Source organism: Eleutherodactylus coqui, chromosome 9 (assembly GCF_035609145.1).
Source record: "Eleutherodactylus coqui strain aEleCoq1 chromosome 9, aEleCoq1.hap1, whole genome shotgun sequence".
NCBI classification, from domain to species: Eukaryota; Metazoa; Chordata; class Amphibia; order Anura; family Eleutherodactylidae; genus Eleutherodactylus; species Eleutherodactylus coqui.
The window spans coordinates 122,247,898-122,392,076 of NC_089845.1; the positions used below are offsets into that span (position 1 = coordinate 122,247,898).

The 144,179-nt window shown below is 45.1% G+C and overlaps 3 protein-coding genes and 1 long non-coding RNA gene across 7 annotated transcripts; 2 read left to right on the plus strand and 2 right to left on the minus strand.

The window, feature by feature from the left end:
- The first annotated feature begins 17,741 nt into the window (after positions 1-17,741).
- LOC136578396 (cytochrome P450 2D15-like) lies at positions 17,742-43,358 on the plus strand. Of its 2 annotated transcripts, none has more exons than XM_066578439.1 (9): positions 17,742-18,316; positions 21,996-22,158; positions 32,385-32,537; positions 33,023-33,183; positions 34,666-34,839; positions 37,080-37,221; positions 37,926-38,113; positions 41,379-41,520; positions 42,919-43,358. In XM_066578439.1, exons 1-9 carry the CDS (start codon positions 18,113-18,115, stop codon positions 43,095-43,097), a joined length of 1,506 nt encoding a protein of 501 aa, XP_066434536.1. In that variant the 5' UTR covers positions 17,742-18,112; the 3' UTR covers positions 43,098-43,358. The 2 variants fall into 2 exon arrangements, with proteins under 2 accessions (XP_066434536.1, XP_066434537.1); XM_066578440.1 differs by lacking the exon at positions 17,742-18,316 and adding an exon at positions 19,288-19,341.
- Positions 43,359-54,768: 11,410 nt separating this feature from the next.
- On the minus strand, positions 54,769-80,957 carry LOC136578397 (Y+L amino acid transporter 2-like). The gene is made up of 10 exons (XM_066578441.1): positions 80,878-80,957; positions 74,306-74,843; positions 68,838-68,963; positions 67,336-67,480; positions 65,183-65,306; positions 64,982-65,085; positions 63,642-63,738; positions 59,509-59,658; positions 57,640-57,823; positions 54,769-54,974 (listed from the first exon to the last, which is right to left on the minus strand). The coding sequence occupies exons 2-10, from the start codon at positions 74,817-74,819 to the stop codon at positions 54,901-54,903; spliced, it is 1,518 nt and encodes a 505-aa protein (XP_066434538.1). The 5' UTR covers positions 74,820-74,843; positions 80,878-80,957; the 3' UTR covers positions 54,769-54,900.
- A 3,868-nt stretch (positions 80,958-84,825) lies between these two features.
- On the minus strand, positions 84,826-118,674 carry RIPK2 (receptor interacting serine/threonine kinase 2). The gene is made up of 11 exons (XM_066578442.1): positions 118,289-118,674; positions 105,282-105,435; positions 103,322-103,477; positions 101,516-101,667; positions 98,939-98,988; positions 96,836-96,997; positions 96,378-96,457; positions 95,132-95,221; positions 92,818-92,872; positions 89,451-89,531; positions 84,826-87,798 (listed from the first exon to the last, which is right to left on the minus strand). Exons 1-11 carry the CDS (start codon positions 118,534-118,536, stop codon positions 87,506-87,508), a joined length of 1,521 nt encoding a protein of 506 aa, XP_066434539.1. The 5' UTR covers positions 118,537-118,674; the 3' UTR covers positions 84,826-87,505.
- On the plus strand, positions 118,379-120,177 carry LOC136578399 (uncharacterized). Of its 3 annotated transcripts, none has more exons than XR_010786629.1 (3): positions 118,379-118,625; positions 118,741-118,879; positions 119,977-120,177. It is a non-coding gene; the product is annotated as an uncharacterized lncRNA (long non-coding RNA). The 3 variants fall into 3 exon arrangements; XR_010786628.1 differs by having other exon boundaries at positions 118,379-118,621; XR_010786627.1 differs by lacking the exon at positions 118,379-118,625 and having other exon boundaries at positions 118,675-118,879.
- Positions 120,178-144,179: the final 24,002 nt, after the last annotated feature.

Below are 144,179 nucleotides of genomic sequence, written 5' to 3' on the forward strand. Positions count from 1 at the left end.
AGGCAATGCTCTGTGAGCTAAACACATCAGCAACACAAATCATTTGCTTCAATGAATCAGTCTGGAGTCCGGGCTGTTTAGTTGACAAGACATTGTCTAGACTGGATACAATGAGATCCACTGCTCAGCTGTGAGCTGCACTAGATATGAATTAATATGCACCCAGTGAATGTACCCCCTCGCTGCAATGTGTCATCGTCGTTGTCCTTTTGTATAAGTGGTCCTGCTCTTTTTTCTTCTGCAAAGTAATATACCTAAAAAAAACAGCAAACATAAATGGTATTTGAAATGTACTGTTGGTCTCCACTATGTTATTCACCACATTCACCGACATGAATACATTCATCCATCATCAATCCACATTTCTATATTGACCTTCAGACCACTAACAAACGGATCATCCATAAGTCTATGTTCTCTCTAGCATTACACTTCCATTACGGAGTAAGCATAATGGATGTTGATAGATGACTTCCATTTCAGTCTTTCTCTCTATTGACAAAGGAAAGTACCTTTATGTACTGGATAGAATAGAACAGGCTGCACCAAACAGAAAAGTGTTTTCTGATGAATCAGAAGCTAACTGATGCTGCAGAGAGGAATATGCCATCATAAACATAGTAACAAAGTATGTAAAGCTGAAAAAAGACATGTCCTTCGCGTTAGGCCTATTATCCCACATTGTTGATCTAGTGCAGTCATTGCGAACCTTTTAGAGACTAAGTGCCCAAACTGCAACCCAAAACCCACTTATTTATCGCAAAGTGCCAACACGTCAGGGGATGGGCTTATCACGACGTATGATTTTATGTCCGTCATTATGAAAAAGGACAAGCCTGTTTCAAAATAGACAGGGCACAGATTTTTACTGCTTTTTGGAAGCAGAAATGCTGCCGAATTTGCCGTAGAGATTTCCGCTGAGGACATTCTGCAGCATTTCTGCCACATGTAAACATACCGCAGCAGTAATAGTAACCCCCACAGTTGCCTCAATAGTAATAGTTACCCTCACAGTGGCTTCAGCAGTCATAGTGACCCAAACAGTGGCCCTCAGCAGTAATAATGACTCCCACAGTGGTCTCCGCAGTAATAGTGACTCCCACTATGGTCTCAGCAGTAATAGTGACCCACACTGTGGTCTCAGCAGTAATAGTGATCCCCACAGTGGCCTCAGCAGTCATAGTGACCCCAACAGTGGCCTCATCAATAATAGTGACCCCCACAGTGACCTCAGCAGTAATAGTGACCCCCACAGTTGTCTCAGAAGTAATAATGACCCCCATAGTGGCCTCAGCAATAATAGTGATGCCCACAGTAGCCTCAGCAGTAAGAGTGACTCTCACAGTGATCTCAGCAGTAAGAGTGACTCCCACAGTGGTCTCAGCAGTAAGAGTGGCTCCCACAGTGGCCTTAGCAGTAAGAGTGGCTCCCACAGTGGTCTTAGCAGTAACAGTGACCACCACAGTGGCCTCAATAGTAATAGTGACTCCCACAGTGGCCTCAGCAGTTATGGTGACCCCCTCAGTAGTAATAGTGTAGCTCCAGTAGTAATAGTAACCCCTTCAGTAGTCTCAGCAGTAATAGTGACCCCCAACAGTGGCCTCGGCAGTAAGAGTGACCCCCATAGTGGCCTCACTAGTAAGAGTGACCCCCACAGTGGCCTTAGTAGTAACAGTGACCCCACAGTGGCCTCAGCAGTTATAGTGACCCCCTCAGTTGTAATAGTGATCTCCACTGTAGCTCCAGTAATAATAGTGACTCCTTAAGTAGTCTCAGCAGTAAGAGTGTCCCCCACAGTGGCCTTAGTAGTAATAGTGACCCCCACAGTGACCTCAGCAGTTATAGTGACCCCCTCAGTAGTAATATTGATTTCCACTGTAGCTCCAGTAGTGATAGTGACCTCTTCAGTAGTGTCAGCAGTGAGAGTGACCCCCACAGTGATCTCAACAACAATAGTGAGCTATAGTGACCCCCTCAGTAGTAATAGTGTAGCTCCAGTAGTAATAGTAACCCCTTCAGTAGTCTCAGCAGTAATAGCGACCCCCAACGGTGGTCTCGGCAGTAAGAGTGATCCCCATAGTGGCCTCAGCAGTAAGAGTGACCCCCACAGTGGCCTTAGTAGTAACAGTGACCCCCACAGTGGCCTCAGCAGTTATAGTGACCTCCTCAGTTGTAATAGTGATCTCCACTGTAGCTCCAGTAGTAATAGTGACCCCTTTAGTAGTCTCAGCAGTAAGAGTGTCCCCCACAGTGGCCTTAGTAGTAATAGTGACCCCCACAGTGACCTCAGCAGTTATAGTGACCCCCTCAGTAGTAATATTGATTTCCACTGTAGCTCCAGTAGTGATAGTGACCTCTTCAGTAGTGTCAGCAGTGAGAGTGACCCCCACAGTGATCTCAACAGCAATAGTGAGCTCCGCAGTGGTCTCAGCAGCAATAGTGACCCCAACAGTGGTCTCCATAGTAATAGTGACCCCTACAGTGGTTTCAGCAGTAATAGTGACCCCCCCATAGTGGTCTCAGTAGTAATAGTGAACCCCACAGTAGCCTCAGCAGGAACAATGACCCCCACAGTGGCCTTAGTAGCAATAGTGTCCCCTAAAGTGGCATCAGTATGAATAGTGTCCACTAAAGTGGCTTAAGCAGTAATAGTAACCCCCACAGTGGCCTCAGCCAACTCCAATCTGACAATCGGAATTATCCCAGGATCACCAACCTTCTGAAGTTATTAATGAATATAACATATAATATTATAATACCCAACAAAGGCGTCTAGACCCCTCTAATACTCTTTAATCAGGTTCGCCATCACCACATCCTCAGGCAGAGAATTCCATAATCTCACTGCTCTTACAGTAAAGAACTCCCTTCTATGTTGATGTAAAAACCTTCATTCCTCTAGATGTAGAGGGCGCCCCTTGTTATAGTAACAGTCCTAGCTACAAATACATGATGGGAGAGATCTCTGTATTGTCCTCTGATATATTTATACATCGTTATTAGATCGCCTCTCAGCTGTCTTTTTGTCTAAACTAAACTTAATTTTGAATAGGGGTTCTTTATTTTTGTAATGTAATGATCAATTTTAACCACCAGGTGTCAGGATTGGAACAATATTTTTCCATGACAGTATAGATTGGAATTTGAAGCTCCTTTACATAGGTCATCAATAGTTGATTGGCCGGGGTCCGTTGCCGGGGTCAATGGGAGTGCTTGCAGTTACAAGGGCCAGCCACTACATGGGAGGTTGGTGCTGATACTTCCACTCCTAATGCACATAGGTCAGAGTGTAAGCCTCCACGCCGACCTCCGTATAGTGGCCGGCGCTTGTAACTGCAGGCGCCACTCCCATTGATTTCCTGAGCTATGGACCCTGGCCGATCAACTATTGATGACCTATCTAAAGGAGCTTCAAATTCCAATCTATACTGTGTCACTGAAAAATATTGTTCCAATCCTGACACCTAGTGGTTAAAATAGATCATTACATTACAAAAATAAAGAACCCCTATTCAATATTGAGTATCCAAGAAAAGTTTCCATTAACAGGCTTTCTGATTTCAATGAGTAAAATGTTTCAAATGTTTCTAAGAGATTCCATTAAAGGGGTTTATGGAAATACTATTGATTACCAATCATCAGGATAGGTCATCAATAGTTGATCAGCTAGGGTCCGACGCTCGGGAAATCAATGAGAGCTGTGCCTGCAGTCACAAGCGCCGGCCACTACACAGAGGTTGGCTTGGAGGCTTTTGCTCTGACCTCTGTGTTATTGCGGCACTGACAGAATGCTCCCGCACATCTGATCAGTTGGGGTCCCGAGCGACAGACCCTAGCCGATCAACTATTGATTTCCCTGAAAAAACCCCTTTAACCACTTTGGATCCTAATGATTTTATACAAATTAAAGCATACCTGAGTTTTCCCTTCAGAAAATTCAAAGATAGACGAAATCTTCATTAGCTGCTGTTTTACTCCTGTGTGAGTTCTATCAATTCAGTTTTCCATGTAGATCTTCCTATTTTTTCTGCTGCTTTGCTGTTTGCAATTCACTTACAGATGGGGGGTGCATCCTAAGCCAATCATTTTGTCAGTATTGTAGGGCATGCCGGGAATTCCTCCACCACACTTCCCATGCTATCTTGCATAGCCCTGCTCCAGTCAGCAGCAATGCAGCATATGAATGCCCATCCCTTTGTTGCATGCAGTAACTAGCAGTGTTACTACAGAAGCCAAATAGCACGCAGTGGATTGCAGAGGTGCTAGAAGAGAAACCCATAGTAGCAGCCACTTCAAACTTAATTTTCAGTGCTACGAATCAATACAAGTATATTATAGCAAAAGAGAAATCGAAATCACATCAATATTTGGTGAGCCGTTCTTTACCTTCAGAACAGCAGGAGGAACTCAGCAGGGAGGTTGTTCCAAACATGTTGGAGAACTACGACAGATCTTCTATGGATGTCGGCTCGCTCAAATCCTTCTGTCTCCTCATGTAATCCCAGGCAGACTGGATGATGATGAGATCAGGACTCAGTGGGACCTTATCATCACTCCCAGGACTCCTTGTTCTTCTTTACACTGGAGATAGGTCTTAATGACATTCACCGTATATTTGGGGGTCACTGTCTTGCTGCAGAATAAATTTGGAGCCAATCACATGACTTTTAAAATATTTGCACAGTAATGTACATCACCCTTCTTGTTTCAACATGTTTCCCAATGTTACTGTTCACCACGGGACAAATAGAGCACTTATATAACCAGTATTTAGGATGAACCATATGAGGAAGAGACAATTATATGTTCTATGATACCCTGGAGCTGGTGATACATGATGACATCTGACATACTTAATAAGTGTCGTACTAATGCCGGCTCTGGGATAATTGAAGGGTCATATTTCTAGGCAACACCACTGGAATAATTCTTCTCATGGTTTATAGGAGCATTCATTTTGATTTACATATATTGGTGGGTAATAATTAGAGATGAGCGAGCACACTCGTCCGAGCTTGATGCTCGTTCGAGCATTAGGGTACTCGAGATGCTCGTTACTCGAGTCGAACACCACGTGGTACTCGAGTCAATTGCATTTCCTTCCCCACATGTTTAGTGCCATTTTCTAGCCAATAGACATGCGGGGAAGGCATTACCACTTCCTGCTGTGATGTGCCAGCCCTATTCCACCCCACAGTAATGAGTGGCTGGCGAGATCAGGTGACCACCGAGTACTTAAACTGGTCCCGCCCGTGGATCGCCTCAGACGCATGCTGGCAGAGGTTAGGGAAAGTGCTGCTGCTGATATAGGGACAGTGTTAGAGTAGGATCCAGTCTTCAAGAACCCCAACGGTCCTTCTTAGGGCTACTCACTCTTCATAGTGTGCATTACTGTTGTGGCTGGCTGGGCGCAGTAGTGCACCAATTTTTTTTTCTCATCTCGGGCTGTGCAGGCCATTTCAGCTATAGTGTTTTCAGTCTGCAGTGTATTATGCAAAGTTTAGGGAAAGAGCTTCTTATATAGGGAAAGTGTTAGTGTAGGATCCTGTCTTTAAGAACCCCAATGGTCCTTCTTAGGGCTACATCTGACCGTTATAGTTGTGGCTTGCTGGGAGTAGTAGTGCATCAATTTTTGTATTACGCATCAAGGCCAGTTCCCAGCCTGTCAGTAATAGCGTTCTCAGCCTGCAGTGCTGTACAACTAGCTCTCACCATGAAACTGCTCTCTAATATTTCCTAGCCTACTGCGAGCGACTTCAGTTATACCGTTCTGTGTCTGCAGTGCATTAGACACAGAGTGTTGGGGCACAGACACTTTTATAGGGAAAGTTATACACTATACAGTCCTGACCCTCCGTGCAAAAACCCCAAAGCTCCATCTTAGGGCTACATCTGACCGTGTGCATTATAGTTGTGGCTTGCTGGGAGTAGTAGTGCATCAATTTTTGTATTATGCATCTAGGGCCTAGGCCAATTCCCAGCCTGTCAGTAATAGCTTTCTCAGCCTGAAGTGCCGTACAACCAGCTCTCACCATGAAATTGCTCTCTAATATTTCCTAGCCTACTGTAAACGACTTCATTTATACTGTTCTGTGTCTGCAGTGCATTAGACTGCGGTCTAACTGCTAAACAGTAATGTAATATCTCCTGGGCCACTGCAAAGTATTTCAGCTCTGCCGCTGTGCAGAGCATCTCACAATACCCTTTCCTTGGTGGGGTTGAGATAGCCGCAGTTACCAGCACTATCCACTGGCTTTAGAGTCTTCTCCCACTCCATACAGCCTCTCTTATCCACAAGTCTCTGTGAGCGGTAAATTACCCATAGGTATCAGCGCAAGACAGCGGGTTAATTTTTTCAAGTCACAGCATAGAGCCTTCACTATCTACAAGTCTCTGTGTGCGGTGAATTAAGCCACAGTTATCAGTGCTGCACAGTGGGGTAATTTATTTGGGCCCTGCTCTATTCTTAATCCGCCATGATGAGGAGTACGGGTAAGGGTCGAGGACACGGACGTCCAAGTGAGGGTGTGGGCACAGGCCGAGTTCCTGGTCGTGGTGAATCACAGCCGGCTGCTGTGGGATTAGGAGAGAGGCAAGTTTCTGGGCTCCCCAACTTCATATCACAATTTACGGGTCTGTGTGGTAGACAGAGCAGTGTGAGCAGGTCCTGTCGTGGATGGCAGAAAATGCGTCCAGCAATGTATCGACCACGCAGTCTTCTACGCAGTCCACTACTCCCAGCCCAGGGACTGCAACGCTGAATCCTCTGACTGCTGCTCCTCCTTCCTCCCAGCCTCCTTACTCCATGAAAATGACATATTCTGAGCAGGCAGACTCCCAGGAACTGTTCTCGGGTCCCTGCCATGAGTGGGAAAAAATGGTTCCTCTCTCACCTGAGGAGTTTGTCATGACCGATGCCCAATCTTTGGAAAGTTCCCGGAGTCCGGGTGATGAGGCTGGGGACTCCCGGCAACTGTCTCAAGAGCTTTTTGTGGGTAAGAATGATGATGAGACACAGTTGTCTGTCAGTGAGGTAGTAGTAAGGGCAGTAAGTCCGAGGGAGGAGCGCACAGAGGATTCGGAGGAAGAGCAGCTGGACGATGAGGTGACTGACCCCACCTGGTTTGCTCAGCCTACTGAGGACAGGGCTTCAAAGGGGGAGGCAACTGCAGCAGCAGGACAGGTTGGAAGAGGCAGAGAAGTGGCCAGGGGTAGAGGCAGGGCCAGAGCGAAGATTCCCCTGTTTCCCAAAGCACCCTCTCGCGGCAAGCCTCCATGCAGAGGGCTAGGTGTTCAAAGGTGTGGATGTTTTTTAGTGACAGCATGGACGACTGACGAACAGTGTTGTGCAACCTGTGTTGCACCAGGATCAGCTGGGGAGCCACCACTACCAGCCTCACTACCACCAGCATGGGCAGGCATATGATGGCCAAGCACCACACAAGGTGGGACGAAGGCCATTCACCGCCTCCGGGTCACACCACTGCCTCTTCCCCTGTGCCCCAACCTGCCACACAGATCCAATCCCCCTCCCAGGACACAGGCACGAGCGCCTCCCGGCCTGCACCCACACCCTCACCTCCACTGTCCTCCACTCCATCCAGCAGTGTCTCTCAGCGCAGCGTTCAGCTGTCGCTAACACAAGCGTTGGAGCGAATGCGCAAATATGCCGCCACCCACCCACATGCACAAGCTTTAAACGTGCACATTGCCAAATTAATCAGCCTGGAGATGCTGCCGTACAGGCTTGTGGAAACAGAGGCTTTCAAAAACATGATGGCGGCACCGGTCCCGCACTATATGGTCCCCAGTCGCCGTCCCAGCCCTACACCAGCACGTCTCCCGCAACATAAATCGTGCTCTCACCAACGCGGTTACTGGGAAGGTCCACTTAACCACGGACACGTGGACAAGTACTGGCGGGCAGGGCCACTATATCTCCCTGACGGCATATTGGGTGAATTTGATGGAGGCTGGGACCGAGTCAGAGCCTGGGACTGCTCACGTCCTACCCATGCCCAGAATAGCGGGTCCTACCTCGGTGCTGGTATCTGCGGTGTTTTATGCCACCTCCTCCAAACCCTCCTCCGCCACCTCTACCTCTCAGTTAAGATGTGTGAGCATGTTGCCAGCAGTTGGTAGCGTGGCGCGGCAGCACAGCGGTGGGCAAACGTCAGCAAGCCGTGCTGAAACTAATCAGCTTAGGTGACAAGAGGCACATGGCCCCCGAGCTGTTGCAGGGTCTGACAGAGCAGACCGACCTCTGGCTTTCGCCGCTGAGCCTCCAACCAGGCATGGTCGTGTGTGACAACAGCTGTAACCTGGTGGCAGCTCTGCAGCTCGGCAGCCTCACACACGTGCCATGCCTGGCCCACATCTTCAATCTGGTGGTTCAGCGGTTTCTGAAAAACTACCCCCACTTATCTGACCTGCTTGGCAAGGTGCGCCGCATCTGTGCACATTTTCACAAGTCCGCCACGGACGCTGCCACCCTGAGGACCCTGCAACGTCGCTTTCAGCTGCCAGAGCACCGACTACTGTGTGACGTGCCCACATGCTGGAATTCTATGCTGCACATGTTGGCCAGGCTGTACGAGCAGCATAGAGCAATAGTGGAATACCAGCTGCAACATGGGCGGCGGAGTGGTAGTCAGCCTCCGCAATTCTTTACTGAGAAGTGGGCATGGATGGCAGATATCTGCCAGGTCCTCGGAAACTTTGACGTGTCTACCCAGATGGTGAGCGGCGATGCGGCCATCATTAGCGTTACCATCTCGCTGCTTTGCCTGCTGAGGCGTTCGCTGCAAAGCATAATGGCCGACGCTTTGCGGTTGGAACAGGAGACGGGGGATCACAGTATGTCGCTTGATAGCCAGACCACCCTCATGTCTATATCTCAGCGTGTTTTGGAGGATGGGGAGGGGGAGGAGCAGGAGGACGAGGGGGAAGAGACAGCTGGGCACACTGCAGAGGGTACCCATGCTGCTTGCCTCTCATCTGTTCAGCGTGTATGGGCTGTAGAGGAGGAGGAGGAGGATCCTGAAAGTCATCTTTCTAGTGAGGACAGTGATGTGTTGCGTACTGGTACCCTGGCACACATGGCTGAATTCATGTTAGGCTGCTTTTCCCGTGACCCTCGCGTTAGACGCATTCTGGCCAACACAGATTACTGGGAGTACACCCTTCTCGACCCACGGTATAAGGAGAACCTTTCCGCTCTCATTTCCGAAGAGGAAAGGGGTACGAGAGTGATGCAATACCACAGGGCCCTGGGGGAAAAATTGATGCTAAAGTTCTCATCTGACAGCGCTAGTGGCAGAAGACGCAGTTCCGAGGGCCAAGTAGCAGGGGAGGCTCAGGGATCAGATAGCATGTCCAGCGCAGGCAGGGGAACACTCTCCAAGGCCTTTGCCAGCTTTATGGCTCCCCAGCAAGAATGTGTCATCACTCCCCAGTCAAGGCTAAGTCGGAGGGAGCACTGTAAAAAGATGGTGAGGGAGTACGTAGCCGATCGTACCACTGTCCTCTGTGATGCCTCTATTCCATACAACTATTGGGTGTCAAAGCTGGACACGTGTCACGAACTTGCGCTGTACACCCAGGAGGTTCTGGCCTGCCCTGCCGCAAGCATCTTGTCAGAGAGGGTGTTTAGTGCATCTGGGGGAATCATCGCGGATAAGCGTACCCGCCTGTCAACTGCCAGTGTCGACATGCTTACACTCATAAAGATGAACAAAGGCTGGATTTCCCCAGACTTCTCTTCTCCACCGGCGGAAAGCAGCGGAACCTAATGATTCTTTTCGCTGCCACAGGAGAAAAAAGCATTCTCTCTCACCAGAAAAAAGGGGGAATTAGCTTTGTCAATCACTCTCGGATATTATTACTCCTCCTCCTCCTCCTAAAACAGCATGTCACGCTGAACTGCCAATTTTTCTGCGGCCCAAAATTTTTTTACAATTTTTCAAAGTTTCAAAAGTATTGATACTTTAACAGAAACCAATTTTTTTCACAGGGCTGCCTCCAGGCTCTGTTACAAATTAAGCAACAGCGAGCTGTATCTTAAAAAATGTTTATGGGTTTCACCTACCCTCGTGGTTGAGCAATTTTTCAGGGGTGCACTTGTACTCTTGGTACACCAATTTTTCTGACCCTCGCCTATACTGTTATCTAACTAATTTTTCCAGCTTTCGCCTACACTCATGGTACACCAATGTTTCAGGGGTTTGTCTATACTCTTACTATAGAAATGTTACAGGGGTCTGCCTATACCTTTGCTACAGAAATGTTACTGCGGTCTGCCTATACCTTTGCTACAGAAATGTTACTGGGGTCTGCCTATACCTTTGCTACAGAAATGTTACTGGGGTCTGCCTATACCTTTGCTACAGAAATGTTACTGGGGTCTGCCTATACCTTTGCTACAGAAATGTTACTGGGGTCTGCCTATACCTTTGCTACAGAAATGTTACTGGGGTCTGCCTATACCTTTGCTACAGAAATGTTACTGGGGTCCGCCTATACTTTTACTACAGAAATGTTACAGGGGTCTGCCTATACTTCTTCTACAGGAATGTTACAGGGGTCCGCCTATACTTCTGCTACAGGAATGTTACAGGGGTCTGCCTATACTTCCGCTACAAGAATGTTACTGGGGTCCGCCTATACTTCTTCTACAGGAATGTTACAGGGGTCCGCCTATACTTTTGCTACATAAATGTTACTGGGGTCCGCCTATACTCTTGGTACACTAATGTTTCAGGGGTCCGCCTATAGTTTTGTTACGGAAATGTTACTGGGGTCTGCCTATACTTTTAGTACAGAAATGTTACTGGGGTCCGCCTATACTCTTGCTACAGAAATGATACTGGGGTCTGCCTATACTGTGGGTGCACAAAGACTTCCCATCGTGGTGTTTTACCTATCTGGCACAAATACACTGACTGACTAGGGCAGAAATGTGGGCCGAGGCCGAGGTCCTTGGCGGGGTGAAACTCTGCCATGTTTGGCCACTCTGATTTCTTCCTGTGTAATACCATCTTTGTACACTGACAGCATAGGCGAGCCAAAGGAACTCAAAGACTTTCCCTTGTGGTGTTGAGCTATCTGACACCTACACAGAATGAATAGTGTGTGGACACATGGATTTCCCATTGCTATGTAACTCGCGGCACCTTGGGTCACACAAGGTGGAGAATGGGACCGAGCCTGACCCAGGGCCTGCTCACATACTTCCCGTACAGACTATTACAGGTCCTACCTCAGTCATGGTTTCTTGGCCTTGTTATGCCACCTCCTCCTCCTGCTTGGGGTCAGGGGATCAGCACTGGGCAACATGAATTTTCTCTCGTGTTACCACAGTTATCTGAGACACTGGTTTGGGCCAAACAAAAGGAGCATTACTGCATTAATGAAACGTTCATAGCTGCACTAGCATCCGAGTCCGCTTTATGCCCTCGATTACTGAGAGTGTGAGCCGAGGTTGAAGTCCTTGGCAGGGTGAAATTGCCTTGTTTGGGCAACCTGATTTCTTTATGTGTAATACTTTCCTTGGGTTCCAGGGGCTCGTCTATGCTGTGGGTGCACAAAGACTTCCCATTGCGTTGTTTTACCTGCCTGGCACAAACGCACTGACTGACTAGGGCAGAAATGTGGGCCGAGGCCGAGGCCCTTAGCAGGGTGAAACTCTGCTATGTTTGGGCACTCTAATTTCCTAATGTGTAATGCCATGCTTGACTTCCTTGGGCTCGCCTATGTTGTGAGTGCACAAAGACTTCCCATTGCGGTGTTTTACCTGTCTGACACAAATACACTGACTGCCTAGGGTAGAAATGTGGGCCGAGGTCCCTGGTGGAGTGAAACTCTGCCATGTTTGGGCGCTGTGATTTCTTTAGGCGTAATACCATCTTTAAGTTCCTTGGGCTTGCCTATGCTGTGGGTGCACAAAGACTTCCCATTGTGGTGTTTTACTGATCTGGCACAAATACACTGACTGACTAGGGTAGAAATGTGGGCCGAGGTCCTTGGCATGGTGAAACTCTGCCATGTTTGGGTGCTGTGATTTCTTTATGTGTAATACTTTCCTTGGGTTACAGGGCCGCGCCTATGCTGTGGGTGTACAAAGACTTCCCATTGCGGTGTTTTACTGGTCTGGCACAAATACACTGACTGACTAGGGTAGAAATGTGGGCTGAGGTCCTTGGTGGGGTGAAACTCTGCCATAGGCGAGCCCAAGGAAGTCAAAGACTTCCCATTGCGGTGTTGAGCTATCTGACACCTACACAGAATGAATTGTGTGGGGACACATGGATTTCCCATTGCTATGTAACTCGCGACACCTTGCATCACACAAAGTGGAGGCTGGGACCGAGCCTGACCCTGGGCCTGATCACGTGCTTCCCACACAGAGTATTGCTGCATTGTGGAGATGTGTAGAAGTGCTGGCACCTGAGTCCCCTTTATGCCCACGTTGGAGGCTCCTGACAATTTTGTGACGGAGGTGGCACGGGATTGAAATGATGATCGTACGTCAATCTATCATCAATTCTCAACAGCATTGTGGGCTATCACCCACACTTTCAAAGAGGGTCACTGCCTGGCCCTGCCAACCCTCTGCAGTATGTGCCTCCGGTTCCTCCTCATCCAGTACGCACTTATAAATACCGTATATACCGGCGTATAAGGCGACGGGGCGTATAAGACGACCCCCCAACTGTCACCTTATACGCCGGTATACAGTGGTGAAAAAAAAAAAAATTTATTACTCACCTCCCACGGCGTTCTGTCGCGCTCCGGCAGGATGTCGCTCGCTCCGGCAGGCTGTCGCTCGCTCCTCGTCGCCGCCGCAGCATAGCTTTCTGAATGCGGGGCTTGAAATCCCCGCTTCCAGAAAGCTAATACACACGCCGGCAGCCATGACATCATTGAATGGCTGTGATTGGCTAAAGCGCACGTGGCTTCAGCCAATCACACTATTCAATGACATCATTGAATGGGTGTGATTGCTAACACGTGCGCCTTCAGCCAATCACAGCCATTCAATGATGTCATTGAATAGTGTGATTGGCTGAAGCCACATGTGCTTTAGCCAATCACAGCCATTCAATGCTGTCATGGCTGCCGGCGTGTGTATTAGCTTTCTGGAAGCGGGGATTTCAAGCCCCGCATTCAGAAAGCTATGCTGCGGCGGCGACGAGGAGCGAGCGACAGCCTGCCGGAGCGAGCGACATCCTGCCGGAGCGCGACAGAACGCCGTGGGAGGTGAGTAATAAATTTTTTTTTTTTTACACTTTTTTTTTTTTTTGTATTACCGGCGCATAAGACGACCCCCGACTGCAGAGCAGATTTTTCGGGGTTCAAAAGTCGTCTTATACGCCGGTATATACGGTAGACATGAGGGTGGTGTGGCTATGAAGCGAGTGTGTGGCATGAGGGCAGATGAACGCTGTGCAGGGAAACTTTTGTGTGCGCTGTGGATGCAGGGTGGTGCAGGGGGGGGGGGTGTTGGACAGCAATGCCAGCATGTAACCCAGGAGAAGAGGCAGCGGTGTCACCCGCAGGCAGTGATTGTCCTTGGTTGCAGGTAGTGTGGTGCTTAGCTAAGATGTGCCAGTGCATGTGCCTTGCTAATGAGGGTTTGTCCGAAGTAAATTGCTAGGGGGGTGACCGCCAAACTCTTCCCCCCATTTTGGCCTAATAGTGGGACCTGGAAGCCTCAGATGCAGCCATGCATGCTGCCCCTGCCCTTCCCTATTCGTTTCTGTGGTGTTTCCATGATTTTCTGATGTTTTCTGGTGTCTGACAAGTCATCAGCTATGCGGAGCATCGGTCCCCTACAAAAATGCTCGAGTCGCCCATTGACTTCAATGTGGTTCGTTACTCGAAACGAGCTCTCGAGCATTACGAAAAGTTCGACTCGAGCAACGAGCACCTGAGCATTTTGGTGCTCACTCATCTCTAGTCAGGAGTAGAATTATAGGTATCATGAGAAAATCTAAGGCACTAGGCAACAGGCAGAGTCCAGGAGCAGAAGTAGGTCAGGATCCAGGTGTAGAACTGCAGCTTTTAGCAGACACGTCCAAGAGGCTAGTGCTTTGCAGTAATCAGGGCCAGCATCAGCACCTGGCAAACCTGGGACCCACTGCATGTAGAGGGTCTCACAAAGATCCAGAGTGATGTAGTTATAAGGATCACAGCAGTTGTAATTGCAACCGGGCCAATTAGTCAGGTGTATCCTAAGTCCCCCCTCATTACAGTAATAGTATTGCTACCACCTGAGACTCCTTCCAGAAGTGTAACACTTATCTCAACTCCTCCTCCCGTCTACTGCTGTGCTCTGAAGTACTGAAGGAGAAGTTATGGGATGCTGAACATATCCATGGATGCTATCAGTAATATAGAAAAAGCCCTTAAAATCTACTGTCATATAGTAGCACATTGATGGCTGTGCTTGTAAAATGCACAGGCATTAGAGGTATTACTGGACAAGGCTTCATTCACATGAGCGTATATCAGTTATGCTTTTACGGCTAGCTGATATACGCTGCCCATCTGATACATTGGTTTACAATGCATCAGTTCAAATGGGCGTATTTCCACAGTGTAAAAGAGCCTGGCTGACAAAGATAGCATATATGGTGCGCATTTTATGCCGGCGGCGGCTCCCATATACTCCTATCAGAGCGTATGGTAGCTGCAGGAGAAGGGAGGTGGGAGAGAGTTTAGCAGTGTGTCCACTAAACTCGCACCTCCTTCCCTCCTCTTCTCCGATCCTTGCTGGCGGTTTGCAATGGGAGGGGGTGGAACAGGGGCAGAAGCTAGTTGCTAAACTCCGGCCCACAATCTGCCTCTTGTCAGCTGCCAGCAATGGGAGGGGGCGGGAGCTGCATTCACACATAATGCTTTTATTGCATTTGTGAACTGCAGCAAAATTAGGGGGAAAAAACATTGAAAAAATGCAGGGATTTGCAAAAAAAAAGTATGCATTATTAAAAAATGCATACTTTACATGTTTTGTTTTATTTTTTTATTGGCATGGGTCAACACAGCCTGTATATCTTTGTTGATCCGGGTCTTGGAGTCAGGTAGGAACTTTCAAACATTGATCCAGGGATTATTCTGACCGCCATTATGGAGTTGGAAGGGAATTTTCCCCCCCAGAATGGGCTAAATTGGCTTCTCCCTGATTGGGTTTCTTTCTGCTTTCTTCTTGGTCAGTGATTGGGGGAATGGAAACAGGCTGAACTGGATATACAAGGTCTAGTTTCACCCTAGCATACTATGTTGGGGCTCCTTCACACAAGCATATACGTTTTTACGTTCGCTCGTACGCCCTGTTAATTCACTTAAATAGCATTTTCTTGTCCATTCACATGGCTTGGTGCAATGTATTAGCGAAAAAATATGCTGCAGGCCGGCAATCCCTCGCGCGGCATATCCTTAGAATTACTTCAAATGCCTAAATAGAGGCGCCTGTAAGCTTTTTCCTGCATTGGACGCTGCTAAACTGCCTCCCCCTCCCTATTTTTCCAGCCCCCATAGGAGCCGCCAGCATATATCAGTCAAAAGATAGAACCAGAACTATCTTTTCCGGCCGTGCGTAAAAATGTTCTATTTTTCCACGCCAGGTGATTGTTCGCGGCACAAATTTGCCCATGTAAACGAATGCATTGGAATCCAATGATGGTCAGATGGTCACGTTTTTCTGTGCAGCTCTTTTTACTGTACTATTTGCACATGCAAATCGTGTGCATTTGTGTGTGCAAAAAAACACGCAACCACTAGTTCCGTAAGTTCTATTGCAGGCCTGCGGCGTATTTTTTCACTAATACATTGCTCCCAGCTATGTTAATCGACGAGAAAACACTAATTAAGCAAATTATCAGTATGTGCAAGCGAACATAAAAATGCATACGCTCGTGTCCATTTAGTTCAGCCTGTTTCCACTTCCCCCTTGTTAATCCAGAGGAAGGCAAAAAAAATAATCAATGGATCAATGTTTGAAAGTTCCTACCTGACTCCAGGACCCAAATCAACAAAGATATACAGGCTGTGTTGACCCCTGCAGAGAGAGACGCTGTATAGCGGCCGGCGGCCGATATACGGTCGTCTGAATTCGCCCTTGTGGGGTGACTACCCACTACAGTTTTTTTTCACTGCGAAATTCGCAACGTTTTTTTCCCTGCAGGGGTCTATGGGACTGCGAAATCACAATTTTGCGCGATCGCTATTTTAACATTACAAGTCCCATAGACCCCTACAGAAAAAAAACGCTGCGAATTTCGCAGTTAAAAAATCTGTAGTGGGTAGTCACCCTTAGGGCTCCCACCCACTGGCGATATTTTCTTTCTTGCGCCGCGAGAGCATGAGAAAAATCTCGCATTGCAGCGCAAAAAAGAGGCCAGTATAGAATCGGCATATCGTAAGTGGTTTCAATGGGGCTAGCAACAGCAGCGCTAGCCCCATTGAAAGCATAGGGAGAATGCCGCGGACTTCTGCCACAGCTACTGCTTAGCTATTGGCTGAGCGCTCAGCCAATCACACATAGCTCTTAGCTATTCATTCATGAATAGCTATATGTTCTGAAAGAGCTTCATAGCAGTGCTGGGGAGCCAGCAGGAGGAAGCGGCTGAGCGCAGGAGAGGTGAGTATGATTTTTAAAAAAATTTTTCACACTTTTGGCAGATTATCGGGGAAGGGCTTATATTTCAAGCCCTTCCCCGATAATCATTCCACATGGCTTGGCAGAAAGCAGTGCTTTCAATGGGAGTGCCAATCCCATTGAAAGCAATGGAATAGAATGCCGGGGACTTCTGCCACAGCTGTGACAGCTGTTACAGCTGTGGCAGAAGTCCACGGCATTCTCCATCTCTTTTCAATGGGGCTAGTGCCGCTGGCCCCATTTAAAAGACTGGCGATATGTTGGCGTGATGCCGATATCCCGGCATCATGCCGATTTTTTTTCTCGCACTGCGATGCGAGACTTTAACTTTAGAATCGCATCGCAGTGGAGAAAATATCGCCAGTGGGTGGGAGCCCTTAAGGGTTATTCAGACGGGCATATAACGGTCGGGTTTTCACACCCGGCAGATATACGCTGCCCCTCTTTGCAAGGGGAGAAGGAGGGATGGGAGCTAGTGCACTGAGCTGCTGCTCCCTCTCCACCCTCTCTCCGCCCCTCGCCACTGTTTGCAATGGAAGGGGCAGGACAGGGGCAGAGCTACGCTCCACCCCCCCATTGCAAACAGTGGTGAGGGGCAGAGAGAGGGCGGGAGCTCATTGTACTAGCTCCCGTCCTATCCCGCCTCCTCCCCTTGCAGAGAGGGGCATCGTATATCGGCCGGGGGTAAAAAAAACCCACCGATATACCCCCATAAGCCCTCAGCGCGGGAATAGCACAGCAGATTGGGTTGGTATTGCATTGAATTCAATGGAAGCTGCACCTGCACTGCCAACAGGGGGCACTGCATTGACCATTGTGACAATGGCGCTGGGAATCAGCTGATCACTGGGGAGCTAAACTGGCGGACCGTTGCCGATCATCTATGGTTGACCTATCCTGCAGACAAGTGATCAGCAGAAAATAATAAGAAAACGACTTTAACACATGGGAACCAGGTGCAGAGCTACAGAGCCTGGATTTGGGGAAGAGGTTAATCATTGACTTGCTGGTGCAGCAGGGTGCGGTGGTGCAACGAGGACTGAACAAGACTGACAGATTCCACAAGATTCCAGCCTGACAAGCGGAGTCGATACATAAGAACACACCTTGTGGGTTTGATGCTTAAGTAACAATTGCGATTTCCTTTATCTTTGGATTACTAGTATCCGTCTGCTCACCAGCAGAGTAACCGCAACATCTGGCAGAGAAATGTCATCCAGTCTGTAAGGGCTGGGCTGGGAACGGATCCAGAAAGGAAGAGCGGCGCTGCTGTAGTCCTTATACGTCACTGTGTAGCTGATAGAATGCACTAGAGACAATAAGGGCAAACAAGACGTAGAGACTACAAGTAGTGAGATTTAACCCCGAAGTGCCTGCCGCCTTATTACATGAGGGTCACTGCTGAGTTCTAGAAGGAAGTCCAACACGCTATCAGAGCTGAGATCACACTTGGACATGGAGCTTTTGTCTGTCCCATCGTTCTTGCTGCCTTTTGGGAATGCTACTTGTATAGGCCTTGCTGTTGCTGTGCTTTTTCTACTCATTTACTGGATGAAGAATAAAAAGGGACATAATTACCCCCCAGGACCCTTCCCTCTGCCCTTGGTGGGAAATACCTTCCAACTGGACTTCAACAACTTACCTGAGAGCTTATCCCAGGTAAACTTGTAAGAATGATCGTGCTGAACTTGAGTGAGGGATGTGGGAATTCATCTGAGAGTAGGGGCTCCTGTCCACGGGTGATGATCTGCCGGCGGTAAATCACCAGGCGAATCACGCTGTCTGAAGCTTTCCATAACGTTGCTATGGAAAGCGCAGGGCTGGCGTCCACAAGTGTAGAATCATAGCGATTCTCTGTCAAATAGGCTCAGCACGGAGAGCTGTCAGCTTTCACCTGCTCCCGTGGCAGAGATCTGCCGCAGGGTAACGCTACGCTCGTGGACAGGTAACCTTAGGCCGCTTTCACACATGCTACAAAATTGTTTTTTTTTTGTTTTTGTTTTTTTTTCTTTGTTTTGTTTCCAGTGATTTAACAGCACTATTAAACACTGCTTTCCAATGATTAGCAATGTTTTCACTGATCCTATGTTGCTAGAAAAAAAATCGTGGCTTGCTGCATATTGCTGCTATGTGCTATTTTGTTTGTAGCCCATGTTTCCCTATGGAGCTTCCTTGTTCATCGCATTGCACAGCACGTCCTTGCGATTTTCATGCTGTGCAATACCTTTTGAACATTAGAAACTGCTATTAACTTTCTTGTGATAAATCACGTGAGAAAATCGCAGGTGGCAGCGTTGCAGTACGAGATTTTTCACAAAAAAAGGCATCACTGACGCTACAAAATCGTGTGTACAAAGCTGCGATTTTTGTAGCGGCGATATCGCTGTCGCCCGTGGGAAAGAGGCCTAAGGATATGTATTCATGGGTGGAATGTGCACTGAAAATACGCAGCATTAATTGCCATGCTGTGGATTTAAATGAAATTTGCCACATTTTATAAGCACCATGGTGCTTCAAGGACAGGGAATGTAGAGTCTACGGGTGTACTTCTTATACTTACCTGGCTTCCTGTTCTTCTTCTTCAGTCAGTGTGTGTACATTCTGATAGAGAACAGTATGTGAGCCTATGGACTGACTGAAGAAAATAGTTGCGCTCCTAGACCGAGCGGGGAATGGGGAGCTGGGTAAGTTTTAAGAAGCACACCCATGGACTCTACATTCCCTGTCCTTTTAAGCACCAAAACTTGGTTGATGGTGCTTATTAGATGTGAAATGTTTCCATTAAGATCTGCACCACATGTCCATTAGGGGGAGTCTCACACGAATGGATCTGAATTGAGGATTCTGCGATCGCCATGCGCACGCATGATACGTGGGCATTGAAATGCATTGACTTTTTCCGTTTCACTCACACTTGCGGGTAGGAATCGCCTATTTCCCGGCTTGCGATCTTTCTTTCGCGGGAAAGATACGCTAAACATACACACGGAAAGCCACACGCATACATGACCTATGCAATTTGTTTCCGCAATCAATTGCAGGTCTTCCACTGTGGATATCTGCGCTGCTCCTGTGAGCCTGTCCTTATGGCCTTACCTACCATGTAGACAACCTTTTTAGAAGGTGGAAATAAGATGAGATACGGGCAGGCATGGAGGCTCTAGTACCCTGTTGTACCACCTCTACCTTGGATACAAGGTGTGATACAGGCGGGCATAGAGGCTTTAGTACCCTGTTGTACCACCTCTAGCTTGGATACAAGATGTGATATGTGTGGGCATGGAGGCTCTAGTACCCTGTTGCACTGCCTCTACCTTAGATTCAAGGTGTGATATGGGTGGGCATGGAGGCTCTAGTACCCTATTGCAGGGGCGTAACTATAGAGGGTGCAGGGGATGCAGTTGTACCCGGGCCCAGGAGCCTTGGGGGGCCCATAAGGCCTGTCTTCTCCATATAGGAAGCCCAGTACTATGAATAAAGCATTATAGTTGGGGGCCCCGTTCCAGGTTTTGCATTGGGGCCCGGGAGCTTCAAATTACGCCTCTGCCCTATTGTACCACCTCTAGCTTGGAAACAAGATGTGATATGGTTGGCATGGAGGCTCTAGTACCCTGTTGTACTGCCTCTAGCTTGGATACAAGATGTGATACAGGCGGGCATCGAGGCTTTAGTACCCTGTTGTACTGCCTCCAGCTTGGATACAAGATGCGATATGGGAGGGCATGGATGCTCTAGTAACCTGTTGTACCGCCTTTAGCTTGGATACAAGATGCGATACAGGCAGGCATGGAGGCTCTAGTACCCTGTTGTACTGCCTCTAGGTTGGATACAAGATGTGATATGGGTGGGCATGGAGGCTCTAGTAGCATGTTATACCACCTCTAGCTTGGATAACAAATGCGATAAGGGGGGCATGGAGGCTCTAGTAGCCTGTTGCACTGCCTCTTGCTTGGATGCAAGATGTGATACGGGCAGGCATGGTGGCTCTAGTACCATGTTGTACCGCCTCTAGCTTGGATACAAGATATGATACGGGTGGGCATGTAGGCACTAGTACCCTGTTGTACTGCCTCTAGCTTGGATACAAGATGCGATATGGGAGGGCATGTAGGCTCAGAAGATGCTGTCAGCAGAATACCAATCTAGATTTGTGTAGAACATCTGATTTAGGCCAGATTCACATGGGCATATGCACGTTTGTGTTACATTTTTGTGAAATGGGCATTAGATATTGGCACGTGCAAATGTGTATTTTACTGTACTTTTTTGAAATGGCCACTTAGTTGCACAGGAAAATAGAACAAGATGTGTATTTTTGTGCGACTGAAATGTGAACGAACACATTGAAATCAACGGGTTCTATTTTCTGCATAGTGCGCACGCAAATACGTTCATATGACTCCGGCCTTAAGGATACAATGTCTACCAGTTACACCCAATTGAGTATATGTTCACATAAGGAATACACTGCATGTTACCTGGCATAGATTTGCATGCTGGAAAAAAATGCAGATTATTACAATATAGGTGAACAGAATTTCAAGAAATCTCATTCATATGCTGAGCACAGCTGAAAATGTAGTCAAAGAAGCTGTAAAAAAAACCAACAAACAACAAAAACAATACTCGCCTAGCAGCTGCCGTCCGGGTTCCTCCGGCTGCTCTCCGGCATTCTTGCAGACCTCTGTGTCGTTGTCAGCACCGACAGAGCATCTCTTGCTGGTAACGGGGATTGAAAACCCCACCTCCAGCATGAGATTGCTCTGATTGGTTCTCGAGCGCTGGCTCAGCCAATCACAGCTATTCGATGAAAAGCATGGCAATCGACCGTCTTTCTGTGCCTGTGTGAGCAGTCCCACTGAAAACAAAAGGAGCGTTAGGCCCCCTCACACAGGCAGTACAACTGTGGATTTCTGATACATAGTTGCAGGCAGATCAAAGTGATTTTTAATTCCACATGAAAATCAGTTGGTAGTCCTGAGCAAAGGCATAACTTGAAGATTCTGGACCCCAATGCAAAACCTGTAACAGGGCCCCAAGCTGTAATGCTTTAGGCTCCCTATATGGAGAAGAGAGGCCTTAAGGGCCCCCTAAGTCTCCTGGGCCTGGGTGCAACCGCATCCCCTGCATCCTCTATAGTTACGCCACTGGTCCTGAGGCTTTTGTTGCAAAATTCCCATGTGTTGCAGTGCATCTTGTGGGCCTTATGAAAGGTACTTGACTGACCTTGTCCCTACTCCATGTAGAGGTATACCTGGTCTCTGCCCATCTCTGCATCCAGGCCTCCATCAGGAATATGTTGTATAGACACGTAACTGCTGAATTTTTGTTGTTACAGTTGGAGAAACGGTATGGAAAAGTCTTCAGCCTGCAGATATTCTTTGAGAATTCCGTTGTGTTAAACGGGTATGAGGCTGTAAAAGAGGGGCTGGTCACAAAATCCGAGGACACCGCTGACAGACCCTCCATACCAATGTTTGAGCACCTTGGATTGCATACTGGTAAGTGTCTGTATCTATATATGAAAATTAATTAGCATTATCCACCCCCTTTTAAACTTTTGACAAAGTTAGCCACTCTTGTAGAGACCACGTTTCTTCAGGTCTAAGGCAATGGCTTTAAGAAGCCCACCACGCCCATTCAAAATGGTCAATGGGACACATATTGAATGGACTGTTGGCCTATAAATAATGGAAGCTTCCGTTTTAGTATGGAGCGGCTAAGGTCTAAAGTTCATTGCTGCCAGTGCAGACCCCTACTTTGCTGACTTCTTGTCCTGGCAGTATACATTCTTTCTCCCATACTTATTTTTTGAGCACAGGTCGGATTGGATCTCGGCACATACCAGAAGGGAAACATTGCTGTCACATTTGCTGAGATGGACACCAAAAATACATTGTCTGGATCAGACGTAAAAGTTGTCCAGACTGGATATACACATTGTTAGAAAGCTCAGAGAACAAAACTGATAATAATGAAACTAAACAATGGGGTAAGGGAAATCTTAGTCTATCGTACTAATACGGATAAACCATGCCTAAAAGCAGGGCAATTACCCTGACAAGGGCAGCCACGCATCCTGAACATTGGGGGCTACTTATGCTGTTCATAGATAGTAATGCGGTGACAATAGATGTAAATAATAGGTACAAAAGTACTAAGAAGCAGATGTACAATATCAAGAAGTTAGTAAGAAAACCAGGGCAGTATCTGACTGAGATGGCACTAAGAGGGTGTGCACCGGACCAAAACTCCACCATGCAGCGGAATCGGCATTCTCTGAAGGGAGGAGCCAGGAGATATATATTATATTACAAGATTGGCTGCAGAAACCACCTCCCTGCCAAACAATCCTACTCCACACCAGCAGATGTATGTTAACATGTCAGCTCCTGGCACCAAATGACAGGGTGCATGCACCAATCCCGTGATCACCTGCGTCGGACTGACATACTGCTTCTGTGTCTCTGCCGGTACACCACTACAATTGCCTTAAGAGAATATTATCGCTTTCCTTTGTACTGAGATCAGATCCTTCCTTCAAATGAAAATTGACATATGGACATATGGTAGAACAGCTCACAGGAATATCAAAGGGGTCTTATTTGATTGAATCTTTAAAAGGGGTCTGAATTCTGCAAGATGTAAGGACCTGCAAGGAGTTGTAGAACTCCAAATGCTGGGGAGCAAAAGTTTAGAGACTACTGATCCGAAACATTAAAATAATCATGTCGTATTTGTCTAGGTTTGGCGGGGCATACCTTGTTGGGGGCATATCAAGCAAGCCACTTTGCCTTGGTTTGGTAATTGGGTATAGTGCTAGGACAGAAAACACATTTTGGCCTCGGTAAAAGCCTTGCTGTTATGACTCTGCTTTTAGACAGTATATATTAAGATCCTGTAACTGTATTGAAAGCCAATGTAAATATACAAAAAGACAATATACCGTATGGTATATCCTACGTTTATTTAATGGCAGATGTATGCAACTATACCTCAAGGTGAACATAACCTTTACCCTCTTTACAAACTCGCTCATAAAATCCTCCAGTTATTCTCCACCCTGTCCTAGGCAATTGCAAACATGTCTACGAACTTCTGTCTATAAGCACTTAGACGAATGTGAACATATCTATAAATCACATAGACATCTACTGAGGCATTTTAAGGCAGTGAGCTACCACAATGCACAAAAGAAAGTATTCAATTACAAATTCAACTGTCTTACATCTGTAGTTTTTAGCTCCAGATCGCACTGTGGTTAAAGGGAACCTGTCAGCAGCTTTTTGTAACGCAATCCAAGAGCGGTGCTGCAATGTGTGCAATGCGCTGTTTTACACAGTACTCTTGTTTGTTCTGGTAACAGAAGCAAACCTGACTAATCGTCGTGCAAAGTTCTCCTGCACGGTATGTGATAGGTCATCAGTGTGTTCTAGGTGTGTGATTTAAGCCCCATTTACATGCAACGATTATCGCTCAAAATGCGTTCAAACGATGTCTTTTAAGCGGTAAATGTTGCCATTGTTTGCTTTTCAGGTGAACGATGATTTTAAGTCCAGAATGAAAACCATCATTCGTCGTCCAGCTGATAGCAGGGAGCGCTGATAACCTTGTTTTTAGCTGCTGTCCTGCGGGAGAACAATGGAGCTGTATGCAGATAACAGACCACCCGCTGTTATCTGATACAGCGAAGGGAGGCTCATTTACAAGCAAATGAAGCTAATAAGCTACTAATGGACATCAGTGCCCATTAGTAGTTTATGCAAAATGATCGCTCAAACTGTCATTCAAGCTATCTTTTGAACGAATTTTGAACTATCATCTTTGTGTGTAAATGGGGCTTTAGGATAAGGAAACTGCTTATCTATTTGAATTTTTTGCATATACTACCTTCATCTAATTTATCTGTTCAATGCCCATTTAGCATGTGCTCCATGACTGACAATGCCATCGAGTGTACATCTTATGGCATGTATGCAGTCCTTGAACAGCATACTGCTGTACGAATTGTGAGCACGTTGCATATTTGCATTGCGTGTGGAGCTGCGTATCACCCCGTTTGTGATTGCGTGTGCCTGTGCATGACAGTGTATCTCATGCACGTTGTCATGCACTGGCATCCCAGTTTTGTTTTTTCAACTTTTTAAAGTCATGTTTCCTAGCAACATTAAAAAAATAAATAAATAAATCGGTACATATGCAATTGTGTGTGTGTGTGTGTACAGCGTTTTTGTATGCACCCATAAAGAACAATAAGGCTCTATCGCATATAATACGCGGTAAAATAGAATGTGCTGCCTTCTTTTTTAGGTGCGTATTATACGCAAAGAATATATGCAAATGTGAATGAATCAATGTACTTTCATTGACTCTCTTCACCACATATTATGCGTATGTACATTTCACACGTAATACACAACTAAATTACACTTGTGTGAGCCTGGCCTTACAAGAATAAGGGAATTGGGAGTAGGAGAAAAGTAGTTTGGCTCAATAAAGATGTAAAGGATGTAAACTCCTAAAATGTGAAGGCAGCAAAGAAGCACTAGAAACCTATAAGGAAAAAAGTTATGTAAAAAGCAGCAAAGGTGGAGACAGAGACTTATTGCCAAAGAGAGTAACGCTAACCCTAAGCTGTTCCTCAACTATATAAGTAGTAATAAGATTTAGGCCTCCTTCCCACGAACGGATTTCCGCCACGTAATTCGCGGCGGAAATCCGGTGCGTTGCCCGCAGCTATTGGGTTCTATTGAACCTAATAGCTCAGGGCTCACGGTGCGGAATTCCATCACGGAATTCCGCACCGTGAATTCACCCGCCCTCACCCGTGGCATGCTCTATTTGCCACGGGTGTACGCGTGGACGGCTTCCATTTCAGTCAATGGAAGCCGTCCGTTCACGCTATCTTCCGCTTCCCCGCCCACCGCCGCCGCGTCATATGACACGGAGGGCGTGTCACATGACGCGGCGGAGGTGGGCGGGGAAGCGTCATGCGGGAGCGAGGACGCCAGATCTGCAGGTAAGTATGGGGTCTCCTGGGGGGGGCGCCGTGATGGACTCCGCCGCGGAATTCCGCAGCAGAGCCCGTCTCGGCCGTGTGCAGCCGGCCTAATACTGAAAGTCTTTGGCCCTTTTAATAAATAAATGTAAGGAAAAATTGAAGAAGGATGATGAGGAGAAAGCAAATCTATTAAATATTTGTTTCTCTAGTATATGCACAGAGGAAAATGAAATGTCAGATGAGATGCAAAGTAATAAAGTAAACTCTCCACTAAATGTCACCAGTTTATCTTAGGAAGAAGTGCAGATACACCTTAAAACAGGGGTTCTCAACTCTAGTCCTCAGGGACCACAAACAGGTCATGTTTTCAGGATATTCTATGGTAAGAACACCTGTGGCAATGTCTAAGGCACCAACAATAATTACATCACCTGTGCAACATTGAGGAAATCCTGAAAACCTGACCTGTTGGCGGTCCCTGAGGACTGGAGTTGGGGAACACTGTCTCTGAGATTAAAATAGACAAATTGCTGTGTCGCGATGGCATACACCCCTGGGTTCTAAGGAAATTAAGTAATGCGATAGACCGTCTTTTCTTATATTTAAGGACTCTCTATAGTGCTTTAGTCTGTTCCACTGGATTGGCACATAGTCAATATGGTCCCAAATTAAAAAAAGGGGTCAAAAAGTGAACCTGGAAACTACTACAGGTCGGTAAGTCTTACTTCTATTGTGGGTAAAATGTTTGCAGGGTTTCTAAAAGATGCTATGCTGGAGTACCTTATGGAAGTTAGCTGCATAACTCTGTATCAGCATGGGTTGATGAGGGGTCACCCTTGTCAAACCGATCTGATCAGTTTCTACATAGAGTTAACTTCTAGACTGGAGTGGGGAGTCATTGGATCTTGGATGACTGGACTTTTCCCAAGCGTTTTATTTTGTGCTGCATTAAAGGTTGGTATATAAAATGAGAATGCTTGGTCTGGGTGAGCATGTGTGTAAGTGGGTAAATAACTGGTCAGTGATAGAAAGCAGAGGGTGGGTATAAATGGTGCATACTCTGATTGGGTCACTGTTAGTAGTGGAGTACCACAGGGGGGCAGTATTGGGTATTATTCTTTCTAATATGTTTATCAATGACCTGGTAGAAGGATTGGACAGTAAAAAACCAATATTTGCAGATGATACTAAACTATGTAAAGATTTTAACACGAGACGATACAAGGCGGTTGCAAGAGGATTTGGATAAGTTGGGGGCTTTAACACTAATAAATGTAAGGTTATACACATTGGCAGAAGAAATACATGTCACCATTACACACTAAATGGGAAATTACTGGGTAACACTGACATGAAAAAGACTTGTGGGTTTTAGTTAACTGGAAACTTAACTGGATCAACCAGTGTCAGTCAGCTTCTGCCAAGGCAAATAGGATCATGGGGTCTAGGGGAACATGATAAGAACATTGTTCTTCCTCTTTACAAGTCTCTGATCAGACCACACATGGAATATTGTGTACAGTTTTGGGCATCGGTACTCAAGGACATATCAGAGCTTGAACACAGGCGGGCAACTAAAGTAATAAATGGAATGTGTGGACTACAATACCTAGAGAGGTTATCAAAATTGCAGTTAATTAGTTTAAGAAATAAGATTACCTAATAACTTTGTACACTTAAATATATCAGGGGACAAGATCTCTCCCATGATCTGTTTATACCCAGGACTGTAACAAGGGGTGCCCTCTGCGTCTAGAGGAAAGAAGGTTTCCCCAGTCGTCTCCACGACAGCACCAATTGAGATTGCCTCCTCCTGATAGGACAGGAACATACTGAGAGGTTAAAAGCTCCCCCCCTCCCCCACTTTCCTCAGTGTCTTCCTGTCCTGCCAGGAGGCAGGATCTCTGAGAGGAGCTGGTGGAGAAGCCAGCTAGGATTACTTACAGGCGGATCGGAGGGCAGTGGGTCAGCCTGTCCTCCCTTCCAAGCCAGACGACTCCCGGGACGCCACATGGGGTGGTAACCCCCGGGCCAGGTTCCTCATGGGGGGTACAAAGCGGGATCCTCAGTCCCCCTCGTCCTCCCTGCAGAGTTACAGCGCGGCACTCCAGGAAGCCCTTTGATGGCGGGGGGCAGGGCGCCGCGTCACGTATCCAGCACGATGACATCATCGTGTCTGCATCAGGAGGGGGCGGGGCTTAGCGCAGGAGCGCGAAAATTTAAAAAATGTAGGAACCTGAGAGAAGCCAGAACAGACCAGCACTACAGGTCGCAGGGTGTCTGCAGCACCGGTACAGAAATGAGTGCTCCAGCCCCAGAGACAGCTGAAACCTCAGCCTCAGCGGCCGTAAGTAGCCAGTGCGGCAAAAAATACAATGCATATATCCAGTATGTTGTATATGGAAAAATTGCATATTTACCCGCAAAAATGCTTTGTTTGTCAGGGGGATAAAAAAGACATTCCCCCCCCCCCCCCCGTGGAATGCGGGACGAGACTGCCAGCTAGGTACCAGAGGCCTCTATGCAAGGCATGCGTAGCTAGGCTAGTCAGAGAGGAATCGGGGGGATTCATGGATTCATGGAGGACGTTAGGAAGCTGGTGAAGGAGGAAGTTACATCAGCCCTAACGTCACAGCTGGCACCGCCAGCGAAACGCCAGAAAAAGGTATATTCCCAACGAGCCTTCCGACTCCGAGAGTTCTATCAGGTCGGAGCAAGAGGAACAGGTGGCCGAGGAGTCCTCAGATGATGAGGGCCACAAAAGATACTTATTCCATCAAGACAACTTAACGGAATTGATTAAGTCAGTCAGGGCTACGCTAAAAATCGAAGAGCCCAGAGAACCACGTACCTTACAAGATGAGATATTCGGGGGACTAGTGGAGTATGGCAAAAAATTTCCTAGCGGACGCCGCGGCCGGAACTGTCAAACTCTCGGCGAAAGCTACAGCCCGCTCTAACTCAGCCAGAAGAGTGTTATGGCTGAAATTGTGGTCAGGCGAGCTAGCCTCAAAAAAATAAGCTATGTGCCCTCCCGTTCTACAGCCAGTTTTTGTTCGGACCGGACTTAGACAAGATTCTAGAGAAGGCGGCCGACAAAAAGAAGGGATTCCTGGAAGAAAAGCCACAGAGAGGGAAGACCTTCTTCCGGGCCCCAGTGCAACAGCCCGAAGCCTACCGAGGCAAGAGCAAGACAGGCCGCTGGAGTTACCCCAAGGGGGGCAGAGAAAGGAACATCCTCTTTAACCCCCACCAGGGGGAGCCAAAGCAGAGACCCTGACGCCATCCCCGTAGGGGCAAGGCTGGGGAGCTTTGTGGATCAATGGGCCGCGATTTGTGAAGGCCCATGGATCCCAAAGATCTTACAGCAGGGATACCGGATAGAGCTGGTGTCCCTCCCCAGAAGAAAATTCATTATCACGAGAGGCTCCAAACAACAGTTACACCTACTAAGGCCAAGCGTTCGGGACCTGCAACAACTAAACGCAATATCCCCCGTACCGCAAGACAAGGAAACCCAGGGCCATTATTCCAGGCTCTTCCTAGTAAGAAAACCCTGCGGGAAACAGCGGATGATAGTGAACCTGAAGCCTCTGAACACCTGCATCAGATACAGAAAATTCAAGATGGAGTCCATCGCCTCAACGATAAAGTTGATTCCCAAAGGAGCCTACATGGCATCCATCGATTTAAAGGATGCTTATTTCCACGTACCGATCCACGAGGGGTCCCGGAAAATACCTAAGGTTTGCAGTGGATATGGGCAAGGGAATAGAGCACCATCAATTCAGATGCCTGCCCTTCGGGATCTCCTCAGCACCCAGAATCTTCACCAAAATTATGGCAGAGGTAGCCGCCTACCTGAGGAAGAAGTGGGTACTATTATAGGACCCTATCTGGACGATATTTTAATAATAGCAGAGTCCAGAGAACTCCTAACGGAACACCTGGGGATAGTGCTAGAACTTCTCCAATCCTTAGGATGGATCATAAACTGGGAAAAATCCAGCCTAGATCCCGACAAGCAGAAGACATTTCTGGGAATAACGCTCAACTCAGAATCGCAATGCTCCTGTCTACCCGAGGAAAAAATACAAAAAATCCGATGGTTAGTCAAGACCTTCCTACGGAGACGATTATGCACAATTCGGGAAACCATGTCTCTCCTGGGAAGCTTGACATCATGCATTCCAGGAGTGGCATGGGCCCAGGCTCACACCAGAGCCCTGCAAGCCTCAGCCCTATCCACATGGGACAAGAGGCAGTCCTCTCTAGGGACAAGAATGTACATCCCAAGCACGGTGAAAACATCCCTGCATTGGTGGACATCCCCAGAGAAACTGCGGAGAGGGGTTCATTGGCTACAAAACCCAGCCACTCACATCACAATAGACGCAGGCGCCTGGGGATGGGGAGCGCATGTGGGGAACCAGTTCTTTCAGGGCCCCTGGCCTCAAAGGACAAAAGAACAGTGCTCAAATTACAGGGAACTACAGGCCGTATGGCAGGTCCTACAGCAGTTAAGGAACTCGCTACGGGACCAGCATATAAAGATACTGTCAGACAATATCACCGCGGTCGCCCATATACGACACCAAGGGGGCACAAGATCTCCCGCCCTGCAAAACATCGCACAGAAAAATTTTCACTGGGCAGAGGGCCGGATCCTTTCGATCACGGCAACCCACTTGAAGGGGACGCTAAACCAAAAAGCGGACTTTCTGAGCAGGAGGCAAATAGACCCAGGAGAATGGTCTCTCTCCCTGGAGGTGTTCAGAATCCTGACCAACCGGTGAGGGACCCCACAATTGGACCTGTTCGCAACCAGGGAAAAGGCTAAAGTAAGCCACTTCTTCTCCCTCCGGCCGGGAGATCGGCCGACAGCAGTAGACGCCCTAGGCCAAGACTGGGGAGAGGGGCTGGCGTACGCCTTTCCTCCTATACCGCTGATCCCCAGAGTCTTACAACATTTCAGAACCCAGGTATGCACACTATTCCTGGTGACCCCCTTCTGGCCCAAGAGAAGCTGGTTCGGTCTTCTAGCAACATTGAGCGTCCAGGACCCAGTCACCTTTCCTACCTGGACGGATCTTCTATCGCAGGGGCCACTGAACCATTCGAGCCTAGACAAGCTCCACTTAACAGCATGGCTCTTGAGGAATCCTCACTAAGAGAGAAGGGATTCTCAGAGAGGGTAGTAGGAACGTTAATGTCCAGCAGAAAAAAGACGACCCACCTTATCTACCAGAAAGTTTGGAGAAGGTTTGCCTCAGGGAGACAGGGAAGGGATCGCGGGGATTCTATCCCGGACATCCCTCTAATCTTAGAGTTCTTGCAGGAGGGCCTAGAGATGGGCCTCTCTCCAAGCACCCTGAAGGTCCAGGTCTCAGCCCTTAACGCCATATGTGACACAAAGTTTGCAGACAACAGATGGGTCAACAGGTTCCTAGCAGCAGCAACTAGATTAAGGCCTAGACCCATAAATCTTTTTCCAGACTGGAACCTTAATTGGGCTCTAAGCGCCATGACAGCGGTACCATTCGAGCCGATCGAAGCACTACCCATAAAAATGCTTACTATCAAGACCATTTTCTTAGTAGCCATCACCTCCGCAAGGCGGGTTAGCGAGCTGCAGGCCTTGTCCATTCGCCACCCGTTCCTGAAAATCTCGGACACCAAATTAGTATTTAAAACGGACTTGGCTTTTATGCCAAAAGTGGTATCACATTTTCATAGGTCCCAAGACATAATCCCCTCATTTTTTAGTAAACCTAAAAACAAGGAAGAAAAAACCCTAAGCTGCCTGGACGTTAGGAGAGCAGTCCTAAGCTACATAGAGGCGACAAGCCACTGGAGGCCGGACGACAACTTGTTCGTCCAGTTCAGTGGCCCAAATAAAGGGAGTAAAGCAGCGAAAAGCTCCATAGCCAGGTGGATCCGCCTGGTCATTATAGAGTCCTATAAGGCCCTCGGGAAGGAAATCCCTTTAGCTCTTAAAGCCCATTCTACAAGGGCAGTGGCATCGTCATGGGCCGAACACAGCTCAGCCTCGGTCGAGCAGATATGCAAGGCCGCAGTCTGGAAGAAACCCCACACGTTCTTAAACCTTATAGGGTAAAAGTGCAGCAGGACAAGGACATGGCCTTCGGCCGCAAAGTCCTCTCGGCAGCAATCCCACCCTAGGAAAACTTTAGTTGGTACGTCTCAATTGGTGCTGTCGTGGAGACGACTGGGGAAAAAAATAGATTATACCTACCCGATAATCGGGTTTCCAGTAGTCTCCACGACAGCACCCGTACCTCCCCCCCCCCCCCCCCCCAAAAAAAAACAAACCCCGGTTAGGGGAATGAACACTAGTCTCTGCTTGTTAGATCTTCACCTTAGATCTTCAGTCTCGTGTTAGCGTCTCTTTAGTCGGCACGGCAGTTTCAGATAGGAAATGGTAAACATTGTCACCCTGCTATTTTACAGATCACAGCTCAAAGTTCGAGTCTTGGATACCTGTGTTTACTTGTGAATTACATCACTGTTCAGATATTTTCATGTGACTTCAGTAAAGTGTTGTCAGCATGACTCAATACAAGAATAGACTGGCACAATGTAATTTTAATGATTTACCTACTTTTCTTACAGTCAGGTACACACCCCACCTGGAGTGCATTCCATTTCATAAAAGTTCCTCTTCAAATATAAGTAACCTTCTGATAAATAATTGTTCCTCTTCAGGAATTGCATTCACTGGGTATGGTCCACATTGGAAGGAGCAAAGGCGATTCGCACTATACACTTTGAAAAATTTTGGGATGGGAAAGAAATCTATGGAGGAGCGCATACGTGAAGAAGCTGGATACCTCTGCTCCGCTTTCCAGGCCCATGATGGTAATTTAAAATAATCCAATGATTAATAAACGCAAGTAAGGCTGGATTCACACGAACGTATATCGGCTCGGTTTTCACAACGAGCCGATATATGTCGTCTCTCTCAGCAGGGGGGGGGGGGGCTGGAAGAGCCAGGAGCAGTGCTCTGAGCTCCCGCACCCTCTCTGCCTCCTCTCTGCCCCTCTGCACTATTTGCAATGGGGAGAGGCGGGACAGGGGTGGGGCTAATTCGTGAAACTTAGCCCCGCCCAGTCCCGCCTCCTTTCATTGCAAATAGTGCAGAGGGGCGGAGAGGAGGCAGAGAGGGGGCAGGAGCTCAGTTCCTGCTCCTGGCTCTTCCATCCTCCTCCCCCTGCAAATGAGGACGACGTATATCGGCTCGGCGTGAAAACCGAGCCGATATACGTTCGTGTGAATGCACCCTAAAAGAGGGGAAACGTGTTTGTTAAGCTGTTCTTATTTTAGTTATGTCTGTTTATCTTCAGGACGTCCCTTTGATCCCTTCATCGTGCTTACAAATGCCATCAGCAACATCATCTGCTCAATTATATTTGGGGACAGATTTGAATACAATGATTCATCGTTTCAGAAAATGCTTTATATGTTAAAGGAATTAGCCGAACTTGAAACAAAGCCTATCACTCAGGTGAATATCTAGATATCTGCCGGGAGGAAGTAAAGGTCTGAAGCAAATCATATCTCCTCTTACTTTTGCAAGTAATTAAACAGTTCAAAGCATAATTTTTTTCATGTTCTATTAGAAACCTGAATTAACACAGAGGCACATATCCTAAGAGGTCTTTAAAGTGATCATAGCTATTTCTACTACCAGGCAGTGGAATTATGTAAATTCTGCATCTGAAGTCTTCCATTAGTTGTAATAAGGTTCTGCATCAGAGTACATACCACCTAGATTTTTTTCTACACATGGACTTGAAATCTACGTGCAGAAAAACAGTGGTTTCACTTCTTAACATGCAGCCATGTTGGAAAATCTGCATGTGGATTTTTCACATTGACTAGGTCGAATCCATGCCTAAACGAAAATCCACTTCAGAAACACACAGCAACCTTAGATTTCTGATGCGGTTTGCATTGAAATCCAAAGTGGATTTAACTCGTATGAATGTGCCTTCCAGTAATCTGTTAACAGTGCAGACACAGAATAATGGCAGGCGCAGCACGGAGTGGGTACTATTACTGAAGGGGGCAATAAAAGAGGCACTGTTACTAACGGGGCCTAAAAGGAGGCTTATTGATAAATAGCCCATAAAGATGACAGTATTATTGTAGAGGACACAAGGGAGGCACTATTTCTGTGGGGCACAAAGGAGGCTTATTACTGTGGGATCACAAGGGAGGAATTATTTTATGGTGGGACAGTAGTGGCACTACTATTTGGTGGCAGTGCCATAGCTAAAGTGGTCACACATGCAGGATTAATATTAACATTTACCACATTATTTGATCTTGGCAGGGTAGTGCTTTTTTTTTTTTTTTTTTTTTTTTTTTTTTATCCTCATCCTGTAGGTCAAATTCATTAGAAACTGCCCTACAGTGGATCTCTGGAGGTACACTTTAAATTGTTTGGTTTACTTTGCTTTACTAAGCATGTCTCTGCATTTCTAAGGGTGCATTTAGCCATCTGTACCCCACACTTATCTAACCATCGGTGATGTTGCTAGGGATTCCTTCACTCGGGAGTAAAGACTGTTTCCTGCCCTACTCTTGTATCCATATACCTTGATCAAAGCAGATGTCCTGTCTACTGAACATTCTCTTAGTCCAACCAGGCATCCAGCTGTAGCTAAGCCATCGGAAGTAACAGGGATTCCTTGGCTATGCCAGGCTGTGATATGATGCAGCCCACCCAAAAGCACAGAAGCTATCCCTTATTTGGGTTATTTCACAAATATATTGCCCTCACTGATAATCGAACCTGGATTTGCAGTCATAAGTCTTGTATATTGGGAGCACTAAACCACCAACATGAATGTAGTGAAAATGTTTAGTGTTGCATGAAATGTGCTCCTCAAAAATAATCGGACTTCATACGGTCTACTGCACTGAATTTTCTGCAAGTTGATTTACATATTGGCTAAGCTCATCTCAAACATTATCCCCTTAGTTGTACAAGATCTTCCCATGGCTCATGAAGGTGCCTGGTCCCCATCAGAAGCTTTTCAGCATCCAACGTACTTATCTACATTTCCTAAGAGCAATTGTCCAGAAGCACAGAGACACTTGGGATCCGGCAATCCGAAGGGACTTCATTGATGCCTTTTTTGAGGAAATCGAAAAAGTAAGCAAATATCTCCTGTACACTGTAGTCGTAGGTATATGATATTGTAGAAATCATTGTGTTCTTGTTTTATAGAGTTCAGTCATCTCTACAGGGTTTATACCTTTTAATGTTTTTACTTTGTTCAACGTGATAAATTAACTCCATCAATGGGAATATTCTGTTACCAGCCCCGTCTCGCTCTCACTTTCTTCCTTTCCCCTTCTAAACACTCCCCAAGCAGCCAAGTATATTGCCAGAGCAATTCAGTGCTACACATCATATAGTTGATGGATTCTTGACCTATTGAACTATTCTAGAAGGATTACACTTGGAGCTTGTTCACTTCACCGTTTTTGACTTCTGTTTTGTGTTTCCGTCAGAGGAGCTGCAAAATGGAAAACCATTATATTTTGGGTCCCATTCCAGGTCAATTCCATTCACTTTAATTTCCTTTTTTTCACAGAAAAACTAGTATCGCAGTCTGAGTTACTTGCTTTTAAAAATAGAAATCAAACAAATTCATATTTTTTCTTTACATTATAGTCAATGGGGAACTGAACAGAGAGGCTTCCATTTGGTTATGTTCTTGTTCTTTTTAAATGGATCCGTTTTTAAATGAGCGCGCGCAAAAAAGGAAGAAAGATGAAATTAAAAACAGATGTAAAGGGAAACAAACTAACATGATCTTTTTTGTTTTAATGTATCAGCCTTTTAAAAACAAAGAGACAAACTCTAGTTTTGTTTGATTCGGTCGGAATTCCATTTTGCTATCTATTTCATATTGAAAGAAAAATCGATCCAGTCAAAACTGAAATCCAAACGCTGATGTAAACAAGTCCTAATTATATATTTAGCATCAATTGTTCATTCATTAAAGATATTGCATACATTCTGTATTAATTAATATATTTAACGGGGTCGTCTAGTTTAGAAAACCAGTTTCCATACACCCTATTGAGGAATCGGTTAATAAAGGATCATGTCTTGGCCAGAGTGAGGAGCGGTTACAAAGAGCATTTCTTCCTCTGGAGGACCGGTCTTGTATTACATAGAATGAAGCATTAGAAAATGTCCATAAAAATCAATGTTTGTCTATCTGTAGTAGTGCTGTAGGGAAATTTGAACTCTTACTGTCTGGTTTTCTAACAGATTACAGCTGATCGCTGGGGGTCCCAGCAGGGATCTGCTTGTAGACCCTTCTAATGAGCAGTAATTAGCAAAAACTGACCCACCCCCACCCCAAAAGAATTGCACATGCATGTATGTAATAAATATATAACCTGCCTTAACGTGTACTGTGTTGGTTTGTAACCAAAATACTTCTACCATGTGGTTGTATGATTACATGACACACAGGCATTTATATATGCGGGTCAATAGAGGGAGACTTGACACCTAATTGTTCATACTGTAGAGGACCCTGTGGTCCGCACTCAGCACCTAGGTGACGGGAATTGAGGTAGACCGATGCCATCCTGCCCTCTTGCCAGTGTAGTGGAGAGCGACTCCTGCTACATTCGCAGTCAGCACTGTACAGGAATGTAGAGCGTGATGTAGATGGTGCCAAGTGGGGAAAAAGGGGTGGGGAGAAAGAAGTTTCATCCAAACTCGCTCTGCCCTGCCCTGGACTCAGCAGTGTAGCAGAGAGCACCTCCTGCCACACTAACTTGTGCGTTTTTGGCTCAACTGCTTCTGCCTTATCAACCAATGGGCAGCCACTCCAGCCGCGTTCACGGCCAACATTGAAGCATGATGTGGTAACTAGTATACACAAGGGGATCTATGCTTAGCAGCTCTTGTACCAAGGAGTTCCTGCAGTCACTGTCCAGGGATAGGTTGTGTGTGTGTAAGTGTGTAAAATAGATATCATTGATTTCTACCAGTCAATACACTTTTATATACTCTATTTGAGAATTCTTAGTTAACAGACCAGGACCTGGGATCAGGATCCTCATCTACCAACCAAAGCAGAGTGACTACAAACAGCATCTCTTACTCTTGCGGATCAAGCGCATGCGTGTTATTATGTAGACAATCCATTTATTTCAATGAGAACTGGGTAATATTTAATTTGTCTTGTGGTACAGATGTGGCAAGTGTGACCCTGATATCGTTCCTATACTATTTATGTAGTGTGCCGGCCAGTCAATTTCAATGGTCTTGTGGTGCACCTATGCAGCGATCCAGTTTGGCATTGCCTCATCTGTACTTCTAGGAGTTCCTTTATAATACAGTCACTATTGTTTCTGTGCTCCCAGAATAAAGACAATCCTGACAGCAGTTTCACTGAAGAGAGACTTCTAATTGTGATGGCGGATCTCTTTGTTGCCGGGACGGACACAACATCTAACACTTTGCGCTGGTCTCTCCTAATGATGTTACTTCATCCTCACATCCAGAGTAAGAATTAGAAGTCAAGTTGTTGTTGTTGTTGTCGATTTCGTTTTATTAGGGTAATTTTACACAGCCCGAGCAATTTCTTCTATGACCTGTAGATGGGGAAATATCATCCCATGTAAAACCCGACTTGGCAAGTGAGCAAGAATAGATCACTTGTCGGAGTCAATTGATTTTCAGCTCACAGGACAATCAAGCAACCGTTGACCGGTGTAAACAGGCAGTCGTTCATCTGCCAACGCTTGCCTGTTATCTCTGAATGGGGGTAGGCAGCTGGAAAATCTCCGGTGAGCGATTATTGCTCCTATGTAAAAGCACAGGGACAATAATTGTTGGGATGGCTGTAGGGTGCTTATCACCTGCAGTCATCCTGTGTAAAAATACCCTAAGTCTACACATGCTTTTGCTAAAAGGACATTCAAAATCTTCTCCTTTTCAAGAAGTTTTTCACTTTGTGCAGGTGTTGACTACAGATGATTGAAACCACTCAGAGGTGGAACCTGAAGCTCAGGGGCCCCAATGCAAAACCTGTAACAGGGCCCCAACTATAATGCTTTATGCATAGTACTGGGCTTCTTATATGGGGAGGAGAGGCCTTATGGGCTCCCTAATGCTCCTGGGCCCGGGTGCAACCGCATCCCCTGCATCCCCTATAGTTACGCCAGTGAAACCACTTAATATTTATAATTGAATTTGCTCTTTTGCAGGAAAGGTACATGAAGAAATCGATCATGTAATTGGTAGAGACAGACTACCCACCGTAGAAGACAATTCCAAAATGCCATATACCAATGCCGTCATCCATGAAGTCCAGCGATTTGGGAATATCTTGCCTATTGCTTTGCTCCATATGACCTACAGAGATACCAAGATCCAAGGGTTTAATATTCCAAAGGTTGAGTATATTTTATCAAAAATGAGTGTAAACCTTTTATATACAGTGAAATTCCTTTCATCTTCCATCTAATAATCCAGATAATTTGCTAATCCAATTTGTTCTCATTTTGGCAATTGGTATTATAAGAGAACTATGAGAAGAGTTGGAAGAAAATATTAAAAAGTAGACTTTAGTATATCTTGGGTTATCGGATGGAAAAGCCAGGAGCAGGAACCGAGCTCCCGCCCCCTCTCTGCCTCCTCTCCGCCCCTCTGCACTCTTTGCAATGGGGAGAGGCTGGACTGGGGCGGGGCTAGTTCTGATAACTTAGCCCCGCTCCCGTCCAGCCTCTCCCCATTGCAAATAGTGCAGAGGGGCGGAAAGAAGGCAGAGAGGGGGGCGGGAGCTCAGTTCCTGCTCCTGGCTCTTTCATTCCCCCCCCCCCCCCTGCAGATGAGGACGACGTATATCGGCTCGGCGTGAAAACCGAGCCGATATATGTTCGTGTGAGTGCAGCCTAAGTATGTAAAGGACAAGACCCCTCAATAGTGGTAACGGTTTACCATGGCAGAAGAGCCCTAACAAAGACCACAGGTCTGTATATTGAAACATAGATGCATACAAAAGTGGTGGCAGGAAAAGACCACATGGTCCATTAATCTGCCCTTATATTATTTATTTCTAAGGAGAGATCTATGCTTTTCCCAGGCAGCCTGAATTTTTTTTGTTGATTTTTCAATCATGTCTGCTTGAAGTTGGATCCAAACCTCTACTATTCAGTAAAATAATATTCCCTGATGTTGCTTCAGATTTTTAATCCCAACTAATCTCAGATTATGGCCCCTTGTTCTAGTGTTCAGCTTCCCAATAAAAATACTTCCCACCTGATCCTTCTATCTTTAAAGGGGTTGTCTGGACTATTACTATTGATGACCTATCCTCTGGATAAGTTATCAATCCTTGATTGGTGGGGGTCGTCTCTTGGAATCCCTGCTGATCGTCTGATGGGTGGGCCCAATATCAGTGCAGACAGCATCGGGAACAGATAGTGCTGTCAACATTGCAGCAGCCCAGTTTGTTACTACGCGCCCAACTGCCATTAATTTTATGGCCCCCTGTTTGGATTAGAGTGCCAGATAATCCACCATGGAAATGTGATATTTTTCATTTCTACTATTTTTCTAAAAGGTGTGATAGAGCACTCAACCACGAGAAATGTGAGTGTTCAAGTTCTGAGTGCTGTTGACAACCCACAGAGTCAGTAAGGCATGCTAATTAACTCCTTCCCACCCCAGCATGTAAATGTGCACCCTGGGTGGGGAAGGTACATTTGCACCCAATGGATGGTGCATGTTTAGAGGCAGAGCACACAACATGTGCAGTAGGATCCGAGGTGTGACCGACGACTGGGTTCTTGGTGCAACAGTGGGGATCTGTGAGAACACCTGGAATATAAAGGGCTCACACAGAAAATTCCTCCTGTGATGAAAAAATTAAAAAAAAATACAGGACTTTGAATGCACTGATGCTAAAAACAAATTTCCAAGAAAATTGGGTTTTATTGTGCAAAAGTGGATGGATAGCTAGATATTATAATAAATTTTGGTATAGTCATAATCGTACTAACCCACAGAAAAAATGATTGTCATGTATGCTGCATTACCGATGTAAGAAAAAAAATGGTGGAATTGATGTTTTCTCTCTCTCGCTAAAAAAATTAATAAGATTTATGCAATATATTATATATACCCAAAAAATGGTACCAGTAAAAGCTACAGTTCACCACAGAAAAAAACAAGCCCTCATATAGCCATGTCGACCAAGAAAATTAAAGTTATGGCATTTGTAAGATTGGAGATGAAAATGCCCCAAAAGTTGTTGCATCCTTGGGCCCAAAATAGGCCAAGTCACTAAGGCGTTAAAAGACTATGTAAGCGCAGCGTCCACTAGGGTAATTCCGGACATGGGGCATACGCTGAGGAGCTGGGAGGGTAAAGCTGTCATGGTGGCACTTACCAGACTCCTCCTCAGAGAGACACACACAGCCTCGGCCGGAGCATCGCTGTGCCTCTTCTGCACACCCCTGGGAGAGGGATGGCCAATATACATATAACAGGAATACCGGTTGTCCTTTACCTACCGGAATGAAACCTTGGCGGTAATAAAGAGAGTCCACACACTGTATAGTAATTAAGTTCCTCAGTCCCTAGGAATGGTCAGGGCCTGGTAAACTTTACTTGAAAACTTTGTCATTTTGCAGCGTAAACGCGCCAGTGCAGGCCAGACAGTAGATTTGAGGTCCAGGAGGAAACAAGGGATGACACCGGCCCTACAGTCCTTGTTATATGTATGGTACCTCTCCTAGAAGGGGAACACTCACTGAGAGGATGGGGGAAAGGGATCACTCCGCAGACACTCACTTATTGAAGACTTGGATCTCCGCACAGTGGACTCGTCACTCTTCTTCACTCTACTTTCTCTCACTCTTTCTCTCTCTTTTAATGGTTCCTGGAATTAGAAACCTCAGGAAAACTGTTCTTTTTCTTCCATCCTCTTAACCACATGAGGGTTAAAGGTACCCCCATGTGGCTGGCACTCTCACTCAAGAACCCAGAAGATGATGGACAGAAGACTCCACCTTGCTCTCAGACACTTATACATATAATGTCTCACATACCACATGACAGGACATAAATTGATAATTTTGCAGACATCTGCCAGTCTCATGCAGACATTAACATCTCAGTTGCAGCAGCTGTACAGTACAATACACATAGTAGGAGACTAGACAATTTCCACAGTGCATCTACACAAGACATTACATGTATGACATTTATTGAGTGGCCAAGAATAGACGTTCTGGGCCACTATATAAGCCCGAGACCGCCTGATAGCTATTCAGACACTGTAGGCAACTACAGTGACTATGATGTGAGAAGTATATGCACGATTGAGTTAGTATTTATCACATATATGGCCCCTTGCAAATTGTAAAGGCTGGTGAGTTGTAACAGTATTACTACAGTGTCCTAATCTGTCTTGCAGCATTTTAACCTGTATGAGCTGAAGTGATTGTACGGCTGATTCCTAATAAGTGATTGTACGGCTGATTCCTAATAAGCGATTGTATTACTGAAACAGCCGCCATTTAAAGTTTATCGTTGTCTTTTGGATTCCATGATCCCTCTCTTATTTGTACTGTATGTGGGGTCAACAAATACTGAAATGTATGAGTATATACGTAGAGACTATAGAATATAGTATGAATTGTTTATCATTTTAGGGTACCACAATCATCCCCAACTTGACATCAGTTTTGAAGGATAAGAACATTTGGAAGAAACCACATCAATTTTACCCAGAACATTTCCTGGACTCGGAAGGACAGTTTGTGAAGAACGAAGCATTCATACCGTTCTCCGCAGGTACTGACAAATGAGGAGCAGATACAAGTAGACTTGTTTACAGATGATTTTGGACCAGAACACTAATCAAAGCAATCATTTTAGTACTATAAAAAGTATGCAAGTTCTCACTTTCTAGGGGATTTCTAATACTGAAACATTGATAGCTTGACCTAGGGATAACAGTGGGCGACTGTCAATTGGCACAATCGGAACTTTCAACTATATGTTCACCTGATACTGATCAGCCTTATTCCGCTTTGCTGTGTTGATTTGCAGGACTGCATCTCCACCGTCAATGTTTTATTTCTCAAAACCCTCTTTAATTAGTTCATGGGATCTCTTCTATGGTATGAATGTGCAGTGAGCAGGAGTTGGCGGGAGCAGCTTGAGTGGGTGCGTCAACTCTGACCTTGTCACGTTGGTTGCTACTCTGTTTAAAATGGTAGCTCATGCGGCAAGGGGTTTTGCAAAAGGATTCTTGGCGAGGGCAAATAGTAATCTATGTAAGTTCTTGGTGAAGCTAGTGCCTTTTGAATGAGTGTATTGCCGTGATGAAATAAAAAGACGAGTCCATTGTAATATCAATAAAACTGAAGGTACACAGTTTACTTAAACTTGGGGACTGAGTACAAACTTCACACTTTTCTTCAACAAACGATAAATTCTCTAGCAACTTCTTGCGCATGTGGAATGACAATTTATTCCTTAGCCTGGCAGCCTCCTTTTTTTAGGAGAGGACTAAGTTAAGTGGTCACTGTGGAGGAATTGTGGGACCAGTGCAGGCTCTCCTTTGGACACACTAACTTCTGATTGTGCTGGGACAAGTTAAACTCACAGTTTGGGTGCCTGATTCCTGTCCAGCTTACACAGGGTCCGCCTTGGTTCAGATTCCTTCCTAAGCAGGGTTGAAAAAGACTTCCCTCAGTCTTCCAGCTCCCCCCTCCGGTTAACTCCATGACTAGACCTCCTCTCTGTCCGACCTCCAGGACCAGACTTGCTCAGACTCCTTTTCTCCAGAACTCCTAACCCCACCCACATTCTGTCTTTTGTACTCTCCACACTAACCAATCTTGAGCTAAGGGGATTCTCTCTACCCAATTCCAGTACTAGCTAAGGGTGAATGACAAGTACCAGAGCAGGTTAGGGTGAATTCTGCCTAGTTACCTACTGCTAGATAATGACACCAGACTTAACTCTTTAGTGCCCAGTTAAGGTACACATAATTAAACACAGTTTACTATACATACACATACACACTCCACATGAGATGGCTATAAAAGTGCTGTGGGACCCCAACTCTGGGGTACTACAAATGTGCTATTAAAGCATCCTATAGGTGATTTGTTCATTTCTCTAGTTCCTCAGGCTATTAAGTCTTGATTTTGAGCTTCGATATTCCTCTCCCTTTGTGTTTAGGTCGCCGGATGTGTGTGGGAGAACTGCTGGCAAGAATGGATCTCTTCATCATCTTTACATCTCTACTGCAACGCTTTGAATTTCACATTCCAGATGATCAGCCGTATCCCCGGCACGATCCCGTGTTTACCTTCAACTTCAGCCCTCATCCCTTCCAAGTTTGCTGTAAAGAACGTTAATCCTGAATGGACAGATGTGATACTAATCGCCTTATTAGGGTGGGGTCACACAATTTTTCAAACCAAAGTCAGAAGTGTAATTCAGACTTTTTTCTGCCCCAATGATTAGAATTTATGAGGGCTTTCTAGGGACAAGTTTGAGATTAAGATTGCTGTTTTCAAGGACAGGTGCTCCGTCACTTCAAGTTTTTGATAGTCTACTAGGGTAATTTTGTACAATTGTCTTTTTGAATACATAAATACAATTATTATAGCACTAAAGGTTATGTTTTACTGGTTTTATTGTGGACTGGGGATGTTTATTTCTATGATTACAAAGTCAGAAGATAGTGGAAATATTAAACAAGGACCTCGGTCATACTCGCACAACCATTTGCCAGTTCTATCCATGCAAATCCTCTGGAACGCGCTACTAAAAGCTATCCAGGAAATCACTGACACGCTCTAAAAACGCACCTCTTCAGGGAAGCATACCATATCCCTTAAAGGAGATGTCTCGAGGCAGGAGTGGATTTTTTTTTATTGCCCAGTCCCCCTAATTAAGCACACATTACTAAGCCCCCCTGTAAATGACTTTTCTAGCTGGTTTGTACTTACCGTTCCAGCGTTTCAGCAACTTATAAAAATTTTCCCAAGATGGCCGCCGGCTCTTTTCCCTTCGCTTGCTGCAGCCCGACGTGCGCGCTCCCGAGACGCTACCAGCTGTGTCTCCCTGACAACCAGACGCCCCGCAGCCGCCGACCGGACCCCTGGAGTGAACACGGCCGACCAGTCACCCACCGCCAGGCAGCAGGTAACCGGCGCAGCCCCCCCCCCATCACAGCGGCAGCCCCCCCCCCGACACAGCGGCAGCCCCCCCCCGGCACAGCGACAGCCCCCCCATCGCAGCGACAGCCCCCCCCGGCACAGCGACAGCCCCCCCATCACAGCGGCAGCCCCCCCCCCCCATCGCAGCGACAGCCCCCCATCACAGCGGCAGCCCCCCCCGGCGCAGCCCGCCACCGGCGCAGCGGCAGCCCCCCCGGCCCATCACTTACCAGGACGGCGGGACAGCTGGACGGCGGGACAGCTGGGCGGCTTCTCCGGACAGCTCGGCAGCTCTGCACCTTCCTCTAACAGAGGATGGTACAGAATGGCCGCTCCAGCGCGCTCCCGAGCAGTGACGGCTCGTCTGCGCATGCGCAGAAGAGCTGTAGCGGGGAGCACACTGAAGCGGCTTGTGCTGAAAGGAGAAGAACGGACTGCGCAAGCGCGTCTAAAAAAGCAAGCTGCCAGCGAATTTAGACGGAACCATGGAGACGAGGACGCTAGCAACGGAGCAGGTAAGTGAATAACTTCTGTATGGCTCATATTTAATGCACGATGTATATTACAAAGTGCATTAATATGGCCATACAGAAGTGTATACCCCCACTTGATTTCGCGAGACAACCCCTTTAAACCAAACCCCTCCTGTACTCCACCAGATAACATGCTCGCTGTCCTACTGCCTGCAATCCTTCTAGCAGTAATCAACCACCCCCTGCAGTCATACCGATTCAGCCACCACACGGCTTAAAGGGGTTGTCCCGCGAAAGCAAGTGGGTCTATACACTTCTGTATGGCCATATTAATGCACTTTGTAATGTACATTGTGCATTAATTATGAGCCATACAGAAGTTATTCACTTACCTGTTCCGTTGCTAGCGTCCTCGTCTCTATGGTACCGTCTAATTTTCAGCGTCTAATCGCTAGATTAGACGCGCTTGCGCAGTCCGGTCGTCTTCTTTTTTGAATGGGGCCGCTCGTGCCGGAGAGCGGCTCCGTGTAGCTCTGCCCCGTCATGTGCCGATTCCAGCCAATCAGGAGGCTGGAATCGGCAATGGACCGCACAGAAGCCCTGCGGTCCACCGAGGGAGAAGATCCCGGCGGCCATCTTCAACCGGTAAGTAAGAAGTCACCGGAGCGCGGGGATTCAGGTAAGCGCTGTGCGGTTTTTTTTTTAAGTCCCTGCATCGGGTTTGTCTCGCGCCGAACGGGGGGGCTGTTGAAAAAAAACAAAACCCGTTTCGGCGCGGGACAACCCCTTTAAGTCTGACCATTGTCTGTGTGTATAGCATCCCTCACTCTCCACCTCGCCATACCGTGCACATCTCCAGCCTCTTTACCTTCTGTATCACCCCACCATCTGTAGTATGTAAGCTCGTTGGAGCAGGACCCTCACCCCTATTGTTTTCATCAATTGATTACTTCATGTAACCATGGTCTTGTTTTTATTTCCCCTGCCTTGTAAGCACTGAGGAATATGTTGGTGCTATACAAATAAAGATTATTACGAATAGGGCACAAAAAACATTGCAGTGCACATGGCCCCCCTCTGTGTTCTATGCAGTGTTCCTGTGCTGCCGACACACTCCATGTCCTATACTCGTCCATCAAACCGGACTATAGGATATGCAGTTCTTTTTGTCTGTTTTGTCGTCACACAGATCATCAGTAGTCTTATAGGCATTTAACCCCCTAACACTCCAAGATGTACATTTACATAGTAACTAGAGATGAGCGAGCACCAAAATGCTCGGGTGCTCGTTGCTCGAGTCAAACTTTCCGTGATGCTCGAGAGTTCGTTTCGAGTAACGAACCCCATTGAAGTCAATGGGCGACTCGAGCATTTTTGTATATGACCAATGCTCCGCTAAGGTTTTCATTTGTGAAAATCCTCAAAACCTAACAATTTTTACTTCGGACAAACCCTCATTAGCAAGGCATACCTTAGCTAAGCACCACACTACCTCCAACAAAGCACAATCACTGCCTGCGGGACACACCGCTGCCTCTTCTCCTGCGTAACATGCTGCCCAACCCCCCCCCCCCCCCGCACGACCCTGCGTCCACAGCGCACACCAAAGTGTCCCTGCGCAGCCTTTAGCTGCACTCATGCCACACGCTGGCCGCATAGCCACACCACCCTCATGTCTATTTATAAGTGCGTCTGCCATGAGGAGGAACCTGAGGCACACATTGCAGAGGGTTGGCAGGGACAGGTGGCAACCCTCTTTAAAAGGGGCGGGGCGATAGCCCACAATGCTGTAGAGAATCAATGAGAAATTGACGTTTGATCTTCATTCCAATCCTGTGCCACCTCCGTCAGGAGCTGCAAACGTGGGCATGAGTTAGATAGCTATGGGGAATCCATGTGCCCACACAGTATTCATTCTGTCTAGGTGTCGCATAGCTCAATCGACACGGCAAGGGGAAAGCCATCTGCACTCTGTCCCCTACCCAAGTCAGTCAGTGTCTTTGTGCCAGACAGGTCAAACACTGCGATGGGAACTAAGTGTGCACCAACAGCATAGGTGGGTCCTAGGCAACCCAAGACATGAACAATAAATAAATCAGAGCGGCCAAACATGGCAGACTTGCACCGTGCCAACGACATAGGCCTCGGGCCACAGCTTCAGCAATCGTAGGCATGAAGCGGACTTCGATGCTAGTTCATCTGCGACGGGCTCATTAAATCAGTTAGCTTTCCTTTCACCGCTCCAATGACTGGATTAGCAGGAAAAAGCTCCACAGCCCCAACCAGGCGTACTTGCACTTCCCCCGGGACATAGGCCTCAGCCCATACCCTCAGCAAACGCGGGCATGAAGCAGACTTCGATGCTAGTTCATCTATGACGGGCTCAGTAAATCAGTTACCTTTCCTTTCCCCGCTTCAATGACTGCATTAGCCAGGAAAAAGCTCCACAGCCCCAACCTGGCGCAGTTGCAGTTCCCCCGGGACATAGGCCTCGGCCAACAGCTTCAGCAATCGTAGGCAGGAAGCGGACTTTCACTGCACCCAGGATATAGGTCTCTGCACAAACTCTCAGCAATCGCGGGCCTACAGCGGACTCCAATGCTAGCGTAGCTGTGAACGTCTCATTAGCGCTGTATCGCTCCTCTTGTTTGTCCCAATGCAGTGCCCCGGATAGCTGCGGTAACATCAGATAAAATACAGGTTGGCTTCGGCCCACACTGCATGCCCGAGTCAGAGTGTTTTTTTTTATTAATAGTCACAGGCAGGTACAACTCCGCTCTGGGAAGTCTGTGTGCACCCTCAGCATGGTTGGGTCCCAGGGAGCCACCGACGGTACATAAATAAATCCCACTGCAGTCCCCCGGATAACTGAGGTAACGTGAGATAAAGTACAGGTGGGCTTCGGCTAACACTGCATGCCCTAGTCAGACTGGGTTTTTTTAATTAATAGTCACAGGCAGCTACATCTCCGCTATGGGAAGTCTTTTTGCACCCACAGCATGGGTGGCTCCCTGGAACCAACCGACGGTACATAAATAAATCCCATTGCAGTGCCCCGGACAGCTGAGCTAACGTCAGATAAAATGCAGGTGGGCTTCGGCCCTCACTCCATGCCCTAGTCAGTCTCCGGTTTTTTTTTTAGGGCCAGATACGTAGAACACTGCGATGGGAAAACTTAGTGCAGCCATATTATGCACAGACCCCTGTAATATTCCTGTAGTAAAGGTATAAGCTGACCCCACCAACAGTTATGTTGCAGAAGTCTAGGCAGACACCAGTAACATTTCTGTAGTTACAGTATAGACAGACCCCAGTAACATTTCCGTAGCAGCAGAATAGGCATAGCCCAGTATTACTAACATTTCTGTCGTAACAGTATAGGCAGACCCCAGTAACATTTCTGTAGTAACAGTATAGGCAGACCCCAGTAGCATTTGTGTAGCAGCAGTATAGGCAGACCCCTGTAACATTTGTGTAGCAGCAGTATAGACAGAACTCTGTAACATTTCTGCAGTTGAAGTTTAGGCAGACCCCTGTAACATTAATGCAGTTATGCTCCTCTCCTTTGGCCCAAACAAATTTCTCAGATAACTGTGGTAACACAAGAGAAACTGCATGATGCACATTGCTGATCACCTGACCCCAAGCAGGAGGAGGAAGTGGCCTTACAAGGCCAAGAAACCATGACCAGGACCCGCTGTAGCCTGTGTTGATAGGATGTGAGCGGGCCCTTGGCCAGGCTCGGTCCCAGCAAATACCTTGTGAGACCCAAGGTGCTGCGACTGACATAGCAGTCCATGTGCCCACACAGTATTCTTTCTGTCTAGGTGTCGGATAGCTCTAGCGACACCGCAAGGGGAAAGGCATCTGCACTATGCACCCTACCCAAGTCAGTCAGTCACTTTGTGCAGGACAGGGAAATCACCACTATGAAAAGTCTGTGTGTACCCACAGCATAGGCGAGTCGAAGGAACCCAAAGACGGCATTAAATATGAAGGAATCAGACTGCCCAAACATGGCAGACTTAAAGTGCGCCGAGGCCATAGGCCTCTGCCCACACCCTTAGCAATCATGGGCATAGAGCGGACTCTGATGCTAGTACAGCAGTAAACGTCTCATTAATGCAGTTACGCTCTTCTCCTTTGGCCCAAACGAGTTTCTTAGATAACTGTGGTAACACAAGAGAAAATTCATGATGCGCATTGCTGATCCCCTGACCCCAAGCAGAAGGAGGAGGTGGCCTTACAAGGCCAAGAAACCATGACCAGGGCCCGCTGTAGCCTGTGTGGGAAGGATGTGAGCGGGCCCTTGGCCAGGCTCGGTCCAAGCAAACACCTTCTGAAACCCAAAGTGTCGCGACTGACATAGCAATGGGAAGTCCATGTGCCCACACAGTATTCATTCTGTCTAGGTGTCGGATAGCTCTATCCACATCGCAAGGAGACAGCCATCTGCACTATGCACCCTACCCAAGTCAGTCAGTGACTTTGTGCCGGACAGGTAAATCACCGCTATGGGAAGTCTGTGCACCCACAGCGTAGGCGAGCCGAAGGAACCCAAAGACAGTAATAAACATGAAGAAATGATAGTGCCCAAACATGCCAGACTTTCACTGGGCCGAGTACATAGGCCTCTGCACACACCCTCAGCAATCGTGGACATAGAGCAGACTCCGATGCTAGTACAGCTGTGAAGGTCTCATCAATGCAGTAACGCTCCTCGTCTTTGGCCCAAACCAGTGTCTCAGATAACCTGTGGTAACAGGGGAGAAAATACATGATGCCCAGTGCTGATCCCCTGACCCCAAGCAGGAGGAGGAGGTGGCATTACAAGCCCAAGCATCATGACCAGGACCCGCTATAGTCTGTGGGAAGCACATTAGCGGGCCCAGGGTCAGACTCGGTTCCAAGCCTCCACCTTTGTGACCCAAGGTGCCCTGAGTTACATAGCAACGGAAAATCCATGTGTCGTAACATAGATAGCTCAACACTGGAAGGGGCAGTCTTTGAGTTCCTTGGCCTAGCCTATGCTGTAAGTGTACAAAGATGGTATTACACAGGAAGAAATCGGAGTGCCCAACCATGGGAGAGTTTCGCCCCGCCAAGCAACTTGGCCTCGGCCAGCAATTCTGGCCTAGTCAGTCACTGTATTATTTGTGCCACATACGTAAAACACCATGATGGGAAGACTTAGTGCACCCATAGTATAGACAGACCGCTGTAACATTCCTGTAGCAAAGGTATAAACAGACCCCAGGAACATTTCTGTAGCAGCAGTATAGGCAAACCCCTGTAACATTTTTGTAGCTGCAGTATAGGCAGACCTCAGTACCATTTCTGTAGTGGAAGTAAAGGCAGACCTCAGGAACATTTCTCTAGCAGCAGTATACGCAGACCCCTGTAACATTTCTGTAGCAGCAGTATCAGCAGACCCCTGTAACATTTATGTAGCAGAAGCATATGCAGACCCCAGTACCATTTTTGTAGCAGCAGTATAGGCTGTGAGGAAGGAAGAGCAGCAGCCAGAGGATTCAGAGTTTCAGCAGTGGACTGCGTAGAAGACTGGGTGCCCGATACATTGCTGGATGTATTTTCTGCTATCCACGACAGGACCTGCTCACACTGCTCTGTTTGTAATAAAGGTCTACCACGTGGACCCATAAATTGTGATATGAAGCTGGGGACCCCAGAAACTTGCCTCTCTCCTAATCCCGCAGCAGCCGGCTGGGATACACCTGGATCAGGAGCTCGGTCTGTGCCCACACCCTCACTTGGAACTCCGCATCCTCGCCCGCGTCCACATCCTCGACCCCTACCCCTAAGCATGGTGGATTACGAATAGAGCAGGCACAGACCACTTTAAATAATTATGCAATTATATGCGTACACTTTCACGCAGAGAGCGGAATCGTAACGTTAACTCCAGGCAGGAAAAAATGAAAGAAAGGCCGCAAACAGGCCTAGCAAAGCAATAGTGATGCACCAAAACTCCCACCAGGCACCCAGTAAAATGCAGACAGTCAGAGGTAGCCCAAGGAAGGAGCTTTTTGGGTTTTTTTTGAAAAAGAAGACAGGCTATATACTGTGTATATCACTTTCTCTCTATCAGTCGCTGTGGCCGTATGCTGTGCGTCTCTAATTCACTGCAGACACAGGCCGGTGTAAATAATCTTGGAATTATGTGCCTAGACTTTGTCATTGAGAGCGTTATAGTAAGGCAAACTCCAGGCAGAAAAAAATAGTCAGGAAGGCTGCAAACAGGCCTAAGTGCAATAGTGATGGACTACAACTCCCATCAGACACCCAGTGAAATTTAAACAGTCAAAGGTAGGCCAACTGAGGAGCTTTTTGTTTTTTTTTGTCAAAGAATACCGGCTCTATAGCGTGTATATCACTTTCCCTCTATCAGTCGCTGTGGCCGTACGCTGTGCGTCTCTAATTCACTGCAGACACAGCCCGGTGAAAATAATCTTGGAATTATGTGCGTAGACTTTGTCGCTGAGAGCAATATAGTAAGGCAAACTCCAGGCAGAAAAAAATAGTCAGGAAGGCTGCAAACAGGCCTAAGTGCAATAGTGATGGACTACAACTCCCATCAGGCAACCTGTAAAATGCACACGGTCACAGGTAGCCCTAAGAAGGACCGTTAGGGTTCTTGTACACAGGATCTCAGCAACGCTGTCCCTATACTATGTAGTACAGACTGCAGCCTGAGAACGCTATAGCTGTAATGGGGCTGCACGCCCGATATACAAAAAAAACCCAAAAATTTGCCAAACTGCTAACAGCAGCCATAACAGTAATGCACATGGTCAGATGTGGTCTTAAGAAGGACCATTGGGGTTCTTAAAGACAGGATCCTACACTAACACTTTCCCTATAGCAGCACCAGCACTGTCCCTGATCTCTCCCATTGTGTGACTGTGGCGAGCCGCGGGCGGCCCCACTTTAAATACTCGGGGGTCATTTGATCCTGCCAGCCACTCACTGCAGGGGGGTGGGATAGGGCTGGAACGTCACAGGAGGAAGTTGTAATGCCTTCCCTGCGTTTCTATTGGCCAGAAAATGGCGCAAAACTTTCAGGGAAGGAAATGGAATTGACTCGAGTACCGCGTGGTGCTCGCCTTGAACACGAGCATCTCGAGTACCTTAATACTGGAACGAGCATCAAGCTTGGACGAGTACGCTCGCTCATCTCTAATAGTAACATAATATGTTAGGCTGAAAGGATACAATGTCCCTCTAGTTCAGCCTGTTTCCACCCCCCACCCCCCTTGTTGATCCAGAGGAAGGCAAAAAAAACCCAATGAAGCAAAAGCCAATTTAGCCCATGTGGGGGAAAAAAATTCCTTCACGGCTCCATTATGGCAATCAGAATAATCCCATGATCACATTTTGAAAGTTCCTATCTGACTCCAAGACCCGGATCAACAATCCATTGGCCACCTAATGTTTATATCCTGTAATAATATCACAGCATTCTAGAAAGACATCTACTCCCCTCCTAAACTCCTCTATCGATTTTGCCATCACAGGTCCTCAGGCAGAGAGTTCCACAGTCTCACTACTCTTACAGTAAAGAACCCCCTTCTGTGTTGGTGATGGAACCTTCTTTTCTTTAACCGATGCCCAATAGCTTGAAAAACTGCTACAGAGACCTGTGTGTGAAGCAACTTTTTTGAGGTGTTTCACATACAGGTTCTTTTTGGATGTGTTTTTTTTATTTTTATGCAGGTTTCTGAGCCAAAACCAGAAGTGGATCCAGCAGAAAGGAGAAGTACAAGTGCTTTCTTTTATATTTTCCATTCCTTTTGACCTTACTTCTGTCTTTCGCCCACAAAACTGGCACAACCCATGTAAAACCAGCCTTATAGTTAATGCACTTGGACAATGTAGTCTCACAACTTTTATATTTCAGAGTTTCACTTCCTATCGGTATCTGCACATCTTACATGCAGATTTCATTATATGGAAGTTTTGTCTTCTCTGTCAGAGCATGTATTTGTAATGTCCCTCATGATAAAACCTTTACAAAAGATGTCGGCAATGCTCATAGCACCTCATCAGATAATGTGTTTCATTTTTCCGGACTGGTAAGTTATGTATGAGGACTATATTTTCTAGACTAAGTGTCCCATAATCATCAAGAAAGAGTATATATGGTGCAAAAGATATAAAAGTCTTTTTATTCCTCCATGATAAAATCTGCAATGTTTCAACCTTAGTGGTCTTTGTTAAGCTGCACAATTGATGATTATGGGACACTTTCTTTAGAGGCATTGGTTCTGACTTCCCAGTGGCGTTTGGCATAGAGATATATATGGCCTCTGCAAAAGTTCTGCTTAAAGGGGTTGTCCCGAGGCAGCAAGTGGGTCTATACACTTCTGCATGGCCATAATAATGCACTTTGTAATGTACATTGTGCATTAATTATGAGCCATACAGAAGTTATAAAAAGTTTTATACTTACCTGCTCCGTTGCTGGCGTCCTCATCTCCATGGTGCCGACTAATTTTCGCCCTCCGATGGCCAAATTAGCCGCGCTTGCGCAGTCCGGGTCTTCTTCTTTTCTGAATGGGGCTCCGTGTAGCTCCGCCCCGTCACGTGCCGATTCCAGCCAATCAGGAGGCTGGAATCGGCAATGGACCGCACAGAAGCCCTGCGGTCCATGGAGACAGAGGATCCCGGCGGCCATCTTCAGCAGGTGAGTATGAAGACGCCGGACCGCCGGGATTCAGGTAAGCGCTGTGCGGGTTGTTTTTTTAACCCCTGCATCGGGGTTGTCTCGCGCCGAACGGGGGGGGGGGGGGGGGGGGGGTTAAAAAAAAAAAAAAAACCGTTTCGGCGCGGGACAACCCCTTTAAGGCCTCGTTCACACGGGTGATACAGCACCACCGCGAGGAAATGCAATGATATTACATCGCTGGTCCATGCGATATCGTAGCGATTTCTCTCGGTGATACCGTGACTTTGCGAGGATTTTTTTTTGGGGGGGGTGGGGGAGGCTGAAATATAAACCCTTCCCCGAAAATAAGCCGTAGATGAAGAAGAAAAAACAAAACCCATACATCACCTTAGACGCACTGCCAGCCCAGCCGCAGCTTTTCACCGGTCTTCCTACTGTCAAAGTTGCATCGCACGCAAACTGCATTTTCATGCGGTGCGATGCAACAGAGAGGAAAACTCCATAGGGAAACATGGGCTACAAAACCTCACAAGTTGCGTGCATATCGCCGGACCCGCAAGGTTTTTGTGTTGGGTTGTCGCAGGCTACAAAACGTCGCATGTGTAAAGTAACCCATAGGAAAGTATGGGCTTTTCATACATGCAATTTGTAGCATTGTCACAATGGGACAAAATCACGCGATCTTGTCGTCCATGTGAACGAGGCCTTGTATAAGAGTGTGCTGCTGCCTACATGTATTTGAAATGTATTTTCTAGACTTTCAGCTATGGTCCCGGAGGAGGAGGATTTTATTTAATCCACATAACAATTTAAAAACTTTTTTTAGCATTTGGCCCAAAACTTAGATAAGGAAACCGTAACAAAGTCATGCAGATCTTGTCAAATAGCCGTGGCATTATGTTATCAGCCAATGGTTAGTTATAACTGCACATAAAGTGAGAATGTGTAGTCTGGACAAGGATGTGGGTACGTAACTGGCTCAGAGATAGAAAGAAGAGGGTGGTTATTAATGGTATACTCTAATTGGGTTACAGTTACTGGGGGCAGTATTGAGCCTTATTTTTAATATTTTTATGACGATGTGCAGGGATCATACCATAAAATGTCAATATTCGCATCGGTACTCAGGAAGGACATATCAGAGATTGAGCAGGTACACAGATGGGCAACTAAAGTAATAAATGGAATGGGTGGACTACAATACCCAGAGAGGTTTTCAAAAATGGGATTATTCAGTTTAGACCTAATAACTATGCATAGATATGTCGGTGGACAATATAGAGATCTCTGCCATCATCTGTTTATACCAGAACTGTGACTGTAACAAGGGGGCACCCTCTACATCTAGAGGAAAGAAGGTTTTCAACATAGAAGGGGGTTCTTTACTGTAAGAGCAGTGAGACTATGGAACACTCTGCCTGAGGTCGGATGTACTGATGGCGAACTCAAAAGAATACGAGGGGGGCCTGGACACCTTTTGAGTGTAATAATACATGTTTTAGTCACTGATTACTTCAGAAGGGTCAGTGATCCGGGGATTATTCTGATTGCCAGATTGGAATCAGAAGGAAATTTTGAGTGATAATTGATACTGTAGGTAAGGCAGTATTATTGACTTGAAGCTATAGGATATCTATGCAGTTTTCAATGAATGTTCAGTTAGACTCGTGTAGAATTAATCCATAAATTGATTGTAAATGTCAATTTTAATGAAAACAAAAATCATAAAAACGTTCTAATTACATCAAAAACTGTATACAGAATATTCAGTGCAAGACAACGTAATAATAATCCATCATCAGGAACAAGTTAACTCGGAAGTTAGTAATATTGGCCCTTAAACGTTCTTCTCTTCATCCAGGTCCGTTAGGCAGCAGTTGCATAGAATTTGCATGTATTTCGTTATCCAAGCTGCAAAAGGTAATAAAAATAAGGACACAGTTATTACGGAATGTTCCAGAACTTTCTGTTATTCTAAAACTTTATATAAAAATAAGCCTGAATGCACATGGTTGGGTTGGATCCCGCAGCGAAATCCAACGCTATGCCGGACGGTGACCCCTGCGTACTTATCTGTATTCTTCATAATCTGTATGGCGGATGTGTCGGTCTGCGCACATGTGCAATACACATTATGCTGCCTCTAGGCCATGACGCGGATTCCGTGAACTTTCCGCAATGATGATTGCAGAAGGGCCGCGGATTGGACGACTTTCATTGACTTCAATGGAAGACGTCTACACAGATTCTGCGCTGAAATAGAACCTGCTGTGATTTTTCCCTCTGCGAGCGGAAGATCACAATTTATTTCCACTTGTGGACAGGGAAGAGCAATTTGCAATAGCATGTTTATAGGAAGTATTTTCAGCGGAATCCAGAGATGGCCTAAAACCCTTTAAAAGCGTTTCATACAAATGCCATGTCCCCAGGAGAGGTCTTCACCGAGGCAGTAATTGTCTATATTGAGTATCAAGAAGCCCTTCACAGTGATAGACACATTAAAACAATGATATGTATTAGGGTTAAATTAAAATAAGACTAGGGCTAAACATAAACAAAACAACACACATCACGCAATTTCTTATCGTTACTGGATCATATTTATAAGAGGCTTCAGTAAACAAAATTGAGAGGGGCTGGCCTCATGTATGTGAGTCAGTATAGTGAAGTCTCAATAGAGGAGACTAATTCACTGTAAAATGACACGAGCCGTAAAGTAAGTCATACTGAGAACTATTAGGCAGAACAACAAGGTATTAGTGTATCTTGACACCACCAGGAAGTCCTGGTGGAGTCAAGATTGACGGGGGGAGCGGGGGGGGGGGGGGGGGGTGACGCTCCCTTGTCCCTGATTGGCTGTTCAGCTGGCAAGGCTGTAGGTCCTGGAAGGACAGTGAAGCGCCGGAGCCGAGAATACAATGAGGAGAAAGAGCGCTGAAGCACCTTCTCCTGCAGTGCAGAAGCACCCCTGGCCCGTTGTAATGTAAACGCACGCTGCAGCCCCACAGCAGGGATGGCAGAGCGGTGCGGAACAGCAGCCAACATGTTAGAAAGGCCCTATCCCTAAGTTTAACTACTAAACAACGTGGTTAGTGCACTGATGTATCTTGGCCAAAATCCAACTAATACCTTGTAATTATTATCTATTATTCACATGCAGTGTGGCTTTAAAATGCCAGGGGGAGCCCAGGGTGGCGGTACCAATGTGGTTCACTATTTGAAGTGCAGGGCAACCCGCCAAACTATTATGGCATCATTAATAGGTTGCTGGTCTGCATGGTGCACTACATGTATCAAAAGGTCTGCCACTTTGTATCCACTCTGTGTGGGATTATACACCAAGCATCTACCCCCCTCTATATTAAGAGGCTGTGTGAGTGGCTGTCTCATCGGTATCCCTCACAGGTGCAATTGGCTCCCTCATTTGGTACTTAGCTACCTTAATGTTGAGGGGATGCAGCTATATGCACTCCTTAGGCTGCATTCCCACGAACGTATATCGGCTTGGTTTTCACGCCGAGCCGATATACGTCGTCCTCATGTGCAGGGGGGGGGGGAGGATGGAAGAGCCAAGAGCAGGAACTGAGCTCCTGCCCCCTCTCTGCCTCCTCTTCGCCACTAGGCACTATTTGCAATGAAAGGAGGTGGGTGGGGGCGGGGCTAAGTTCCAAAAAATTAGCCCCGCCCTGCCTCTCTCCATTGCAAATACTGCAGAGGGGCGGAGAGGAGACAGAGAAGGGGCGGGAGCTCAGTTCCTGCTCCTGGCTCTTCCATCCTCCCCCCCACCCGCACACGAGGACAACGTCTATCGGCTCAGCATGAAAACCGAGCCGACATACATTTGTGTGAATGCACCCTTAGTCAGTAAGTATATGGCCATTTTCTGTGATTGTTCCTAAACAACTTCTGGTTCGACTGACGAAGAGCCCAGAAACCAGCTAACTACCTGACTAAAGGTAATATGGTGCAAGACAGAGGAGAGATAGCGCCTCCGGCCTTGATGGCGGGTTGGAGGTTATGCTGCTCTATCAGACTTACTCAGAATAAATAGAGGTCCAAGTCCTCCCCTGTGGGCCTGGGAAGCAGGTATTGGACCAATGGAGACATGCCAGGTATAAAGATGGCTGACAATCACCCGCCCATATGACAAATGTATCCAAAAAGGGAGGGGGCGTGGCTAATAGCACATGACAGGTCACATGGGCGTGCTATTTACTATAGCTGGATTGTCAGCCGGAGGATGTCCCTAGGAGAGGCAACAAGCTGACATTTTTTGCAGGCATAGAAACAATCTTTATACCTTTTCCAATTAAAATGTGCCCCCTTTTTTTTGCTCCAACATTCTGTACCTGCTAATTTCTTAATACATCATAGGGGGTAGGAGGTGCTTTCCCTGAAATAGCTGAACAGTAAAAGTCTGGCTACCGAAAGTCACTACTCCATAGAGCATGATGAAGGATGCTGTATAGCTCACCCGCGTTCCCACAAGATCTTCCTCACTCAAAACCAAGATATCCTATTGGGTACTACATAGTGACATATGAGCTTCCATATACCCAGTAGGTTTCATACTCACCGCTAATACAAGTAAGCAATTTTTGACTCTTCTGAAAAGGCAGGTAAACGCCTAAGAAGTAGGCAGGAATCCCAGACAGCGCTATTCCAACACCGATCAGTGAATTAATAGCATCACTATAGAGGGGCACGATGACAAGGAAAAGGCTGCAGAGGCAATACACCACCGGGAAGAAGAGGCTGACCTGGAAGTAAGCAACAGTTCTATCAGAATTGTAAGGAAGAAGATATTTCTGCCGTACTATCTCTTAAAGGGATTCTCCGGGACCTTTTACTATTGATGATTGGTGCGGAAAGCGCTGGAAGAAGATACTGTATTGGCACTACAGACACAGCTCACATTGAGTTCATTGACAGCTGTGCTTGTAGTACCAAATTGGGCCACTGCAATATTGATAGCGCCATCTGCTTCCAGTGCTGGCCACACTGACAGTGGAGCTGGGGATCAGCTGAGATCCCGAGTAGTGGGTCCACACCGTTTACCTATTGATGACCTACCCTGATGATTAATCATCAATAGCAAAAGTCCTGGAGAACTCCTTTGAAGTTTATTATTATTAAATGTAGTGCTACATGACGGCCATTCAGATGACTAGCCATCCTTGTTATACAAGAACAGCTCAAAGTTCTTAGACAGCAGCTCTCCATTATAGCTTATAGTGGGGGATCCTGAGTGGCAGACCCCTCTGCAGCAAATCAGCGACATGTGAATGCACCTTTTCTGGGACTGCAACTCAGTTCTGTTTGAGAAAACGGGACTGAAGGTCCTTTTAGATGGGGAAATCGATAACACTGGGGACGAAATGGGGTGCATAGCCAGTTAAATCATGGCATGGCATGCACCAATGTAGATGGGCCCAGCAGTGCAGAAAAGTACAGTAAAAAGCTCTGATACGCGCGGCAGCCCGCAATAGCACTCCCTTCACAGCACAGATACATCTGTATGACAACTGTGACACCAAGTTTATATAGACTTTTATTTTTTACTGCTTTTGCACAATAAAAACACGTTTTTAAAGAAAAATAATCAAATCTGCATCGTTTGAAGAGTTGTAGTTCTTATTGGTACTTTTATGAGATACATAAGACTTTTAGGGCTTATTTGCACGAGGCTCTACGCCTCTCTCCTTCCCTCCGAGCGGTTTGCAATGGGAGTGGGCGGGATGGGGACGGAGCTAAGCTCCCGTCCACTGTCCATAGCCAGCAATGGGAGTGGGCGGACAGCCCCGCCCCCTCCCATTGCAAACGTCGGACTGGAGGAGAGAGGCAGAGAGACAGTGAGGGGAGGAAAGAGGGGAACTGCTTAGATGGAAGCGCATATCGGTCGGCCCTTTAAAACCTGACCGATATACGCCCGTCTGAATAAGCCCTTAGATTGCTTTTATTATGACAGCATCCTATCAGACTCTGCTGAGGTCTTAAAGGCTGGGTTACATGGCAAACATGGAGGCCTTTGTTAGGCCTTCAGCTGCCACATGACCCTATTGGTACCTTGCGATCACACTTAGGGGTGCTGATTGGTGATAGAAAATGCCCCCTCTCCCCCCGTTATCTGCTTACATGCTACAGTTGCTATTGATTGTGGCATGTAAACAGTTAAACTGCCATGATCTGAGGTTTCTCTATTTCTGGCGGTTAGAGCAGGAGCCTGGCTGTCAGTAGTCAGGTTAGCCACCGGCTTGTGTATGTGCAGGTTTAAAACCCAGGTCAATAAAAAGGCGCATTGGGCGTGACTAAGGGGCTAAAATGGATTCAAGAAAATATTCTGCGCCTTTTATTTATTTAGACACTTACAATTGTCTAAAATAATCCGGAAAACCTACTTTATGGAATGTCTGCTGTGAGGACTTCTTTTTGAATGATGTCCTACCTCCACGGGACGAGGCCTTCCAGGTTGGGTGATTCTTAGTACTATTAATCCAGCGACAGAAAGTCCCACAAAGAACCAGTAGCTGAAGCTGTAGTAGTTAATCAGCTGGAAAACATCCTCCACCAGCAGGTATAATATGGCCGTCAGAGCCTAAAAGGAAGAACACTACATGACGTTTGTGACATATTAATCTGTACGGCAGTATGTGTGCGCAGATTCTGCACCTGGAACCATGTTGCAATCTGTGGGCTCCCTGCTTCCATTATGTGCAATGAAAATCTGGGCCGTAGTTCATACAGCTTGTATTATTTGTGTGCACAAGAAGTACATTACAACACGCACATGCATACGCGAATACGCAACGTCTATTCTGCACATGTGCTCGCAAATGCACTTACGTGTGTGTGTGACACCAGCCTGATATGTCAATTCTTGCCACAGAATCTGCATAAAATGTGCAGCCTCGGAGCGCTGTCCCCCCCTTCCCCTTTGCCATTGCCAGCAGGAATCTTTGACATTGTCCACTCTGACCACCAGCAGAGGCTGACCGTGAAATAGAAGTTGTTCAGAAAATCTGAATTTTCTGGTAAACGCCAGCTTCAAGTCGGCGTCACACGGTGGTATTTGCGCAGGTAAAATTTGTGTGCGCGATACATAGAGAATAGAACGCATTGACTTCTACAGTTCGCTCACATGCACGGATTTTCCTGCAAAAAAACAAAAAAAAACCCTGCAGCATGCTCTATTTTCCTGCACATGTTCACAGCAAAAGTCAGCATAGAAGTCAATGGGTGCATGAAAAAGTGGCGCACATGCCATGCAAGTACATTCTGTTTTTTACGCACTCATTTGGGCGATTTTGGTGTGTAAAAAAAAACTATAATATGAAAAAAACACAACTTCTTGAGTCCATAAAAACAATACGGAATGGACCCACAAGCAGCCTGATGAACACGATAATACACATGCCGATTTCAATGGAGAATCGTGTAAGTGCACATAAATAGAGTGTAAAGAACAAACGTGGTACAAAAAGCGTCCAGAATAACCCAATCTTATATATAAAACACTAAATCAGTCTGTTTGTGTCGTATATAAATCCACAGTTCTGGTCCGATTTGATTGAAATTTTGCATGAGTGTTCTTCAGCACCGGGCGATTAATACCAGCTCATTTTTGTTGCCCACTTTGTATATTCCAAGACTGCTATTCGTAAAAATTTTTTGAAAGCCCCATTTTCAATAGCCAATCCCTGCGCTTACAGCGCCATGCAACGCAGGGGTATATCACCTAGTGTGGAATAAAGAGGACCATGAGCCACTACAAGAAAGTCATGTAATAAATAAAGTATGGCAGGACAAAAAGTGGTCTATATACTAAACCTATAGGAGGAGTTATCTTCGGGAAATCCCCCATTTGTGGCTACTCCCTCCTATAGGTTTAGTAAGGTGACCAGACATCCCAATTTAGGTGGGATAGTCCCGCTTTGGGACCTGGTATCCCACTTTCCTCAGGGTTCCAAGCAGGACAGCCATTTGTCCCGCTTTCGGGATGTCTGGGCACAATGAAGGTGATTATTAGTAATAGTGTACCCTATATCAGCCCCAGTAGTAATAGTATTACTACTGTGACCACTGTGGGGGTCACTAATACTACTGGGACCAATATAAGGGTCACTATTACTACTGGGGCTAATATATGGGACAATATTACTACTGGGACTAATATAGGAGTCAATATTACTACTGGGGCTGATATAGGGGATACTATTATTATTATACTACTGGGGCCACTGTGCTCCACTTCACCTACTCCGAAGGCTTCCCACAGTCAGCGCTCCCCGACTTCTGGTTCCCAGCGACCAGATTAGGTGCGGTGGCGCTCGTCAGGTAAGGCCTCTACAGGCTGCTGGAAACCAGAAACCGGGGAGCATTGACAGAGAGAAGCCTTTGGAGGAGGTGAGGGGGAGCACCACATAGTATGGGATCGGCTGAGGATACACAACTGATTTTCAGTCAAAATCCGCAGCAATGATATGGATTTTGGCCGGCTGCACACGGCCGTGATGGGCTCCACCGCGAAATTCCGCGGCGGAGCCTGTCACGGCGCCCCCTGGAGACCCCATACTTACCTGCGGATCCGGCGTTCTCGCTCCTGCATGACGCTTCCCCGCCCACCTCCGCCGCGTCATGTGACACGCCCACCGTGTCACATGACGCGGTCGGCCATGTCACATGACGCGGCCAGTCCTGTCATATGACGCAGCGGCGGTGGGCGGGGAAGCGTTTTCACGCTATCTTCCGCTGTGCTACAGCGGAAGATAGCGTGAACGGACGGCTTCCATTGACTGCAATGGAAGCCGTCTGCGCGTACACCCGCGGCAAATAGAGCATGCCGTGGGTGAGGACGGGTGAATTCACGGTGCGGAATTCCGTGGTGTAATTCCGCACCGTGTGCCCTGAGCTATTAGGTTCAATAGAACCTAATAGCTGCGGGCAACGCAACAGATTTCCGCCGCGAATTACGTTCGTGGGAAGGAGGCCTTTGACTGTTTTTTTAGATGCAGAAATGCTGTGGAATTTGCTTCCTGTTTTCTTTGAACCGTCTCTGTACTTTTTATAACAACGGGGGTGAAATCATATGTCATCATAAGCCCCGCCCCTGACCACACCTTTTTATCCCCTGGGATTTATCCTGCTTTGACCCTGTGAAAATCTGGTCACCTTAGGTTTAGTATATAGACCACTTTTTGTCCTGCCATGCTTTGTTTTATGACTTTCTTGTAGTGGCTCATGGTCTTCTTTATTGCACATTGGATCATTGTGGGAGATCTTTGTAACACGTATGTACTTTATACTATGTTTATGTGCATATGTGTGTATGATTCTTGTTTGAAATCAGCATGTGTATTATTGTCTTCATGAGGCTGCTTGTGGGTCCATTCTTTATGTTTTTATGAAAATCTTGTTATTCCCATGTTTGGGACTTTTGAACATTTTAAAATATTTTTGTGCCTAATTTGTGCAGATGTCAATAAAAGCTAATTTGTGTTGGGATTATTTATTGCTTATTACTTATCATTGTGTGCCTTGTCATCCACACACAGATTGTTTTGTTGCAGCATGTATATTGTGTGTGTGTGGAGTTTTAGCACCTTTTGATAGAATTTCCTTTCCTTAGATTCACATGGGCATATGCTTATTTGCGCATGCGTATTTGTAGGGCAAACACTGCTTTCTTGCATGTGTATCGGCGTATTTTACTGTACTTTTTGGGCGCGCAATAAAATACGCACGAATGGTCCCTGGCATTGAAATGGCTAATTGGTCTTAAAAAGTTCAAGATGTGCAATTACGCAGTTTTTCCACATCTGTGTATTCCATGTGTACTTGCACATCCCCATTGACTTCTGCGGGGGCTTTTTTTGTGCAAGTGCGCAGGAAAATACAGCATAGTGCTGTATTTTTTGCGCCACTGAAATGCGCATGAAAAATACAAGCATGTGGATGAACCATTTAAATCAATGGGTTCTATTCACTGCGTATTGCGTGTACAAATACGTGCACAAATATGCCCATGTAAATCTGGCCTTATTGTTTAGCGGTGCTCCCTTGTTCCAGCACCAGAATAGGACATGTTGCGATTAGAGATAAGTGAGCATGCTCGGTAAAGGCAGATACTCGAGCGAGCATCGCTCTTCTCGAGTAACTGCATACTCGTCCGAGCGAATGCAGGTGTGTGGAGGGGGGGAGCGGAGGGGAGCAAGGGGGGGAGAGTGAGAGAGATCTCTCTCCTACCTGCTCACCCCCCCGCATTTGCTCGGACGAGTATGCAGTTACTCGAGAAAAGCAATGCTCGCTTGAGTATCTGCGTTTACCAAACGTGCTCACTCATCTCTAGTTGCGATTCTTTTTGAAACAAACCATTGGTCTGCGAAAAAAAAGTTACACGTGTGAATAAATGCATTCAGTTCATTGAATCCGAGTTCTGCCGGTTGCAAATTTGGAGAGAATTTGGATGTTAAATTTGAACAAACCCTAACTATAGCATTTTTCATGATCCAATATGAATAATTTACTTGTATATTAGTCGCATCGCTGACGCTATTCTTATTATAGCGTTATGTCTCTTACATTGAAGAGAAGGGCGGGCACTGGAGTAAAGTTCTGCAGGTGAATCAGGCTGAGACTTGCAGGTAGGTGGCCTTCACGTGCTCCAACATAAAAGAGTCTAGGAGAATATAAAATATATTCCTACAGGTCAGGCTCATATAATAAACCGTATAATTAGTAATGTAATGATAGAGAAGGGTCTTTTTGAATGAACACATATCTTTCATACACACAACAGCACTGAAGTTGGCATGTATGCATGTCTCCCATTCATCTGGTTTATGCTAATAGGGTGTCCTTTCTGTACAGAATAGGGTAATAAAGTACGCTCTTCTTCTATACAGAAATATATAGTTGTTTTTTTTTTTACAATCGGAGCCCATTTGCGCATACAGTAGAATATGTCGAATTCTTCTCTTATGGGCGCCTCATGCAGTATGAGAACAGAGCCTTATAAGCATTCCACCCCACATCTACTCTTTTGGCATGGATATTGATGGCTAGTGAGACCGCATATGAGAAGCCCTGTTGGTCTTCCCGCACATAGAAGAATACAACGAAACTGTTGAAACTCTGTGTGCCGCCATACCATGATCTGTCAGGTGCCATATGTGGGAGATGCTGTCCCGTATAAATAGTGCTTCTAGGAAAGAATAGCTCCGAAAGTACATCATCCAGTAGAGCATGCCACTATTTTATAAATTCATATGGAACTTGACAAGAAGAAACCCTCCATACACTTCCGTATACAATTAAAGGAACATCTATTGTACCCTGGAGGTCTCATATGGGCACCTTTATTACATCTGTACACAATGGAACTGTAATATTGGTGTGTGCATGTAGCCTCAGAGTGATCCTCTGGTCCCAGGACAAAATTTATCCAGGGACTGGAAGGGAGCAGTTTTATTACCTGGTGCTGTCCTCTTCCTAGTTCAGTTGCTAATCTACCTGTTTCTTCTTCATACTTTCAAGATGGCCTCAACCATTCTTAGACTACCTAATGCAAACTAAGCACTGGTGGTGCAACGGTAGTCATGCTGGTCTGATTGGTCAGTGCTGTTCAAAAGACAGGTACTGGCCAATCAGCAAGCAGTATGCACTGCCTGACTACTGATGCATTGAGTAATGAAGTTAGCACCATGACAATATTGGGAGATTGATGAGTAGCCCCAGGAACAGGCGGGTTGGCGAATTCAGGAAAAGGATGACACCAGGTAATATAACACCCTCCTCTGGACAAATTTTGTCCATCCTAAGACCAGAGAGTTGCTTTAATGCTCAGTTGAGTACAAGGTGATATGTGTCAGATGTTGGCAGTATTATTTACAAGCTTATTACTTCACTTGATATTTTCTTACCTTGAAGCAGCAATTATGGATGAGTTTAGTCCACCATAACAAGACATTGCCACTGCTATTGGGATAAGCCATTTGGCATGGCCAAGCACTTCATTTCCGAATGTCTGTGGACACAGTAATAATAAGTCATACTTGATGATATTAAGGATCGCTATAGTTTTATGGAATGGTTTCTGCAGCACTATTGTTAGGAGGAATTACCACAGCCACGGCGTCACTTGTGAGAACAGCTGCCATATCCAGCACCACATAGTACGCCACATTGGTCAGCAGATATATTATGGTAACTATTGGCATCGAAATGGCGATCGCAAGCGGAAGGTTCCTGGAAAAAACAAAATCATAGTAACAAATTATGAAAGAGTAGAACCTAAAGACCCATCAGTGAAAATATATAATATTATGTTACATTGATTGTATTTTGTATCAAACCTTTGCATATTTGATTTAATTTGTCATATATCATTTAAATAAGTTTTCCAGCACTACATTACTGATGATGTATCTTCAGGATAGGTCATCGATAGTTGATCAATGGGGGTCCGTATCTCAGAATCCCAGCCAATCAGCTGATGGAAATGACAGCAGTGCTTATGAGAGCATCACTGTCATGTCAGTCCATACCAGTGGCATACATTGTATAGCAGATGTGCCTGATATTACAGCTCAGTCCCATTCATTTGAATGGGCCTGACTTGCTCTCCGGCCATATGACCCATGTACGTAATGCCACAGGCCTGAGAAGAGGCATAGGCACTCACCCAGGTACCATGGCCTCTAGAATCAGCTGATCGGCAGGGATCCTGAGAGACAGACCCCCGCTGATCAACTATTGATGACCTCTACTGAGAGTAGGTTATCAATAGTATAGTCCCAGAAAACTCCTTTAAAATCTATACTAAAATGTATGAAAGAATACAAGCACCTTAAGTGATGTATGGATTGTAGAGATGCCGCCAGGAAGAGTAACAGTAACCATAATGACGGTAATTTTTCTAACATTGAGAATAACTGATAATTAAAGGTGTTACCCAGGTAAAAGTACATTTTTGGAAATCATATCAGCCTGCTGGAAACACAAACAAAATCATATTCTCCTCATCCGATAGCCCATCAGTGCCTGATCCTCCGCCGCCCTCTACTTCATGCTGCATCACAGATGAAGTCCCGAGAACAGGAAGTGTGACAACTGCAGCTAATCTCCTGCCAAAGTAAACTGGGGATTGGCTGCAGCAGTCACATGTTCCTGTTGTCATCGCTGCAGCAGAAAATAGAGATCAGGTAGCGGTGGAACTGGGAGTGGTGATGGTGGGGGGATAACATGAGATGAGTATGGCTTCATTTAGGTTTGTACAGAAGGCTGCGCATTAGTGTTGAGTGAACCAAAACAGTCCAACACTGTTATGAGTCGAACTTTACTAAAAGTTTGGCTTGGTGCAAACCTGAACCTCGTCTTGGCCGAACCTTTTCCTTCTCCTCCTTATTTGCATTTATTGGTATTATTTTCTATTTGGCTAATACGGATCTGTATTCGCTGAGTAGAAAATAAAACCAATGACAGCAAATATAGAGGTAAATACAGATCAAACAATGATGAAAATACTGATGACTTAGGGTGCCTACCCACTGGCGTTTTTTTTTCCCTGCGAAATTCGCAGCATTTTTTTTCTGCAGGGGTCTATGGGACTTGTAATGTTAAAATCGCGATCGCGCAAAATCGCAATTTACCAGTAGGCACCCTTAGGTTGGTTTCACATCTGTGCTCAGGGTTCTACTTTCCTGCTCCGTTCGGGAAGCAGGAAAGGGGAATCCCCATGGCCAAACGACTTTGTCTCTGGACGGAACTGAACAGCCCCAAATGGACCCCAATGACTATAATGGGGTTCGTCCACTTTCGGCCTTTGCATGTAGTGTTTTTTCTTCTGGTACATTGAGCAGGATCTGTGATGGAACCTCCGGCCAGAAGTTCTGACGCAGATGTGAAACCGGCCTTGGGGTTGCAATGTCATCTGTAACATGTCGGTATTGCGGATCCGTGATGTGTTACAATATGCTTGTGTGAAACTGGTCTTGGTGACGCTAAAAATGATCACAGTAGCTCATGGGTTAAAGCCGTTGCCTTCCAATATTGTGCACCTATCTGACCATGGCAAGGTTTGTAGGGATGAAGGGAGACTAGACTAACTATGGTGGGGACCGGACTGATGCGAGTGTTCAAAATCTGTGTATGGTACTGCAGGATGTGTGATATTGTATAAAATGTAACAAGGCACAGAAAATAAAATACTAAAATATATAATGTGCGGAATAAAATATTTGTTAACAGATGCAGAAAGTTCTCCAGAAGAACAAACCTTTCTGGATTCTTCATTTCTTCCGTAACAAAGTTCAGCGTGTCCCATCCAGAATAAGAATAAAGGGCGGAATAGAGGGCGAGAGCCATAAATCCCACATTACCGGTGGAGCCTTCAAACGGAGCCTGTAGATTGTAAGTGGCACCTAGGAAAAGAGCAGTGAGTGTGTAGCATCATTGGTGTTTAGAACTCCAAGTTGGTATTACTTACTGGAGAAGTACTTAGTGGAGACATGTTTAAGCTACACTATGATTTAAGAGCCCTTTTGGTTATTGTTAAGGTCTAAGGCTGGCATCACACAGGTGTATTTACGCACGCAATAGGCAGAGAATAGAGCCCATTGATTTCAATGGGTTCGTTCACATTTCTGTATTTTGCAGGGGATTTGGAATGCGCAAATAAACTATAGCATGCTCTACTTTTCTGCGCATTTGCGAACCACAGATCCCCATACACGTCAATGGGGGAGTTCAAGTGAAATGTGCAGGAAAATATGTGCATGAGAACAAACCCCTTAAAATCAATGGGTTCTATTCTCTGTATTGCGTGCACAGATTTTGCGTGTACAAATATGTGCGCAAATACACCCATGTAAATCCGGCATTAGCAGAATGCAAAACCAATATATTAGGCCCTTTTAGATGTATTTTTTAGGAGATCTTTTCTCCTATATATCTCTTTAGATCAAAAGGAGGGTTCACTGCTCAAGGGGGAAGGCCAAACATTACTTAAAGGGGTTATTCAGCTCTGTAAAGTTAATGGCCTATCCTCAGAACAGATCATCAATATGTAATCTGTGGGGTCCGCCGCTTTGGATCCCCACCAATCAGTTGACTGAGGGCTCTGTGGCGCTCATTTAAGCACCTTTGCTTCTTCAACATCTGAGCATGATCATACAAGCCCTTCAATCAGCTGATGGATGGGAATCCTGAGTGGTGGACCCCCATGGATAAGATATTGATGGCCTATCCTGCCTTTAAGGAAATATTAGGGAATGTTCTCCTTTCTTGTGCCGTAATCTAATTCTTCTTCTGCTGTAAAAAAAAGAATGCACGGAGTAGCAGATCTCCTAAAAATGAGGGGCGTTAGAGCCTGGTAATATCTCATTTTCTTATTCTGTCCAGAGTTCTGTTGAGCTTTACATCTGGTTCGCCAAAAACAAGACCTTGTATGTAACCATTGACCACCGTTGATGAAATCTTCTGATTCACCATGCTATTGTTTCCAATTCAAAATGCCAGAAATGACCAGAAAGTTGGCGAAATGGATGGCTAGAGGTTTCTGCTTCAGCAGATTCCATCAATGGTGGTCATTGATTCTGTTCTGGTTCCATCCAACGGTTCTGTTTTCAGGGATTCTAATGTAAAATCTGATGGAACCCAGGACGCAATTAAGAACAAGATGCGAATAGGCCCTTAGCCACTGATTACACCGAATATAATTGTTGTAATACGGTTCATTAAAACTTGACACCATTTATAAAAACACAGTAATAACTGTACCTTGGCCAATCTTCACAAGACCTACTAAGATGATCATGAGGAGAGCCAAGATCTTGGCGTAGGTGAAGACATCCTGAACTCTTGTTCCCCATTTGACATGGACACAATTGATGAATGTTAAAGTACCTCAATGTGAAAACAAATGAATACAAATTAAATGAATAACACAAGTACAGTAATCTTTATATTTACTCTAAATTACCCTAGTGAACAAATACTGCCCTTTAACTTCCAATGGAGACGAGTTAAAGTCTAGATCAAGCCTGCACAACATAAGGCCTGTGGGCCACTAGTGATCTGCCTAAGGATTTCTGGTGGTCCGCAGACTGTGACATGACTATGATGTCTACAGGCTAGCCTCTTGATATCATAGTCATGTCACTGTCTGTGGCATAGTAATGTCACACTATCAGTAAAGGAACTTTACAGAATCACAGTCATGTGACCGTCCGCCCAATACAGCTGCGTGACTTGAAACTGGTGTGAAACACTCAGATAACACCTGCTATGCCCTCCCTTGCTGCAGTCACATGAATGTGATGTCAGGGAAGGTCCTTTAGGCCTCGGAAACGGCAGTGCAACCAATAGTGGTGCAGGAGAAGAAAGTGTTGTAGCGGTGCAGAAGGTTTCTCCCAAGAATCCAACAGCGGAGCACTTTTTTGGACAGCAAAATTTTTTTTTTTGGGGGGGGGGGGGGGGGGGGTGACATTGTAAAATGAGTGATAAAAAGAAACAGATGATCAACTCAGAACAATAGGGTGTCTAATCCAGAGAGGACAAATAGATACTTGTTTACACAAGAGACAAAATATTGTGCCTTGTTTGCCGGGAAGTTATAGCTGTTCCAAAGCAATAAAAACTTTGTTGCCATTTCGAAGCCACAAAAAACTTATCTGTGGCCCCGAGAGGTTTGCCTATTTTAATTTTGGCCCTTACCTACCGGAATGTTATGCAGATCTGGTCTAGATAATATCTAGATTATTTGCAGGTGACATTGTGAATGATAGGTGAATAGAGATGAGCGAGCATACTCGTTAAGGACAATTACTCAAGCAAGCATTGTCCTTAGAGAGTACCTGCCCACTCGGAAGAAAAGATTCGGGTGCCCGCGGGGGGCGGGGAGCGGTGGGGGAGAGCGGGGGGGGGGGGGGGGGGAACGGAGGGGAGATCTCTCTCTCCCCCCCACTCCCGCAACTCACTGCTCCCCCGCGCCGGCAGCCGAACCTTTTCTTCCGAGCGGGCAGGTACTCGCTAAGAACAATACTCGCTCGAGTAATTGTCCTTAGCGAGTATGCTCGCTCATCTCTATAGGTGAATAAATGAACATTATTTATACAAGAAGCCATATTTTATATTCTGCTGCCTTGATAAAGCTCCTCTGCATGGGGTATATAACATCACACCAAGTATTCTTAGGTATTGTATAAAGCCTGAGATCCCTCCCAGGGGGTGAGCTGAGCGATGACAACGGCAGCTCTAAGTATAACATATGCCCACATTTACTGGCACTTTACTTGGCTCACACATCAGTGAAGGGAATTAGCCCTGAATGTTTACAATGCTCAGAAGTGCAGTTGACAGCTCTATTCTGAAACCACAGGTGTCGTTATATCACAGTTTAGTGCTGGGAGATTGTAGAATAAAGCCATTAATGCTGTAAAACAAATGTTTCACAAATGCTCTGTATAAATAACTATAAGTATATAGATAGAAATTAGATAGCTATTTGATACAAATCACACACACATATCTAGTTATTCTGGGTTTGGCTTAGAATTCCCAGTCATTGTTATAAAGCTTGTTTAAAAAGTCTGACATTGACTTGCAGGAATGCTGCCCACAAATAGGTGGCGCTGCAGAGGTATTGTTCCATCTTCCCATTTGCATATTTCTTAGAGGAGCATGGATGGCCTATTAAATCTTATCACACAACTTCTAGGTGCTCTCCTTAAGGAGAAAATATACCCTTCCTGATCCATATCTATAGGCCTCTCACTGGCCAAGCCAGAAACCTACTGCACACTGATTAGGGACAACAGCTGCCTGTGTATGGTTATTCTGGGTTTGGCTCACAATTCCCAGTCACTGTTATATGGCTTGTTTAAAAAGTCTAACATTGACTTGCAGAAATGCTGCCTTCCAATAGGTGGCGCTGCAGAGGTATTGTTCCATCTTCCCATTTGCAACGACACATCTGTGCACATGTTATAATTCTGATTGGCTAAAAATCTCCCAACAGTTGCAAGAAAAGTAAGTCAACCCTTCAGTATTACCTGGATATCTGCATTGATTACTAATAGAGATGAGCGAACGTACTCGTTTCGAGTAATTACTCGAACGAGTACCGCTATTTTCGAGTACTTCAGTACTCGGGGCGCCGGGGGGCGGGGGGAGGCGTGGCGGCGCGGGGGGTAGCAGGGGGGAACAGGGGGAGCCCTCTCTCTCTTCCTCTCCCCCCCACTCCCCGCTGCAACCCCCCACTCACCCACGGCGCCCCCCAAATCTTTTCGCCTGAGTACGGAAGTACTCGAAAAACGCGGTACTCGGGCGAAAAGGGGGCGTGGCCGAGTACGCTCGCTCATCTCTAATTACTAATAAAATCACAGGCAAACAGTTGGACTGTTCATGTATATTATTGGGCACATTACAGTGACCCTCTGGTTTCAGTACAAAATTCTGTCCCAGAATAAGAGGGTAAATTTTAAAGTGCAGTTCTTGCAATGTGTATGTTTTTTCTGTTGCTGCTCATTCCACAGGATAAATATTGTTTTCATTTAATAAATAGGACTTTTACGGATGCAGTGATACAATGTTTTTATTTATTTACTTATTTGATGTGATGACTGGGGAAAAGATTTTTTTTCTTTTAATTTTAAAAAAATGTACTAATGATTCAAAAACCTAACTTTTATTAGGGTAGTTCAACTAGCGATTGTCTGATTGTATGTACAATAAATTGCAAGACTTCAGTAATGCAGTATATTACACTTTTACAGACATTCTATTAAAGGAGATGTCCCGCGCCGAAACGGGTTTTTTTTTTTTTAAACCCCCCCCCCGTTCGGCGCGAGACAACCCCGATGCAGGGGTTAAAAAAACCACCCGCACAGCGCTTACCTGAATCCCGGCGGTCCGGTGACTTCAATACTTACCGCTGAAGATGGCCGCCGGGATCTTCTACCTTCGTGGACCGCAGCTCTTCTGTGCGGTCCATTGCCGATTCCAGCCTCCTGATTGGCTGGAATCGGCACGTGACGGGGCGGAGCTACACGGAGCCCCTCTCTGGCACGAGCGGCTCCATAGAAGAAAGCTGAAGACCCGGACTGCGCAAGCGCGGCTAATTTGGCCATCGGAGGCCAAAAATTAGTCGGCACCATGGAGACGAGGACGCCAGCAACGGAGCAGGTAAGTATAAAACTTCTTATAACTTCTGTATGGCTCATAATTAATGCACAATGTACATTACAAAGTGCATTATTATGGCCATACAGAAGTGTATAGACCCACTTGCTGCCTCGGGACATCTCCTTTAAGCCCTGCCACAAGTAGTGCTTAATAGGAAGAAATCCATGACAAGTCTGGGAGCCTTCACAACATCCCACAATCTTGTTGCTATAGACAGAGAGAGAGAGCTGTGGAAGGAGCATGTGTGAGATTTCAGAGCAGCCAGTGGTAACGCCTGGAGCAGGGGCAACCATCAATAATCCAGAACTAGGCTCAGAACATAAAATGACTCAGTGATTTGGGAACCATTTGGCACCACCCAAATGTCTCTAAACAGGCAATTTACATACGTATAGCTTATGATTAAAGCAGGTTTTCAGGCTTAAACAGACTAGAACTATGCTTATAAAAATATGTCAGCAAAGTGGGATAGAGCCTTGTTGGTGCATTAATAGCCAGAAAACCGATGACAGGTTCCCTTTAAGTCATAATAGAGTACCTGAAGCTGTGACTTCTTGATAATATGAGTGAGTCTTCTGCGCCCATGACCCTGTTGGTGGTTCACCAGTTATCCTTCCTTGGACCACTCTTGGCAGGTACTAACCTCTGTACACTAGGAACACCCCACAAGACCTGTTCTTTTAGAGATACTCTGATCCAATCACGTAGTCATCACAATTTATCCCTTGTTTAAGTTGCACATATGATTATACCTTCCCATTTTTCCTACTCCCATCACATCAACTTGAAGAACTGACTGCTTACTTGCTACCTAATATATCCTATGCTTTAACAGGTACCATTGTCATGACATAATCAATTTGTGCGGTTAATGTTATGGCTGATCGATGTGTAGATACCCTAATAGAAGTCATCACTTATTAAACATAGCGTGATAAAGAGACTTGATAGTCTTGAAAGCTTCCATATACTCATTGTCAAGAAAAATCAAGCAGCAAGAAGAAGTTGTCAGAATCAAATGAAAAACATTCTGTATGTCATAGTAACGATGATATAAGTAAGTGATTACAATATCAGAGCAAAAGGAGAATTTATTGTGGAAAACTGTTCGGTCGCCTCTAGCTTGGATGCAAGATGTAATATGGGTGGGCATGGGGGCTCTAGTACCCATTTGTACCGCCTCTAGCTTGGATACAAGATGTAATACGGGTGGGCATGGGGGCTCTAGTACCCATTTGTACCGCCTCTAGCTTGGATACAAGATGTAATACGGGTGGGCATGGGGGCTCTCGTACCCTGTTGTACCGCCTCAAGCTTGGATACAAGATGTGATACAGGGGGCACGGAGGCTACAGTACCCTGTTGTACCGCCTCTAGCTTGGATACAAGATGTGATACAGGCAGGCATGGAGGCTCTAGTAGCCTGTTGGGTCACATCTAGCTTGGATGCAAGATGTGATATGGGCGGGTATGGAGGCTCTAGTAACCCGTTGTACCGCCTCTAGCTTGGATACAAGATGTGATACAGATAGCCATGGAAGCTCTAGTACCTTGATGTACTGCCTCTAGCTTGGATGCAAGACGTGATACAGGCAGGCATGGAGGCTCTAGTACCCTGTTGTACCGCCTCTAGCTTGAATACAATAATGCACTCCCTCTCAAACTCTGTTTATTGGGCGAAATCTCTTTGATTATGTTGTAGATGTGTCCAGTGGTCATCAAGATATGTGGAAAAAGAGGTCACTGCACACAAGTATCCTCTGAGACCCTTTTATAGGCCAAAAGTAGAACCACTTTTAGGGCCTAAGGTGACAAGACCATTCATCTAATCACCACAACTCTAATCATCTACATATCTGCCTGAGATGTAACTGCATGCCGGGTTTTGCAGTAAAACAACAACTCCTCCTATATGCTTGATTGTCTTTGACAATAAGTCTATATTCTTTCTGGTTAGACAATAAAAGTGCCACTTCCATAATATTTAAGTTTTTTCTATGAGTATTTAGCATCATGCAGTAATCTAAAATGAATGAGTACAAATCGCTTCCATTCATACTTACATATACAAGCTGCTGCAATGAGTCTGACTGCGGCATAAGGTGGTTCGCAATACGGGAAGATTGGTTGTACTATATAGTTAGCAAACGTTATTGCGATAATTGCTTGTGTGGTGGGCTCGATTATCAGTAATGAAGACCACAGTCTGATGAAGGCAATGAATCCTCCAAATGCCTCTAGTATATAAGCATAGCTTGCCCCTGACTTTATAATCGATGTCCCAAGTTCTGCATAACACAAAGCCCCGAACATGGAAAAGATTCCTCCCAGTGTCCAGACCACCAGAGACAGTCCAAACGATTCGCTATACATTAGAACGCCCTTCGGAGACACAAAAATCCCAGATCCAATCATGTTTCCAACGATTAAGGAGACTCCATTGAACAGAGTGATTTCTTGCTTCATCTTCATCTTGTGGTCCACGTTCCCCACAGTTCTTTGGCTTGAATCTACGTCCACCATTCCTTTTTTTTCACTATTGTGATTTGAGCAAAACAAAGTCCACGGAGGCGACATGGTGGATAATCTTCACAGCTTCACCTGGCATAGAGAAAACCAGAATATTATCCACATTCAGAGGTGTCAGTAAACAGAACGAGTAACATGACCCACGATGATCAGGGAGAATATATTAAAGTTGTGTTCCAAATTCTAAAAGTAGCTGCAACCAGTTCTTGGAACACCTTTAGATAGTAAATAGTGATGCTAAAGGATATCCCGTACTTTACTGGTAGTAAAAGAACATTTTGTAAAGTTCCCTGGAATCATCACTGCCTCTGATTTATTAACCCCTTAATGACGCGGCCCCTTTTTCTTTTTCCATTTTCTTTTTTCCTCCCCCTTCAAAAAAATCATAAATCCTTTATTTATCCATCGACGTCGCTGTATGAGGGCTTGTTTTTTGCGGGACGAGTTGTATTTTTAAATGGTGCTATTTAAAGTACCATATAATGTACTGAAAAGCTTTTAAAAAATTCTAAATGGAGTAAAATTTAAAAAAAAAAGACATTCCGCCATCTTTCAGTGCGTCTTGTTTCTACGGCGCACAAACTGCAATAAAAGCGACATGATAACTTTATTCTATGGGTCGGTACGATGACTACAATACCAAACTTGTATAGGTTTTTTCTTTACTGTGCTACTCTTTTTTCTTTCAAAGACCTTTCATTTTTTCAATTATTTTCTGCAATCATTTTGTGCGTGCAATAGCTTTTTTATTTTTCCGTCAACGTAGTTGAGCAAGGGCTCATTTTTTGCGGGATATCCTGTAGTTTCTGATAGTACCAATGTGGAATACATACCACTTTTTGATCGCTTTCTGACGTTCTTTTTTTTTTTTCGGACGACGTTTACCGTGCAGGAAAAATAATGCACTACTTTGATAGATCAGACTTTTACGGACGCGGCGATACCAAATACATATTTTTATTTTATGATTTAGATTTTTTTTAATAATAGATATGGCAAAAGGGGGGTGATTTAAACTTTTATAACTTTTTTTTTTTTTACAATTAAAAAAACTATTGATTTTTTTTAACTTTACTTTAAAGTTCCCCTGGAGGACTACAACCACCATGCTTTGATCGCTCCTGCAGTATGTATAGCATTACGTCATACTGCTATTTGACAGGCAGTCTATCAAGCCACCCCACGGGGATGGCTTGATAGGCAGTCTGCTAAGGCAGCCCTGGGGCCGTTTAGAAGGCCCCTGGATGCCATGACACCTGCACGGCTCCCCCGATCTCACCGCGGGGGGGCCGTACAGGACCGCTGAACATAGTTCGGCGGGTTTAAATGCTGCTGTCAGAATTGACCTCTGTCATAAGCGCAATACACAGAGAATAGAATCTATTGATTTTAATGGGTTCATTTTTTTTTTTTTTGCACGTGGTTCTCATGGGCGCTAAAAAATAGGACCTGCTCTATTTTGTGCACAATTGCACACCTAGGAGCCCCATAGAAGTCTATGGGAGGTGCGCAAATGGCCACATATATACGCGCACACCGGTGTTTCGTTTAGCTTGATTTAAATCAGTGCAGGGTAATTCCTCTGCCCATGTTAACTAGTGGTGCCTGTGCAAATATACACCATATTGTGTGCAGCCATACGTGAAAAGTACCCTCGTTAACTGAATAAAAAAGCTGCGCAAAGTTTTCAATACGACCGTGTGAAGAAGCCCTAACACCAAGGAAGAAAGCAATATGGGTCTCATGTATTATTTTGGTTTATACAGTGCTCCCAGTCATGTTACAAGGCCTGTTAAAAGATAGAACATTGAGGGCTCCTTCACACGGGCGAATTTGTGCGTGCTTTTACGTGCGTAAAATCAACATGCAAAATACACAGATAATAGAACACATTAATTTTAATAGGTTTCTTCTTACCTCCTATGGGAGGTATGCAATACCCTGCGCAGTTTCTTGAAAAAAAGAACACACCTGGAACTCATTAGGATAAATAGCTATTTAAATCAGGTGTGTTCGTCTGCCGTGTGCAAATGAACATGCCCTGTGTGCAAAAAGTACAGTACAATATGCCGATACGTGCATAAAAAAGACATGTACATAGTGCAAATAAACGTAAAAGCCCGTGGAAGGGGGCCTGACTTGCAGGAAGGCTGCCTGCTAGTAGGTGGCGCTGCCAACGCTTTGGAACGTCTCTCATTTGCAAACCAGTCACCGATCCTTTTTGCAGAGCCGATTTACAAATGAGAAGTGTAATGTGATTGGTGGCATTTATTTATAGTATGAGTTCAGCTGGTAAATGTCATCCTCTGACCACCCACATTCAGTCCCTTCTCGGCTTTAACAGCCAAATATGAGGAAATGGATCACATCTGGTTTGTGAGATTTACAAGTCTTGTGTGATGAAAGGCTATCTTCATTAACCCATTACTGCCATGTCTATTACTTTGATGCCGTCATCTACTTCTCGAAGTTCAGGTTTCCTCCTCCTCAACTTATCATTTAAAGAACCCAAACAATTTTAACATGCTGCTAAACACGGAACTTATTAAAGCGGTTTTCTGTGGCTGAAAAAAATCTAATGATCAGGAAATGGTGGAAATAAAAAAGCCATACTGCCTAAATAGCCCTCAGCTCCAGCAGAGCCCCGGTCCACACAACTCCGATCCCAGAAGAAGCTGCAGCGGTCACATGCTGTTCATTTCATGCTTCAGGGGTAACATCATAGTATTATAGAATGTAAGGCTGAAAAAAGACACATGTCCATCCATTTCAGCCTATCAGCCCACCCCCAATGTTGATCCAGAGAAAGGCAAAAAAAACCCTCATTAAGATAGAAAACAATTTTCCTCATTTAAGGGGAAAAAATTCCTTCTCGACTCCAATCTGGCAATCGGAATAATCTCTGGTGATAATGGCATTAATGGCACATGACTGTTGAAGCCATTGACAGAGCAGTGATGTGCACAATGAATGACAAGTGACTGGTGCAGCTTCTTTTGGGACAGGAGTGCCAGGAACCAGGTGTGCTGTGATGGACTAGGGGGACCATCAATTATTTATTTTCCACCATTTACTGCCGATTAGATTTGTTTCAGTCTTGGAAAATACCTTTAATATATTAACATACTACCGGCTAGTAATCACTTTGTGGCGCTGTGGCTGGATGCACACACTGACATCAGTGTGTGCTTCTGGGACCTTTCTCCCCCCCTCCCCTGACCTCTAATTCTTAGTTCTGCAGGAAAAGAAGTCAGGGGAGGAGGCGTTGCAACGGGCACACACACTTCCGTCTGCAGGAGCGCTGAGAGGCGTGCCGGTGCTCGGAAGACTGGAGGGTAAGTAGGTCGGTTTTAGGAGGGGGGTTCTATCAGTACTAAGACTACTGTGGGGGTCACTGTTACTACTAGGGTCGATATAGGGGACTCTATTAGTTATAGTGTTCCCTATATCAGCCCCAGTAGTAATAGTATTACCTCTGAGGCCACTGTAAGGGTCACTATTACTACTGGGGCCACTTTGGGGGGTCACTATTACTACTGAGGAAACTATGGGGATCACTATTACTACTGGGGCCACTGTGGGGGTCACCATTACTACTGACGCCACTGTAGGGGTCACTATTACTACTGAGGCCAATGTAGAGAACACTATTACTACTGAGGCCACTGTGGGGGTCACTATTAATACTAAGACCACTTTGGAGGACACTTGCTACTGAGCGCACTGTGGGTGACACTGTTACTACTGAAGCCACTGTGGGCATCACTATTACTACTGGCGCCACTGTGGAGGACATTATGACTACTGGAGCCACTGTGGGGATCACTATTACTACTGGCACCACTGTGGGGGTCACTATTACTACTGTAGTCACTATGGGGGACACTTACTACTGAGGCCACTATGGTGGATCACTATTACTACTAGGGCCAGTATAAGGGACATTGTTCTACTGAGGCCACTCTGCACATGGCAGCATACCTCAAACTGACTTACGGTATGTGTAAACATGGCGTAAATACTGTGAAATATCCACAGTAAAAATTTCTGCTGCAAATTCCGCAGCATTTCTGCATCCAAAAAACTACATCCTGTACCACTGGTGCGGATTATGACTGAAAATCACCCACATACTCATAGCTGATTTCATACTATGTGACGCTCCCCCTCACCTCCTTCGTAGGCTTCATGCTGTCAGTGTTCCCCAGCTTTCAGTTCCCAGCGTTGGTGGTCAGGTAACCAGAAGCCAGAGAGCGCTGATAGCGGGATGCCTGTGGAGGAGATGAGGGAAGCACAGCATAGTACAAAATCAGCTGCAGGTCCTCGGCTTATTTCCAGCCAAAATCCGAACCAATGGTATAGATTTCGACAGTTTTTTTGGATGCAGAAATGCTGTGGACTTTGCTCTGGCTTTTTTGAAATGGCCCTGTACAATTTATAACAATGGAGGTAAAGTTATATGTCTTAAGCCCCGCCCCCTGACCACACCCCTCTGTCCCGCTTTGACCCTGGGAAAATGTGGTTACCTTATATAATATGATATACAGTAAATTTTAGCGGAAATCTGCCCCAGCTCATAGCTTGAATAGATTTCTTTGTCTGGCGCATGCATGTCTCAAATAGCACCCAATACACTAAGAGGCGTGCTTATCAACATCTTTTGCACCCTTCTCTAAGGGCAGCATAAGATTGAACCTGTCACCTTGATTACAGTGATAGATCTGCTGTTCGTATCTGTGCAATTGTTTGAGAGAAACTTATTTTATTAGTAGCAGCAAATGTATAAAGGACTACTTATGAGCAGCAGCTAGCCTCACCTACCCCACCCTCCAGCCCCTGACTGTCTGTTGTCTGCCTCTTACTATGCATAGAGTGAGTTGCCTGCCAATCATTGGCTGGAAGGTGGGGTGGGTGTGGCTAGCCTGCAGCTCATGAATATACAGGACTAGTTCTGGGCCTGGGTGCTAATAATAAAATACAAGTTTCTCCCAAACTACTGCACAGATACACACAGTAGACACATCACTGTAGTCAGTGTCATGGACACTACCTTATGGTACTCTCAAAGGGGGCTTCAAAAAGATGTTGATATATGGAGTTTTCTGGGACTAATACATTATTCTTAGGGTAGACCATAAATATTTGGGGTTTAACCCTCACTACCAACAGGAAGAAGAGGCTGCAAAACTCCAGCAACCTCTCTGTTGCTTACTCAAGCATAGCAGCTCGTCCATAAGTTTAACCGTACTTACGGTAGTCATTCAAGTGAACACCCTATCCCCTTGTCATTTTCTTTCATTCCCACTGACTCCACATGGTGATAAACCGTAACAAACATACAGAGGTTTTCCATAGAAATCCCAGAATGATTTTTCTGTATACTTACTGTATCACTATCATTTTTTTGCATAGATCTGTCATACTTGTGACTATATGAAACTTTGTAACATATGCTATTGGAGAAAAGCAGCTTGTAGTTCCCACCATTGCCTGTAGGATAAATAATCAGAAATCTCCCGAGTCATAGAAAATATTTGTTGATTCCCATAAAGTGTTAATGAAGCAGAATGGGGGAAGGGGCAGCTGGAGGGAAACTTCAGATTGGCTAATAGCAGAGAGCACAACTATGATGTCACTCAAGGAAGAGCCCGCCCACCCAGCAGGAATAAAGAAAGAAAATATGTATTTACTGTATCGCAATGGTAAGGGAAAAGACCCAAAATATGCAGACTTCCCACAACATTTCTAGCAGCCCTACATTTAATACACATTAATTGTAATTTTTTTTTATAACAATGAAAACTCTAAGAAAAAATGCCATAATTGTCTGATAAGGCGAGTTCTCACCTCTGGCGCCTGCGAAGACTTGCTAGATTACTTGTGACATAACCTGTGTGAAGTGGGGACACCCTTTGAACATAAGGTCTTGTCCCAAGCTCTGGTTTGTCTTACCATATGTTCCAAATTGATATTTTAATACTATACATAAAAATGTACTGCAATAAAAAAAAAACCTTAAAAATAGCCAAAAACAAGTCTACAAAATCATATGGGAGGAGGGGGCTGATATTTTCTAACTAGTTGAGAAATTTTAGATCCATCTTACCATTACGGTCATTGTTCCTCTTGGTCTTTCGGAGAACAACATAGGTTCTTGTGTGAGGCAGCAGAAAATAGCAGTTTAGTCTGTGCACTGAAACAAACAGCTGAGGATAAATGATACGGGCATTACTTTCTTGACTCGGTGCCACGAGTCCTCGGGTTTATTTTAGGCCTACAGCATGCACTGTATGATAAGATCAGCAACAACACCTCGCCTTATGTGATTTCACACATGTTTTAGACGTAATTATGTGAAATGTTTTTGAATCATTTTGGTGAATACCCCAATACATAAAAGTATAAGAAAAAAAATACTAAGTTTAATTTCTAGAGATGAGCGAGCACCCAAATGCTCGGGTCCGCGTTATTGGAGTCGAGCTTTTCGTAAAATTCGAGAGCTCTGCTCGAGTAACGAACCCCACTGACTACAATGGGAGACTTGAGCATTTTTGTATGTGAGACGCCGGGTCCCGAGCTTTTTTTTCTTTTTTTCCTAGGTTCTCTCTCTCTCTCCTGCCTGCCAGACAGAAAATTTGCCAATGACGCGCGCTGCGGCAGAAAGGAGCCAAAACAGGCACGTCACAGCGGGGAGGAGCCAAAAACTGAGGCGGGGTCGAACCCGGCTTGATGGTTGTTCGAGGAACGAGCACCATCGAGTACGCTAATGCTCAGCAGAGTATGTTCGCTCAACTCTATTAATTTCCTGTCCTCAGATCCCCCTGTGTAGATGGCACAGAAGGATGACATCAGTGTTGTCACATATTATGAAACTTTTTTCGGAGTAGATATACTTTAGCTGCACACGGTCTGGGACAATCTTGTACTGTGACATCATGTCTTCTCTCTGTCTTTCAAACTGAGCCTTTCAGAAAGTGAACTTCTTGTGTTTCCACTATCTATTAACCAGCCTAATCCTGATATTCCCATCTCAGTATGGGATACTACTATAAGGCCCAACGTCCACGGGTAAATTTGAATTGCAGACGATCTGCAGTTCAAGTCCCCCATAGGATGACACGGGAGTCTGCGGTAGTATAAAACCATGCAAATTTGTTTTGCGGACCTTTTACCAGGAAAACAAATCGTAGCTTGCTCCATTTTGCTGCGGTTCCTGCTTGGAAGGCTTACATTGAAGTGAATGGAAGCCATCCGATCCGCTGCCCGTCCGCAAAACAAATCCCCAGATTCCATAGGTAAGCAAGAGATTAAAAAAAAAAAATCTCTACTGCGCATGTGCACCAACGTGCCGGCCGGCACTTCTGCACACATCCGCAGTGAAGACCCGGAAAGGTAAGGACTAGAGATGAGCGAGCATACTCGCTAAGGACAATTACTCGATCGAGCATTGTCCTTAGCGAGTACCTGCCCGCTCAGAAGAAAAGGTTCGGCTGCCGGCGCGGGTGACAGGTGAGTTGCGGCAGTGAGCAGGGGAGAGCGGGGGAAGAGAGGTAGAGAGAGATCTCCCCTCCATTCCTCCCTGCTCTCCCCCGCCGCTCCCTGCCCGCCTCCGGCAGCCGAACCTTTTTTTCCGAGCGAGCAGGTACTCGCTAAGGGCAATGCTCGATCGAGTAATTGCCCTTAGAGAGTATGCTCGCTCATCTCTAGTAAGCACTGTCCTTGGCTGCGGGCAGGGTTGGATTCTGCTGCTGCTCCTGTATGCGGAGTCTGACCCATCCGTGGACATGCGGCCTGACTCCTACACAGTCTTGGGGTCATATGTGACTCTGATCTTTTCTTCACCCCCTATATTCAGTCATTTGCACTCCCATGTCACTTGCACCTCAAAAACATTTGCAGAATCTGCCATTTTCGTACAAAAACTCTTATTGCTGCTCTGATCTATTCTCGTCTTCATCACTGTAACTTATTATTCAGCCGTTTCCTCAGTAAACTCTCCCATCTGTCTGAAATATAAAACATAAAATCGGTTAGTTTATTTGTTTGTGTCGTATACAAATCCACAATTCTGGTCCAATTTGAGTGAAATTTAGCATGAGCATTCTTCATCATCAGGTGACGAATACTGGCAGGATTAAAAAAAAAATAGAAAAACTCACCGACTTTTCCCTGTACTATTTGTTCCCAAGAGCAACCAATCACAGCTCAGCTTTCATTTCTCATACTGCTGAGGTAAAATGAAAGCTGTGTTGTAATTGGTTGCTATTTCTTATACAGCTAAGGTAAAATGAAAGCTGCGCTGTGATTGGTTACTATTTATTATACTGCTGACGTACAATGAAAGCTGCGCTGTGATTGGTTGCTATTTATTATACTGTTGAGGTAAAATAAAAGCTGTACTATGATTGGTTGCTAGGGGCAACACAGATTTTCTTTTGGACAGCTTTCATAACAGTGGGTGCTGGGCTCATTCTAGTGGCCCACTTTGTATATTCCAGGACTGATATTTATAAAATCTTTTTGGAAGCCCAATTTTCAATAACCAATCCCTGCACTTATAGCACCGTGCAACATACGGGTATATCACCTAGTCCTGAATACAGCAGCCAGGCTCGTCTTTATGTCCAGCTGCTACACCGATGCCTCCATCCTGTGCCGGTCTCCCCCTGGTTGCCTGACCACGAATACAATTTAGGGCTCTCATACACAAGCGGTTTTTACTGCATATTACGCACATGGGTTTTGTGTAACATGCGGTAAAAACCTTTACGTTACTTTCAATTGTGCCTCTCGCGCAAAAAAAGATGGCAGTATGCAGTTGGATATAGGAGGGGCCACAGGCAGGACTGGGACTAAGGTATAGTAGTGGTCCTGTAACGCCCCAATGAACTTAATGTATGTATGGCCGGAGGCCTAGACTTTGTCACGGTGACGCCACACTCTAGTTGGACACTCCGAATGATGACGCAGAAATAGTAGAGACGAGTCCAGTTTAGTTTAGTAATCCGAGAGTGAGCAGATTTACTAACTTTGGTATTTGCATTGAAGGGTTAACTTTAGAATACTTTGAAAACGTATTTATAGCAGGTATTCAAGAGTGCAGTAATGAACAAGCAGCATACAGTAACATAGAATTCATGTTACTCTCACTTCAACGCTCTCTCTCTATTTTACTGAAGATTGATTAACTGGACAATTTCCCCACTAGTGAACTTAGGTGAAACAATTTAGTTGTATGTGACTGTAGGATTTTATGAAGCAGAGGGACAAGTGGCTGTATGACTAGTCCAGGCTTGTACTTCACTGGGTAGCTATAACTCACTGTTAGATAAAGATGGACCTCTGAAAGCATCTTCGGTATTCTCTGCTGTAAGATTTCAAGGGAGCGGGTTAATCACCACACTCGACCTTGAGAAACGATAGCTGCTGAAGTACTCCTCCTTCCCGACTACGGAATCGCAACCTCTACTTACTCACTTCTGGCTCAGTCTAATTACCTGCTCTGCGTCACTTCCTTTTAAAGCCTCTCTCTCTCCCACACTCTTGCATAGGGACTCGTATATTTGTTCCCACCCTTGGGCTCTGCACCAGGAAGCTTAAACCTGACATCGGGAGGCCAGCTGACATCAGGATTGAGCTCTATGAGTAAAAGCAGAAGGGCAGACACAGGGTCTCTCCTACAGACGGCACCTTCTGGATCCAGGAACAGCTTCCAGACAGGTGAAACAGGACAAGTGTACCGTGACTGTTCTGTAGGACCCGCTGGGCCACTACAACCCAAGTCCAAGTCCTGCCTGTGGCCCCTTCTAAACCCAAGGGCCCTTACAAATGCTCAGAGCACTCCGAACTGGCATCATGCCCCGAAGTGTAACTGTGTGAGTATGATGAAGACTCTTACTGGTGGCTGGGAGTAGGAGCTAGGGCTTCTTGGCTCCATTCCAATGCCTTGTGATCCCTGTAGTAGTCACATTGTCTGCCTCTATCAGTGGCATGCCACTCACTGCACAGAATGAAGTATTTTTGGCAAGTAAAAAAAAGTGAGAACGTTCAGGAATCTTTCCAAAATGTTTTATTATGCTGAAAACAAAATGTTATAAATATGAATATGATATTTGTACAAAATATGCTCAGTAAAAAAATAGCAGAAATCCTGTAATAATATGCAGCATTCCACGTTCTCCGTCTCAGGAAAACTCCCAGGCATACAATACAGCTAATGTGTCCAGAGGGCTCACGGACCCAACCGCTGCCGAAGGAGGGCCCTCTTAGCCCCCCCGGACCTGGCCTTTTTTAATGTGTAGCATATCCTATTCAACAATGCTATTCCATACAGAGGCAAGCAGTAATATATGCCATGATACAAGTAGACATTCTTGTACCGTGTTCCTCCAGACTACGGTGCAACTGCTGTACTAGATCAGGGTATACATGAAATAAATCCCCCCTACCTTTCTGAATAGAAAAAGAGATAGAATCTTTAGTAAATCAGTCACTTGATCACAGAGTGCGACTTGATAGACTTGTCCCTTTTTTGCAGACAACCAATAAGTTACATAAAAGTTACAATTTCGGCATGAATGTCCCTCTTTTTAATGCGATTACATCAGAAAAATGTGCTACATTGTGCTCTGCACCAGAGGTTCTGTTCAGAGGTTCTGTTGCAGATTTCCGTTAAAATCCATACAAAATAATGCAACATGCTGTGCTAGCTCATCCTAGAAAATGCTGGAGGGTGTGCTGGAAGTCCAATGGACCCAGTTAAATTCTGCGGGGTCTGTTTGGTGCTGTTTGCGTTCGTCTTGTGATGGAAAGGGCTTTAAGGTTTCCTGGTCCCAAGACAGAACAGGAAAACGGAGCTCCTAGTGGTGATGTTAAGGAGCCCTTAGCTGGGCATCTTAGAACCCAAAAAGGAGAATATGGTTTGTATGGAAATGAAAAGCATATAGAGAAATCCTATGAAGGTGAAAGACGTTCTTTGGTAACTTCAGTCCGTTATATCGTATTTAGCTGCAGCCGGCACCATAATGTAGGAGACTACTGCATGTCATTAAGGCCTGTACAATGGCACATGGAATCCTTGTTGCTATGTACTATAGCCCATTAGGCACTCTGTGTGCTGCCAAATGGTTTCTCCATACAGCGCTCCGTAGTGCAGCATCCATACCGCCATATGGAAGACGTCATGATTTTTTTGTCTGTCCGATTCCATACAAAATCAGAGACATACGGAGGTACAGTAAGGCTCCATACACAGCTGTTGGTCCCATATTACACCACTGTACAACTCAGAGCTTGTATGCTGCCAATATAAAGTCAGATTTTAGTACTTTATCGCAAACATTGTGCAGATATGTTGGCGATTTCCCTAAACTCAATTTGCATTTTAACTAGCATGTAAACCTACATCCAAAAACAGTTTTACATTGTAGATCAGTGTTTCCCAACTTTTTAGCCTTGGGAAAAAAAGCTACCACGGGGCACCCCTACCAAAAAAGAGGTGAGAGTCAAAATCCAAACGGATGCTGCATATTTTGACTGTCTCTTTTGTGGAAAATCTGCAACATTTCCGCTACGTGTGAACATACCTAAGACTGGGTCCACACGGCGCTTATTTGCTGCACAGTGTCTGCAGTGGACATTCTGCAGCAGATTCTGTATTTTTGTGCAGAATTCACCCCCTCGTTGAGAAGAAGTGAATTCCGCTGCATAAACGGCGATATAATTGACATACTGCATAATTAAATTCTGCATCTCATGTCAATTTCTGCCCTTGTTTTGTGCTGATTTTATCCGCAGCATCTGGACAAAATTTAAAAAATCGCATCCGCTCTGCTGCTACTGATAATGCCATGGTATTTTCGTGTGGAGGATCCTTTGGGAAATTCTGCGGCTGGTTCACCCCATGTAGAGCCAACCTAAAAGGATTTTCCAGGAAGCGTCCACCGGAATACACAGGGATCGCAGCGGAAGCGTTGCTCCGACCCTATGTAGTGGCCTGTGCTTGTAATTGCAGGCTGAGTGATTTCCAGTCTGGCAGCCATGGCATACGGTTGGGAATCACTGATGTAGATAATGTGTGATCGTCTGGCAAAGTTTCACTGAAACATCCACAGTATGCGAATATTTCTGCAAATCTAGTGCTGTGGGGCCTGTTAAATTGTCAGTTGTATATCGCTTCCGTGTTACAGAATTGCTTTACTTCAATATCACAACTGGATATAAAAACATAAAAGTTGGAATATTAGAGGGATGATGACATGACTTTAGGCCATCATTGGACTATTCTGTGGCCCAAAGTTAGAAACAATGCTCTAAGATGTCCCCCATGAACAATGCTGGAGCTTTTTTATTTTTAGGGGGCAACAATGTAGTCCGCTGTATACAGAATAAAGTAGATCTCCAGAATGGGGAAGCAGATACCAACTGCATATATGAAAGCTGCCTTCTGTATGCTACAGGGTGTTTCCCAAGACCTAGATATTGATGTTGTATCCTTAGGATAGGTAATCAATATCAGATCGCTAGGGGTCTGACTCCTGGCACCCCCGTCAGATGCGTACAATATTCATGCGTATTTTCTGCATATGTTAAATCCTCATATCCTATTTTGATGCGTATTATGTACCAAGATAGAACATGCTACATTTGTTTTCACGCAGGTGTGAGTGGCCCAATAGAAATCAATGGGCCATTTAAATAAACAAAACTCGGTACGAGAATGTCCTCGTATTTGGTCATATTTCGGGGAATGGCCGGAGGTTGTATTGTTTGTTGTCCTTCAGTTTTTGCACAATAATCCTAGCAAAGAGTTCTCCTTTCAAGTCACAGGTGTCTATAAGCTTCCTGACTTTGGCACTCCTTGTACTCTTTGCTTTTATCAGTTCATAATCCTCCGTGAAAAGGATCATGTTGGAAATGAGAGCGTCCAGGCACTGGTTCAGGCAGGCGTCTGTCATTTGACTTATGATTTGATCTCGCTTCCGCAGAACCCACGTTAGTGCTGTAGAAGGCGATTCCTGTTCAGGAACTAATGGGAAACATAAGGGGGAGGAAATTAAACTCAGAGTCAGGAGTAAAATGCACTCTATGAACTGTATAATGGAGATTGGAGAACTATAAAACTGATACATGTTGTGGCAGGATGATAGGAGTGGTAGTAGATGGCAGGTATAGTTCTCTCAGACTCCTAGCAGCTGGCTCACTTGCTAGATAATTAGTTGCTCCAGTGGGTGGATGGGTATAGGGGTAGAGGACACATGCACCCTCGCTCTCTGCCCCGGAGACATAGCCACAACTGTGAGAGCTGGTAAATCATGAGACCTGGTGTGAGTACAGGACTTTAACTCGACTTGTGCTGCTATTGTGCTTAGGTTGCATGGGGATAGTCCACCAGTTGACACCTAGGGCCAATTTATGTAACGTTAGAGCCAGGCAGCGAGATTTTATTTTGATATTATTGGGCTGCACTAAGTTAAAGGAATAAAAAACATCACTTTGAGTTTGAAGATCTACTTCTAAGCTGCTAGAATTGAAGGCGTGACCATAATTCTGAGCGATCCCCAGGTAATTCCCCACATTTGGTGTTTCGATGCAAACTCACTGTAAGCAGCAACATGCAAGACGTGGTGAAGGCATTATTATTTGGACATTATAGTTATGTTTAGCTTGGACTGGATGCACACCTAATTCATATACAGACAGTTGTTGATGACTTGTGGGCTGTCGGTCTGTCCAAAGAAAAGTCACATTGGATTGAAGAAGGCCAAATACTTGGGTTATATCATCTGAAGTGGCCTTGTGAAGCCTCAAGATGAGAAAATTCACGCCATCCTAAAATGGGCCCGTCCTGCTACCAAGAAACAAGAATGTACTTGGGAATCACAAGGTATTACAGATGATATATTCCCAATTTTTCAGACATAGCTGTCCATTTGACTGAGTTGACAAAAGGGAAAGATTCCAGGTTAATAAAGGGGAATCTGGAGGCTGAAACTACCTTTCAGACCCTGAAACTTGCCATGTGTTTTAAAAGACTCTAGTTGGTTAAGACAGCATAAATGCAGTCTTAAGCTCTTGCTCACGACCTGAAGGTTGCAGGTTCAATCCCCACTTAGTTTGGGTAGCTGGCTCAAGGTTGACTCAGCCTTCCATCCTTCTGAGGTCAGTAAAATGAGTACCCAGCTTGGTGGGGTGTAAAAAGATGATTGGGGAAGGCAATGGCAAACCACCCCACAAAAACAGTCTGCCAAGAAAATGTCACTATGTCATGACTCGGTGCTTGCAATTGATTGAGATGGGGCCAGTTGACTAAACAGAAGGCAGCATTCTATTTACTTACTATAGGGCCAATTGACTAAGCAGAGGGTGACACTCTAATTGGCTGCTATAGAGCCAGTTGACTAAACAAAAGGTGACAGTCTAACTGGTAGCTATGGGGTCACTTGACTAAATAGTGGGCACTCTAGCTTCTTACTATGGAACCAATTGACTAAAAAGAGGGTGGCATTCTAAATAGTTGCTATGGACAACAAAAGTTTTTATTTAAGATACCCCATAACTAAATTCCACTGACAGTATGAAAAAAAAAATCAACTGCATAATAACATTCTACATAGTATCAGAATATTACGTTTTTATCACTTTAAAGTATGTACACCCGTTTAACATCTCAGTACTTACATATATAAATGGGAGAATATTCTACTTCACTTGTTGGCTTACGTTCATCACTTAGTTTCCATTTTACATCTTCTTTATCTACTATATGAAAATAGAAAACACATTTATTCTACTGTTGCAATAAATCTACAAGTAGTTTCACACTCAGCATTTTTTAGAAAAATGTTTTTTTCTCTGCATTTTTGGCAATGAACACTGCAGTGAGATGTTAGAGCTGCAGATTCTGGTGTGGAATTCCACAGCTGCGGATTTGGCTGCATCCTGCGGCGTAATTCCAGCCCGCATGAAAGGTTCCTAAGGGTGCTTTCACATACGCCAGAATTCGCCCACACAAAACCCAAACTACCTGCGGATTTTGATGCAGAATTGAAAGTGGATTAAAACCTGCCTGCAGTTCTGCAGGAAAATCTGCAGTGAGGGTATGTACACATGGCGTAATTCATTGCACAATTTTCAGCGTCAAATTCTGCCTCAAAAATCACGCGAATACCCGCGACTTTAATTAATATCTGTTAATGGGCAAAATCTGTGTGCAGAATTCTTACTGAATGAATTTCAATAACCGAATAGCTGGGAAGCCACATGTGGCTCTAGACTCACTATTTTTAGTGGTGAAGCAATAAAAAATGGATGCGAGGGCTTATTCACACAGGTGTAGGAGCTTTTACGTTTTCCTGCCGGCGCCGTAAAAATGCGTGAACGGGTGCACAAATCTGTCATTTGTGCGCCTGTTCAGATGGCCCGGGACCCAGCGCATATACACCAAGCCGCAGGGGCGTAGCTAGAGGCTCATGGGCCCGGGTGCAAAAGTTTAGCTTGGGGCCCCCTTCCAGACCTGTCCACCCACCACTCCTTTTCACAGCTACTCCTTGTATATCACTTTTAGTTACATTACTGTTTTTTTTTAATGACCCATCAATGGATCATTAGTAATCAGGGGTTTTAGATTTTTAAAACATCCAGAACACAAGCCTCAAGGCACGCTTTGCTTCCCCAAGAAAGAAAAAAATAATGCTATATACACAAACATAATACAGGCACACATACATTGGAGACAGCATGAGCTAACTTTTATAACATGTTAGGGCTCATGTCCACGACCAGGTTTTCACCACGTATTGTGCACACGTGGTAATCCCAGCATGCTCTCTTTCTCTGCGTACCAAGTAACGTGAGCCCTGTACACTTGTATGATACGCTGCCCATACACATTACATTGTCACTCTAAACAGAGTGGGGAATTAAAAAAAGAATCCCCCTGTGCATGCGCAGTGCTACACAAAGCCATATGTGGTCCCTGCCGGCAGCGTGCATGGCTGGGAAATGTGTGAGATGCTGGTGGTCTCCCACAGTGTTGTAGGCTTACGGCTGCGGCATTGAGCCCTTAGTCACCAATACAGCGGCTCGGTTCTAGCATACCTCTAATAGTGAAGTCAGGTGCCGGCTCGCAGAACCCCCCTCACTCACCCCCACTCCCCATCACACAGAACCCCCCTCACTCACCCCCACTCCCCATCACACAGAACCCCCCTCACTCACCCCCACTCCCCATCACACAGAACACCCCTCGTCCCCCCCCACTCCCCATCACACAGAACACCCCTCACTCACCCCCACTCCCCATCACACACAGAAGCCCCCTCACTCACCCCCACTCCCCATCACACAGAACACCCCTCACTCACCCCCACTCCCCATCAAACAGAACCCCCCTCACTCACCCTCACTCCCCATCACACAGAACACCCCTCGTCCCCCCCACTCCCCATCACACAGAACACCCCTCACTCACCCCCACTCCCCATCACACACAGAACCCCCCTCACTCACCCCCACTCCCCATCACACAGAACCCCCCTCACTCACCCCCACTCCCCATCACACAGAACACCCCTCGTCCCCCCCACTCCCCATCACACAGAACACCCCTCACTCACCCCCACTCCCCATCACACACAGAAGCCCCCTCACTCACCCCCACTCCCCATCACACAGAACACCCCTCACTCACTCCCACTCCCCATCACACAGAACCCCCCTCACTCACCCTCACTCCCCATCACACAGAACACCCCTCGTCCCCCCCCCCACTCCCCATCACACAGAACACCCCTCACTCACCCCCACTCCCCATCACACACAGAACCCCCCTCACTCACCCCCACTCCCCATCACACAGAACCCCCCTCACTCACCCCAACTCCCCATCACACAGAACACCCCTCGTCCCCCCCACTCCCCATCACACAGAACACCCCTCACTCACCCCCACTCCCCATCACACACAGAAGCCCCCTCACTCACCCCCACTCCCCATCACACAGAACCCCCCTCACTCACCCCCACTCCCCATCACACAGAACCCCCCTCACTCACCCCCACTCCCCATCACACAGAACACCCCTCACTCACCCCCACTCCCCATCACACGCAGAAGCCCTCTCACTCACCCCCACACAGAACCCCCCTCACTCACCCCCACTCCCCATCACACAGACCCCCCCTCACTCACCCCCACTCCCCATCACACAGAACTCCCCTCGTCACCCCCACTCCCCATCACACAGAACCCCCCTCACTCACCCCCACTCCCCATCACACAGAACCCCCCTCACTCACCCCCACTCCCCATCACACAGAACACCCTTCGCCCCCCCCCCCCCACTCCCCATCACACACAGAACACCCCTCCCCCCTCTTAATCACACCGAGGACGTTCCCTCTCACTGACTGCACTTACTTTCACTATGGTCTCTGCGCAGGCAGGCAGCCTCTCCTACATCGGTGCTTCCTCCCAGGACCTCCGCTCAGACCCCTCCCCCATCTGGTTCTCCAGCACAGAGATCATCAGTGGGGAGGAGTCTGAGCGGAGGTCCTGGGAGGAAGCACCGATGTAGGAGAGGCTGCCTGCCTGCGCAGAGACCATAGTGAAAGTAAGTGCAGTCAGTCAGTGTCGTGGAAAGTAAGCCCCGTGGGCCCCAGGGGCTCAGGGGCCGGGTCGCAACCGCACCCCCAGCACCCCCTATATGTACGCCAGTACCGAGCCGGCAATGCCATTGAGCAGGGGGAGACAGTTTAGGGGCAAAGCAAAGGGAAGGGGGGTGGGAGTTTAGCAGTCAGGTTGCTAAACTCCCTCCCACCTCCCTTCTCCAGCAGCTACCATAGGCTCCCATAGGAGTCTATGGCAGCGGCTTACGTATTCCGACCAGTAAGATAGTTCAGGAACTATCTTTGCTGGCCAGCATAAAATCGCCCATCTGATCAGAAGCATTGGAATGCAATGCATCAGATAGTAGCGTATATCAGCCAGTATAAATAAAGTTGTATATAGCCTTCAATCTAATTGGACCTGATATTAAATACATACCATTCAGGAAACTTGGAGATCTGGAAGCAATGCTCGGACAACCTGTGCTGGTCACCTAGTGCAAACAAAAGACAAATAATCTTCATATGGAAATGATGGCAATTACTAATTTCTAACTGGAAACTCCTTCACTAATTCCTTCAGATATAACACTGCTTTGTAGAAGATATGGATAGATTTTCATACATGTAACAATAGCCAACATTCACTAGACAGTCTACTTCAGTTTTCTGTATAAGCTGCGCTAAAAAAGTTGCAAATTATGGTATGCGCCAAATTTCCACAAACAAATTGAGATGTTTCCTGACACTTGTTAAATTTAAAAAGTGAAGAGAAAAGTGGGCATGGTCTCCAAGTAGTGGGCATAATGCCCATGGGGCAGGCAGGGGGTCTCTAAGTTTTAGTTAGGGGAAGAGTCAGAAAACGGAACAGATTTGGCCATGTTTTTACTTGCGGAAGAGCTGCGGAATTTAACCCTTGTATTTCAAGGGTTGAATTCAGCAAAATGATTCCGCAGCATAAATAGACATGCTGTAGATTTTGGAATCTGCAGAGTTTTTGAAAAACACTGCAGATTTGTCTAAAAAAAAAAATTACAGTAACTTACATCTGTATAAAAGATTTTATGAAATTTTCTGAAAGTTACAGTATGTGCATTGATACATGGTTCCCACTAACTAAACATCTTGAGAAGAGCAGATTTGTCAGTAACCAGGCTTTGTGTGTCTTTATTTACCCTTTTAAGGACGCAGCCCTTTTTTTCATTTTTGTTTTCGTTTTTTTTCTCCCCACCTTCAAAAAATCATAACTTTTTAATTTATTCATCAATGTAGCTGACAGAGGTCTTGTCTGTTGTGGGGAGAGTTAGATCAGATTTTAACGAATGCAGCGATACCAAATTTGTATTTTTTGAAAATTATGAATACGGAAAGAGTTTTATTTTTAAACTTTTAATGTCTTTTATTTTTTTCTAATAATAAACCTTTTATAAACTGAAGTGTTTTTTCCTGCGCAATTATGCAGTGTTTCACTCAACTCTTAGGCCTCATGTCCACGGGGAAAATCAGATCCGCTGCAGATTCTACATGTAGAATCTGCAGCGGGTCCCTCCTGCCCCGCGGACATGAGCGCCGAAAATAGAAATTTAAAAGCATTTACCTATCCGTAGCGGGCGGAGAAGGTCAGCTGTTCCTCACGGCCGGATCTTCATTTTCGGCCGGCGGATGAATTCCTGACGCCGGCGGCACGTCGCCGGCACGTTGCCGACGTGCCGCGCGCATGCGCCGGGCACATCCGCCGAGCCGAAGCAAGGGAGATGCGGCCGTGAGGAAGAGCAGAGCTTCGCGGCCCGCTGCGGGTGAGTAAATGCTTTAAATTCCTATTTTAGGTCTCCCGCGGATCCGGACGGCTTCCATAGGCTTCAATAGAAGCCCGCGGGAGCCGTCCCCGCGGGAGACCCGCATGAAAATGGAGCATGGTCCAGATTTTTTCATGCTCCATTTTTTTTAAAATCACTTTTATTGACGATCCGCGGGTATTTATGTACCCGCGGGTGGTCAATGCATCCCTATGGGATGCGGATCCGCATGCGGGAGATCCGCTGCGGATCTTAAATCATATTTTGCCCGTGGACATGAGCCCTTAGTGTATTTTGTGCGCAGTTGCACATCCCCATTGACTTCTATGGGGACTTTTGGTGCGCAGGAAAATAGAGCATGCTGCGTTTATTTTTTTGGCTGTATTCAAAATGCGCAGGAAACACGCACATGTGAGGGAACCAGTGAAATCAATGGATGGATTCTATTCTCTGCATTTTGTGCGCAAATACGTTTGTGTAGTTTTGGCCTTAGTGGTATTATTCCTTTTAGTTTTAGACTGGTTTAGTGGGTAGAACCCGGTATCTCTGGTGGTCTAGGATGATGAATTTATGACATCGTCCAAAATACCTTATAGCGGTCAGAGAGATTGTTTTTTTTTTTACAAGTATAAAGTATCTCTTCATACAACCAGTATATTAAATCATAACGTTCTAACTTCCTGCAGCTGCCACTGGTAGCTCACTGGACGGGGTTACATACATTTTTTATCAAACACTATGATAAATTTTTATGTAGTGAGCGCCTGCTAGTGGTGGGAGAAATAATTTTGTCATTGAGCTCAATGAGATCATCTTCCTTTTGGGGCCTACATTGCTTTTTAACCCCCCTCTAGATCAAATATCTAGGCATAGTCTTACCTACAGAATTTGGACTTGCCAGGTGAGATCTGCCATCTCTTTACATATAAAAGCCAAACGATGGGCACAATCACCTACCGGACAACTGCTCTGTATGGAGGTACATGGATGTGTATATTCTTCCATGGGCTGACTTGGTGTGGAGGTACAGGCGATATTGTTTCTTGCCTGGAAAAGCAGATATTAGAGATTCAGACACAATTCAGGGATTTACACACGGTGCACAGATTTTTATGACTGGCAGGAGATATAAGAAGGTGAAAGCATTCAGCAACTGTCAGAGTGTTTAGCACAAAAAATAATGGGTTAAGAACTTTATCTCACAAGCTTTGAACATAGGATCACTGGTTTACCACCAAGAAAGACAGATCACGCGGCTGCTATTGGGGCGAAGAGGAGTCCGGGGCTGAAGGGTCCTACATCCCGGCCCACTGCTGACTCGCTGGCCCTCCCTTCCCTGAAAGTCTGGCCAGCAACAGAACTCTCTAATGCATAGCCCTGCTGGGCACCATGGGGCTCTGTGCAGTGCAAACCCAACTCTTCGCCCAGTTTCCTGCTATTGGACACTTGATGTACTGAGAACAAGACACAGGGGAATAGTTGGGCTCTACATGGCACTACATGGCATCCAACAGGACTGTGAATTCGAAAGAATGGTTTGCTGCTGAGTAGACTTTTGGGGGTTGGGGGAAGGATGACATGCAGAGGATGTTGAAGGGAACAGAAAACACACTATAATTTTGAGGAGTACAGAGGGGCACTATTACTTTGTGGTGTCAGAGGGAGCACTATTACTTTGTATGGATACAGAGGGAGCACTACTACTATGGTGGGACACAGACAGGTCACGGATAAATCTTCATGGCAGTTTGGGACTACATAGAGAAGCAAAACGGAAACCAAAGAGGAGATATCACTTGTGATCACTGGTGGTAACTGCACTGTAATCACTATCCCTTTGTAGAGCTAGTACATTATGTAGTGATTGCATTATTTAAAGGTATACTAGAGCTGAGCCGCTGTATCTAAGCCTGCCATGAGTTTTATGTACTAGGTATGCCCCTGCATAGGATGATTATGGGTGAAGCACTTGGGCAATTCTGGACCACAGGATAGAAAACAGACCGAAGAAAGTGCCTGCTACTAGTGAATGCCCTTGAATGCATTGAAATAGATATAAAAGAGGCAACAGCATGCAGTATTATAGTAACAGTATGTAAGGTCAAAAAAAGACGGATGTCCATCCAGTACAGCCTATTACCCCCCAATATACTACTGTACATGTCAGTCTATCATCGTTCAGCTGCAGGAAGTTGGCAATTACCCTTTTTATCTGCAATATCCCTTCCAGCATTGAGATCTCGTCATATCTTCTAATCACTGGCTCCAGTTCCAATAGACATTCTAAAATCAAAGTAGTAACAGTGTTAATAAAAAGTACATCAAAGTGTGACCCAAGTGGTTCTCACAACCCATCCAGCGCCTTCCAATACACGTCCTTATTCACTAACGGTCGCAAATTTGCAAGACATTTCCTTGTAGCAAGCTACAGAAGCAGCAAGGTTTATACTCGTTTAACTTAAAAGGGGTCTTTCTGTGCAGTTTTATGGTGGGGCCCCAGACAGCACAGGGGACATTAGATTTACTGTGACTTACAGTAGGTTATAAATATGGATAAGTGTGCACTTGACACGACAACTCGCAGTGTACATTTGTGTGAATCAATAGGTTAACGCATCTGGTCTGATCACAGCGGGACACTCATCCGCTCGTCTTACTCACTTAGGAAAGCAGGTCTGTCGTTGGGGTCCCCGGCCCATCCACTCTGCATTAAAGACACAAATAAGTCCCTGTGGGGGATGTCATCCGGTAGACTCTCCTCACTGGTGTCCGGTCTGCTGCCTTTTGCTACACTGAACATGATCTGCATTGGGTTTGTGGCACCTGGCAAAGTAATCACAGAAAAATCAATAAATACTCCTGCGATGTAACGGCCACAGCCTGATACAACACTGAGCAAGTAGGATACAAAGTTACTGCATAGAATAATGACTGTAATACAGATTATCAATAATGGCAATATGTTACACAAATGCAATATTATATATATAACATGAGACATACTCAAAATCTACTATAAAAATTGACATTCTTGGATGGTTTTTCCAATTTTACGGCACTTTTTTGTGCGTTTTGGTGCATTGTACTGTACTTTGGTGATTTAGTGCGGCTTCACACAAGCGTATTTGAGCACACAATACGTATAGAATAGAAGCCATTGTTTTCAATGGGTTCATTCTCAGAATTCGTTTGAGAATTGCAGCATGCTCCATTTTTGTGCGCATTTGCACACCACGGGTCAACATAGATGTCTGTGGGAGCTGCGCAAATGCACACTCAATGCATATGTAAATATGCAATCGCTATACGCTGTGCAATTCCAAGGAACACACCTGCACCTCATTAGGCGAAATATCCTTTTAAATGAAGGGGAGGGGTGTCGCTTGGATGGAACTAAGCAGCCATTATAGAGACGTGCTGAATCGGAGACCAATGGGATATTGTTTTGGCAGGTTTCCGTTCACTTGCGTCATCCTCTGCTGTAATGAGAAGCGCAGCCCACCACACTTTTCTTTCTGGCACAGAATGGCGCAAATGAGTGGAAACCTGCTGAAACGGAGTACTATTGGTCTCTGTTTCTGCAGGTTTTTATAAAGGCCAAGATAGGTTCCGTTTTCGGGATTTTAAATGTTGATGGAGCCCCTGGATGGAGACAAGAATGTGGTGTGAACAGAGAATGCATGCAGTGACGAACGGCAGCACGTCTCAGTCTGGGTTCAGACTACATTCCATGTGCGCTCAGCTGTCTTATCTCGGAGTTCTGGCAGAGTCACCCAAAATGGTATTCAGACAGGCTCTGGCCGAACCTGTAGGCTGTTATTAGTCAAATGGAGACCGTATTGGTCTTCCTTTTAGCAGGATTGCCCTCCTTTCTGGCATTTTTGCTGAACATAATAATGTAATTGACTTCGCTATTCTTTCTGACAAATTAAACAAAGATACAAACAGAATCCTGGAGATCCGTGTACGAAGGAACGTACTGTAAGTTCCCTCACTCCAGATGTCACAAAGCAGTTCTTCCCGATTGAAATGACTAATTAGTCCAATTCGTTCCAGATCTGTTCTTTTTCCTGCGCAATTACACAGCGTTTCACCCATCTTAGCATATTTTGAGCGTATTTGTGCCTCCCCGTTGACTTCTATGGGGATTTTTGGTTTGCAAATGCGCAGGAAAATATGTGCACGATCACTAACCCATTGAAATCAATGGTTTCTATTCTATGTGTACTGCATGGTCAAATGTGCCCCTGTAAAAAATGGGGAGCATATTTGGACATGCAAAATTTTCCACACATTAATTTTAATGGGTTTGTTCCCACGCGCTTATTTTACCTTTTGGACGCGCAAAAAAGCGCAGTATGATCTATTTTTCTGCACATTTTACTACCAAACGTCCCCATGGAAGTTAACCCTTTGCAATCCATTTTTGGCTTTAGAGTTTTCTAAGGGGATTTCTCTTTCTGCCATTTTACAATGGCGCCATCTGCTGGCTAGAGCCAGTACTGCAGTATGGGACATGCTGGAGAGGCCCTCCGACAACAGAGCGGCCAGTAAAATACAGTAAGAATACCCTGCCGGATGTCTTCCGACATCGGAGCTGTACAGCCTTCAATCAGAATGTCTTCAGATGTCAGACAGTGGATTGGAAAGGGTTAATGGAGATGTGCCGCTGTATATGCAATATGAGATTCGTGAAACACTGCGTAATTGCACAGCAGGAAGAAGAACACACCTGGAAAGCATGTTAGTTTGCACAGTAATTACCTTCGTACGGCTGTTTTCTTGACAGAACTTCCCACATAATAATCGCATAGCTAGAATATAAAACAAACATGGCGCTTGATTATTTATAATCACCACTGTATACGGATGCAACAAAATGCAGCGCAACGCTGCAGCAAGTAGTCTCAACATAACGACAGCTAATAAAAAGCTATGGAAAAGGCAAAAGAAAGCTCTGTGCTCCAGCTTTATGCATTAAATGTCAAGTTGGACTTTGCTATATATGTAAAGCCGCTTTGAGGCGGACAAGGAAAATCGCACATGTTTGTGCGTTGCGGGAAAAAAATCATGGCATGTCCTATGCTTGGGTGTTCCATTGGGCGGCAGCAGCATCGCACCGCGTGCTAGGTGCACACTATGCGGTCTCCCCATTGAAAACAATGGATAAATTGACATTGCAGATTTAGAATCCACTTCATATTTCACATGCTGTGGAAATTCTGTAGCATTTACACCCTGTGTGATGACATACTAAGGCTAACTTCACGTGGGAGAGCGCGATATGGGGCTGTGAATCATGGACTTATAGCACGCTCCCCACCATGTGAATTCCCAGTAGCTGTGAGGCGTTTTTATGTCAAAGCAGCCCTGCGTCACTTCGGGGATGTAGCAATACTCCTCCGCGGCCTACATTGGGAGACCTTGCATCGATTTTGGTGTGGATCTGCATTAATTAATCCAGTGACATAACTTTCTGTCTCAGTTATAATGGAGTCTCATCTTCTAATGACACCAAGGCAAGGCATGCTGTGGTAGGAAGTAGTCTCCTTTTGGCCAACACCAGGACTGAAGGTTCAGCAAGAGCTATCAGCCATCTTGGGCAGGGCCTAACCTCTTGGGGGATTTGTTGCTGTGCTTAGATCTCTGGGCCCCAGCAAGAGCCCAACAAGTGTTCTGTAACTCGTCATTTGTTTAAGAGTAATTAACCAGAAAGTTTGAAAGAAACCACCAAGCATAAAAAAGTGACTGTAACCATTGAGTTTCCATGCCTCTGTGTGAGAAAGAAAACTAATTTCTTCTTGATTGTTTCTGTGATATTCCTGCGTGTATAGCCCCCTGTCAATTCCAACCACAAGCCCTCCCCGCGAACAAATGACTAGTGGCTCCCTCAACTTTATAAGACATACAGTTTCACAGTTGCAGGAAGAACGCCTAGATGTAGAACTAATTTGTCACAGTGAGGGTTCAATTATAGTCTCTAAAACCTAACTTTTATTCAAAATAAAATTTAAAAAGGATTTTGTGTCTCAAAATCCCAAGTCAAAGACACACGAACATAAAATAAAACATAACCCCAATCATAAAGCGGGGAAAGTAGTTTATGAGCTGCCTTGGGAGAAGGTATATAAACCAACAGTATTGGATTTGGGAAAATCCTAATTCTCTTTCCCAGCACCCAACCGTATGTCAAAAGGCTGGGGGCAGGACGAAGGTCAGCTCTCTAGGAATGATGTTCCCAGCCCAACTAATTTATACAGCTATTCAATAAGTAGGAGACGAGAAAAAAATGCTCCTGCGTTGGAGCAGGTGCACCGTTCCCACTAATGACTGTCGCTGCCTGTTTCGTCAACAACCATAGGTGTGTATGAGTATTAGGAGCAACCTTTTGAAACCTTCGTACGTTAGGTTTTAGAGACTATAATTGAACCCTCACTGTTATAAGACATACAGGATCTACTGTTTAAATGACTGGGGCTGTACTGCTGCACCTTCATCATAGGGATCATGAGTGCACCGGCGGTTGGACATTCACCAATGAGACATTTAGGCCAGATTCACACAGGCGTATTAGCATGTGCAATACACAGTAAATAGAACCCATTGATTTTAATAGATCCGTTCACATGTGCGTATTTTTCCTGGGCATTTCAGCCACAGAAAGAAAACCACAGTATGCTCTATTTTCCAAAAGTCCCCATAGAAGTCAATGAGGATGTGCAATCTGCGCAAAATATGCGTGAAAAACACTTAAACAGATGAGAGTAATAAGCAATACGCTCACTCCTGCGCAATCTTTTTGCATAGCGAACGAGTATATTTAGTGTGTACCTGTGCGAATACAGAGGTGGATTCACCCTGCCCTCATTTAAAGGGCTTATTAGCCTAACGCGGTGCCGGTGATCGTGGGTATGCGGTTGGTTTAGCGCATACCCGCGTGTGCAGATGTGAGTGTTTGCGCACCTCCCATAGACCTTTTTAGGGCTGTTAGGTGCGCATACACACACAAGTAAGAGTAGGTTCCATTTTTTTGCGTACATGAAAAGAACAGGCGCAAAAAAAATAAAAAATGGAGAATGAGTCCACTGCAGTCAATGGGTTCCTTATGGTACAGCATTTCTAAGGACTAGTGACTGGTTTGGGTTGGATTAGTCCCTGCATTCTTGAAGTTTAAACATGGTTGTTGTTCACACAGTAATATTTTTTCTGTATGCTCTCAGATATCACCTGCTTTTTCGGCTTTTCTCTGATCCGCCCCTTATTTTTAGCATTAAAATGCATGAAAAACAAAGAAGTATCTACTGTGAGTTCAGCCGTCGTCCTCTTTCATTCTAGTCATACCTGTACATATCATGTTTTACACTTCCTCTGCTGTTTTTGATGCTAGGCTCATACATCTCCGGGGGCATATAAATAATTGTTCCTCCTGCTGGATTTTGGTCACTGAATGACTGCGATAACATGCGCCATTTTGAAAGCCCAAAGTCGGCAATCTAAAAAAAAAAAAAAAAAAAAGAGTTAGCTAGTAATATAGGATCTAATCATTGGCGCGGCGGTTTATATTATCCGAATAAGTCTTAAGACAGTTGTACTTTAACCCCCTAATGACCAGAGTGTTTTGGTCCAAAGGACCAGACACTCTCTAGCGATTTTATGCATATGGTGGTTTTCAGGCCCTAATTTTTTTCCCTACCAAAGTTATTTTTGCAGTTTTTTCATATCGGGGTGGTTTTTTTAATACCCTTTTTCAGTTTTCCTTTTTCCACTTTTTTATTATATGTAATGAGTACAAAAAGTAAAAAAATTAAATGTATAGTTCTATATTTTTATAATGCGTACATTAATGTTCTAATAAAGTACAGGAATGGCTTATAGGAATTTTATTTGTGATGTTTATATATATAGCGTGATTACAGGGCAGTTACGGCGACAGTGTCTGTTGGCGTGGGCAGTTTTGTTTAATTCTTAAATAGTCTTATATTTTATTCCATACTTTGTTTTACTTATTTTTGTCCTTTTTTTTTTTTAGTTATTTTGTCCCCCATAACATAATATAAGATTTCAGGGGGACATTCCCAATGTTGTTTTATTTCTTATTTCACAATTTTCCAATATAACTGCGTCATGCATAGGAGCCCTAGAAACTGGTGAAAACATCCCGAATAGTGACAGCAGTTACTGGAACAGCTGGGCTGGAATCTGCTAAGACCCAGCAGTTCTGCCATGCCAAGGGTCACTGACGATCACGTGATCGCTTGGTCCAATAAAGGGTACAGCATTGAGTGTTATAAACAACTTCTACCTTCTCCTTGGGGTCCTTGGCTGTCTCTGACAATCAAGCACCCAACCGTCACCTACTAGATTGTTAGAGTAGGAGCTTTAAACCCACGCCATACATTTACAATGGTGTGATTTTAAAGCCCGGAATGAAGCACAGTAGATTTACAGTGCTTAGTCTGTTTAGTCCTTATCTGGTTACATACAACAGTCTATAAGATGACTGACCAGTAAACACAACCGGCCAATGTATTGTTTTCCCCCAGAGCCTCTGTCCACCTCCACAACCATTTTACTGTTCCAATGTTTTTGAAATGACAAAAAGTCTTGAATGAACTTTTTTATGGTTTTGCGGCTATCTCTCCTATATAGACTTAAAGGGATTTTCCGATCCAAACCTATGGATGAACTCTCCTTGGATTAGGTCATCAATAGCAGATTGATGGAGGGTGTGCAGAATCATATGATGTGAAGGAGCATTGCAGCCATCCGCATGTCTAAAAATGATGTCCTTAGAGCAGTGGTCCGCAGTGTTCTCCAATTCATTTCAATAGAAGAAAGTTGAACTACCATACTAGGCCACTGCAGAATGGATGACTTTTTGAGACTTTTGACCAGCTGCAAGCTCTTTACATCAGCTGATCGGCAGGGGTCCTAAGCACAGTCCCCACGGAATGAACAGAAGTCCACCCAATGCACCAAGTGGTGGCTTTGCCGGCGGACAGTGAGAGAATTAGGAAACCTCTCTTCTTTTGCTATGACTGTACATGTTTTAGTGAATAGAATTTGAGTTCATGTGCAAATGGAATGACTTTTGCTGGTATTTTGTGACATCATTAGGAAGGTTTCGAAAAAAGCAATTGAGCTTACCTTTACATGAAATTCACTATCCAGCAAAATATTTGGTGTCTTTAGATCATGGTGCAGCAGCGGTGGGGTCATATTGTGCAGAAAATTAACTCCTAATGCAATCTCATACAGGATGCGCAATCTTAAGGGCCACACGATTTCTGGAGAGGGGTTGTCCTAAAATAGTAATAACAACATAATTGGAAAAGTTTTCGCTCCTCTAAAATTTTCTACAATCGCTTACGAGAACATATGTGAACATTGAGACTTGCTTCATTGGTCCCAAATTGGTGGAATTACTCTTCTGCATTGTATATGAAAGGACATTTCACATGAGACAGAATAGCTTACACGACTCAATGCAAGCCGCAGGCTACCTACCGATTTTGATGCAAAATTGAAAAGGACTTAAAACCTGCCTGGAATTCTGCATTAAAATCTGCAGTTAGACCTTGTTTATATTAGGAGCTTGGTTCTGATGCTGTATTTATATTATGAGCTTGGCTCTGGTGATGTATTTATAATATGAGCTTGGTTCTAGTGCTGTATTTTTTCTTTGAGCTGTTCTGGTGTGGGTAGGCTGCTATCTTATGGCTTTCTGCACAAGCGGAATACAGGTAGACTGCTTATTAGTGCAATATATAACAGTATTTTTTTTTCTTATGATAGAGTTTGAAGGGGGTTCCAAAAAAAATTCTGCACAAGGTGTCATCTAACCTAGGTCCGGCACTGATAACAATTCTGGCACAACTTTTTTCTCTACCGTGTTCTGTTCCTTGGTTATTCTTCACAGAAATCTATGAATAAACTAGCTGATATACCCGGCTTCGCCTGAGTTAATTTGATACAGGTGCTTATGTGTTGTTTGCATGGAAAAGTCTATAAAGTCATAGTTACTTTAGAGGAACCGAGGAAAAAAATATGTATACATATAGAGGAGCATTAGATTCCCCTTAGGCTGCATGTACCGATGTCCTTCTGCAGAATGTGCCACCCCTCCCACTCTCCTCACTTAGGACCTAAAGAATGCTTGTTCCAAAATTCACGCTCATCTGACACTGGGAAATTACATTACATAAGGGTGCTCTTACTTTTGTACTTAACATTGAATAATAGAGTTGTGACCTTGCTACTTTTCCTATTTGGGACCTAAAGAATGGTCATGCCAAATTTCATGTTTGTACGACACTGGGAAGTTAGAGAATTAGATTAGATACATTACTTAGGGGTAATGATCCGACAGTCTTAATTTATTGCCTTGCTTTGTCTGGCTTGTATTATATATGACTTAGTAGATCTACAGTTGTATATATTGTTATCCTATTTATATCATGGATGAATTTTCATTCCATTGTTCAAGTCCTGTTTCTGTATATCCAGATATGCTTTTTCTCTTACTATATGTTTTTAACTATTATTCTGTTTTGTAGTAAAGTTTAATTATTTTAAGCTCTATGTGTGGATCCCTTTTTTTGTGTTCTCATTACATAGGGGTGGCAATACCTTTGCATTTAGCATTGAATAATCATTTTGTGAACCCTTTATTTTTTCCCATTTAGGACCTAAAGAATGATCCTGCCAAATTTCATGTTTGTACGACATTGGAAAGTTAGAGAACTAGTGGCGAGCCAGTCAGTGAGGGCTTACACACAATATATATATATATATATATATATATATATATATATATATATGTATATATGTAACTGGGAATTGGTAACACTCAGATGTCACTTGAGAGAAAAGAGAGTAAGAGAAGAGAAAGAAGAAGAGAAGATAAATTGAAAGAAAGAAGATAAAGAGAAGAAAGAGAGAAGGATGAAAGAGAGAGAAAGAAGAGAGAGAGAAGATAGACAAAAAAGAGAAAGAGGAAGAGAGAGGAGAAAGGTCGAGAGAGGAGAGGGAGAGAGTGCTCTAGAATTGTTATTTCATGGGTAATAAGTCCGAGTTAGGGGGAGGGCCATGTCCTCTATACACCCACCTCATGTAACAGCTGGTTTAATGACCCATTCGGCATGTACTCTGTCACAATTCCAATGTTATCTTCCTCATAACAAATTCCCAGAATTGGAAGTATAAAGCTGAATCTGGCTTTGTGCAAAATGTCTGCTTCTTTTAAGATTTTATTTCTTTCGCTGCAGGAGACAAACAGAGAAAAACCTATAAGCACACATGGCATGAAGCGCCCGCATCCAAAGCTCTCAATTATTTATAGAAGTGGAATATAAAGTGTATTTCATTATGGGATCATTTCCTCATTTTTTTTCAATATAGCAATTAGGTTGGCAGCCCGGATCCCCGCCTGTTCCACTTCTGTCTGCATTAGTATCCATAATGTAACAGAAGTAAAATCTATCACCAAAAATAACAGCGACTACAAAATGTAACTGCTCAAATAATACTAAGTTACAGCGACTAAAAAACTGTTCCAGACAGTTCCTGCAACTCCAGTTCCAGAAACGCCTACAGCGGTCATGTGCTGCTCATTATTCACGTGACCACTGCAGCCAATCCCTGGCTTCAACGGTCATGTGAACATCAATGGCACATGATCCCCGCAGGAGCTTCCAGGACTGAAGTGACAGGGACTAGCGCTGCTGCACTGGACCGACAGGACATTTAATGTGTGAGTGGTGCTTAGTTTTTTAAATTTTAGTTTGTTCCCTGCCTTTAACAACTTTTTGAAAAGTCCCAGAAAACCCCTTTAAAATGTTGTATAGTAATGACACTACTTTACAAATAATATTATGGTTGAGTACCAGGCCATCGGAGATGCCCCCTTCAAGAGGGCAAACTGATGCACCCCTTATAACACTGCACAGGCTGTATATCGTGAAGACCAGCAAGCACACTAAGGACTATTCATCACCCTTGTGTTGACCACAACAGCCCGGTGCACACTACGCACTATGCTGAACCCAGCGTGCCGATTGTGTCACATGTCTCTTGTTCCTCCCTGCTGTTTAACCACATTTACTCACACTTCCTGGAAAAAACTTCAGGCAGCAACTCTGTTATGTGATGGCATCAGGCAAAAATATGTTTATTGGAGATGAAAGTTCAGTATTAGTATAGCATAGTATGAATTACGCCACACTTGTCAAACACAAGGCCCACGAGCCGAAGCCGTCCCGCTGCCTAATTCTCACCTGCTTTTTTACTGCATTACAAAACCTGCTTGTGTGAATGCACTCTTAGGGAGGCCTCAACATGAGCGTAAGCGCCAAAACATTTTTGTTGCCGTGAACATTGTGCTATCGCATGTGCATCTGCAGCTTTTACTGTACTTTTTGTGTGGCGTATTGCGCAATTACACGGATCGCAGTAAAATAGAGCATGCTGCATTTTTTTTTCATGTGCGCAAAATGGGCACGCAAAAAGGAAAAATAAAAAAACAATGGATTCTATTCTCCACATATTGCATGCGCAGAATTTGTGTGCGCAAGCACGCCGTGTGAGTTCGTCCTTAAGGCTTCTGCACACGGGCGATTTTGCGTGCGTTATAGAGCGGTTTCCGTAACATTCTGCGTATTTGCGTACAAGTTTTGTGCAAACGAAAATATACACAACATGCTCTATTTTCCCAAGGACCAATAGGAGGCTATGAGGGTGCCCAAATGTTATCTCGATCCGCACAAAACTGCATGATTTTGTGGGGAAATCGATAACATTGGTAATTAGGCTGTCCTGTGCTCATGTGAATGGTCCCGGCAGTGCAAAAAAGTACAGTAAAATGTGCCAATATAGGCACGATATCTGCAGATTGCACTCCCTTGACGCCTATGCTCGTCTGCAGGAGCCCTTGGGCTAAGGCCACATGATCTATCCAGTCACACGCAGCGGCCAATGGTCACACAATTTTGCTGGTAACTAGTTGAGTATACCATGTATCAGCTGGGCCCCGTGGTCTTATCAGCTTTGGGGGGCAATCTGAGTTTTTGCTCAGGGTGCAGGAAAACCTGGCGCTATGCCTCTTCACCTCTGCTATGGAGTCAGCAGCAGTAAGTCTGACTTAGTGATAAGTCCTAATCAAACATTACACTGCAGCCCAAGAATTCATTATTACAACAGTAGTATTATATGGAAACAGGGGGAACCTGTAAAACAGGCTGACTTGGGCAAAGTCCCAAGATGGCGTCCCATGTCTGGATATGCTGCAGAATTTTAAATTTGCATGTGGAAAATCCATCGCGTACAGCAGTACAAGCCAAGTGGACGAGATTTCAAGAAATCTCATTTTACAAGCTGCAGAGAAAAACTGCAGCAAAAACTGGCCTACAGTGAGGATTTTATATCTCCAGTATATTAATTTGCTCTGTGGATTAGTTGCAAAATTTGCATCAAATCGTAAGTGTTGTGTTTTTTGCTGTGAATCACTCACAGATCTGCCGCAGAATTTGCAGATAAGAAAAATCATGGCGAGCTGTAAAGGGTTTTTCCAGGGAAATACTATTGATGACCTATCATCAGGATAGGTTATCAATAGTTGATCTGCTGAGGTCCATCACTCAGGAGCGGGTGCAAGCTATCAGCGCCACAAATACACAGAGGTTGGAGCAGAAGCCTCCGCGCCGGCCACTAGACAAAGATAGACGCAGAGGCTCCTGCTCCGACCTATGTGTATTTGCGGCGTTCACAGCATGCATCCGCTTAGCTTGTAACTGCAGGAACAGCTCTCATTGAAATCAATGAGAGCCGTGCCTGCAGTTACAAGCGCCGGCCACTACACGGAGGTCAGCACGGAGACTTTTGCTACTTCTACTCTGACCTCTATGTATTTGCGGTGCTGACAACATGCTCCCGATCAGCTGATCAGTCTGGGTCCCGAGCAACGGACCCTGGCCGATCAAATATTGATGACCTTTCCTGATCATAGGTCATCAATGGTATTCTCCCTGGAAAACTCCTGTAACTACTTGTAACCCATGAGGGCGCACAGGATGCCAGCCATCAGCTTGTAGGGGACTACTAGGTGGATGTAGGCTGGTGTAGTGGCCCGAAACATATATCTGGCCCCTCTATTACTGTCTTGTATTTGTCTCACATGTCATGTCTTCAGTGTGTATGCACTGTGCAAATTGTCTTGTCTTTAGTTATGTGTATTACACAGCTGCAGCATGTAAGAGGTTAAATACGTCTGGAAAATGTAACAATTTGTGTTGTCACGTGAGTATGCAAGTTATATACGTGAGTGCAAGGTGCAAGTAAAGAGATTTCCATTCTAGTCAGACGGAGAGTGAGTGCCAGCCACATGGGGGTACCTTCAACCCTCATGTGGTGAAGAATGGAAGAAGAAGAGAGGTTTCCCTGATGATTAGAGATGAGCGATCGTACTCGCTAAGGGCAAATACTCGAGCGAGTATTGCCTTTTGTGAGTACCTGCTTGCTCGTCTCAAAAGATTTCAGAAATCCTATCTTATGAGAGAGAGCAAGTGAGTGTCAATGAAGTGTTCGTGTCCTCTGGAGTGTGTGTTTCCAGGAGCAGAGTCTTACAGACAACTCAACTGTAGACCCGGTGTCATCCTGTGTTCGGTACTGTTGTACAGTGACGCCACTGGAAACAAGGGGTTTGACATGGCTTCGATGGAGGAACGCCCCTGTCACACCCCTAGCTTCCGATTGACTAGTGGCCCAGCAGAGCTCAGAGAGGCGAGTGCAGCATGCAAGGAGTTTTGCAGTGAATGGAGGGTTAGGTTTAAGGGTATATTCTGTGTTAGGCTTAAATTATCAGCTGTTAATGGTTCCATGTGAGTTCCGGCTGGCATTTACATGAACCATTCACACCTAATAATGTAAGCCTACCCCTAACCCTCCTTCCCACATCAAAACTCTTGGCCGAGTGTCACACGTGTCCCTCCGAGGAGGAGATGGTAGTGCCACCGTGACATCCCTAACAACTACCCCCGCCATCCCCTCAGTGGTGTGCCTTGCGTCTCGGTCGTTGCACTGGGACAATGGCCGCACCCCCCTACCTTAGGTCTGCCAGGCCAGATGATGTTCTGTAGGTAGCATCTGCACTACTGCACTGCCGGTGGATGTAAAGTGGACTGTAATTGTTGGAACTTTGCAAATTGATTTACAGTAAACGACTTCTCCGACCGTTCCCGGTTTGACCTTTAAATTCTACCCTGTGTGTGCATACTCTTATTTGTTTCCCGAAGAGATCATCGCAGGGGAAGGAACGGTGGCGTTACCCGTGAAAAAAAGCACTGAGCTAAACCACTTGTTGGTTTCCCTATTTTATATCGATTGCCTGTGCCCCTTGGGCATGTACCTGGTTACTCTCCAGGTGGGAGATGGTGCAGCCACCGTGACAAGTGAACTACTCTACCCCTGCTGTCTCCTAGGCTGGGGCCCGCTCCTTGGACGCTGCAAAAACAAACATTCACATGTCGCACATCTCATGGCTCTAGACGGACTGTTCACCAGGGAGATTTCAATTAAAAAACGGGAAATTTTCTTACCGATAATTCCCTTTCTTGAAGGCATCATGACAGCATACACTTGGAGGTTGCTGACCTGAAGGGACAGGAAGAGGCAGAGCATAACAGGAACCTCCCCTCCACCAAACACTAGTGTGTTCCAAATAACCACAGTGACAGAATACTTAACCAGAAGGTGTGTTTTTATTGACATCACACACCTCAGACAAAGAAACATAAGCATACACATTACCTCATGTGTTAGACAAAACAAGGATAATCATGTTGGTAGGGGAGGGGGGGGGGGAGCCTGTATGCTGTCATGATGTCTTCAAGAAAGGGAATTATCGGTAAGAAAAATTCTAGTTTTCCCTCCGACATCATGACAGCATACATCTGGAGGAATACCAAATAACTGGCATAGGCTTTTTAGGAAGGGATTACTACTTGTAGCACCTTCCTCCCGAAGGTTGCATCCTGACTAGATTTAAGGTCCAGCCTGTAATGTTTAATAAAGGTATGACTAGAAGTCCACGTGGCCGTATTACAAATCCGTTCAATTGAGGCGTGCGCTCTTTCTGCCCAGGAAGATGCCACCGCCCGAGTAGGGTGGGCTTTCAAACCTTCTGGGGGAGGGATGCCCTTGGCCTTGTAAGCCTCCTGGATGGCTCGCCTGAGCCACCTGGCTATCGAAACACTAGAAACGCCCCTTCCTTTGGCCTGCCCCTGAAATTGAACGAAAAGTTTGTCAGTCTTTCTGAAACTTTCCGTTGCCTCAAGGTACGCTAGTACAGCTCTTTTAATGTCTAGATTATGGAGCCTCTGCTCCTTTTCGCTTTTAAAATTTAGATAAAAGGCTGGAATGACTATTGGCTGGCCTCTGTGAAAGTCTGACAAGACTTTGGGTTGGAAGGAAGGGTCTAAGGAGAATACAATCTTGTCGGGGTGAATAGTCAGTCATATATGGGGCCCTTTGTGAAAGGGCCTGGATTTCACCCAAACGCCTAGTTGACGTGACTGTCACAAGGAGGGCTACCTTGTACGTCAGCAAGGCGATGGATAGGTCTCTAATAGGTTCAAACGGGGAATCGCAGAAGGCCTGAAGGACTATAGTCAGATCCCACAGGGGCGCCGTAAACCTTATAAATGGATGCAGTCTACTCGCCCCTCTAAGAAATTTCCTAATCCACTTGTGCTCAGCAAGCGTGAGATCAAAGAATGCCCCCAAAGCCGCCACTTGGACTTTGAGGGTGCTTGGACTCAAGCCTTTATCCAGGCCTGCCTGGAGGAAATCTAAAATTTAACGAATGTCTAGCTGGTGTAACTGCTGGATGTCCTGAGCTATCCATTCTGAGAATTTTTTCCCGACTTTGGAATAAATCTTTTCGGTCGAGGGCTTAAGGCTCTCACTAATAGTGGAAATTACATTAGACGATAGATCCTTTTCTAAGAATTTTACCCGTTCAAGATCCAGGCCGTAAGCCTGAACTTGTGAACCGCCGGGTAAAGGAGAGGACCCTGCAACAATAGGACCAGTCTTGGCGGAAGATGGAGAGGCTCTCCCACTGACAGATCTCAGGAGATAAAACCAAGGTCTTTCGAGCCAATAAGGCGCCACTAAAATTACTGACAGGCTTGACCGCAGTAATTTCCTTAGGAGAAGCGGAGTCAAAGGTAAAGGGGGAAAAGCGTAAGCTAAGCCCCAAACCCAGGGGTGAGAGAGGGCGTCCGTGCCTAAAGCTTGTTTCTCCGAGCCTCAGGAAAAGAAAAGATGGCACTTGGTATTTGTGCTTGACGCAAACAGATCTATTTCGGGTACCCCCCATTTTGTCACGAGTAGGCTAAACACCTGAGGATAGAGTTCCCACTCTCCTGGGTCCACTTTTTTCCTGCTTAGAAAGTCCGTTACTTTTATGTGGAAGGCTGACAGTGAGCTGGTTGTGAGTTCCGCCCACTGAAGGAACCTTCCCGCCAGATGCTGAAGTAGAGGATTCCTGGTGGTACCCTGATGGCGAATGAGTTACACTGCTGTCATGTTATTGGAAAAGATCCTCACATGCTTCATGCCTAAAACGGTTTGCAGGCTACATAGGGATTTTCAAACCTCATTAAGTTCTCTGAAATTAGATGAACTGGATCTCTCATGAGGGTCCCATGTACCCTGTATATGGCGACCTTCAAAGTGGACCCCTCACCCTTTGGCGCTGGCAACCGTTATTATCGCGGGGTCCAAATTCCATTTGGATACCCTTGAAAGGTTGTTTGACAACAATCACCAGCAGAGTGAGGATCTAGCCCTAGTGGAAATAGGGATTGTCCTGTCAAGTGAGGACTGTGACTTGTCCCACTTCTGGAGGATAAGTGTCTGGAGATCATAGCTGTGGAACTGGGCCCAGGGAACCACACCAATGCATGAAGTCATTAGCCCCAGGAATCCGCATTGCCTCTCTTATTGATACTGTAGATTTTTTATATAGAGCAGAACATTCCTCTAGAATGAACTGTTTCCTTAGAGGAGGAAGGGACGAACATTGGAAACGAGCATCCAAAATAACTTCTAGGAATTTTTTTCCCGGTTTCCGGTTTCATGTTGGATTTCAGAAAATGCAAAGTCAGAAAAGGATCCGCGCTCAAAAAATGGAGCAAACTGAGGACAGGTTCACATGCATGCAATAGAGAGGTCCAACACTTACTTGAAAGGAGGGGGGTATGATGAACAGATGCCCCCTCCTCAGAGTGTCCTCCACAAAGTGGAGAAAGGTATGGCTTGAGAAAGGTGCCCTGTTTTGCACCGAAACGCGTTGCCTCATTAAATGTTTTGTTGAATTTCAACTTCTGGATTATCACTATGCACCCTGGAGCATAATCTTACACTTTGTGGAGGACACTCTGAGGAGGGGGCATCTGTTCATCATACCCCCCTCCTTTCAAGTAAGTGTTGGACCTCTCTATTGCGTGCATGTGAACCTGTCCTCAGTTTGCTCCATTTTTTGAGCACGGATCCTTTTCTGACTTTGCATTTTCTGTTGTATCTGGGGGCGTTCTGGCCTCGGAGCCCCCAGTTTGTGTCTGCGGCTCTCCTTTGGGTCAGAGGATTGGAGTGCTGAAGTGGAGTCGCGTTGTGGCCGCGCCCGCGCATTCCAGCAGGGGCGGATTGGATTTGCCTGTGGCGCTCTCTACCTTTTTTCTGACTTTCAATGTTGGATTTCAGATCATTAATGATCCAGCTCCGATTCTTAAATAGCTGAAGAGTGGACCCCAAGTGTGATCTCAGAATAGTTGGGGAATCCACCACCAGCAGGAAACCATCCAGATAGGGGACTATGATAATCCTGCGATTGCGCAAACAAGCTACCATTTCAATCACCCCTTTGGAAAAGATCTGTGGAGCAGAGGAAATTCCAAAGGGAAGGCGGATAAATTTGAAGTGACGGATTTCCCATTCTACTCACAGCGCAAATCTTAGGAACCTTTTGTGAGCTGACATAATTGGGGATGTGATAATATTCATCCTTTAAGTCAATCGTAGCCATAACGTTATCCCTACCAATCAGGGGGGTTGCAGTTCTGATAGTCTCCATTTAAAATTTTCTATGCTTGATAAATTTGTTTAATTCCTTGAGATTAATTATGGTGTGGTGTGAGCCATCTGGTTTGGGAACCAGAAAGAGATGGGAGTAAAACCCTTTCCTCCATTCGCTTTTAGGGATGGGGATAGCTGCACCGAGATCCAGCAGGATCTGTACACCCTTAAGTAAAGCTTGCTCTAGGGTTGGTGCCTGGATGACGGCCGCAGTGGAACCGGAAGCCCGTACTTGGACCCAGGCCCACGCAGTCTCCCGAGGTTAAAATTAATCTATTTGAAGGGCTAGATTCTAGCTCAATCTTGTACCCCTCCGCCAGCAGGTGTAAAACCCATTTGTTAGTAGTTATGGGTCTCCAACTAGTGCAGAAATGAACTCATCTTCTGCCCGGCCACCGGGCACGAAGATACAGGCTGAGGGACAACAGTAAGAGTCTTACCTCTTCCTCCTTTCAGATAAGACCACCTTCCGGTCTTTCCTTTCCCCATGTACGTTGTAGATGGGGGACGTGGAGTGAAGGGGCTTTTGGGAGCCCTGAAGGGGTAGGGTACACAACCTATTTTTGGAGGTTATGTCCCCTGACCACTACTTTATCCAAGCTGCCCTCCTGGCCGTGTAAGATAGGGCTGCCATGCGGGCTCTGAAGCTAACCGTCTCCGTAGAAGCATCCACCAGAAATCCAGTTGCCATCTGAAGCAGAGGGATGCCGCCCGCAATCTCTTCTCTGGAGGCTTTCTGGTAAATCGAAGACGCAAGCTGATCAAGCCAAACCGTCATAGAGTGGGCCATCGAAGTGGCCGCAATATTAGACTTTATAATGAGACTGGACGTGGACTGAGCCTTACGCATGGTCATGTCTACTTTTTGTCCATAGAGTCCTTTAAGTGGGACGTATCCTCAGATGGTAGCCCAGTTCTTTTAAACACCATAGAGATAGCTGTGTCAACCTTTGGTATCTCCTCAAGGATAGCCCTTCATCGTCCGAAAATAAAAGATGCTCCTTAAATTCTTTTAGAAATTAACGGAGCTTGATCCACACAATTCCACTCATTAAGGATCAATTGTTTAAGTGTGGCGTTTACAGGGAATGTAGATTTACGCTGTGGAAGCAGACCCACAAACATGTCGTCCTGCGCAGTGCAAGGTTTCACTGTTAGTGTGAAAAAAAGATATTTCTTCTCCCCCTGCAATACTTCCCCAAGATCTTCAAGATCAAATTCTTCCGCCATGTCAGAGTCGGACTCTAACACTGCCGGAGCAGACATTCTTGTAGCCCCTGAGGGCCCTAATTGGAACTCTGAGAGGGAGGACTGTACTTCTTCCCGGACAACCGACCGGATTTCGGACATGAGGGAAGATTTTTCTTCCTGCAGAATTTTCGCTGAACAGGAAGCGCATAATGTTTTAGTATAGGAGTTGTCAAGTTTTGCTAAGCATACTGAACACTTTACTTCTCCTCCTAGCCTCGCTAAGTTTTTGAGTATCCCTATCCTAAAATGACAAGGGAGAGCTCTGTTAGTAAGGGAAGTGTAGTGCAGGTGTCTGTAGGTTGGCCCACAGGATCACTTAGGCCTCCTTCCCACGAACGGATTTCCGCCGCGTAATTCGCGGCGAAAATCCGCTGCGTTGCACGCAGCTATTAGGTTCTATTGAACCTAATAGCTCCATGCTCACGATGCGTAATTCCACCGCGGAATTACGCACCGCGATTTCTCCCGTCCTCACCCGCAGCATGCTCTATTTTCTGCGGGTGAGGACGGGCTGTACGCACTGACGGCTTCCATTGCAGTCAATGGAAGCCGTCCATTCACGCTATCTCCCGCTGTAACCAGCGGGAGATAGCGTGAAAAAACGCTTTCCCGCCCACCGCCGAGCGTCATATGACGCCAAATGACGCGGTCCGGCCGCGTCACGTGACACGGCTGGTGACGCGGGAGCGGTGGGCGGTGATGAGCGGTGACGAGCGGTGACGAGCGGTGACGCGGCGGTGGTGGGCGGGGAAGCGATTTCACGCTATCTCCCGCAGGTAAGTATAGGGGCTCTGGGGGGCGCCGTGACGGGCTTCACAGCGGAATATTACGCTGCGGAGCCCGTCACGCTCGTGGGAAGGAGGCCTTACAGTTTGGAGATTCTCTGGGTCCTCCCTGGCCGACATCCTGCGCAATTCCTGTCCTTAGGATCGTTTCCCAGCATGTGGTAGGCACCAGCTGTCTTCTCTTGGTGCAGGGGGCTTTTAACTTTTGAATCTGGTGCCAAGCCACGCCCCCTCCATCCGACTCCACGCCCTCTTGCGGAGCGTCTGACGTCACTGCTAAGCCGGGAGACCCAGAGGTAGTGGCTGCCGCCTGGATGACGGCCACGTTGGAACAGAAAAGCCCGTACTTGGACCTAGGCCCACGCAGTCCCCGGTTAGCACCCAGATGAGGTCCTTCCCACTGGGGTAACTGGGGCTGCCAGAAGAGATGCCGCCACCGGTAAGTCCTGGAACCTGCGGCATGGGACAGCATCGCTGGAGCTCTGCCGCTGCTGTCCTGGAGGAACAGGAAAAACACTAGTGTTTGGGGGAGGGGAGGTTCCTTTTATGCTCTGCCTCTTCCTGTCCCTTCAGGTTAGCAGGTCAGCAACCTCCAAGTGTATACTGTCATGATGTCGGAGGGAAAGTTCAAGTTATTGCTGCAGAATGACTGAAATGTTCGCTTCCTCAAAATGCAAACTACTTTCACTCACACTGCGGGTACGCCATAACTTTCAATCCGGGTACGGCCCAAGTATCTTGTACAGCTAGGGGGCCGGGAGCGCCACTGTGCAAGGTAAACCTCATTCCGGGGGCCGTGCCAGCCGCTTTATTGTCCAGCTCACTGGAGGTCCAATCATAAAGCGATGGCATATCTTACTTATTTGTCACTACTTTATTAGGGCTAAGGCCATTTTCACATGGCTGAGAAAGTTGTGCGAGGGCAAGACACACTAGCGAGGAGTTTGATTTGTAAAACAAAGCAAAACAGTTCATGCCCTAATATGCTCTGTAGTGGCGCCCATGTGTTTTTGCCCTAAGATGGAAATCCCTTTCCAAGGTGTGTGTAAGGCATACTTATAATTAGTTTGAACTGAAAGTCATTGTTCCTTAGGGACATTAGCGGGTCTGTGTTTGTTAAAATGTATTTGGTTTGGATTAAATGGGGTCTCCAGATTGGACAATCCCTACGGTCCTTTGACTATAAGGCCTTAGTCAGACGGGCGATTTTTCGCGCGATTTGCGGATCGCATGACGGATAGTGCCAAGAAGCAGTTCAGGAGAACTGACAGCGGCCGCGGCTGGACTCCGGCTGCAGCGGAAAGGTGAGTATACCATTTTTTTTATTTTAACACATTTTAGAATGAATTGCAGGGAAGGGTTTATATATTTAACCCCTTCCCGACAATTCACCCCGCGCACGCCGACAGCCCATTGCTTTCAATGGAGCGGCTGTATTGCCGCTCCATTGAATTCAATGGGCAAACATCGTTCTTCTCTGTCACAGCTGTTACAGCTGTGGCAGAGAAGAATGATTTGTCTTCTATATGTTCTCAATGGGGTCGGCGCTGCTGCCGCCGTCCCCATTGAGCGCATATAGAGAAGAGAACAGGAATCGCAGATCGCAGATAGGTGCGATCTGCGATTTTTTTTTTGTTCTATAATTTATCGGACGAGCGCATAAAAAGCGCTCATGTGTCCGATACCATTGCAAAGCAATGGTTTTATAAAATCGCCGGACGCATGCGCATGCGCAAATCGCGCGAAAAATCGCCCGTCTGACTAAGGCCTAAGGCTAATTAATTTCACACAGACAAACGCAATATCAGATGTTAAACTCAAATTTTCTCCGGGTGTCAAAAACGCCTCCCATCACTACAGTAGTGATCCTCCGGCGTGGCCTTCAGCTGAGTCAGAGGATCAGCAAGTGTCTCCCATTGTTTTCAATGGGAAACCTCGCATCACACTCGCATGCATCTCACACGCCATGTGATGTTCATGCCGGCCCCATTGAAAACAATTGACGAGATAGGACATGAGGTTCATATTCGTGCAAGATTTTCTTGGTCGTGTGAAAGTAGCCTAAATTGATCACAAATTGCCCCCTTGAAGGAATCCCCAGTGATCATTGGTACTTCATGGGAAAAACTGGCCCTAAGGGCAAAAACATATGGGCTTATGCGCAACTACGCTTGCCAGTATGATTCCCATTCGCCGGCCATTCAAACTCTGCGCCATTGTGCAAGAGTTGGAAAAAAAATTGCGGGAAGATAGAGGCTGCCGGATCTTTCTCGTACGTAGTATTCACTGTGTGTAGGAAACATAAGGTAGGTCCTATCTGTACTCGGCCAACTCAGTGTACTCAGTCTACTCAGTGCTAATGCAAAGGAAACCAATGACATCAGTGGTTTTGTTTTGTCACATTATGTGGCCGTGATTATCACGGCAGCATGAAGCGAGAAAAACAAGTTCATGTGTTTAAGCCCTAAGGGCTTCGTTTTCCAGCAGCACCTCCACAGGAGGAATTAAGTACTACACAGTACCTACCCATTTACACGAATGGCTGCTTGTGTAATGCAGGGCAGAACAGGTCTTCCAGAGCTAGAAACGCTCTAAGGGTTAATGCCCACGGACGTTTTTTCATTGCGTATTATGCGTGGACTTTCATTCTTGCATGCACACCAGCGTGTGGACACTGCGTATCCATACGCAAGAGAAATAAACCGCAGCAGAGCATATGGGCTGTGTATATGTAACACTCATACACCCGCGGGCATGAGCCCTTACTAAAGACTTTCCAGTCTGACCAAGAGTTGAGGATCCTGAACAGAGGACAAACTAGCGCAAACATGAATTGTTAGCGTTTGCCATTTACAGTTGATGAGTTCAACAAGCTGAGGAAAGTTTGTGAACCCCTGCTTTAGAGGTTTTTTACAGTAAAAAAATGTAGCCTTGTATACACACTCACCTGTCCACTAGTTGGCGCTCTGTTGGGAAAAACTTGACAGCAACCCGTGTCCTCCAATCAGAATGTAAGGCGCTGTGTACGGTCCCATAGGCTCCCTTGTTGATGAACCTGAGGTCGACAAGTTTGTGATATGGGATGACTTGTAAGTTGCTGCTGATACTATCAGTCCTCACGTATGCGTTCCCACCGGAGCAAAGTACCGGACCGAGCTCCTGACTGCTGCCGGTACTGCTGCTGCCGGTACTCATCGTCCTCGAAATCAACAGGATCCGATGTGGCGAGGGTCTGTGGGATTTCTGTAAGTCAGCTCTTCTTCCTGGAAGAGTTATTAAGGCACGTAAGTTCCTCCCTCTACAGGCGAAAGTGAAAATAAAGCAGCAGTTCCTGTTCTGTTCTGGACACTTTCTGAGAAACTACTGGTCTGAGATCATTCCACTTATCTATTATTCCAGGGCTCCGGATGACGTCTCTATCCGGCCAGCTGCTGGAAGACAAGGGGTTAAGCTTATAGTGCCTACAGATATGAGAGCCAGTCTGTGTATACAGAGGGTTATTGTTCCCACCCCAAGTCACAGCCGAAGGGAACGTCAGGTAATCCCCTCTCATTATTTGCTGTACTCATAAACACACGCTCGGGGTTATCAACCGAAATCTACGAGAAATTCCTAGATTGCGCAAGATGACGGCATAAAGTCATTGTATCCCCCTGCGCTATATTAGAGTGTGCGTTATAAATGACTCCGAGAAGTTATATCTGTCTACAGCCAGAACATTACAACCACTGACAGGTGAAGTGTATAATAATGATTAAGGGGGGCATTAGAGGGACTTGTATGCACGCGTTTCTGCACACGCAGAATATACAGGGGCAATACGCAGAGAATAGAACCCATTGATTTTAACCCCTTAATGACGCGGCCCTTTTTTTTCCCACAATTTAGTTTTTTCCTCTCCCCTTTTAAAAAATCGTAGCTCCTTTATTTATCCATTGACGTCGCTGTATGAGGGCTTGTTTTTTGCAGGACGAGTTGTATTTTTCAATGGTGCCATTTAATGTACCATATAATGTACTGAAAAACTGGAGTAAAAATGAAAAAAAAACTGACATTCCGCCATCTTTTGGTGCGTCTTGATTCTACTGCGCACAAATTGCAACACAAATGACAATAACTTTCTGGGTTGGTACAACTACTACGATACCAAACTTATATGGCTTTTTTTTTGGTGTACTACTTCTATTTTTTTTTCAAAGTATTTTTTTCATTTAATGTTTTCAAATTATTTTCTGCCGCCATCTTCTGCGCACAATAACTTTGTTATTTTTTCATCAACATAGTTCTGTGAGGGCTTATTTTTTTGCACCATATCCTGTTGTTTGAGTTGGTACCATTTTGGAGTACATACGACATTTTGGTCACTTTTTATTGCATTTTTTTTCTGTGAGACAGGGTGACCAAAAAAGCACATTTCTGGCGTTCTTTTTTTTTTTCGGATGACATTCACCATATGGGGTAAATAATACGTTACTTTGATAGATCAGATTTTTACAGATGCAGTGATACAAAATATGTCTTTTTGTTTTATTATTTAGATTCTTTTATTGTAAAAATTGCATTTAAAAAAAAATTTTATTCCTTTTTTTTAATTTGTAAAACTTTATTGTTCTGGTTTTTACTTTTTTTTCTTAGTCCACCTAGGAGACTACAACTTGCGATGCCTTGATCGCTCCTGCCGTATGATGTCATTGCAGCATCTGAGAACCGTTCCACGGTCTAGGAGACAGCGTGGTAGAGTTTGGGCCTTGTCACAGGGCTCTACCATCTCCCATCTGGAGGGCAACCGATGACACATCCAAGGGCCGAGGGCAGGTTAATAAAAGGGAAACCCAATATTGGATTACCTTAGTTTCTTTGGTCACGGGTGACGTCGCCGTTTCTTCTACAGCGGGGAATTCCTAGTTGTTGTAGTAAATCCTCCCTCGCGCAGCTTCCAGGGGTGAATTCCAAGTTGGCGGAGTATATTCACACACATGCGCATACTTTTTAAGACACAGCCTCCGGAAACGGACGGGCGATTGGTCATTTTACTTCCATTTTCCATAGCCAAACAGTTCGGCAGTGTCTTGATAAATGGTGCGACAGGGAGACCTCACAGGATCACAGGAGAAACAACAGTCAACGTCATCTGTAGGTCCTGGCCCGACACCACGCTTGCTTTCCTCTGTCAATCTCTACCAGTACACACTCACGAGTAGAAACATTCTCTTAGCTTCCTCTATTCTGTACCACACAAGTTGAAGGTATCTATGTGGGCTTCCTGCAGAACTCCCAACGCTCTTCTCTCTCACAGGACCAGTACAGAACGCTCTCTGAACTCTCTGGGCACACCTTGCATACACATATATATAAAGTACAGTCACGTGATCGACAAAAGGATACATAATCCAGACAGTCAACTCGCATACCAGACACTTAACCCTTTCAATGCTGCAGCTATACAATACACATCATTCTTGGAACACAGAAGACACTAACAATACATAGACAATCGCATGTATACAGTTATCCGGGTGCCACGTTATACTGGGCCACTACATAATGCCATGGGGGTGGCTTGATAACACCCACATGGTCCCTGCGATCTCATTGCGGGGGGGGGGGGGGCCATATAGGACCTTCGAACATCATTCGGAGTATTTAAATGCCGCTGTCAGAATGGACAGCAGTATTTAAAGGGTCAATGGCTCCGATCAGCCGCTCGGCTGATCGGAGCTGTTGCCGCCTGGTGTCGGCTGTAATAAGCAGCCAGCGCCCGCGCTGTATGAAGAGAGGTCATCCAGTGATCTCCCTACATACATACCTCAACGCAGGACATAAATGTACGCCCTGCAGAGTTAAGGGGTTAATGGCTTAGTTGTTATTTACTTTTTCTGCGCGCACAAGATAATAGGACCTGCTCTATTTTTTGCGTATTTGCACCCCGAAGACCCTATAAAAGTTTATGGGAGGTGCACAAATATGCACACAAGACATAAGAACGTGCGTAATATGCTGCGAAATTCTGCGAAATGGAGAACACATCTGGACCTCATTGGGTTAAATAGCATTTTAAATCCGTGCGTGGTGGGGGCGAGAGGAGGGTGTTACTTGCGCATGTGAACCAGCCCTGTGTGCGCAAAAAATACAGTACTATACGCCGATATACGTGCAAATATGTTGTGCTGAGGCATGCGTTTTTGCGCATACACTCGTCTGAAGCCGTCCTAAGGGTGGCTTCAGATGAGAGTAAGTCCAAAAAACCCATGTGATAGTGTGATTTTTGCGCAGTGAATGTTGCGCTATTGCATGCGTATCTGTGCATTTTACTGTACTTTCTGTGCTGCCGGGGACCGTTCACATCGGGATTTAAAAGGTTGAGCAGCCTAATTAGTCCCCAATATTTAAAATTCCCCCTCCCTGTTGTTCCGTACAAAGATAGGGCAAGACCTATTTTTTTCGGCAGCGTTGAATTTCAGTCGCTGAAATCGCGCTTTTGTGCTATATTTTCTTGTTCGATTTTTTTTTTTTTTGCGCGGCAAAAGAAAATCATTTGTCTGAATGAATCCTTATGAAACCATTGGTTCTAATAGTCGCAATTTTTTTGCGTGGCTAACTTTGCCGAGAAATGGCACTTGTGCGAAAGAGGCCTAAGGCTACAGGGACAGGGGTGTGTTTGGGTCTGTGCACTATTCGTGGTAATTCACAGACGGCACACAGACCTATTACAGCCTACGGGGCGATGCACACTGCCATCTTTTGGTCCCTGTGAAAAAAACTCATTGCATGTCCTATTGTTGTCCGTATCACGAACGAGAATTAGTACATACAAATACATGTAAATGTGCGGCCAGTCTGTGTATTGAACAGCACACAGACAGAACCTCTCAGGCGCCACTCGCATACATGTTAAGTGTGCGCCCGGTAATAGGGAGTGTGGTCAAGTAGCGTGGCCTGGGATGTGGCTTATCACGACATAACAGTTTACCTCTCAGTAGTAGCATCCCCTCTCAGTAGCCCTAGTAGTAATAGTGCCCCTGTGAGTGGCCATAGTAGTCATAGTGTGTCCCTTTAGTGGCTCCAATAGCAATAGTGCACCCCTTTAGTGACGTCAATAGCAATACTGTACCTCGTAAATGGTCCCAATAGCAATAGTGCTCCTGATAGTGTCCCAAATAATAATAGAGTGATCGTGCATCCCTAATAGTGGCCCCAATAGTAATGGTGTGCCCCCTTAATGCCTCAACAGTAATAGTGCCCCCAGTGTTAATAGTATGCCCCCTTAGTGCCCTTGAGTATCAATCATAGCTAAAAGTAGTTTTACTCAGGGAAGCAACTCTCCCCCGGCCACTGCAGCTTCTGTAGGCGCTTCAGGGAGTAAAACTACTTGAGGCCTTGGTGGCTATCCGGCCGACTCACAGGGAGCAATGTTTTTTTCCACCCATCTACCAGCCTTGGAATATAATTTATTGGCTGGGTGACAACCCTAGGGACCGGCCTGAGGCCACTTTCACACGGCCAAGAAAATCACAGGAGATTTGTGCGTTACAATACGCACAAATATAAACCCCATTCTTTGGAATGGGGTTATATACATGAGTGATGGCGTTTGGGAAAAAATTGGGGCATCTCCTGTATTTGGGTATTCCCTTGGAACACCTCGCCCATTGTTTTTAATGGGGCCGACAAAAACAACACACAGCGTGCGAGGTGCATGCGAGTGCGATGCAATGCCGCTGAAAGCCACGCCGGAGGATCGCTACTTCCCTGGACTGATGTGAGGCATTTTTGATACAATCACACGTTCCCAAGCAGAATTTCGGGACGAGTTTCACGGTCCAATATTGCACTCACTCATGTGAGATTACCTAAGGGCTCTCTTATACAAGCGTTTTCTCCTGCGTGTCGTAGGCGTATTTCCCACGCAAGGAGCACACAACACTATGCAGTGCCTTGCGCACTGCTGCTTCCCAAATTCCCCGTACACCATCTTGCTGTGTATGCGGGCGTAATACGTGCTGAGATAGAGCATGTTGTGTTCTCTTCTGCAGGCGCATTGCATGCATTGTGTATGAGACGCACTGTTATAGAGCTTATTATCCTGTATTACACACACAAAACACAGAGAATAGAACCCGTTACATTCAATGAGGTCGTTCTGATGAGAACATTTCACATATTCGGAAAATAATGCAGCATGCCCTTCTCATGTGCACCATAAACCCTCATAGAAGTCTATGGGAGGTGCGCAAATATGCAAGGGGAGGCGTGAAACCCTGCGCAAAACTGCGGGGAAAAGAACACATGGTGATGGTGAACTCAATAAAAGAGTACAAGAGGGCTTAGACGCCATTCTTGAGCGATACAATATTACATGTTATAGTCACTGATTACCTCAGAAGAGTCGGAGATCCAGGAATAAATCCGAGTGCCAGATTAGAGTCAGGAAGGAATTTTTTCCCCTAATTGGCAAAATTGGCTTCTACCTCATTAGGTTTTTTTTTTCCTTCTTCTGGATCAACGTTGGAGGGTAATAGGCTGAACTAGTTGGACGTGTGTATTTTTCAGCCTTACATATTATGTTACTATGTAGCAGCTCATTTATTCACATCCATACGTCTACTCTTCTCTGTTTATATTAGGGCTCACACCCACTTGCGCTTTTTTAACGTGAATGTAAATGGGACTTTCTAATGTTAAAAACGCATCGCACAAAAATCACAAAGCACAAACCTGTGATGCCTTTTTAACATTAGAAAGTCCCATTGACAATCACATTAAAAAAGCGCAAGTGGTAGGAGCCCTAATATGTTATTATGGCTGTCCAAGATTACAAAAACATGGCTGCTTCTCAGGATTGTGTCAGATATTTCAACTGAGGCCGCGTTCACACGAGCGCTGTTTTTGTGCATTATAGGCGCATGAAAAGATTGCGTCTAAATAGAACCAATGGTTTCCTATAGAACCTTTCAGATGAATGAATTTTAGATGCGCTAAATCCTCACACTTAACAAAGATAGAACATATGACTGCAAAGCACTAAACGAAGTGCTCCTTAACACGAGCGTATATTGGCCCGCCGTTTTCATGGTCGGACGATATATGCTACGATCTAATGCTTTGGATTTCAATGCATCAGATCGCATGGCCGTATTCCCGCGACGTAAAAGCACCCGGCCGGCCAATATAGCGCGGGGCGCTTTTACGTTGGGCCAAAAATATTGTCCTGGAACTATCTTTTGGGCCGGAGTACGTCAGCCGCTGCATGGGCTCCTATGGGAGCCAATGACAGCGGCTGTAGAAGGGAAGTGGGAGGGAGTTTAGCAGTGTGACTGCTGAACTCCCTCCCTCTTCTCTCCTCCCCTCTGGCTGATTGCAATGGGAGGGGGCGGAGCTAAGCACCGCCCGCCCCAGCTCCTCCCATTGCTGGCTGTAGACAAGGGGTGGGAAGGTGGCGTGAGTTTAACTCTGCATCCGCCCCACCCTCTCCCATTGCAAGCATCCGGAGGGGAGGAGAGCAGAGGTGAGTCGGCGAGGGGAAGGGACAATGGCATGGCGGCCTCGATGTGTATGTGTTGGGGCCCATGCCATCTGAATGGATATACAAACGTTAAATCGGCGCCTGTTCACGAGTTTTTACACCTCAGAATGCTGTCCGTGCAATGGAAGGTGTCCGTGCGATTTTTCCGCACAGAATAGAACATGCTGCGATTACCCCCCGCGAACGGAGAAGAAATCACAGAATGCTGCAATTCTGTGCAGGCTACACACAGACGGCTTTCATTAAAGTCAATGGAAGTCAATGGAAGCCATCCGTCCCGCAGCACTTCCACAGTTAGCACTGCGGAAGTATGGCAGGATCCACATCATCGCCTAGCGCCAGCGCCTGGACTTTGGACAGGCAGTCTGGTATTTTTGACAGCAACAGTAGAGTATCGTGCAGCATTACTGTATATCTGCGATATATCTCAAGTGAGTGCCGCGGCCTCACTGCATACTAGGCATAGTGTCGTACATGGTATAGTGGCTGTGCCTGCTAAAGCAGCTCAGTCCCCTTCAAACATTTGATCAGTGAGGGTCACAAGTGGCAGACCCCCATCAATCAGATATTCCTACCCATCCTGAGGATAGGTCATTAATACTTTAGTTCCAGAAAACCCCTTTAAGAGGTTGTCCAGTTGTAAACTATTCATGGCCTCATGATATGTCTTCAATACTAGATTGACAGGGGTCTGTTGTCTGAGCCCCCTGCTGATTAGTTGTTCATTTGGCCAGTTCATTCGTGTATTAAACTGAATTCTGCAGGAAGTAGACAGATCCGTTCTTACTTGAGTGGCCAGAATTGGTATTGCAGACCAAGTTCCCATTGAAATGAATGGGAACTTTGCCTGCAATACCAAACCTAACCAATACATTAAGAATGGAACTGTCTACTTCCTGCAGAAATCAGCTTAGTGCATGAGCGGACTGGCCTGGCAAATAGCAGATCAGCAGGGGGTCCCAGACAACAGACCACCATCAATTAAGTATTGGAGACATACCCTGAGGATGAGCCATCAATAGTTTACAAATTGACCATTAAGCATGCAGTAAGCCTCAGAGCCCCCTGAAGTGGTGGCTACAGGTTGCCAGAATGTTGTGTTCTTATGCCAATACAAGACATATGGAGTTGTGTATCAGAAAAAAAGCTGCAACTTCCTTGAAGATAAAATCTGCAATAGATCAAAAAACAGCATGTCATATAAAAGTTGGAATTAAAGTGTTGCAAGATGTAGAATGTGAAGTACAATGAGCCAACACTAAACTACAATCATTCACTATTTTTAAGATCCTTAAGCATCTGCTATGTGGCTTATAAACTAAAGTTACAGGCTCATAAGACAGGTGGCACTAAGCCCAAGGGTGTCAGTCTCATACTCTCCGTTTCCCCACATCTTGCATACTGTATATATGTAGTGGCCCAGCGGGTCCTACAGAACACTCACAGCACACTTGTCCTGTCACACCTGTCTGCGTAATGCCCATGAATGCAGAAGGTGACGTCTGCGGGAGAAACCCTGTGTCCCCCCTTCTTCCTTGAGCCTAGAGCTTAACACTGATGTCAGCTGGTTTTCCATTGGCAGGTAGTCAAGTTTAAATTCACTGGTGCAGAGCCCCCAAGGGTGGGAAGCAAACATACAAGTCTCTATGCAAGAGCGGGAGGAGTCCAGTAAGTGCGGGTAGGAAAGAGAGGTGATAAAAGGGAGTGACTGTGAGCAGTTGGACAGACTCAGCCAGGTGTGAGAGAGGAGAGGTTGCAGTTCAGTTGTCGGAGAGGAGGAGTCAGTTACAGCACGTTTGTCACCCAAGGTGGAGTGAGGTGAAAACCCGCTCCCTTGACATCACACAGTGGAGGAAAAGGAGAGCCTTTCTGAGGTCCATCTTCTACAAACAGTGAGTCATAGCTTAACCGGTGAAGTGAAAGCCAGGATTAGCATTACAGCCACTTGTCCCTCTGCTTCATAAATCCTTCACTAAAATCCCAATCAATTCTTCATTCCAATCTACCAGTGGGGAAATTATCTAATTAATCAATCTTCAGGAAAGGAAGTAAGAGAGTGTTGAAGTCAGAGTATCTTCAGTTTAATAGCACTGTATCTTACTGTTGAGCTCAATTCCCTGCGTAGTGTTGTGTATTCAACTTGTTGCAAATCCCAAAGTTAGTAAATCTGCGCTCTCTCCGATTGCTAATCCATTACTGGACAGTACTCTGTTATTTCTGCGGCATATCACTCCGAGGGTCCAGATAGAGTGCTGGCGTCACGTGACAAGGACTAGGCCTCTGGCCCTATGTACAGTAAGTTCCTAACGAAGGTGACTAGTTCTGTCATTACCAGTGTGCTCAAAAGTTGTCTGATGCATGGAAAAAGTGGTAGTATCACAGGTGGACACTGGGGAAATGGCAAGGGAGGTGAGTGATAGAGTGATATATTCAGACTCAGTGTCAGAGCTCCTATGAGTTCACATCTTTAGTTTATGAGGCTCACAGAAGCTATGGACGCCTTTTGGAGGGCATTTTGTTTTCACTCAAATGCCAATGACAATCATTTTTGCAATAGCGTCTGAGTAAACAATTTTGCAAGGTTTGCCTTCTGCAGCTTCTCCATATCTTTGTACATATAAACTGCAGTCTAAGTCTCAATGGGAGATCTAGTAGTGAAGCTGGACTGACAGCTTAGTCTCAGCTCTTATTTCTCTTCTTCTGCACTTTTTATAGGCTAATTTATGAAAACAACAAAGATAAACTTTGTTTTGGACATATGTTAGCTGATAAGATGCAGGAGAGGAGAGCAGGGGAAAAGTAATGTGTTAGTCCAGCCTCACTGACGGATCTCCTATTAAGGGCGCCCACCCACTGGCGATTTTTTTTCCTTTGCGTTTTGCGTTTTTTCTCAAGAGCAATTAGTATTGAATGTACTCCTGTCCACTGGTGTTTTTTTTTTCAGTCCGTTGCAATTTTTAACATAGGAACTGTCAGTTGCATATGTGTCCTTATTTTTCTCTTAATGCACCCATGAATGTCAATGTAAATTAACGGAAAAAGCCGCGAAAATGCCGTGAAAAACGCGCCAAAAACGCGCCGAAAACGCGGCGTTTTTCACGCACGAAAATCGCAAACGCCAGTGGGTGGGCGCCCTGAGACTGCAGTGTTTATATACTGTGCTGTGTAGAAGCCGCAGAAGACAAATAGTGCAAACTTTTTAAATACACCCTATTGCAAAAATTGTCATTACAAATTACATGCCTTTAAGTGGAAAAAAAACTGCCACCCCCAAAAGGTGTCCATAGCTTTTAAAAAGTACATGCACTTTCACTTTGGATCGCTTCTGCTCAGTCAGACATTTTTGGCTTCTTCTGAAAGCTGAAGACAGCCCAATGTAGCACTATATAAACGCAGGAAGGATCTGCAAATAGTTGACGGAGCAGGAGCGCTCCAAAGTAAAAGTGCAGGCACTCTTGAAGTTCAGAGCAGTGTAAGGACAATGAGTGAGTTATTAATGTTGGGTAAGACTTCCTATGATAGTGAAAAGTTTTCCCCCAATGATCAAATGGTTCGGAACCATTGGAGGAGAATATAGACAGGTGTGTCATATATACTTCTCTCCTATATATAGTACAATAAGGCTGAATGCCCATGGCTGAGTCTTATTCAGAATCAGACCCAGTGCCCACCCAGAGACACATACTCACCAGTCTGGATCCGCTGTGAGTGTCTCAGCTGGCGACCAGCACGCATGCGCAGTGCAGGTCATCACGCACTGGCGATAAAGCAGATTTGCAGCGATTTCAAAGTTGACATTTTGGAATCGCCAAGGATCAGATGGCTTCCATTGACTGACTGCAATGGAAGCCGTCCATGCGATTTCCCGCACCAAATAGAGCATGCTGCAATTTTCCCTAGCGAGTGGAAAATCGTAGTTAATTTCCACTCATGGGCATGGAAGAATCTTTAAATTTAGCATGCTATGGACGAACATTGCTGTGGAATTCGCAGCGGGCGTCTGGCCGTGAATTCTGCAGTGAAAATCCATCTGTGGGCACTGGGCCTTAATCTTGGGATATAACACCTCAGCTGAACCTCGTCAAATAAATAGCATATAACTAATTTCTGCCAGGATTCCTGCATTTCCTTGGTTAATGATTAGAAAATTATTTTTTTTTATTCCTATTTTATTATCTGCAGAATTCGGAGCACTCCTATAAACAACTCACGGCTGACATTAATGTTCTTGTCTTCCAGCACCATCTAGTGGAATGTTTCAGAAATACATTTTAGCGAGACCTATAAAAACATTCTACAACGATTTTAGATCCTAATGTAAGGATGCTGTTATGTCTGCGCCAGACGCCAAAAACCTTGTCCAAATCAGGCATAATAGTTGTCCAGAAGGACAGACATACAAAACTGACAATAATGAAATAAATAAATAGGGAAAGGGAAAACTCAGCCTGTCTAACTAATATGGTAAAAAGGGGAAACTTTGCTTAAAAGCAGGGTGGTCACCCTGATGAGGGCGGTCACATGTCAGGCACCCATTGGTTACCTAATTTGTCCCTTAGATGGAAACCGTCAGATGTAAATAACAATAAGCCACAGTATAAGGAAGCAGATGAAACACCAAGAATATATACAAAGACACCAGGTACTTATCTGACTGCGAGGTGGCACTGCATGAATATGGACTAGACCAGAACTCTACATATAGAGGAATAACTGGCGCCCTCTGAGAGGAGGGGCCAGAATATATATACTATAAGAGTGGCTGATTGGTCGGGTGAAGAGAACACCTCCCACCAACCAATCCTACCACACATCACACCTGGTCGGCACCTAGCACTGAAAGACAGGGCGCATGTACGAATGCTCCTGTTATACGGGTCTGCCTCTGTGTAGTAGTTGTTAAGCCACATTATCGTTGACGTGCTGTGGCAAGCGTGTTCACACCATATTTTGAATTATGTCCTGTTTTATCTGCGAGTTCCATCTGGATCACAGAAAATGGCATCCATACAGAACCCTGGACAGAACTGAAGTTTTCAGTGCTCATGCAGATGCCAATAAGGCTTCCATTTGGGCTGGTTTCTACTCCTTTTTGCTATTTGTGCCAGACAGAATATTGTAGTTGGCTACCACTTTCTGCGATCCAGTTGCAACCACAGGACAAAGCCGAAGATGTGGTGTGAACATGACCTAATATGTCTAATTTAATGCTAAAGCTCAAATGAACCCTTTATTTTGGAAATATACTGCTAAATTGAAAAAAAAGTTACAAGATTGCTTGGTTTCTCTTACTGAGAACAAACACACTTTAATATACTGCTGTAACCCATTATAAGAAGGAGTTAAAAAAGTAATAGAGAAAATCTTCTGGAGCAATGAATTCTCTGCTGCCACTTTCTGATGACCTTATATCTAGTGACAGTATTTTGCTGATGACACTGCGGAGAACAGTTGTCAAGAGGGGGTGGTGCGTGACGCAAGTTTCAGGATCCGATGGCGCCACGTAGTTAACAAAAATATACAATGTTTTATCTAAAGAGACTTATGAGAGCTTAAGGGGTGAAAGTAGGTGACCTGCAGTGCCCAGGGATGGAAGTCTTATACTTAGCTCTCCCGTCATTTACACAGTGTCAGTACTGAAAGCAGTCACTACAGTACATTGAGTGGTGCTGCTAAGTAATCTGACCATAATAAAATTAGAACCAGCGGACTACTTAGCACACCGGTAAATGCATTGAGCAGTGGATTTCAGCACCCACATTGGGGAAAGGACAGCGCTCACATCCCCAGACTCAGCAGGTCACCTACTCTTGTAGTGGCCCAGTACAACGGGACCCCTCCATAACATTATGCATGCATTTGTCTATGTATTGTCAGCATCTTCTGTGTTGTATGATGGATATGTATTGCATACCTGCAGCACTGAGAAGGTTAAGGCCCCCTGTCCACGGCAGTGATTTCGCCGGCGGACATTGCTATAGAAAGTGCTGGCTCTGTGTCCACGATTGGAGAATCATTGTATCTATTAGAAACATTGGTTCCCTATGGTATGTTCACATGTCCATGTTTTACAGGCATACATACGCACATGGCTGCAAAACATAGGACATGTGTGCACCATAGGTCCATGGTGCAAGTCAATATTCCACGCTGGGAGTCCGCTTGTCACTGAACACTGTGACAGCACTGTCACAGTGTTCAGTGACAAGGGGACTCCCCGCGGTGAGTAAAGAATCCCCTGCCACAGCTGTCACAGAACTAACAGCAGCATTTAAAGGGTTATCAGCTGCCATCAGAGTTATCTTCGATTACAGCTGTTGCGGGTGGGTGTTGGCGGTCAAAGACATCTGATACCCACCGTGCATGAAATGGGTTTGGCTCCTGAGCCTGCTGCATGTAAAGTATATGCTGTAGACGGCTATAGATGTCCTAACTGCACAGGGCATAGGCAGTTAAGACATATATGGCTCTATGCATGATGGGAAGGGGCTAGTATTACTTAGTGTTTGCAGTATGAAGAAGGCATTTCATATAAGCTGTACATAGAGTGCTACTATTAAGAATTGCCTAAAACAAAGTCATTCTTTAACTTAGAAGTCTTTAGCTTTTATAAATGATTTTCATTCATCTGGATAGAAGATGTTTTGCATCATTTAACATTCTTCTAAGTGATTTTACATGCTATACTATATACACTGTAGTTCACTTAATGCCATCATTGTGCCACTGAGATTGAATGGGACAGGTGTTGCTCTGAGTACTGCTGAGTACACAGTATCAATATCTCACATCTATCTTATAGTTTTCCAATGACTGCACATATATATTCAGTGCCAAATAGCAGTGCTATGCACGCCCGGATGTATAGTTCAATGTTTAACCCTTTGCAATCCAATTTTGGATTCAGGGTTTCCTAGGGGGCTTTCTCTTTCTACCATTATACAATGGCGCCATCTGCTGGCTAGAGCAAATACTACAGTATGTGACATTCTGGAGAGGCCCCCCGACAGCAGAGCGGCCAGTAATCTACAGTAAGAATACCCTGCCAGACGTATTCTGATATCAGAGCTGTACAGCCTTCAATCATAATGTCTTTAGACGTCAGACAGTGGATTGGAAAGAGTTAAAGGGCTTGTGTTAAGAATATATCCCAGGTTTATATGTCCTATTATCACATATGATATGAAAATCATAGAGCGGGATTCTCTGCTCAGGATCCCGCATGGAAGGTCAAAGTAATTCCTACTCTGGAGGATCTTCTGCTGTCCAGGTATTATAGGTGAGTAGCTGACCTATGATATTACATTTCCCCTGCAGTGTCCATGTATCTTGGAATACCTACTGAGAGCGAGAACTTTTCAGCCATAGTTAGTGCCCTTCCTAACAAATGCTATATTAACTGATTCTCCCAGGCATGCTCCAAAAGCTTATAGAAAGCCTGCCTGTGAATTTGTGCATGTAATAACTGCAAATCAAAAACTAATCTCTCTGGCAATGTTCACATCACACTGCTAGGAACACTAGTTATACGTGGTAAAGAAAACAAAAGAAGAGGAGAACTAACCTACTGGGCACTAAATGGGGGCAGTCCCTACCTAATAGGGAATGACCCTCCCTGATAAGGACGCATCCACCCTCATTCCTTGGCCACTCACTAACCCTGCAACCTATAAAAAAAATGAATACCAATGTGCAAATAAACAAACTCCACTAAATAAACCTAATAATTACTGATTGGAACAGAAAACTAACATAAAATATAACCTTTAAGTATATTAAAAAATTCGGCGAAAATATGTACAAAAATTACATGCAAGAACCTGAAGACAAACCGTCACAGCTTCTCCCGACCACTTACTCTTGCTATCAGTAAATAAGTCTATAGATAAATCCCTTTACTGACAGTCTAACTGTGGAGGCCTCACAAATTATGGCCTATAAAGGATGTTCGTCATACTTAGTACATCCCCATAGATGCTTAAATAAGCGGACCATACAATTTCATTTGAGTCATAACGAAAGTCTCAAGGGACTCCACTTGGTCAGTTAGGCCTCTATAAAGCAGCTTACTCTCTGATTATTGCACCCTGACATCTAATATAACATGATTATTTGAGCAGCTCTGCTAATCATTTTCACTTCGGTGTATGATACATAGTATGTATTGTTCATCAGACAGAGATGATACTCAAATTCAAGATATAATAAATCAGAGCTCTATAACCAGGTAAGTTTAACTGTGCTTAAACCAGATATACTCAGACCACTGTATAGATTTCTCAATGGACACAGGAAGCAAGAATTCTAGGCTGTTAGGGATAATGTAATCCCCATATAATGAAATGGCCTGCTGTTTATATTGAATACTCCCATTCAATTACCTAAATTGCCTAGTAATCCAATAGATCCTAAGATTATTCAGTGCCCTCCAAATCTCATATATCATGATCTACTAGTGAATATCTATGTCAATCTAGATAGATGCAGTGACAATAGGTATATATGTTGTCTATTATCCATTGAACAGCTTCTGTAGATAATCCTCACTGCATAAATGCACTTGTAACCTACTTAGTTTAGAGGAGTACATATAATGTGGCCCAAAACTGGCTAAAAGCCTAATGGGATTACAATATCATACAGTGTAGTCAACCTTGGATTATAACCATCTAAATCAACCAAATTACTAATCTTATGAGTTGCTGGGAGAATCGCACAACCCAGTTGCTGGATGAACCACAGAACCCTGATCCATCAATGTTCACCTACACCAGTAGAAGGAGACTGCAAAAATTGAACAGCATAAAACCAAGGCAAAGTGGAAATAAAAACCCTCCCTAATTGCCCTCAGGTGTACTCGAACAGCAAAACACACCCATAACAACTCCCACCAGTGTTAAAGGAGACAAATGGAAAGAAATCCAAAACAACCAGCAAAGTCAAACTCAAACTGACACAACAGTGCCTGGGAGAGTGGTAGGTCCAAAGGGAGCTGAACTTCATATTAATGCCCATGGATTTGAATTGAGGTGTCCAACAAGCTCATGTAGGTGTTTGATGGTTCTAGATATCTGTTTACACTAAATGGCCCCTTTAATTTCATACCCCTATCTGCAGCAATTTATTTTGGTCTAGATTCCACTAGCTGTTGAAATCATTCTGCAGGAATATTGGCCCCTGTGGACAGGAAGTTTTGTAGTTGTCAGAGATTAGATGGAGGTACTAATATGCTTTGAACACCTGACAGGAACAGTTCATCAATTCATGCTGCTTGCACCAAATTTTGACCTTCTCGTCAGTATCGTGCAACAGAAATCTGACTAGGTGATCTTTTTCACTGCTCGGTGATTTCGTTTTTGCACTATTTTGCCCACTGGAGTCTTGCATTTCTTTTACTCTCAGGGTATATTCAGACAGTGGAATTCACTGTGAAGTTTTCTGCATGAATTCTGCCCCTAAAAACAGTGTTAAAAACTGCAGCTTACTTCCACTGTTTTTGCGCAGATCTGCACATGGATTTAGCCCTGCGAATGGGCAAAATCTGCTTGAAGAATTCTTAGGTGGAAAATTGCATTTCAAGCTGCCCAGATTGCTGGATTTTTCCAATCTAGCATGAATTTCCAAGGGGCTACTCTAAAGGGCTTAAATGTTGCCATGGCGATGAACAGTAAAAATGCGCCAAAAACTGCACAAAAATTACAGCATGAGTCAAAATTTGCACCAGATTTTGGCACTATTGAACTAACCATGCCCAATGGACACTGCATGATTGGTAGAGGCTTTCTGATAAAAAGGGAAATGTATTGCTGCGCAACAGGTGAGCACAGAGACTTAGAGTATGTCAGAGAATCTACTGTTTCTGATTGGTAGAGAGACACAGGGGCACCACAAGGGGAGTACAGAGTGGCATCAGAGAGAGAAGGGAGTAGCAGCAGGAGCTGCCTGGAGAGGACAGTGGTCACTGGGCTACGGAACCTGAGACTACCTACTGCCTGGAGCCAAACAGGAAAGAGTGCTAACACTATATTCCCCCAACCTGGTGGGGCATCTGGATTGCGAGATCAAGGCGAGCAGTGATAGAGTTGCATTTCTGACCTTGGATAAACCTTGTTTGGTAGTAGCGCTGATTTCCATACAACAGAACTATAAGTAAAGCCGGCCTCAGCCCAAATATTAGAAGTGCACACCACTAGAGAGACAAATAGTGAATAAATAGACCTGTTGCATAAAAGGGCACTGCAGCATCCGAGCGAGACGTGCCAAAGTGGGGGAGACCACGGGGACTGCAAGATGGATGTCACGGGTGGCTCTGCAATCTCTCCCGAAAATGGTGGCAAAGGTGTCTTACTCAGTCACTGCACAGTGGCACAGAATGCACATGAATACACATGTCACGTGATACCAGCACTTCATCCAGGACTACGGTAGTCAATGGAAGAAATAACTTGACATGAGTCCTGGTAGCTGTTTTGGTTAGCAAACCAGAAGTGCACAGTTTACTTCCGCTTTTAACATAGTTGAAACACAGTACAATTAACAGTGGTAGTCTTACAGAAGGTAAATACAATTTCCTCTTCAACGCTCTGTCTCTATTTGAACTTGGAAGGTTACCCAGTATGGATTCCCACAGGTCTAGTTATCTGTGTGGCTTACTTGAAGTGAATTATGCAGATGTTGAAATTAAGGCTAAGATGGCCACTTTACTACCCCTAGCTTTGAATTCGCTGGGTTTTGTATAACTCACAGTTTTAGTGGAACAGCTTCAACCTTACCCCTCCAAGCTGCCGGAAAGACTAGGGAGCTGGTGAATCCTGGCTTCCCTGATGAGAAAAACTTGCTTCCGCTGCTTGCACTACAGACCTCCTCCCTGCTTGTCCTCCTTTGACAACCTACTACGCAGAATTCTCTCTGAAGACTGCTCCGACTCCTCCTTCACTTCCTGCCTTGCTCCCACACTTTCTTTCCTCTCCTTCCCCTCAGCATAGAGGCTCATACTCTTGCTTCCCGCTCTGAGCTCTAACTCCCATCCCCCTACCCAACAGTGAGGGCATGACATACAGCCAACCAGTAGCCAGCTGTTGCCAAGCCTTTAGCTTAAGAAGGGGAGAAACAGGGTTTCTCTGATGTAAGGCACCTCCTATGCCTCCTGGAAACACATAGGCAGGTGTGACAGGACAGTGAGTGGCTATTCTGGAGGACCCTCTGGGGCACTACAGCAACACACCCAAAAGACTGAAACAACAATAGTTCAGATAGCGCCGTGGGGATTAGTAGTAGGTTATCCGCTTTAGCATTTTCAAATCCTCTATATGTAAGGAGAGCTGCAAAGACAATATGGGGGTTTCTCTCAAGGAGAGTATCCCCCAAAGAAAAACATACAACAAGCAGTAAATGAAAAGAAAAAGAGTCTGCGCTCTTAGAATATGCAAGGTGATAACCCAAACAAGTCGTCAGTCCGGAAAAAAGGGGCACAAAGATGGCACTTACTCTGGAGGAGGTGGGGGGGGGGGGGGTTGTATGTGACAAGAAGCCCCCTCCTTGAAGTGTCGACTCCTCAAATACTCCCGATCGCAGTAACATCACGGGGTCAGATGATTTCAAACTTCACTTACAACCCAAATACTGGGACTGTTTAGTGAGCATTAAATATCAGAGACACTACTATTGATAGTAGTAGAGTGTTTATGTGGTGACCCAGATTTGTCACTATATAAAGAGTGTACATGGATTCTTTAAATATTTAGGTTTAGTTTAATAATGTATATAGTTAATTTAAATGTGTGTACGCCACTTTAATTGCCCTTGTTCTATACTGGATTTGGTGATTGGAGGAAGCAATAAGTGCCAACTATTGGGTAGGGAGGGCCCAGAATCTATATATAATTCCACCCAGTTTCCAAAAAGATCAGTCTACAGCTATTATTGAAAAGAGTAGAGAAAGCAGGTATTAGTTAGAGATAGATGAGTTATTAGTGCAGTGAGAAGGAAAGGTGTAGTTAACAAAAAGAAAATTATAAAAGAAAGAAAGGAAAGCTGGAAAACAGGACAGTAAGAGAAGAAACCTTCCCTGAATCCGAGAGAAGATGCTAGATACGATGCAAGTATAGAGAGTGGTATCTCAAGCGATAGATACAACGCATTGTTCTGAGGCTGGTATCTCCAGTCACCAAACTCCACATTGCTGTGGATGGGAATTGGACCTGTATAGGATCCTGTCATATTTTTCTGAATCTACAAATTAAAGTGAGATTCACCAGTTTCACCTCTACCTCAACTCTTGGACCTATTTCTCAATAGAAACACCTGCACTACACAATATATTACACAACCTTCAGGGGAAAGGACTATGACCCCCAACAACCAAAAGCTTTGTTCGTAGCATGACCAGGATGGGAGCCCAACTACCCGGCTACCCCTCACTTCACCCTGCTGCATCATGAACTACCACCATCATACCCTATTCTTCCCCTTTTGACTTGAAGCAGAGCGGTTGGGTGACAGGATTTGTAGTCACCATGAACCCAAGCTGACACCCAACATCCCACTCACTGTGTGTAACATGACGTGATTTGCATGGCTGTGCAACAGGATTGCTCTTCGTATGTGTTGATATTGTTCTTCTGGCATTACTGTTATTTCATATTGTGCACAAAGTGATATCTTAGGATTTAGTTACCCATAGCTAGTGTTATGTTATTTAAAGGTAAAAGCTTAATTGATTGTCATTATAACCTCATTTACTTTCACTCCTTTGTTCTTAATTAAATAAATATAGTATATTGTAGTTACTCCTTCTGTTGCATCGTATCCTGAATCCTGTGTTGTGACACTATCACCCGTGACAGATTTACACTGAAATTGATTCAAGGAAAGCTTGTCACTAGATTTTATGCTGCATTATCTGTCTATCTATCTATCTATCTATCTATCTATCTATCTATCTATCTATCTATCTATCTATCTATCTATCTATCTATCTATCTCATATCTATCCCATATCTATGTATCTATCCCATATCTATGTATCTATCTCATATCTATCTATCTATCTCATATCTATCTATCTATCTATCTATCTCATATCTATCTATCTATCTATCTATCTATCTATCTCATATCTATCTATCGCATATCTATCTATCCCATATCTATCTATCCCATATCTATCATCCCATATCTATCATCCCATATCTATCTATCCCATATCTATCTATCCCATATCTATCTATCTATCTATCTATCTATCTATCTATCTATCTATCTATCTATCCCATATCTATCTATCTATCCCATATCTATCTATCTATCTATCTATCTATCTATCTATCTATCTATCTATCTCATATCTGTCTCATATCTATCTCATATCTATGTATCTATCCCATATCTATGTATCTATCTCATATCTATCTATCTATCTATCTATCTATCTATCTATCTATCTATCTATCTATCTATCTATCTCATATCTATCTATCTATCTATCTATCTATCTCACATCTATCCCATATCTATGTATCTATCCCATATCTATGTATCTATCTCATATCTATCTATCTATCTATCTATCTATCTATCTCATATCTATCTATCTATCTATCTATCTATCTATCTATCTATCTATCTATCTATCTATGTATCTATCCCATATCTATGTATCTATCTCATATCTATCTATCTATCTATCTCATATCTATCTATCTATCTATCTATCTATCTATCTATCTATCTATCTATCTATCTCATATCTATCTATCGCATATCTATCTATCCCATATCTATCTATCCCATATCTATCATCCCATATCTATCTATCCCATATCTATCTATCTATCTATCTATCTATCTATCTATCTATCTATCTATCTATCTATCTATCTATCCCATATCTATCTATCTATCTATCTATCTATCTATCTACCCATATCTATCTACCCCATATCTATCTATCTATCTATCTATCTATCTATCTATCTATCTATCTATCTATCTATCTATCTATCTATCCATCCCCTATCTATCTATCTATCTATCTATCTATCTATCTATCTATCTATCTATCCCATATCTATCTATCTATCTATCTATCTATCTATCTATCTATCTATCTATCTACCCATATCTATCTACCCATATCTATCTACCCCATATCTATCTACCCCATATCTATCTATCTATCTATCTATCTATCTATCTATCTATCTATCTATCTATCTATCTATCTATCTATCTATTAGAGATGAGTAAGCATACTCGCTAAGGGCAATTGCTCGAGCGAGCATTGCCCTTAGCGAGTAGCTGCCCGCTCGAGAGACAAGGTTCGGGTGCTGGCGAGGGTGAGAGGTGAGTTGGGGCAGTGAGCAGGGGGGAGCGAGGGGAAGAGAGGGAGAGAGAGATCTCCCCTCCATTCCTCCCTGCTCTCCCCCGCAGCTCCCTGCCCGCCCCCGGCACCCGAACCTTGTCTCTCGAGCGGGCAGATACTCGTTAAGGGCAATGCTCGCTCGAGTAATTGCTCTTAGCAAGTATGCTCGCTCATCACTACTATCTATCTATCTTTATGCCTATTAGCACATATTTCATCTCCCTCTCTTTCTCATACACTCTCTTCTCCATTTGTCTGTCCTTTGTTCCACTTTCTACTGACGTTATTGCACATCTGTTTAGAACAAGTGTGAAGAATGACCATGCAAATGTTAATGAATCTTGGCATAAGTGCACACAATCTTGGTTTAATTAGGGGAATGACAACTCATTTCGGAAAGTGCTGAACACACATACTTTGTAAGATTCATACCACCCTGTGGACTCAGTTGTTATTTGCTCTTTGTTAATTTTCTCTACTCTGAATGCTCGGAGGATACAGTATATTCCACAGGCTTCTTTAACTGTTCCCACATCTTTTGTAGACAATGTGGTATTTGCCAAGAAAGTCTTGAGACTTCTGATTAAACACAGAACATTTCAGTTCCATAATCTTATCAGAACCAACCAATAAAAGTAAATGATATGGGGTTGCTAAATTGCATTATCTCATTTGTTTGTTTTTATGGGTTGACTTACATGTTTTCGCTTTTTCCGCATTACTAGTCAACAATAAACTTTCTGTTACCTAATGATTTCAGCGGGGAATCGGCTTCATTTGCACACTTTATGTTCTAAACCATCATTTGTTAGGCTAAACACATTATAAAGTCAATAAAGCATTTGCCACCACAAAATTTACCGTTTCATAACTTGCACTATATGTCGGAATGCAAATAAAGCTCAGTGCAAAGAACATGTGTGCACGCTCTTTATATGCAAAAGTAGTAATTACACAATTAGAGTAATTGTAAACATTCATGTATTCTGAAAAAAAAAAAATGGAAAGATGATCAGCAACATTCACCCTGCAGAGCTAAAAAGTGCCAAAGTTTAAACATTAAACGGCAGAACTTGGCTTCACCTTTAGCAGTTGCCTTCCCTGGTTACTAACCATGTCTCCCAGTACTCAGATACCCCCATGACTTACAAAAGAGCTGAACAGCATAACAACCGCATGTCACAAGAAATTTATGCAAATAAGGCTGCCTGTTCAAGGGCGGGTTTTCATTGCGTTCCCCGCGACGATAATTCGCGGGGAACGCAACAGCATTGCTATGAAGAGCGCTTCCCCCCTGTCCATGAGCAGAGAATCATTGCAAATGCAATGCTGCGATTTGCCGTGATTCACTGCAGTCAGCCTATTTGTCAGATAGGCTGACCGGCAGAGATCCATCTGCCGACTCCTGCTCCTGGGCGGCTCCCATGGCGGAGATCTGCTGCAGGATACCCCAACTCCCATGGACAGGCAGCCTAAGGGAGATGAAATAATACCTCCACAATACCACCTATTGTAAGGCAGCATTCCTTCAAGCCAAAGTTAAACTCTTTATATAAGCCTTGTCAGAATGACTGGGAATTAATTACCAGTCATTATTACAAGGCTTGTATAAAGAGTCTAACTTTGGCTTGAAGGAATGCTGCCTTCCAATAGGTGGCACTGTGGAAGTATTATTCCATCTCCCCTATTTGCATATTAGCCAGAGGAGCATGAAGTCTCCTCACTCACCGTCTAGGTGCTCTCCCTAAGGAGAAAAGATAGCGTTTTTGACCCCCATCCCAGGCCTCTCACTAGCAAAGCCACACTTCTACTGTACACTGATAAAGGCCAAACACCCTGAAACAGCTGTCTGTGCATGGAGTCTGGCTTTGCTTTTAATTTCCAGACATTGTTACAAGGCTTGTATAAAGATTCTAACTTTGGCTTGAAGGAATGCTGCCTTCCAGTAGGTGGCACTGTCGAGGTATTATTCCATCTCTGTTATTTGCATATTACCCAGAGGAGCATGAATGGCCTTTTGAGTCTCCTCACTCATCATCTAGATGCACTCCATAAGGAGAAAAGATAGCGTTTCTGACAAGAAATTTAGAGATGAAGCACATATTAACATACTGAAAACTGAAATGCAATTCTTGTGATGAGGGGAATGAAAATGTACAATATTTATTTAAGAACAAAGGAATGAGAGTGAAAAAGGTTATGATGGCAATTAGGCAGTTTACCTTAAAATGGCTTATCGCTAACTATGGCTACCTAAATTCTATCATTACTGATACGTTATGCACTATGTAGAAGAGTGTTGGAAGCACAGTATTAGTATTGCTAAATAAAGATTAGTCCTATAGAACAGAAGTAATGTAATGTAACAAACACAGTTCTTCTTTAAAGGGTTAACACTCTGTTTATTAATACTGTATAATAGGAACCACAGAAATCGAACTCTTGTCGACTTATCTGTCTTGTGTTAGCTTGAGCTCCTGTATTATTGTCTCAGTCCGAGACTGTAAGCAATGTTCTTAACTAAACAATCCAAGTCTTTCTTATACAACAGGCCTGTTGAGTCTTAACTACGTCCCTAAAGGTGTGCATACCTAATTTCAGAATTGAGGCTGGCCTCACTTACAGATTACTGTGTGGGAATCATCAACCACCCCAGGCCAGTCCAAAGGGAGGATGACTCTTTCATAGTTCCCATATAATCCCATGGTCGCTCTCTCTTGCAGCAAGCAGTCTCTAGTTCTTCTGTTTACATTCTCCATGATGATCCAGCATACATCTCTGTTTCCTGCAGGCAGCAGCTGCTCCTACATCCTCTGAGATCCCCTGCTCTCCCTGCAGACTATTTCTCTATTAGCCTGCAGCACTCTGACAGCACTTTTCATTGTCCCATACTCTGTACTTTCTCCCATTGCACAGAACGTAATTGACCTTTTTATGTTTCTGCCTCATCAAAATCAGTAAACATCTCTCAGGCATGCTCAGTTCTATCAGACAGAATTTAGTGCAAATGTTGGCGCACTTTTTGGTCCATCTCATAGTCCATTACTGTAGCAATACATTAACCCTTTAGAGTAGCCTCTTACACAACTAGGGAATCACCATTAAATGATAGGGGCAGAGAGTGAGATCAACCAGATGAGGATGATGAATATAATGAATCTGGCAATGGCAACTGAAACAGATAGTACAGATCCAAAATAATCAGAGAAGGCTTACCCTAATATTGGCTCTCACTACATTTCTCTCTAATATCTCCCCGACACTGTCCCTCAACACCAGACCCCACTATCCTTAAATAGCCTTAAATTGTCAAATGGATGATCCTGTCTAAAACTCTATCCTCAAGGATACAAGGGCAGTAGAACGTAGGTTAGTGGCTAAAGAAGCTAATGTTGGAATGACCCAATGCAGGCAGAAACAAGGAACATTAAACAAACCACAAACTAGGAAAGCCCAGACTGGTCTAGAAAACCACTGTGCAAAACACAGGGACTAGACAGACTAGATAAGAATGGACTAAAATTAGACAATTAGAACAAGGAATACTGGATAGAACACATGTTCTTACAGCTATCAACCAAACTACAGTGAAAAAACATGAATACTGGATAGAAGATATGTTGTCAGAATTATCAACTGCACTACAATACAGAAGCCAAAAGTATTTATAGAGTGGTTAACCAAGCAGACACTCCTCTCTGTAACAACGCTGAGCAATGCGGTCAGATGATCCTCTCCAATCAGTTAACTTAGAAAGCAGAATATAACGATGCAGCAGAAGTCATATCCTTCCTGCTGACTTGAACACAAAGTAGTGCCAAATGGTGCTCAAGGAGTACCATACTTTTTCCTCACATTGTAAAGTAAAACCACGGTTGCAGTGCCCAGAGTGTGTCACATTTTGCCCAAATTAATAGTGTGCTATAGTGTCTGTTTAATGCCCACAGTCCACCCATCTAAGTGCCACTACTTCTGAAATCTCTGCACTATGAGGGAGAGTGATGTTGGCAGCAGACAGTAACACTAGTAATGCCCAATTCACTTCACTAGATTAAAGGCGTATTCCAAAGACTGAAAGTTTTTTAAAGTACTTTTCACCCATCTGCTGATGAGTCAAAACTGATAGATATTGGCAAGTGTCCAACTGCTGGGACTCGCACCAATCCCGAGAATAGGGGTCTGGTGGATCTTGACGAGAATGGATTGGTGGTTGCTCAGGTAACATAGTAACATAGTATGCTAGGCCGAATGAAGACAATGTCCATCTAATTCAGCCTGTTATAGTTCCTACCTGTTTGTAAGACCCGGATCAACAACCCGCTGCTCCCCTAAAATTTATATCCTGTAATATCCTTCCGCTCTAGAAAGACATCTAGTCCCCTCTTAAACCCTCTATGGATTTTGCCATCACCACGATCTCAGGTAGAGAGTTCCATAGTCTCACTGCTCTCACAGTAAAGAACCCTTTTCTGTATTGGCGATGAAACCTGCTTTCTTCTAGACATAGCGGATGCCCTCTCATTACCGTTGCAGTCCTGGGTATAAACAGATCATGGGATGGATCCTTGTATTGTCCCCTCATGTATTTATGCATAGTTTTTTGATCGCCCGTTAGCAGTCTTTTTTCCATGGTAAATAATCCCACTTTTGATAGCCTCTCTGGGTATTCCAGTCCCTTTATTCCATGTATTAGTTTAGTTGCCCATCTTTGAACCCCCTTAAGCACTGAAACATCTTTCTTGAGCACCGATGTCCAGAACTACAAAGTATTCCAGGTGAGGCCTGACAAGTGCCTTATAGAGTGGAAGGATAACGTTCTCGTCCTTCGCCCCTATACCTCTTTTAATGCACCCCAAGACTTTATTAGCTTTTGCAGCAGCTGACCGGCATTGGTTGCTCCAGTTAAATCTACAATCCACTAGTACCCCCAGGTCTTTTTCCATATCACTTTTC

Coding starts and splice junctions, on each gene's coding strand:
- RIPK2 (XM_066578442.1), bottom strand. CDS start 118,536: ATGAGTACCGGCAGCAGCAGTACCGGCAGCAGTCAGGAGCTCGGTCCG. Junction 105,436..118,288: donor GAGCGCCAACTAGTGGACAG/GTGAGTGTGTAT, acceptor TGTCTCCTGCAG/CGAAAGAAATAAAATCTTAA. Junction 101,668..103,321: donor ATAGTGAATTTCATGTAAAG/GTAAGCTCAATT, acceptor TTTTTTTTTTAG/ATTGCCGACTTTGGGCTTTC.
- LOC136578397 (XM_066578441.1), bottom strand. CDS start 74,819: ATGTCGCCTCCGTGGACTTTGTTTTGCTCAAATCACAATAGTGAAAAA. Junction 65,307..67,335: donor GAAATGAAGAATCCAGAAAG/GTTTGTTCTTCT, acceptor TGTTTTTTCCAG/GAACCTTCCGCTTGCGATCG. Junction 54,975..57,639: donor ATTGCTTACTTGTATTAGCG/GTGAGTATGAAA, acceptor TACCTTTTGCAG/CTTGGATAACGAAATACATG.
- LOC136578396 (XM_066578439.1), top strand. CDS start 18,113: ATGGAGCTTTTGTCTGTCCCATCGTTCTTGCTGCCTTTTGGGAATGCT. Junction 33,184..34,665: donor AAACAAAGCCTATCACTCAG/GTGAATATCTAG, acceptor TTATCCCCTTAG/TTGTACAAGATCTTCCCATG. Junction 37,222..37,925: donor ACTTCATCCTCACATCCAGA/GTAAGAATTAGA, acceptor GCTCTTTTGCAG/GAAAGGTACATGAAGAAATC.